The sequence below is a fragment of the Phalacrocorax aristotelis genome, chromosome 7 (assembly GCF_949628215.1).
Source record: "Phalacrocorax aristotelis chromosome 7, bGulAri2.1, whole genome shotgun sequence".
In the NCBI taxonomy this organism is placed as follows: Eukaryota; Metazoa; Chordata; class Aves; order Suliformes; family Phalacrocoracidae; genus Phalacrocorax; species Phalacrocorax aristotelis.
The window spans coordinates 53781142-53910434 of NC_134282.1; the positions used below are offsets into that span (position 1 = coordinate 53781142).

The 129293-nt window shown below is 47.4% G+C and overlaps 5 protein-coding genes across 13 annotated transcripts in view; 3 read left to right on the forward strand and 2 right to left on the reverse strand.

Annotated features, from left to right (window-relative positions):
* The window catches only part of MAP2K5 (mitogen-activated protein kinase kinase 5), a 143143-nt gene extending 140137 nt beyond the window's left edge, over nt 1-3006 (forward strand). For all 6 annotated transcript variants that reach the window (XM_075100775.1, XM_075100778.1, XM_075100776.1 and 3 more), the window contains one exon: nt 1473-3006. In XM_075100775.1, the coding sequence (XP_074956876.1) occupies nt 1473-1577 (105 nt within the window). In that variant the 3' untranslated portion in view covers nt 1578-3006. The remainder of the gene's footprint in view (nt 1-1472) is intronic.
* Nucleotides 3007-11820: 8814 nt separating this feature from the next.
* SKOR1 (SKI family transcriptional corepressor 1) lies at nt 11821-16103 on the forward strand. The gene is made up of 8 exons (XM_075098355.1): nt 11821-13806; nt 13985-14081; nt 14543-14650; nt 14760-14831; nt 15028-15102; nt 15196-15270; nt 15739-15804; nt 15932-16103. The coding sequence occupies exons 1-8, from the start codon at nt 11836-11838 to the stop codon at nt 16027-16029; spliced, it is 2562 nt and encodes an 853-aa protein (XP_074954456.1). The 5' UTR covers nt 11821-11835; the 3' UTR covers nt 16030-16103.
* Nucleotides 16104-41414: 25311 nt separating this feature from the next.
* Nucleotides 41415-106410, forward strand: PIAS1 (protein inhibitor of activated STAT 1). Of its 2 annotated transcripts, none has more exons than XM_075100782.1 (14): nt 41415-41576; nt 69366-69810; nt 84699-84783; nt 85402-85449; nt 86926-87016; nt 87681-87815; nt 90980-91085; nt 92595-92668; nt 98129-98289; nt 100108-100238; nt 100559-100736; nt 101927-102069; nt 102390-102427; nt 103948-106410. In XM_075100782.1, exons 1-14 carry the CDS (start codon nt 41451-41453, stop codon nt 104242-104244), a joined length of 2058 nt encoding a protein of 685 aa, XP_074956883.1. In that variant the 5' UTR covers nt 41415-41450; the 3' UTR covers nt 104245-106410. The 2 variants fall into 2 exon arrangements, with proteins under 2 accessions (XP_074956883.1, XP_074956884.1); XM_075100783.1 differs by having other exon boundaries at nt 41513-41576; nt 104148-106410.
* Nucleotides 106411-110641: 4231 nt separating this feature from the next.
* Nucleotides 110642-117628, reverse strand: CALML4 (calmodulin like 4). Of its 3 annotated transcripts, none has more exons than XM_075100787.1 (5): nt 117261-117628; nt 117118-117148; nt 115466-115606; nt 114617-114805; nt 110642-110961 (listed from the first exon to the last, which is right to left on the reverse strand). In XM_075100787.1, exons 1-5 carry the CDS (start codon nt 117261-117263, stop codon nt 110864-110866), a joined length of 462 nt encoding a protein of 153 aa, XP_074956888.1. In that variant the 5' UTR covers nt 117264-117628; the 3' UTR covers nt 110642-110863. The 3 variants fall into 3 exon arrangements, with proteins under 3 accessions (XP_074956888.1, XP_074956887.1, XP_074956889.1); XM_075100786.1 differs by lacking the exon at nt 117261-117628 and adding an exon at nt 116274-116367; XM_075100788.1 differs by lacking the exon at nt 115466-115606 and having other exon boundaries at nt 117261-117350.
* Nucleotides 117629-119468: 1840 nt separating this feature from the next.
* CLN6 (CLN6 transmembrane ER protein) lies at nt 119469-127381 on the reverse strand. The gene is made up of 7 exons (XM_075100784.1): nt 127140-127381; nt 125953-126067; nt 125085-125183; nt 122899-123087; nt 122733-122788; nt 121096-121218; nt 119469-119844 (listed from the first exon to the last, which is right to left on the reverse strand). The coding sequence occupies exons 1-7, from the start codon at nt 127220-127222 to the stop codon at nt 119556-119558; spliced, it is 954 nt and encodes a 317-aa protein (XP_074956885.1). The 5' UTR covers nt 127223-127381; the 3' UTR covers nt 119469-119555.
* Nucleotides 127382-129293: the final 1912 nt, after the last annotated feature.

Genomic DNA, 129293 nt, shown 5'->3' on the forward strand with positions numbered 1-129293 from the left:
CCACCTCAACTCGTGTTAGTTTGATTGTGGGAATTAGTCCTCTGAGATGAATGGAAATGCGAACGGGCTCCCACCAACTATTGTTGAGTTCACCTTTATGTGTTTATTAGCTCTGTCTTTTCTCTTATTACAGTGTCCCTCCATCTTCATGGGGTAGGAGCCCCATCCATCTTTTCTCTACAAGGTGAACTGGGAATGCCGCTGAGCTGGTCCCAGTAAGATCTGAAGAAGGGCTCTCCACATCTCAGACTTCTCCCTAAAAAGTTTTAGCTGAGATTCTAGCCATCCCAAAGAGTTGAGGCAACAGCATCTCTCATTCCTCCATAATTCTTGTAGATAATGGCATATTTTATTCCTGTGGCTCCTGCATTTGCTGGCCCTGGCCCTGCAGAGTGTTTTATTGCTTCGAGCTGAGGCTGCGAGGATTTATTGTGCTCTATTTATCCGGGTGCTGCTTCATTGTTTTGCTCGGTGCCATCCTAACCCAGCCAACCGCCAGGCTTCCCGGGCCCTGCGTCAGACCCGCGCTCGCTCTGCGTGTGCCGATCGCCGTCGTTCACCGCTGCGGCTGGCGTCGGGCTGCGCACGCCAGTAATTCCCACACGTACGTCACCCTCCCCAAAGGCTCCCCGGCAGATCTACTCTGATTACTTTGAGGTGTTGTTTGCAAGAGCTATGAAATTTAGTGTTGCAAAAACTGAGCTGCTTTTGAGTGATTTGGAGTAGAAGTTTTCATCATCTGTGATGGTTTCTCCTGGCGATTGCTTTCTTTCAGTCATTTATGTAATTGCGGTACTCGGTTTCCTGCGGTTTTTTTATACTTCATTTGAGATTCATCTGAAGATGGCATGTTCCCATCGCTAGGAATGTGGCCAGATTGAGACATGAGCTGCCTAAGCTGGCTGCTGAAATTGCAGGCCATATTTTTGTTCCATCCTGAGATGCTGTTCTGATTTTCCGAGGTGTCTAAGACAGTCTTCCAGCGTCTGCCAGTAGCTGTACAATTCACAGCTGAGAATATTTTATAGCTATCCCTCTTTCCATCGTACTCAATTCCCACAGTAGCTTCTCACAAAGACCTGTTTCGGTTACACTTAGGTGATATTTTCATTTCTATATCAACTGATCACTGCAAATAACATGGACTAGCACGTATGTGCTTGAACAAATGCCTCTCCGTATGGACGCTGTGAGTGCTGCAGAGCCTGGCGCCTGGTCCTGCTGCATCTGCAGGCACAGAGCTCAATGACCAAGTAACAAGAGGAATTTAACACTTGCAGGGGTATTGTATTTTTCCTAGGTGATCTGTAGGACCGTCCGTTTAAGGGATGCACGTACGGAGGGTGAGGCATAGGGTTTCCACTGATAAAAGTCAAGGTCACAAATACAAGTGTAAAAAAATCAAACCTTTTGGGGTTTTCACAGGAAGGGTTGTCTTTACCTTGGCTAACGGTGCCTATGCTGCTTTCCAGGGCCACCCGTTCATCGTGCAGTACAACGATGGGAACGCAGAAGTCGTGTCCATGTGGGTGTGCAGGATGCTCGAGGAACGGCGATCGACCCAAGGACCGCAGTGAGCCGGGCTGGCTCACAGCAAGACGCAAGGCAACAGCTCATCCCGGACTGGCAGCACCAGCCCCGCGCTTTGGACTCTCCGTCTGTCTCGATCCTATTTTACTAAAAATATTTTCTAGAAGCAACAACAAAATCTTTCAGGATATTTGTTGCTGCCTTTCCCTCACCACCACGTTAAGGAATTTTCTTCCCACATTTCTTTTGTTGCTGAGCAATTTAATATCCTCAGATTATTTTCAGTTAAACTGTACACAGCCTTAAAGCAAGTATTTTATACCTATATTTTTTGTTATGGAATGTATTGTATATTTCCTGGCTCCAGAGTATTTTTTAGCTGTTAATCTTTTGCTATTGTACGAATGACACGCCGAGTGTTCGGAGGACTTCATAAGAAGTTGTTGGCTGTCTTGGAGTCCAGACGTCCACAAAATGCTGGTTTTAAATGTAAAACGAAAGCAAACAAACAAACAAGAGGTATCTGGACTTGCCCATCCTGCGAGGGGGCGAGGGATTGCCCTTACAGAGTAAAAGCATGGCAGGTAGATCAGCGTCACACTAGGAAATGACCGGCAGTGCCCCTCTCTGCTCCCAGCACCACCTGCTGTGGCTTAGGTTTGCTGGGAGGGCCAAGCAGGGGAGACGCCACGACGCGCTGGTGTGTGCCAAGAGCATCCACGCTCAGGCACTGGAGGCTGAGCCTTAAATGCAGAAAGGTTTTGCTGAGGTGGAAAGAGGTGAGGTGAGAGAGGACAGCGCTCTCCTAAACAGGGAGCAGGGGTGCTGCTGAGCGAGCACCGGCCAGAGCTGGCGGCCCCAGAGCCGTGCACGGCCGAGACGGGCTGTTGGCCGCTGGCTGCAAAGGGAGAGCAGCCCCGGGCCCGGGGAGGTCGCACACAGCAGCAGCGCAGAGGGTGTGAGGTTCGGCCGGTGCTGCACGAGCAAGCCTCGGGTCCCACAAGCTTGTTGGGGGGAGGAGAGCCTGCGCAGAGGGGCCCAAGCCACGCTGTGCCACTCGCCCTCGTGGCCAGACAGCTGGCTGCAGGGTTTTACGTCTCATCACAGGAGTTCGTGGCTTGCGTGGAGGCACGTTGCCTTTCCCAGCTCTGCCTTATTTTCTGATGTCAGAGACGCTGCGCAATGGGTGCGGCTGGGTCACGCGAAGGCCTCCAGGTTTGCCGTTACCATAAAGGAAAGAACAACGGTGTCTCTGCTGTGTGTTTGTTACTCCTGCAATCTCTGCGTACGTTTCCACAACAGACTGATGCACGTTTAGTCAGTCCTCGTGTTAGGATGTTTATTAAAAAAATCACAGACAAGAGGGGGACTGTGAAAGGCAGAGCTGGTGGTTGTGACTTGGGGAGGGGAGGAGGTTGGGGCTTTTGTTTGCTTGCCTTTGCATTAGAAATAAACTTTTTCTTAGAAAAAAAAAAAGAGCTCAGGTAGTTTATTTTATACCAACGGCTTAAAAAAAAACAAAACAATTCGGTGAAAAATTCTTCCTGAACCGCTGCAGATCCGAAATGTTACTTTGGAAGCAGCCTGGAAAAGACTTTGTTTCCTTCCTTGGAGGGATCGTTTGTCTTCTTTTGAAGTATAGAGGTTGCAGGCATGAACTTATAGACTAAAGTTTGTCTTAATTGCTCTGATGTCACAACCTCCCTGGCAGATAACAGTACAATGAATGAGTCAACAGCCCCCATACCTCCAGGTCCTTTTTCTAAAGTGAGACAAATTTCTTCCCTGTGAGCCAACCAGACTAGAGGCAGCCCTTCCATTTATTTATCCCTAACAGTTTGCATTAGCTTTCTCTGGATAAAAAGTCTCTCCCTCAGATTTAGTTAAAAAGTCAGTAGAACCAAGGCTTTTCCTCTCGCTTTCCCTGGCAGGGAGGTCGGGAGGGGAAGACGTCACCCTGAAAATCTGTGTGGGATGCCAGCTGATGGAAACGTGAAAAATCTCCTGGCGAACGGGCTGACAGTGTTATAATTCACTGGCACATGTATTAACCTTGCTGTCTTCATCAGTATACTTAATCAATCCAGCAATCATGGGGGAGGTTTGGGGCCTCGATCATCTTCCCTTCCCCGGGTCCTTGAATTCGGTGCAGCCAGGGGACGGGAGGAGGGCGAGCGGCTGTGGGTCTGCTTGGTGGCGCCGCTTCTGCCCTGCTCCGCTCCCAGCACTGGGTTAATGCCGGTTTTTGGAGGGGGATTAGGGCTGGGTGGGAGAGCGGAGCGGGCAGATGGGGGGAAACCCAGCTCCTCTTCGGCACAGCCAGCCTTGGGGCCGCCCCAAGCTCGATAGCGGCAGCGAAGTCGGGCCTCCCCAAACTGCCACCTCCTGCCTTGGACGTGGTGGCCCTGGATGGTGGATCCCCACGGGAGCTCTGGACCCTACAGCCCGGTCTCTGTTGCTACATGGGGGACTACTGGGGTCCCCCCGACAGGGCACCTCGCTCTCCCCTCCGACCTGCGTCCTGGCCTTGCTTTGCCCACACGTGTGCGAACCCCGGTACCCACAGAGCCCAGTTCAAGCGATTTTCAAGCAAGTTCAGCCCGATTCTCGCCACCACCCATCAGCACCAAAGGACAAAAGGAAGGGGAAGGGGGGGGAAGGCAATAAAACTGGGCAAGGATCTGGGCACATTTAGCTCCTCTGGGTGCCCCCACCCACGTTAAGCAGCTCCCCAGCAGGTCTGCAGGCTCCTCTCCCTGCAGCAAATGCGTGCTGGCCCCACATCTGCCATGTGGGGCGGCGGGAGCTGGGCTGAGCTTGGTGTGGGGCACCCAGATGCAGTGCAGGGTGCCCCCCAAACCTGGTTGAAGGGGTCCCCTGGGGTGCAGCACAACGAAGCAGGGCCTGCTGTGCTGCGTCTGAGCTTAGGAAGCCCTGCCTCAGTGCGGGGGCTGTGTGCACGCAGAGGTGACTTCGGGCTCGCCAAGGCACGTGAAATGTGCCGCTGCGAGCCCAGCCCCAGACTCTGCCGCCAGCCTTGCGTGTAACGTCATCCTGGCCCCAAAACCTGCTCCAGGGATGGGAAATGAACGGGCAGGGAGGTTTTCCCAGCTGCCGGGCAGGGCGTGAAGCGCTGGGTGCTGCCAAGGGGCTCAGCGGTGCTGCTCTCTGAGCTGCGCTGGAGCCGGGGCTGCCTGGGGACGCTGTCCCCTCTCCTTCCTGCTGCAACTTTTTGGAGTCTGAATCAGGGCATTTCTTGGCTAAAAAGCTTGCAGAAAATGCAGCAATTTTATACCCTGTGTCCGAGTCCTGCTCAGAAGGGGGCGTGGGGAGGGTGCATAACAACCGCATTAATTCAGCAGTGGATGCTATAGCTGGGCTGAGTGACCCACCCCACTGCCCCCAGTCCCACCCCTCAACCCACCAGCTCACTCAGGGACTCCACCAGCAGCCCCACACCAGTATTACCGCTCGCCTCCTCTCCCTGTAACCACAGTCATGGGGATACTGGTAGACCCACTCTCCTATGGGAGTGTGTATGCGGGAGCTCACAGGCTCCAGAAGAAACTGGGTATGTCCCATCTGTGCCAAAACTTCCCATGTTTTCCACTTTTCCCTGCCTGTGATCCTTGCCAGGTGAAGCTCGTCCTGTGAGAGGAGCCCACGGTAGTTCACCCTTAAACACAGCACAGAATTAGGAAATATGTTGTTTGTAGTACCCCATGGCCAAATATACCCTGCTGTCAGCTTTCCAAAGGCAAAGTGTCAGTCTTTGTTTTCCAAAGAACAGGCTGAAAAGCTGCATGTGTGTCTATATGCTCGCATACATCTGGCAAAGAAACCAGAAACAGGGAATTGCAGCGGACTGCAGCTTCGGGGGCTGCGAGCGGTCCCCGACCCGTCCCTCTTCCTGGGCTTAACGTCTGTCGAGCAGGGATGGCAGCGGCCAGCGATGCACTAACTGAGCGATCACTAGAAACAGCTCTTAGGAGCTTCATTTGATCTCCGAGAGCATAAGCAAGCCGGAGGATTCAATCTGGGAGCGGTGCATGTGGTTTCCTGCCTGGCGGAGCTTTGCGGCCCTGCAGGGAAAGTTTACCTGGAGGCATCGAAGGAAAAGGGATGGACTGCAGGGACCCTCCGCCTCTGTGATGCGGGGAGCATGTGGGCAAGGTCTGAAGGAAAACCTGGGAATTTGGGGCTTAGCTGGAAAAAAAATTCCCTAGTCCTGAAGGGTGATGGAGAGAGAAGGCTCTGGCAGCCCACAGCAGAAACCGCTGCCTGGTGATGGAGGGGCTCCAGCTGTGGGTGGGGAGGGGGGCGATGCCGCCGGCGCAGGCACACCGCACGGCTTTCTGGCTCCGACTGCGCTCCCTCTGCCCAGCGCTGCCTCCGGACAGGACAGCCCAAGGGGGCCATCGTCATCCAGCCCCACGGGAGCTGCACCTGGGACCCCCCCCAGGGATCCTGCAGCCTTGGCTGGTGAGGAAGAGGAGGAAGAGGCAGGTCAGGGGGCTGCAAGAGCCGAGATACCCCAAGCCAGTGCCCTGCTCTGGGGTGCTCCCCAGCGCAGAGAGGAGCTGTCAGTGGCTGCTCTGCTGCTCCCCACAGCACGGGGGTCCAGGGCACACAGAAACACCCTCAGCCTTTTGGGCAGCGAACGGGAGCAGCAAATCCTTCACCTCCACAGGGGTTTGAGGCAGGTGGCCCCCACACTGCTCCCCGCAAAGGACTCCGAGGCCGCTCAGCCTCTTGGAGACAAAGCATCTTTGTGCAGAAGCTCTTCCACCCGCTCCCATTAAGACGTGTAACTGGCAGAGATAAACACAAGAGACCCGACGAGACCCCCAGCAGACCAGTCCTTGCCCAGCTGCCAGGAGCTGGCCCACCCAGGCCTTGGTGCACCGACAGAGCTGAGTTGAACGCATCACAGGTGACCCCCAGCTCTTTAAGAGCTGCAGAAGAACCAGCTGTGGCCCCTCAGCTTCTCCAGAGGGTGCTCAGGAGACCCTCTTCAGCCATGTGAGGTTATTTGTGGGTGGCTCCTGCCCTATGCAGCCCAGAACCTGCTCCACCGCTCTCCTGAGCCTGCTCTCTGCCCTGCAGGGAACCGGGCAGGAACCAGCCCCAGATGCTACCACTCGTGGGCACGATGTCCCTGCAGTGGGAGCCAGGCCCTGGGGAGCAGAGGGGCTCCCCGGCAGCGAGGGTGAGCTGGGGCCCATTGCGTGACAGCGGGGTCCCAAGCTGTAGCAGGTATTTTGGGATAATCTGTCGTCAGCCTCCCCTGGGGGATGCCTCAAGCTGGGGGGGCTCACAGGCACCATGGGGCACAAATCTGGAGGGATGTGGGGACTGTCCCCTGAACTTGCTGGCCTCATCCTGCTCCCCAAGCTCACCAGTATTGCACCGCCAGGCTGCCTGGCCTGGTCTGGGAAAGCCTAATGCGGGGGGGGAACAAAAAAATTTCTAACTGTATTCAAGTATTTTGCGCACATAGAATAAAAAGTAGGTTGTGCTTTAAGAAAAGCAAAGCTGAGAGGCCTGTGCCTTTCCCTGCGGGGAGCTGCAGCAGGAGCGCTGCGGTGCGGCTGCCGAGGAGCTGCGCTGACCCAGGGCTGCTTTACCTTCAGCAAAGGGTACGGCCATAAACTACAAGTGTGCACTAAGGAAGGATTTATAGATTGAGCCTTACTGGCTACGGGAGCAGCTGCTGCTTCGCCGGTACCCCACCGCGGCTGCTCTCGCCACCGAGTCCTGCAGTGAAAGTTCAAGGTTTATAAGTAGCCGGTCAGGCCGGGAGGTGTTTAATGGCAAATGGATGTCTGGGGCTTTTACAGGCAGGAGGAGGAAAACTTCTCTGCAGCCAAGCCCGAGCTGCCAGCCGGGCCCAGTGTGCAGGTGAGTGCAGCTCTGTCCTGTGCCCGTCTGTCCCTGGCACGGCACGGCCTGGCCGGGCGAAGGCAGAGTTAATTGCTGCCCTCGGCTCATCCCGCTCCATCTCCAGGAAAGAGCTGGTTTAAACTAATCAATAAAGTCGTGTCTATCGATCGTGTACGTTGCGTTCCTCTGCAGCCCCGCCGCCCCGCAGCCGCTCCGGCCGAGGGAAATTAGGCAGATTTAGAGCGGGCGGGGATGTCACGGGGTGGGCTTGAGCGGCCAGAAAGGTGAGGGGCTGCAGTGCCGTGGGGGGGGCTGGGGGGATCAGGGGACAAGGTGATGGCAGCTGGCGGGGGTGTTGGACAGCAGGGAACCTGAGGCACATCAAGGGGTGCATGTTGGGGAGGGCCAGGGTGTGTGTTGGGGTGACTGAGGGTGCCCGGGGGGCATGCAGTGGTGTTGGTGGAGTGTACGGGGGGGGACAGGGTGGGAGAGCTGGGGTGCATAGATGGTGTGGAGTGCACAGTGGGAGAGCTGGGGTGCATAGATGGGGGTGCACAGACAGGATGGGGTGCACAGATGGTGGGGTGCATGGTGAGGGCATAGCAGGTTGGTGGGGACAGGCGTGCACAGCCAAGGCGCTTGGAGGGGGCCCCGGGGCGCACTGGGGGGGGGGCCAATCCTCCGCCCCCCCCACCCCCCGCCGTGTCCCTGCCCGCCCCCCGCGGGGGCTCAGCACGCCGGGTCAGGCGGAGTGTGCCCGGCCTGCAGAGAGCCGCCGCCTGCTCCCTTTGTCAATGTCCAGTAATTAAAATGTCACCGTTTAATTTTCAGGCCTCTCGGAGCAATCTTTTCCTAATAAAGAGCCTAATCGAAACACTCCTTCCCCCCGCCTCCCCGGGAAGGGCCGCGGAAGAGGCTGTAAAGGCGCAGAGCTGCTGCGGATCGATAGAGAGAAGCCCGGATTGATCGGCCTCTAAAATTAAATTTATTGGGGTCATGGTTTTATATGGTGCTGATACAACTGTTAAATGGGGAACATTCATTTCCAATAGGAGGCGTTTATTAAACTTCCACTGAATTAGACCGCCGTGATTTATGTGGCAATCTCGGCACAGCCCTCCAGGAGAGAGGGGCCTTTCGCCGCCGTCCCCGCGTGATTATTTATTTATACACCCGTGACACGGCTCCCTAAGTTTTAACCTAAATTATCCGCCGGCCTCGCCTGCCAGAGGCACCGGCCCGGCCCTTGGGAGGGGGGGAACCGAGGGAGGGGTGGTCCCGTCGGGGCGCACCACCGCCCTGCCCGCCGCATCCCCGGCAGCCGCGGCCCCTCCGCGCCCCTCCGCGGCCGCGCACCCCGGCGGGGGGTTGGGGGGGGCCGGGGCAGCGGCGGAGCCCGCAAACATCCCGGCTTTCGCGTGCGGCGATCGTTGAGCGTTAATTAGAAATTCATTACAATTAAAAGCCGCGCGCACACGCCTTAATTACATCTGATTTTTAATTCCGAATCCGTGTTTACACAGTAAGCGAGACGTACCTCCTGATTATCCCCAATACTCTTTATACTGTACTAATTATGTAAATTAAACCTAATTAACTGACAAAAACTGCAGTCAATTCGACTGTTAAAAGATACGGCGGCTGCGAGGAGCGGGGCGCCGGCGGGGAGAGCGGCGGGGCCGGGGCGGCGGGGCCGGAGCGGGTCCCCGCACTGCCGCTCCCCGCACCGCCGTCGGGGCGAGCCGGGGGCCGGCTCCGCAGCTCCGGAGGAGCTCTGCGGGCACCGGGGCGGCCGCACGGCCCGGGGGAAGGCACGGCAGAAGGGGCCGGGGCAGAACCGCATCGTCCCGGAGCCCTCCCCACCCCACCGACGTGCCGCCCCGGGAAGCTGGGGGGGACCGGCCCGGTTCTCCCCGGTGCCTCGCAGCCCGTTCCGCAGCCACTGCGGGTATTTAACGGCGTGGGACCACCCGAGGGCTGAGGGGCAGCGGGGCTTGGCCCCAGCGCGGGAGCGGCCACGGCGCCCCGGCCCCCGCCTACCGGGGAGGGGATAAATAATTAAAAGGCGAGGAATAATTACCGGCTCGGGTTGCGATCATTGCGGGAAGGCCGCGCCGCAAGGCCCGGCCGGCAGCGCCCCGGCCCCGTGTATCCGCCCCCCCCCCCCCCCGACGGGACGTCCCGGGTGGGGGTGGGGGGTGCCGCGGCCGCTGTCCCCCGTGGGAGCGTGGACCGGGGCCGGTTCCACGGCGGCGGCGCGGGGAGCGCGGAGGTGATGGGTGGCTCCGCACCTGCGTTTCGCTCCGCGCCGGTTCCACCGCATCCTCCCGGCGCCGCTGGTGATGGCGAGGAAGGAGGAGGAGGAGGGGGACACAGAGAGAGACACAAAAGTGATAGCTGGGGGCGATCCGCGCCGTTATTAACTTCTGTTTGATCAGTGTAATTGCGCCGATCGCGGCCGGACGCGATGATTAATTACAGTTTAATTAACGTGGCCGTGACGAGCGCTGCATGCGGGAACCCAACCGGGGCAGGGACGCGGCTACCGGCACTCGCCACGGCGGCAGGACCGGCGGCCACCGGAGCGGAGGGGTGGCCACCCCTCCGCTCCGGTGGCCGCCGGTCCTGCCGCCGTGGAGTGGACCCCCGTGGGGAACGAAAAAACACGGGCGCGGCCCCCCTCGCCCTCTCCTCCCGGCGATTTCGTTGCCGCCACGATGCTCCCCCCCCCCCCATCCCTCACCCCCGGCGCCGCTCCCGCACCCCGCACCGCCGGCGGAGCCCCGCACCCCGGCGCGGCGCGGGAAGGACGCGCAGTAGCAGCGCATCCCCGATTTCGATAGGGTCCCTCCATCTCCCCGCCCCGAGCCCTTCTTTTCGTTGCCGCCCTCTCCCCACTCAAACTTTCAACGAGCATCGCTCCCCCCGGGGATGCCCACACGGTGGGGAAGGGGTGGGGGGGGTGGGGGTGCGCGGAGGGGCGCGGAACCCCACGCAGGTGCGGCCCCAGGGCTGATCCCCGCTCTTACCTCGGGCAGCCCGGGCGGGTCCCCGCTCGGTGGCGGCCCCCTACGTGTGTCCCCCGTCCCCCCCCCCCCTCCCCTTTTCCCCCTCCCCGTTCCGCCGTGCCTTAAAGCCGCGCCGTGATTGACTGGAGCGCATCGGTGATTGACGGCCGCGGGGTCCCGGAGGCAGTTAATGTAAATATGCTGGTGCTAAGTGGGTGTGTCTTCCCGTTATTTTAGCTGTCACCGGATCAATGTGCAGCGTCTCCAAGTACGGATCCGGATCCTCCCTCGGTGGCGCGGTTGGTCACTCGCTCTTGTTGCATCTCGCCCGGGCGGACGCGGAGGAGGCGGCGGCGGCGGCGGCGGCGGGGCGGGCGGCGGCCCCGAGGCGTCGGTGAAGGGCGCACCGCTGCCCGCCCGCCCCGCGCCCCGGCGGCTGCCCCCGGTGAAGGGCTCGGTGGGGACGGGGGGAACATCCACCTCCCTCCCTCCCCGCCCCCCCCCCCGGTTCCCCCCCCCACCCCGGCGGATGGCGGCCCCGGCACCGGGCTGCGGCCCCTAGCCCCGAGGAGAGCCTGCACGTCCAGCCGGGCTCCGCGGCGCGGTAAGCGGGGATGGCTTGGGGAAAGGGGGGATGGGGGGTTGAATCGGGGCGCGTTTTCGGGAGACGCTCCCCGTTATTTCGTGTAATTACCACGGAAGCGGCTTACCGGCGGCAGCCCTCCCCGCTAAGCCAATTTGCCCGGCTCGCTGCTGCCCTTCTGCTGCTACGTGATGCGGGTCCCGCCCGCCCCGCTCCCTAATCCGCCCGCTCCTAATCGCCTACCGGAGACACGACAAAGGGGGACCCCGGCCAGCCGTCCCCCCCCACCCCCGGCCAGCGGCAAGTTTCGGCCCGCCCGGCCCGGCCCGGCCCGGGGCTCGCCCCCCCCCCCCCCGCCCCGGCACCCCCGGCCCCGCCGCCGCGGGACCCCGCGGTCGCATCGTTTCGTTGGAGCCCGCCCCGGGGCTCGCCGCGACGGGCGGCCCGGCACGGCTCGGCGAGCCGGCACAAAGGGAAGGGTCGCGGGGGACCCCGGCGCCCCCCTCCCCGCCGCCTCCGGGACGCCCTTGCCCCGGGCGGTCGCTGCCGCCGCGCTCCCGGGGCCGCCCGGCCGCGGCTCCCGGTACCGGCGGCGGCGGCGCGGGGGATGAGCCCCGGCTCCGGGAGAGCCGCCCGGCCGGCCCTGCGGAGGGTCCTGCGGCAGCGCCCGGGGCTGGGGGGGAGGGCGGGGGCTCCGGGCCGGGGCCGGCAGCGCCGAGCGGGGACTAACCGGGCCGCGGAGCGGGGCTGCGGGAGCGGCGGCGGGTCCCGGGAGCGCTTCTAACCCGCGCCTTTCCCCGATTTTGTTTTGCAGGGGCGTTTTGGGGGGGAATGGAGGCGATCGCCAGTCAGATGGGAAATGGGAGAGATGCAAGCTCCTCCCCAAATTCAAAGCAAGAGCTGCAGCCGTACCAGGGCTCCAATACCCTCAAGCCCAACCAAGTGGGTGAGACCTCTCTGTACGGCGTGCCCATCGTGTCCCTGGTCATCGACGGGCAGGAGCGGCTCTGCCTGGCGCAGATCTCCAACACGCTGCTCAAGAACTACAGCTACAATGAGATCCACAACCGGCGGGTGGCCCTGGGCATCACCTGCGTGCAGTGCACGCCGGTGCAGCTGGAGATCCTGCGGCGGGCCGGGGCCATGCCCATCTCCTCCCGCCGCTGCGGCATGATCACCAAGCGGGAGGCGGAGCGGCTCTGCAAGTCCTTCCTGGGCGAGCACAAGCCGCCCAAGCTGCCCGAGAACTTCGCCTTCGACGTGGTGCACGAGTGCGCCTGGGGCTCCCGGGGCAGCTTCATCCCGGCCCGCTACAACAGCTCCCGCGCCAAGTGCATCAAGTGCAGCTACTGCAGCATGTACTTCTCCCCCAACAAGTTCATCTTCCACTCCCACCGCACCCCGGACTCCAAGTACACCCAGCCCGACGCCGCCAACTTCAACTCCTGGCGCCGCCACCTCAAGCTCAGCGACAAGACGGCCACGGAGGAGCTGTCGCACGCCTGGGAGGATGTCAAGGCCATGTTCAACGGCGGCACCCGCAAGCGGACCTTCTCCCTGCAAGGGGCGGCCGCCGGCGGGCCCGGCGCCGGTTCCCCCGCCGCCAAGGCCGCCTTGCACCCGCCGCCGCCCGCCGGCCCCGAGCTGGCCCCGGCGCACAAGAGCCTCCGCTGCAGCGGGCAGGAGCCGGCGGGCGAGCGCGGAGCGCTGGGGCTGCCGGCGGCGCACGGCGGGGCGGCGGGCGGGCACGGCGGGGCGGGCGCGGTGCGCAGCTACCCGGTGATCCCGGTGCCCAGCAAAGGGTTCGGGATGCTGCAGAAGCTGCCGCCGCCGCTTTTCCCCCATCCCTACGGCTTCCCCGCCGCCGCTTTCGGACTCTGCCCCAAGAAGCAGGAGGACGCGCTGGGCGGCGCGGGGGGCGGCGAGGCGGCGGGCAAGGGGGGCGCGCTGCCCCCCGGCATGTTTTGGGGACCCCCGCATCCCCACCCGCACCAACCGGCCCAGCCGCCCCACCAGCCCGGCGCTGCCAAGGACACCGGCGTCTACCCCTCCTTCCCCGTTTTCTGGCCGGCCGCCGGCAGCCTCCCGGTGCCGCCCTACCCGGCCCAGAGCCAGGCCAAGGCGGCGGCCACCGCCGTGGTGGTGGCGGCGGCGGCGGCTGCGGCGGCGGCGGCGGCCGAGCCGCCCGGTTTGTCGGGCCGGCACGGCGAGCTGGAGGGCTCCGAGCCGTCGGGGAGCGGGAGGAGCAGCGCTACCCCCCAGGAGGGAGCCGGGGCGGAGGGCGAGCGCTGCCCCAGCGCCTTGTCGCGGGCGGCGGGCGAGGAGGAGCGCTCCGGGGACGAGGCGCTGCTCCCCCCGCTGCCCCTGCCCAGGAAGGGCAGCTACCTCTCCGCCTTCCGCCCGGTGGTGAAGGACGCCGAGAGCATCGCCAAGCTCTACGGCACCCGGGAGGCGTACGGCGGCGGCGCGGCCCCCCGCGGCCCCGGCTACCTCTCCCCGGACTTCCTCAGCGAGGGCAGCTCCAGCTACCGCTCGCTTTCCCCGGGGGGGGACACGGCCGAGGAGCCCGAGGTCGACGTGGAGTCCAACCGCTTCCCGGAGGACGAGGAGGAGGATGCCGCCGCCGCCGCTCCCACCGAGGGCCGGGAGCCCCCGCCGCCCCGGCTGCTGGCCGGTACCGAGGAGCCGCCGCCCGCCGGGGCCGACGGAGCGGAGGAGAAGGAGGGCGAGCCTGCGGCGGAGGAGGGCGGCCAGCCGCCCGACGGCAGCCCCGAGCGGAGCAGCAGCAGGGGCACTTACGAGGTGCGGGCCTGAGGAGGGGGGGGTGTCTGCCCTCGGGGTCCCCGTGGAGCTGGGGAAGGGAGGGTCCGCACGGGGCTGAGAGCGGGGGGGGGGGGGGGGGGGGGGGTTGCTCTCGGGGGTCCCCGCGGGGCCGGTACCGGGCCCCCCCACCCCGCCTCCCTGACTCGCTCTTTTGTAGGTGTACGCGCCGGAGCGGGGGGAGCACCTGCAGCCGCTGAAGACCACCGCCTCCCTGGGAGCCCCGGCCGCCTACCTGTGCCCCCCCGAGGCTAAGGGTAAAGCGGGCCGAGGGGGGGCGGTGGGGGGAGGGGGGGGGGAGGCCGGTGCGCATCGAGGGCACTGCCCCGGACACCGCCCCCGCCGGCTGCTCAGCCCCGGGGGGGCAACCGGACCGCCGCTTTCGTTTGGTTTTTTTTTTGGTTGGTTGGGTTTTTTTTTGTTTGGTTTTTTGTTTTTGTGGTTTTTTTTTTTTTTTTGAGAAAAAACGAGTACAAACTGTTCCTGGATGGGGGAACGGGGCCAGGCCCCCCCCCCGCCGCCCCGGGCTGCCGCCGTCGGACGGGGCCGGTGCGGCGGGGCAAAGCTCCTGCCAGCAAGCTACTTTCCAATGGCAAAGCGATTAGGATGTCCGCTAAGAAGGTTTTAACGAGGGCTTTGTCCGTAATTATGTAATTAAGGATATATCAGGACCATACTTTCATTGCTTATGGTTGAAAATCGGTTTATTAACTTTAAGAGCAAGATAAAGAAGACAATCACTCCGCGGCAGAGGATTTAGAGACCAGAAAATCCTATCAGGACCAAAGGAATGTCTCGCATCCCAGCCCTGTAAATACCGACAGAGGTAAGCGCCGCTCCGCGCTCTGCCGCGGCCCCGATGCGGGGCGATGCGGGGTGTCCCCTCCACCCCCCCGGCGGGGCTGACGGCTCTCTGCCCCCCCCTCCCTGGGCAGGAGAGGACGGCCTCGGCATGGAAGTCGCCGGGACGCAGCTGGTGGAAAAGGACATCGAAAATTTGGCCCGAGGTGAGGCGGGGGGTGCGGGGGGTGCGGGGCTGGCGGGACCCCCCGGCCTCTCCCCGCGGCTCGGGGTATTTGTGTTTTCTGCAGGAGTGATTAACTCCTGTGATTAATGTAACGTAATGCGATTAGCGCCGCGCTGAGCCGCCTCCATATGGAAAAGTGCGGGCTCCCCTCAACCCCGCCGTGTGTTTTTAAATAGACGAATTGCAAAAATTGGTCCTGGAGCAAATGGAGCTGAGAAAAAAACTGGAGAGGGATTTCCAGAGCCTGAAAGGTACCGGCGACCCCCGCCCCGCCCGGGCCGGGCGCGGCCCCGCTCCGGGGAGCGGTGCTGACCCCCCCGTCCCCCCCGACCCCCGTCCCGCAGATAATTTCCAGGACCAGATGAAGCGGGAGCTGGCGTACCGGGAGGAGATGGTGCAGCAGCTCCAGATCGTCCGAGGTACGCCCCGGCCGCCACCCGGCAATTATTTTATTTTTTACCATCTCCTTTTTGTGTCTTTCTTTTCCTTTTTCCTTTTCCTTTTTTTTTTAATTTATTTTTTTCTTCTTTTTTCTTTTTAAATTTTTTTTCTTTCTTTAATCGAAGCCCCTTGGCGCGCTCCGCTTAGCCTGGGGATTTCGAGCTGCCCCGCAAACGGCTGCGAGGCATCATTACACGGGAGCGAATCAACCTTCCCTCTCGCAGCAATTTCCACCAGGCCTAAATTAAAAACAGAGACCTAAAATTACCTGAGAAGCCATGCCCGACTTTGGGTCCCCGTTTCCCCCCTCCTCCCCAGTTTCTTCCCGCCCCCATCCCCCCCGACGTGCCACTCGGCCCAGCGCATCCCCGACGGGACGGCCGCCCCCGGTGTGTGCCCCCCCCCCGGCGCGGTGTGATGCTCCCCCCCAATTCCCCCCATCCCAGATACGCTTTGCAACGAGCTGGACCAGGAGAGGAAAGCGCGCTACGCCATCCAGCAGAAGTTGAAAGGTACCGGGGCCAGGATGGGGGGGGGGGGGGTGTGTGGGAGATGTCTAAGGGGGGGGCTGATACCCCCCCCCCCGCAGCGTGCGGGGGTCCGGGGGAGCCGGGGGGTGACGGCTCCGTTGCTTTGCAGAGGCCCACGACGCGTTGCATCACTTCTCCTGCAAAATGCTGACCCCGCGGCACTGCACGGGGAACTGCTCCTTCAAGCCGCCGCTGCTGCCCCAGTGAAGCCCCCCCCGCCCCGCCCCGGACCCCCCCCTTCCCCCGAAGCCATGCGGGCAGAGCCCACACAAGCCATTTCCACGAGATATTTGTACATAGAGGACTCGGAGCCCGGCTTTCCTCGGACTGGCAATACGGTGGGGAGCGGCCCCGGGCCGGCCGGAGGGGGAGCCGGGCCCCCCCCTGCGCCCCCCCGGGGCCCCCCGCTCCGCCTCGCCCCCTCCCTCCCTGTGTGTCCGCTTCTTCCACCCGTGTCCAGACTGGAAACAAAAGTGGCTATGTGCAATGGATATAAATGTACTGTGATTCTCTTGGTACAGTATTTGTTGGATTTTTATTTCTTTATGATGTATATTTATTTCCCCCATCCCCCCGGGCCCCCTCCTCCCTCACCACTCCCTTGTATATTTATGGATGTAACGGCACTTTAACGGGCGGTCCGCGACTCCGGAGGCAGAACATCGCTCGCCCGCTCTGGGGACAGACCCCCCCCCTCCCCCCTCTGTACGTGATTTTGGTTCTTTAATAAAAACCGACTTTAAGAACCCGCTTGATCCGTGGGACTGTCCCGGGGAGCGGGGGGAAGGGGGTCCTGTTCTGCCCCCCACGAGGGGCTCGTACGGCCCCGACGGAACCCCCCGGGCCAGGCCAACACCGGGGGGGGGGAGAACCCCGCTTCCCTGCAAAGTTCCTCTTTCTCCCTCCTCCTCCTCGCCGCAGCCGGGAGCTCATTAATGCCCATTTATATGCTCGTTTCACACATGAAAGTATTACATTAATGAGCTCTGAGAGCGGGCGTGGAGGTGCTCGCACACCTATTAGCCCTAAATACCTGTTTTCAGCCCAAGATTAACCTAGCACGACATCTCGGCGGGCTGCGGGGGGGGGGGGGGGAGGCGATGCACCTTGCACGGGGGTCCTGGGGCGCACCGGGGCTGGGGGATGAACCTTGCACAGGGTTTCTGGGGCGCACCGGCTGTGGGAAGGGGGGCGGGGGGAGGAGGGGATATGAACCTTGCACGGGGGTCCTGGGGCGCACCGGGGATGGGGGGGGGCGAGTGGGATGAACTTGCACGGGGGCCCTGCGACGCGCTGGGGCAGGGGATGCACCTTGCACGGGGGTCTTGGGGCGCACCGGAGGGGAACGCACCTTGCACGGGGGTCCTGCGGCACACCGGGGATGCGGGTACCGGGAACATCCCCGGGACCGGGACCAGGTCCGAGGGGTGTTTTTGCGGGGGGGAGGAGGATGCACGCGGGGGGCTGCGGGCTGCCTCCGCCGGCGCTGCCCGCGGGGGTCCTGCGGTGTGAGCCGCCCCCGGGAGCGCCGCAGCGCGGATCGGCCGTGATGAGTTTCTGGGACCGTCATTAGGCGGAGCAGCGGCGGTTCCGCGGCCTGGGCCGCCACCGCGTGGGCGCAGCCGGCGGTGCAGCCCCCCCCCCCAAACACCCCCTCCTTCCAAACCCCTTCCCCGGGCCGCCGTGCGCCGGCCCTACATCCCCCGCCGGGCCCGATCCGGCGGCACCCCGCGAGGTTGCTTTGCAAAGGGCAGGGAGCCCCCTTGCCCCCCGCTCCCAGGGTCCTCTTGCAGGGCCTCATCCTGCCGGCAGAGCCGGGCCCAGCACCTCCACCTCGCCTCCAGGCAGCCCTCCCCTGAGCCAGGGGGCCTCCAGAAGTGCCTCCCAGCCTAAATCCCCCCGACAGCACAAAGCCCGGGCTCTCTGTTAGGCTTTATTCCCCTCAGCGGTTCAGCACGGCTTTTCCCCTCGGTAGGGACGGGGCAGCGAGCACCTGACCCTGGGATCAGCTGTGCTGGGGTGGGAGCCGCGTCCCCCATCACCTGTGAGTGAGGAAGATCATGGGAGCCAGGCCTGGGCAGGTGGATGCGGTTGGCCAGGCTGATGGTTACAAAATCCTTGAGGTGGAAGCACAGCTGGCTTTCTTAGGCTCCCCTTGTTTCTGAGAGCATCAGGCAAAGCTCTGGTGGCTTGCTTGGGGACAGACATCCTTGTGGGCTGTGTGAGCTCCAGAAGGTGTCTGCAATACGTGGCCCTGAGCAGGAGCAGCGGAGCTGGGGCTGCTGGTGGCATCTCTCCTGCAGGTAAGCTTACGGGAAGGGGGATCACCTTGCTGGGCCACGGAAAGGATGTGTAGACCAGGGAGGTGATAGCAAAGAGGTGAATAAAAAGGTAGAGCCAAGCTCCACAAGCTGAGAGGTGGGTGGTTTGAGGGAATGAAATAGTTGGGCCCTTGTAGGGGAACAACTGAGCCTCTTTCCTTGCATGTTCCTCCATGCCTCTCTGCTGGGTCATCGCTGGTACCTTGTGGGGCAGAGGTGGCACGGGGTGACCCCGTGGACACCCACAGAGGAGCGTGGCCTGGCTGCCAGCCCAGGGGGGCAGCGCGCCACATCGCTGGTGCTGCTACCCCTCGGAGGGGCTCTCGCTCCTTACCCTGGCCCCAGGTCAGGACACGCAGCCGGGCCCCGCCATGCGTTCCCAGCTCCTGCTTTCCTCGTGCCCGGCTGCCGGAGCCGCGTCTCCCTGGCAGCTGCCTGGCCTCCGCTGCGCCCACCTGCCCGGGCACACCGTGCGCAGCGGCGGTGCTTACCAACGTGGGTGCAAAAATGAACTATTATGTTGTATTAATATTTTCACACTACTTAGCTCTCATTAAAATGTACTTTGCTGAATTTAATATGCGACTTCAAATGACACAACGTATTAAGTGCTTAATATACTAGAAATTATGAAACTATTATAGTCTAAGTAATATGAAATAATTAGAGTGAATTAAACTTCACCAGCAGAATGAGGGAAAGGCTTCAAATTTTTTCTTCTTTTTTTTTTTTCAGTCTTAAAATAGTTGAATGCAGTAATAGCCCCTGAAAATAAATGACCAGTGTTAGGATTTTTAAATAATTAAAGCAGGAAAAAGCCTGGAGTGTCTGTATTTGAGCCTGTGATGAATCCTGAATTGGGGGAAGCAGAAGGTCTGTTTGCTGTAGCTGATGGAGTTGTTCTTTCAGGCCAGTGGCAGAGCAGCTCCAAGGAGCTGATCACCAGACCTCCAGCCTTGCCAAGGCTTCTCCCCATATGCTGTTTTCCTCTTGTTCACAAGGCTGTTTATTTGGAGGCAAGCAGACGTGATGGCTCCCAGTCCTGGAGCGGTGTCTGCTCTGGGTTTCGCTGCCACGAAGCCTCTGAGCTGAAAGCCCCCCTTCGCAGAGCAGCTCCCCTCTTTAAGGGGGGTGCAGATGCCACAGATCCCAGCGTTAAAGTCACAGCGGCTGGGTGGAGCCTGGCCTTTTGCTTTGAGAAGTGCTTCGAGCCATCACACTGACGTTGGGGTTGAACTGCAGGCGTGTTTCTCACGGGAAGGGGATCGCCCTGGAGCGTTGGTGGGCGCAGGGGTGGTAGATGCTCTCTGGCGGGTGTGCAGCAGCGATGCAAAGCTCCTGACCCATCAGCCGCCAGGTTTAGGCAGGGTTTTTGCACTGTGGTGTGGACGCACGGGACCGTGCGGGACTGCGCCACTGCGGCACCCACTGACCACCCGCTCGATCGGTCTCGCAGGCCCCAAACCTCCGCCATTGACCCTGGGCGGAGCAGGGTCAGCTCGGATGCGGGTTGTCTCTCCAGCGGCAGCGTGGCCGGATTCAGAGGACGCCAGGAGATGGCGTTCCCAGCGCTGCACAGCGCTCCTCGCTGGAGTTTGGTTTTGAACTGAGGTTCTGTGCAACTTCCATGGAAGCTACCAAAATTACCTCTTGGGAAAGCAAGTGTGAGCCTGGGGGGGTGGACAGAAGCAGCAGAGCTGGGCCATCGTCTCTGCACCCGATGGACGTGCAGCGGTGAAGCTGTTGAGTCCCTCCTGAAGCAGCAGCTTTGGGGGCAGGAGGAGAAAACAGACACTGTCCCGTGGCCTTCAGGGTGATGGGTGTTGCTCTTGCAGTGTGGGATGGTGGCAGTCAGTGAGTAAATATGTGCTTACATGGTATTCTGCTGGAGGACCTGAAGGGAAGAGAATGAGCAACGGGTGGATGTCAGTCCTGTCCATGCAGGGCCGGGGTGCTCGGGCAGCAAGGTGCCATGGGTGGGGGGCAGTCCCGAGAGGCTCCCGTCTCCCTCGCGGGTTCGCTGACACCCACAACCCAGGGGAGAGGGGAAAGGCAGCTTTCCCAAGAAATTGTGGTGTTAGGAGAAACCCAGGCTGAACGTGCGGTCACAGACCTGATTCTGGGGACTGGACCAGTGGTGCTGTTACAGGTGATCTAAGGTGCTTTGTCCTGAAGTGCAGACAGGCTCTTCCTCAGTAAATGCATAAGGCTCTCACCAGATTTATGGAATGGTATCAGAGAAATAGTGCTGTACTCGGGTGAACACTCAGAAGGCTAACAGTTGAGTTAAAAGAGAGGAAAATGGCCCTTGATTTGCCTCCTTGAGGATTATTTAGGTTCTACCAACTGTATCATCGAAAGAGACATTTGCTTGGAAAGCCTAATCATTAAGTACAACGAACTTGCCAGCAAGCATCTAATTTTTCTTATATGTTGCGGTTTAACCCGGCAAGCAGCTAAACACCATGCAGCCGTTCGCTCGTTCCCTCTGCTTGCAGTGGGGTGGGGGAGAGAATCGGGGAGGGGGGGGGAAGTAAAATTTGTGGGTTGAGATAAAGATAGTTTAATAGGACAGAAAAGGAAGGGAAAATAATAGTAATAATGGTAAAAGAGTATACAAAGTGATGCACAATGCAATTGCTCACCACCCGCTGACCGATGCCCGGTCAGTTCCCGAGCAGCGGTCGCTGCCCCCACCTGACTCCCCCAGTTTGTATACTGGGCATGATGTCATATGGTATAGAATATCTCTCGGGCCAGTTGGGGTCAGCTGTCCTGGCTGTGCCCCCTCCCAGCTTCTCGCTGGCAGGGCATGAGAAGCTGAAAAGTCCTTGACTAGTGTTAGCACTACTTAGCAACGACTAAACCATTGGTGGGTTACCACCACTGTTCTCACACTAAATCTAAACCCCAGCACTGAACCGGCTACTAGGAAGGCAGTTAACTGTCCCAGCTGAATCCAGGACAGCATGTCTCTGATTTCAGGGGACTATTTGCTGTTGGTGGCAGGGAGGAAAAGACATTGCCTGATCCATCTTTTTGAAAATGAGTTGTCTTGTCTGGGGCTAGTGTGGTATGCTTTGTGGAAGATGTGTTTGTGAGATTCACCTGACTTTGAGTGTGCTCTTTCAATGCTGTTTTGTCGCTGTAGTAAGTATTATCTCGGGCTGCAGGATGGTGGGTATGTGGAGGGCTCTAGTCCAACCCCTGCTCAAAGCAGGGCCACCCACATCAGGTTGCTCAGGGCTGCGTTCTGCTGAGATTTGGATATCTGAGGGATATCATCTACTCAGAACGTCCCATGTTGCCCATTGCCTCTCACTGCGCTCCTCTGAGTCAAGTCTGCCTCCATCTTCTCTGCACCATCCCATCTGGGATTTGCAGACAGCAGCAAGATCTCCCCTTTGCTGCCTCCTTTCCAGGTTGGACAAATGCCACTCCCTCCACATCTCCCCGTACATCACGTGCTCCAGCTCCCAAACGTCTCAGCCCATCAGGACCCCCAGGTCCCTTCCCGCAAAGCTCCTCTCCAGCCCATCACCCCCACCGTGTGCTGGCATATTGGCTTTTCCCAGCCCAGGGGCAGGACGTGGCATTTGCCTTCACAAGGTCTGTGTCCTTTCCCCAGCCTGCCCCAGTCTCTCTGAACAGCAGTCCTGTCCTCCCCAGCATCAACTGCTCCTCCCAGTTTGGTGTCATCTGCCAACGCTCTGTCCCATCATCCAGATGGCTAATAAGGACAGTATCGATCCCAAGGGATGGTGCTGCCAGTTGGACTTTGTAACCTGAACAGAGTGTTTGAGCCAGGCAGTCTGGCCAGTTTTCCTGCTAGTCCACTCATCCAGTTTGTATCTCACCGGTTTGGCTATGAGGGTGCTACGGGAAGCCATGCCAAAGGCCTTGCTGAAGTCAAGGTAAACAAACCCCCTTGCTTTCCCCTCACCTAGAGAGCCAGCTTCATCACAGAGGGTACCCAGGAATGATTTGTGCCAGGGGACCAGTGCTGGCTGTTCCCAGTAGCCATCATCTCAGCCTCTTGGAAATGCTTTCCAGCAGGATTTGCTCCATCATCTTCCCGGGGTGACGCTGGTGAGGCCAACTGTTCTGCACTGCCCTGGATCCTCCTCCTCAACCAGAACGAAGCTGGGTGTCATACTGGCTTTTTTCCCAGTCATCAGCATTGCCGTGACCTTTTGGAGATGATCCACAGTGACACTGGCTGCTCCCTTGGGTGCTGCCCGCATGGCACCGCGGATGTCTGTCTGTCCTGGTGCCTGAAGTGGACCTGAAATGCGCCGTAAACTCTTGGCTGCCTCAGCCTCACCTCAGCAAACCCAAAAATCTCTTTCATAAGGGAAAAATCCCTGCTATTTCAGGAGCTGGCTGGCTGCAAGGAGCTGGGGACAGGGTATGTGTCTAGTCCTTGCCTGGCCAGAGGTTCCTCCTGCCTTCACCTTAAGTGTTTTGTGTAAATCAGTTTAATTTGTGCGATGAAGTGTATGGATGGTGTTCTCTGGGTTTGATTTCAGTACGTTAGGGACAAGTGTGGACAGGACTGCAAGGAGCTGTATGTCAGCAGGCTGGAGCGTCCGCATGCAAGGAGGTGTGGGGTTTAATTGAATTGATGGAGGTTTGGGTGGAAACAAGACTTTCTGTGCTGTGTGGATGGGAATGGCGTACGGTGGGGTAGCTCTGCCTTGCTTACAAAATCACTTATTTTCATGTAACAAAGTGAACTCTGTGGTTTTCTTGGAAACTTAAAACATATTCCCCCCCCCCCTTTTCTTTTTTGTTTAAGCTGAAAATTCTTTCCTTTGATCTCCTTTCTGACTCTTAATGAAGTTGTGGGATCTGACTTCCCGCATCGCGCCTGTTGTTTTCGCTTCACTTCACTGCCTGACCGTGGCGGAGCCGGCGAGCGGGGTGAGCTCGCTTCTGCTGAGTATTTCACACCTCCTAACACCAGCCCAGCTTCAAAGCATGCTACAAACAGCAAAGGCCCACGTCTGCCTGCGTGAAGGCCAGGCTTTCATTGAAGTCCGTAAGAGCTGAACATGCACATCCAAAGGTATAATTTGACACTAACAAATTAATTCTCACTATTTTTCTGCGGAGGAATTGAGCTGCTATTGCCACAGTGCAGGTGGATTAACGGGGGGGGGGGGGGGCTGTGGGACCAGTGGCTGTGCTGGAGAAGGGATGTTTTCCAGTCCGTCGTGCGTTGGAGGCAGCAATGGAATGATGGATCCCCAAGATCCTCATCCCAGCAGCCCGACTGCCCAGAGCTGTGTCTCTTGTGTTACAATTAAATTAACCGGTAGCCTAAGACGTGAGCAGTGGGCACGATGCGTTGCGCAGTGCTTGCATGCAGGGCTGCAGGAGTGTTGGTCCTGCTCTGCTCATTGCCAGTCAAAGTGGCTTATGGGGGGGGGGGGTGTGGGGTGTGTCTTGAAGCCCCCGAGGCCCACTTGCCCCCATCCCCGGCGTGTCGTGGTGGTGAGGTTCCTCATCCCAAACCCACCCTGACTTACCAGTGAGCTCTGAGCGGCCGTGCTAGCCGGCGGTCATGGGCAGGCAGTGCCGCAGAAGCTCTCACACCCAAGGCAGAGCCCTTTTGGGAGATGATGGGAGAACCTTTCTGGGAAGCCTCTGCTGCTCCTGCTTGTGCTACCCCAGCTCTGGAAGAAAGAGCAGCCTTCAGCTGCTAGGGCCGTTAATGTCACCTTTCACAAGTACTAAGCTTGCAAAGGAACCTGCCAAGTATAGCACATTTTAATTTGCTCTTTTCCCATGCATTCCTGGATTTATGGCTTAGTTCAGTCTGGTTACTGCTCGCTGTATGGATGTAAAGCTCCCTCCAGAGGGTCACTCCATGCCATAAGCTTTGTGGGTTCCCTCGAGGAAGCTGATGTGCTATTCCCTGAAAAGCATCCACCTAAAGACGGGTTTTATATTTGATTTTTTTGCAGAAATTTGAGCTTTGAAAGCTGGCAAGGAGATTTGTTTATCCGGTGATTACATCTAACAGGCTTCTGTCTGAACACAGATATGTTACTCTTTATTTTCTGTGTGCCTTTAAATGCTTAGTTGTTTCTAGGTAGTATGGATTTGGGAACATATTAGTTGTGTAAAAATGAAGGGGGGGAGGGAGAGAGAGAAGAAAAAAAGAGCAACTTAGGAAAAAAATGTATTTGCAGTGATGCCTGCACCAGGTTGAGATGTACATTTGCAGTTGCTTGCCATCTGTAGCAACTTGTCCAAAGCAAACATTACCAGTCAGTCCAGGTTTGGCTGCATAATTGCCATAAACCATTGCAAGGGCATCCAGAATAGCAGAGCCCTGGAACTACTTCTAGGATTAGGTCCTACTCCCTTGAAAAATAAACCTTGGCAAGAGCTCAGTTCTCCCTAATAAAAATTCCGTTTTCACAGCTCTAATCAAGTTTTCCAGAGCTGTGGTCCAAATTAGAAACTGCATGCAGAATATCTGACCCAGGAGAACAAGATGGAGCTTTTCATTTAAAGCAGTGCCAGGCTGGAAATTTCCAAAGTTCTCAGTGGCTCACCTATGGCAAAACTGTGGAGCATGTCCTAGTAAACCTGCCCCGTCCACGGCAAAGCTCCGTCAGACCCAGCCTCGCGGTTCCCGCTCACAGGTGGAAGAGTCTCCTTGGGGGGATTCTTCCAGAAAAGGCATCTCTAATCAGACTTGCAGATATTTCTGGACTGATTTAATGGCCAACCACTAAATATTATTGTTGTTTTTTTTTTAACTGGGGAAGGTGATTGGGAAAAGGGGCAATGGAGAAGAACCCATACTGCTGAGTGGGCATCCAGAGCGGCAGCGGGCTCCGTGCTGAGCCCTGCCTGCCTGGGTGGCACCCCATGGCCGCAAACCTCTCCGAGATCCTCCGGAACTGTTCCACAAGTGGTCTTGGCAGAAGATGTCGTGGTTCCCCTAGGATCCCTCCTCATTTGTTACTTGCCTGCCCTCCTTGCCGGCAGCGGGAGGCATTAGGGGACATCACTGAGGCGTGATCGGTGGGGAGCGTGCAAGCTTGGTCCCTCTTGCCAGCCCCCCAGTTATACAGTGTATTTCTGCCCTTATAGGAGGGAGACTTCAGAGATATGGGACAGTCCCCAGTGGGGTTACGAGGAGCGACGGCTGGGTTTGTGCAGTCATCTGGAGTCCAGCGCTAAGTGTTATAAGAGAACTGCTCCTCAAGTGAACAGCAAAAGCAGTTTTATATTTAATCACTTAAATTGTTTTCTCCCATTGTTTTTTCCAGTCTTGGATCCAACTGTCCATCAGTGGCTTTAGCGCAAACATGTTTTTCTTTTCATGTGATAAATGCCCATCTCGCAATATTTGGAAAACAACGAACCTATTAATGTCTTGAAGAGAGATGATCCAGTTATGTGTAACCATGGGATAAATCTCTGCTTGTTCTGTCGCACAGTGCACAGGATTCAAGCAATATATGTTTATTTTTTAAATGCAAATGCAGCAGTGATCCATGCAGCACGGATCACAGATGAATTTGGCCATCAGTAAATGACATTGGAGTCTGTCGAAGAAAGGAAGAAACCATAGTCACAGCTCATCTTTGTATCTCAGGCTGGCTGGGCTAAAAGATGTACAGAAACATAAAAAAACCCAGGCAAGATTGTCGTTTAAATGCTCACGTGGGCTCCTAATTGTGGAAACATGTTGAATTATGTGATACGATGTGGTTATATAACACCTTTTATGAAACTCTTGGCACAAAAACAATGCATAAAAATAACAGATGTGGCAAATCACAACCACGTTCTGAAATCTTTCTGTAGTTCAGTTCAGTGAAAACAATGGACTTGATTTAAATTGAGTTTTTTTTCCCTCCCCCAAAAAATGTCCATGGGCAAAGAAATATTTGAAAAACAGTAAAAAGGCTAAAAGTGCAAGCAGGGTTTCTCCTAAAGAAATCTGCGAGCGGCCGTTAGCTCCAGGGCAGAGCAGCAAAGGGTATGGCAGGGGACGGAGGGTCAAGCCCTGCTCGTGTGACTCCTGTTACCTTCAGAAAGACTTTTCTTGTAAGCCAGGCAAGCAAGGTGTGGTCCCGAGACGTGTCCCAACCAACCCCCTGATTAACAACGGGGTACGCAATTGGCTTTTAGGACCCTCACTTCAGCAAACCCTAAAGGGATGCTTGAGATGAGCTGCAAATGCATGAGGACCTCTGCAAGGGAGTAACTCGGCGGGTGCCTGCCCGTTCCCTCCAGCCTTTTGCCACCCCAGAGTTTTCCAGGGTATCGGCACACGAGGGATGGGTTTGCAGTGCTCCGCGGGAGAAGTCTCAGGCGTTGGGAACGTGGCTTTTCCCATGCTTTTGTGAAGCTGCGTTGCCGATAACAGGCTTCACAGCTCACAGCCTGTAATCAGGGCAGAATCTGCTCACAGGCGAACGCTCCGTAACGCCACCGGGCTGATAGAGAGGAACAGGCTCCAATTAAACACCACCAATTTACTCCTCTTTGTTGTGGTACACGGTGTCTTGAACGTGGGCTGGTCGCAGCTCAGAGTGCCTAAAACCAGACCCAGAGCTTTAAACCGTGAGGCGATGCCGTGCTGGTGCTCTGCATGGAAAAAGAAATTGGATATTGCTGGGGGTTGTTTGTTTTCTTTCTTTCCCCCCCCCCCCCCCCGCCTTTTAATCCCCTTTCTGGGTATTAGCCTTTTACAGAGTCGATTTCTACATCGGCTCAAGCCCTGGCCCCGGCTGGCATACAGGACCAGCCTTGGTATGACAGCTCCATAGTAATTGTGCTTCCCAGAACTGAGTTTGGCCTCCAGTCTGCTCCGTAATGTCCCATTAATTCATTATTCATTGTTCGAGAGCGCCCAGATGAGAGTGCAGGACCGACCGCTCGGCCGTTTCTGAGCGAGTTGGCTAAGAGGTGCCAATTATTTCTTGGTATCATTTTAAAGAATTTTTGTTCCCAGATGGAAGAAAACTGCAGGACATCTTCAATGAAAAAGGGAAAAATAGTATTAATAGCCTATTTTTATTAGTAGAGAAAAGAAAGACCTTTCAGTTAAAGGCTTCCAATTTCAAAAAAAAGAAGGAAATTTCAACTGAAAGAGAGAATGTACTGTTTTGAAAGTTTGCTGGGTGGTGACATCCAACTGAAAGGATCTTGTGCAACTCTGCTTTTTAGGTCTAAGACTAAATTCACCCATCTATTCCTTTGCTTTACCACAGGAAAGTAACTGAGGATTGCTAAGGAAAAGACTGATTTCTGGACTAGCCGAAAGCACGTGGCATCTTCCAGGATCAGACCCCAATGTTTCTGCCTCTGATTTTTGTCCAGAGAGCTGATATTTCTGTAGCTCTTCCCATTCTCCGAGTCCTCTGTCACTAGTGAGTATTTTCACATCCAGCAAATGGAACAATAATGGAGGACTTCATTTCCCCATCTGTCAGCTAGGCCTGAACAAATTGTACGTCCTTCTGTTTAGAGAGAAATCTTAGGTAAATTAAAAGCTTTAGTGTTCATTTTCATGCAACAGGTTCTGAAAGAAATTCTGTCATCACATTGCCGGCTGATTTTTTTTTTTTTTTTTTAAACATATGACAAATCACAGAAGACTTGTTTTTATAACTCGGAGATGGTGGCTTTATCTTGGGTAACCTTGGCTCACGCTGCCGCAGGGTAACACGAATCACAACGTCGAAGCCAGAATGCTGGGGGAGCCAACGCTGTATGCTAAGGATGGTTAATGGTGTCGGTAAGGGAAAATGGCAACCCAGGGGCTTTGGAGAGATTGCTCTGCTGGTGCAAAGCTCGAGGGCCACGAGCACGTGGCGATGCTGTGTGCTCTGTCCTGCCCTGCTGAGGAGGCTGAGCACAGGCTGGTCTTTGTTGTTTCTCAGCCTGCCAGGCTGGGAATAATGGTCTGGTATAATGCTGTTTGTCTTGGGCTTGACCCTCCCAGGCCGTACTCCAGCGAAGAATGCTACTGACTTTGGTTGGTTTCAGTGTGTGTGGGTGCTGATAGGTCGTTTAAAAGCATGTTGGTGGGCTCTTGCACATGCAGGACTTGGTGTTGACTCTGGGCAGGCGGTGGCAGCTCTAGGCCACGTAGTGCAGCTTTCTTCCTCCCCTCGATCCTGGGTCTGGAGCGGTTTATAACATAAGAGGTGCTTTTGGATGCAGGTTTCCCCCTTCTTTCATGTACACGTAAGCTTTGTGCTTGCTTCCCCATAGATGTTGTCTGTCTTCCCCCTGGCTGCCACCCCAGCATGACCCAGCAGGCAGGCTCAGATAAGGGCTGAAGGGAGAGTTAAGAAGCTCTCTTCCTTCTCCTCCTCATCTGGAGCATCAGCAAATGATGAGGCTCCGCTTTCAAAGTCCCACAAGCTCTGTTAAATACATGGGAAAGTGGCTCCCAAATGAAATGGGTCCTCCCCTCCCTCCCTGGTCTCTGGAAGACAGATTGATTGAATACAAATCTTTGGTGAAAGAACTGAAATGGGGGGAAAAAAAATTAGAGCCAGGCTTTCCTCCTCAGCACTCCACCATGTCTCTTAAGAAGCCACCCTTGAAGCTCCAGGATAGGTTTACCTTGAGCAAAACTGTATTATGTGATGTGGCAAAGACACACCTGGAAAGAGACAGGTAGGAATTTGGCTCTGGAGCTATTTCCACTGGAAAACAAAAGAGTTTCTGTGATAGTCTGGAACAAGTGCCAGTTAAAGGGTATGAACTCTTTTCATACTGTGTTCAACTGCAGAATATTACCAGCAAAGTTCATAGAAGCCATCGGTAGCTTTTTGTACCCTTCTTAATTAGGCAGGCTATGTGCAACATGGCAATGTAGCCCAGAAAATTGAGAAAACAGAGCAGATAAATTTTTCTTGTCGTCTGTCAGCTTCTCCCTCAGCAATGCATTTTTATAGTGACACCCATGGATGCAGCAATGCATCCATAATGGGACTTTAAATAACAGAGCACGAGGAAACTGTGGAAGGGCTCTGGCAGGAATCCTCTGGGCTTTAGGGCTAGCGTGATTTCTGCCGTGGCATGTGCTGCCTTACACAGGAGGCATGACAGCTTCATCGCACCAGTGGTAATGAAGTAGAAGAGGACATAAAGAGGCAGCTATTGACTGGCTCAGGTCTTCCCTGTTCTGCGTCTGGGCGTCAGAAGCTGCCGCAGCTGCGGTTCCAGCACCGGTATCCATAGCACAAGCTTTAGAGCGGATCAGGTTCAAGTATTTTTGCTGTGTTGTGCTGTCTACTTGCTAGCTCGTGCTGCCAGCAGAGCGGCAGCGGGGATAAATTATGATGTCAAAACAGAGAGATGTTGTCACACAACCATCTCCCCTTCTGGGGTCAAGGTTCTGCTTTATAGCTTGGAAACCCATTAGTCCATTTGAAAGCATATGGCCAAGAATGGACAAAAAAAGTCTTGTGTGTTTGGGTCAGAGGTACAGACAAAAGGCTCTTTGTGCTAAGAGCTGACAATGACAAATAAAGAGGAACCTGTTGATCTAGGAGAGAAATGGAGGATTATGAGAAGATCACATGGTGAGAAAAAGACCTTGGCTGTTTGTCTGGATGTCAGTCTTGCCTGTCATTAAAATGCTTTCTGCAGCTACGGCATGTATGTTAATAGAAATACTGTCTCCTGCTCACGTGGGTTGTTTTTTTTTTTTTTTTTGCAACATACAGAATGTTACCTGCGCCTAAATGTGCCACCCTCGTGAAACCACATGAGAGAGGCGATATGCTCTTAACTGGATCCTCGCCAAGTGTTAGGCATTAGACAGAATAATTAATGTTTGCAAATATCTCTGATAGTACTGGGAGCACTAGAAACAGTAAACGCTAAAAAATAGTGTCTGTCCAACCACGACACATAAATACAGGACACAAAGAAAACCCAGTAACAAACCCTCTATAATTCAACAAAGTTATTGGAAGTTAACCAAAAACTATGTCTAATGCTAATAATAAGTATATTTCCCAAAGGTAACATTTGATTTCTATCCAAAACCAAACATATTTGAAGCTTTGCCTGAATGTCGTCGTACAGCAGATTAACTGGGACAGTTTAATCTGTGAATAACTTCGCAAAGCTTTCAGCCAGCTCCGAAGAAACAGCAACAGTCTTGACAAGACTGGGCTACAAACCACAGATAATGTGCTTTTTTTTTTTTTTTTTTTTCCCCCACAGTAAGTCTGGAGAAAATAGAGAACGGCTTTGGTTTTGTGGCATGCACATCTGGCAAGTGCATATTTCTGATCGGTGCGCAGAGAACATGCTGAACAGAAATATTTATATTGAACATTGATGGGCTGCCTACAATGACCTCCAGAGTCTGTGAAGTGCACCATAGATTTTTAAAAAATCTATTATAGCCCATTATGTTCTGGAATGTATCCGAGTCCATCATCGTAGAGAGTGCCAGCAATCCTCTGCATTTGCTGTGTGAAGGAGACCTATAGAAATGTGTTTAATTCAACATAAATGGGGGGTGGGGAGGAAATAACAACAGAACACTTTTTCTCTGGTTTTATAGAATCCTAGAATGGTTTGGGTTGGAAGGGACCTTAAAGGTCATCTAGTTTCAACCCCCCTGCCATGGGCAGGGACACCTTCCATCAGCCCAGGTTGCTCAAAGCCCCAGCCAACCTGGCCTTGAATACTCCCAGGGATGGGGCATCCACAGCTTCTCTGGGCAACCTGTTCTGGTGTCTCACCACCCTCACAGTGAAGAATTTCTTCCTTATATCTAATCTAAATCTACCCTTTTTCAGTTTAAAGCCATCAGCCCTTGCCCTATCACTACATGCCTTTGTAAAAAGTCCCTCTCCAGCTTTCTTGCAGGCCCCCTGCAGGTACTGGAAGGCTTCTCTAAGGTCTCCACAGAGCCCTCTCTTCTCCAGGCTGAACAACCCCAACTCACTCAGCTTGTCTTCATAGGAGAGCTGCTCCAGCCCTCAGATCATCTTTGTGGCCCTCCTCTGGATGCATTCCAACAGGTACGAGCCCTTCTTGTTTTGGGGGCCCCAGAGCTGAGTGCAGTACTGCAGGTGGGGTCTCATGAGAATGCAGTAGAGAAGGAGAGTCACCTCCTTCGACCTGCTGGTCACACTTCTTTTGATGCAGCCCAGGATATATTTGGCTTTCTGGGCTATGAGTGCACATTTCTGGGTCATGTTGAGCTTCTCATCAACCAGCATCCCCAAGTCGTCGTCCTCAGGGCTGCTCTCAATACATTCTCCACCCAGCCTGTATTTGTGCTTGGGATTGCCTCGACCCATGTGTAGGACCTTGCACTTGGCCTTGAACTTCATGAGGTTCATACCTTTCAAGTCTGTCAGGGTCCCTCTGGATGGCATCCCTTTCCTCCAGCGTGTTGGCTGCACCACACAGCTTGGTGTCATTGGCAAATTTGCTGAGGGTGCACTCGATCCCCCTGTCCATGTTGCCGACAAAGGTGTTTAAACATCACCAGTCCCAGTACCGATGCCTGAGGAACACCACTCATCATTGGTCTCCACTTGGATGTTGAACCATTCACCGTGACTCTCTGAGCGTGACCAATTCCTTACCCACCGACTGGTCCGTCCACCAAATCCGCATCTCTCCAATTTAGAAACAAGGATGTCATGCAGGACAGTGTCAAATGCTTTGCACAAGTCCAGGTAGATGATGTCAGTTGCTCTTCTCTTACTCGCCAAAGCTGTAACCCCTTTGTAGAAGGCCACCGAATCTGTCAGACAGCTTGCCCTTAGAGAAGCCATGTTGGCTGTCACCAATCACCTCCTTATTTTCCATATGCCTCAGCATAGTTTCTAGGAGGCTTTGCTCCATGATCTTGCCAAGCACAGAGGTGAGACTGACTGGCCTGTAGTTCCCCGGGTCTTCCTTTTCCCCCTTTTTAAAAATGGAAGTGATGTTTCCCGTTTTCCAGTCAGTGGCAACTTCACCGGAGTGCCATGACTTCTCAAATGTGACTGATAGCGGCTTAGCAACTTCATCTGCCAGTTCCCTCAAGGCCCATGTGTGCATCTCATCAGGTCCCATGGACTTGTGCACCTTCAGGTTCCTTAGATGGTCTCAGACCTGATCTTCTCCTACAATGGGCAATTCTTCATTCTCCAGTCCCTGCTTTTGCCTTCTGTGACTTGGGCGGTGTGGCTTGAGCACTTGCCGGTGAAGACTGAGGCAAAAAACTCGTTGAGTACCTCAGGCTTCGCCATATCCCAGGTAACCAGGTCTGCTGTTTCTTTCCAGAGAGGGCCCACATTTTCCCTAGTCTTCCTTTTATCACCAACATACCTACAGAAGCTTTTCTTGTTGCCCTTGCCCTGGCCAGATTTAACTCCGTCAGAGCTTTAGCTTTCCTAACCTGATCTCTGGCTGCTCGGACAGTTTCTCTGTATTCCTCCCAGGCCACCTGTCCTTGCTTCTGCCCTCTGCAAGTTTCTTTTTGTGTTTGAGTTTGTCCAGGAGCTCCTTGTGCATCCATGCAGGCCTCCTGGTGTTTTTGCCTGGCTTCCTCTTTGTTGGGATGCATCGCTCCTGAGCTTGGAGAGGTGATCCTTGAATATTAACCAGCTTTCTTGGGCCCCTCTTCCCTCCAGGGCTTTACCCCGTGGTGCTCTATTAAGCAGATCCCTGAAGGGGCCAAAGTCTGCTCTCCTCAAGTCCAGGGTAGGGACTTGTCACTGTCCTAAGGATCTTGAACTCCACCATTTCATGGTCACTGCAGCCAAGGCTGCTCTTGAGCTTCGCATTCCCCACCAGCCCCTCCTTGTTGGTGGAAGAAAAGGTCCAGCATAGCACCTCTCCTTGTTGGCTCCTCTGTCACTTGGAGAAGGAATTTATCATCAATGTGTTCCAGGAACGTCACGGATTGCTTATACCCTGCTGTGTTGTCTGTCCAACAGATATCTGGATGACTGAAGTCCCCCATGAGGTCTTGTGAATGTGAGGCTGCTCCTGTCTGTCTCAGAGGGCTTCATCTGCTTGGTCTTCCTTGTTGGGTGACCTGTAGCAGACCCCCACTATAATGTCACCTGTCCCTGCCCTCCCTTCAATCCCGACCCATAAGCTCTCCGGTGGCTCATCCATCCCCAGGTGGAGCTCCACACACTCCAGCTGGTCATTGACATAGAGGGCGACACCCCCTCCTTGTCTCCCCTAACTGTCCTTCCTAAAGAGCCTGTATCCTTCCATTCCAGCACTCCAGTCACAGAAGCCATCCCACCACGTCCCTGCAATGCCAATAAGATCACAGCCCTGCAGGCGTGCGCGTGTCTCTAAGTCCTCTTGTTCATTCCCCATGCTCTGCGTGTTTGCATAGAGGCATTTACTGGCTGGAGGGGCTGCAATTCCTTTGTGCTGCTCTTCAGCTGCTCTCCTGCTGACCTGCGATCCTTCTCCAGGCTCTGGGCATCTATTGCTGGCGCTGGCATCAAACTGGTAGGAGTGGGATGGATTGAGGTTCCCTTCCCCTGGCAACTTGAGCTTAAAGCCCTCTTCACCAGCCTGGCAACCGTATGACTGAAGATGCTTGTCTTTATGGCTGAAGAGGCTGCAACAGGGATGGTAACTGGAAAATGAAGCACAAAGGGAAAGGTCCCTTGCTGCTGTTTAAGCACTGGTTTGAAATCAATGTAGAGAGTGCACTTGGGAGGACTTGTCTCATTTACTGGTTTTCAGGAAGAGGCTGGGCTGTGCTTCCCAGTGATAATGTGATAGTCGTGTCTGTGCCAGTAAGAATATTATTTAAAAAAAAAAAAAAAAGTAAAAAAACTGTGCAATTCCTCGGAAGCAGCATTTGGAGAGTTTAGTCTGGGATGCCCTGAATCCTGTACAATGTAAAGGGCTGCTGCATATCTCTCCTGGTGGTACAGTGTATTTTGCAGTTCTCTGTATCTTATTCCAAAGACACAACAAACTATCCTCCTGCAGAGAGAAATGTCTCCTGTCTCCAGCTCGCTGCAGCCTGGCACAGCCTCTCTGGCAAAACAGAGGTATTTTCTTACCACTGCTCTTCCTTCTTCCTTTGCTGTCTTGACTTTTCACCCCTGGTAGTCGGTGATACGCTGCCAGTGGCTTTAGAGCTGCTGTGCTAGGCTTAGGGTCCAATTATCCTCATTGAAAGTATAAACTAATAATTCATAGTTTGAAGCAGGTTTGCTATGGACAGCACGGCTAGGGATTTAGTGCATGATACTGGAGTTGGCGCTTAGGTTTTCTTTTAATAATATTTTTAACTGGAGGCAAATCTATTTATATATGCTTTGGGAGAATAATTTTATGGGTAAATATGATCTTTATTAATATTTTCTTTGTTAATTCATTGATGTCAGTGAAGAGCTTTGAAGATGAAAGCACAGTATGCAATAAATATTAAGATTATTCCAACTTATTTTAATGTTGCCAGCATTCCAGCTCCATCATCTTTCATCCAAGAATCTCAAAGTGCTTTCCAAATGTTAATTATTTTCCCCTCAACAGTCCAGGGAGGTGCCTATTATTATCATCCCTGTTTCACAAAGCAGTAATTCTGAGTACATTTTACCCCATGCCTTGGTCAAAATCAGGTAAAATGGCAGAGTCTATTAGGGACTGATCCAAAAATTCCTGACTCCCACTCTCCCGTCCTTGCTGCTAGACAGCATTCCCTTCCTGGGAGTGGGGTGTGACACTCACCTGCGCGGCACTTGCCTGCTTTTGTCAGGTGCTTTTATTGGTTGCTCTTAAGAAAAGAGACAACGATAACCTGCCACACCCAGGACAGGCGAGGAAATAAAACGCTTCAAAGAATTATCACAGTTATTAATGGCACCGAGTGGGCTAGGGTGAATTTTCAGTATCTTTTAAGATTTACTCTTGCACATTAATTGGATGCTGTTTTAGACCCCTATTGTAGGGTCAGAATCTTATAATCTGAACTCAAAAGATGATTAAAATGGAAACGTTTTCTCAAATGCAGCACGGGTGGGGATATATTGTGGTGGAGAGTCCAAGTGAGTGCAAAAGATCTGAGCTAAAGAGCACACGCTGCAGCTGAAACTTCTAAAACCCTCTCCCCAGACCAGAGGCTAAGTTAATGATGAGATGAGAAGACCGTTTAGAGACAGCATGACTCCAGCAATCCATGAGAACAATGCAAAGTTCAAAAATAGCAGTATTGACTGGTGGAAAAACAACATACATATAATTTTCAGGTAATTACTAGAGGATAATTAGCCCTGTTGTTTTCATATGAGGCATCTGAAATGAACTCTGCTTGCTACTGGAACCCAGCTTTATTTACAGTGTTCCCATGACTAAAGTGATTCTTTAGAAATAGCGATTAGGTAAAAAATAAAGATGTGAGTACTTCATACCATCTCCATGCCAGTGGGCATAAAGTAGTTGCTAGCATTATACTCGGCATTTCACTCGCCTCTGCTCTGAACCACTTTAGGCAAGATGAGAGCTAGAGACCTGGAGAAGGTGAACATAAGCTACTCTTATACTGTCTACGTTACTTCCACGTGAATAATCTACTCCTGTACCTCCTACATCACTTCCATGTGTGGTCCTAATAGAAATTGTAGGACTTGGAGGAGGAAAGAGGCTCAAACTGTGACCGGCCTCTCTCTTTTTCTAGATCACTGTGTGTGTCTGATGCCCTGTGCAAAATTGTTATAAATTAGGATTGTATGGAAATGTCAGTACTTTACACATACCGTGTGAGTACAGGAAGAGGGGGAGTAACATGTAACATTATAACAAAGACTTACTCTCTATCAAAGAGCTGGAAAATTTAGCACCTTGAGGTTTTGGGGTTTTTTTTGCCGTGGAACTTTGCTTGTTATGAATTATTTAGTATCTGTGGAAAGTAACTTCTTAAGCACCGGGACCTTGCAGTCTTACAGAAAATAATTTTTAAATGGAATGAGAGTTTGTCGCAGTTAAAACCTGGTTTTGTTGATGCTGTAAGTCTGTATGGCTTAATTAAAAGCCTGTCTCACCTCTCCGAAGATATTTTGGAAACAGATGTCGCTTTCGGTAGTTTTCTGTTCTCATGTTTGAATAGTTCTCAGCCAACTTCCAGCCTCTGAACCACCTGACACTCTAGGTGTCACTTAGCTTTGGTACGGCACCACCGCTTCATGGCTGACTCTGCATCAGCGATGGCCCTGTTGCAGTTGTTTTTTCTCCTTGTACTGCATCTACACATCAGGAAAATGGGTGCTAATGAAAAAAAATCCACTCGTGATTCAGTGAAATGGAATTTTGTTGACAAAAAAATCTGGATTACACTCAGCCAAAGGAAATGCTTTTACAAGTGTAGATTAATATCTCAGGAATGACCATTTATTTTGAGAGAAAAAAACCCTATTCTAGCTTTAATTTAAGAAAAAAGAAAAAAAAAGATAATAAATCACATAAAATCCCAGAGAAAAATGAACAAGGGTACATGCAGAGCTAGATCCACTCAGCAGTGGCGGTTTTCCTGGGGTAAAAGTTACAGAAGTTAAACTAAATGCTGCAAGGCCAGTAGGACGCTGTTACCTTCTTAGCTTGGACTGCCTGTAACACACACGCCTCCTTTCAATACAGAAAGCAGTCCCCTGTGACAGAAATCTTCTCTAGTGCAAAAGGGTTTTGCTGTTGAGACAACCAGCATTACGTATGAAATTAAACAAGGCATTTTGCGTGGTACCTCTGTGTTTAGTTCCGAGGCAATCCAGGCACATTTTTCTCCTGCTCCTGTGCTCTATAAGGTGCAAAACCTGAAAGGTGCTGGGCAGAAAGGACACGATCGCTGCGATCTGTAGGCTGCGTGCGGTGTGGTCGGGCTGATCCCCAGGGCAGACGAGCGGGAAGACCTCATTCTGTTCATCCTCACCTTAAAACGTAGTCTCCATTTGACACGACAGATACTTGATTCGCCTCAGTCCACGTATAGAATAGCCTGATTATGAAGGACAGGCCTTAAGAATGTTAGCGGAGTGCTATGAGCAAGCACATATCATCCATTGATATTGGAGCGGAAAAGGCTAAGCAAATAGTTTTAAAGAATGGGCTAATTGTTGTGCCTATTACTATTGTCTTGCAGCTGCAATGCTTTGTATAGCAGTAAAAGTACATAGAGAGCTGAGCTTGACTTGGCATGCGTAATTCCAGGCAGGGAATACAATATACAGGGCATTCGGATATCAAGGAGTGCAATTAAAATTTTTAAAGATTTGCAAAAATTGCAGTGGGGAAAGAGTTTGTATCATGGCCATGGTAGGCTTTGAGTACTCGCTGCTGCAAACCGTGCTCAGATGTGTGCAGCAAGAAGGCAAGTTGATTTAAGAACTGAAAAAACAGGAAATACGCAAATGAAGCCGGGATGTGTCACACTGCAATGCTGCATATGTAATTAAAGATTATAAAACTCATTTACATATGCTTTCCATATTGCAATACCATTGTTATACCAGGAGATCTAAGGATATAAAAGAGGTGACATTAACAAAATGGTCCAGTATCTTTCCCTAATTTAGGGTTTTAGGTGATTAACTCCCCCTCTGTTAATTTTAATAACACAGGCAGCAAGGGTGTAACGAATCTTCCTTTTCTAAGTAGCCGCCCTTCTTTTGGGCCAAATTTGAGAGATGACGGTAACATAATATGATATAATATTGTACTTGGATGTGAATTTAGGGGGAGATGGGTGCACCAGCTGAGTCTCAGTCACTCAACATTGCTGAACTTACTATACAGTGTATTGAGCAATGCCATGTATATCGCTTACAAAGAAGGAAGCGGGCTTATTTTACCTGGTTCTCCATATATATGCATATATATATCCAGATATACTGGCTACTCCATTTTCTTCACGTACAGCCAAGTAATTTTCACTAAAATGTATCTCTATGACTTCCCCCCCGCCCCCGAAAAGGCTATTTCAGTGACACATCTAAATGTTTTTTATGCCTCCAACGCTCTGAAGAATAAAAGATGTTTTTAATGGCTTGGTCATGGTTTTCTATCATGAAATAGAGTCATTGAGAATCTATCTTTAAATAATTTAAGTTATATTCAGGATCAAAAATGTTCCTCCCCCATTACTTTTGAGCAGAGAGTAAGTTTGGACTACTAGACAAAGAGGGGAAAGTCTTGGAGACTCAGACTAATGAAAACAACATGTTAGTAGAAAAAAAATGCATATCTTAAAAATGTTGTTGTGTCTGAACATGGTTTTAAACAAGTGAGTTATGTGACATAAAACATTTTTGGGGAGGTTACAGAATAGGAAAAACAGAAGAAAGGTAGATTCTGGAAGTTGTTTATTTTACCACAATATGGCAAAAACGGGGAAATGAACATTTGAAAATTGGGAATTGAAATTATCAGAACTTGGAATGGTTGGGGAAAACTCTGATCTTTATTTTCTCTCTCTCCCTCCCCCCACTCCTGGCAAAAGGGTGGAACAAACTTTGTAGTGTTAGCTCAGAAACAGGGGTGACTGACAACTGTTAGACTATTTCGGAGGTGTTCTCACCTGCTGCGGTTGTACCCCAGTTGCACACCTTGATGGGCAGGTCCTTTTGAAAGAAGATGGAATCGTGACAGATCTGAGTGTTGCCATCACTGACAGAGCTGCAGCAAAGCTGGAGCAACCGAGAGCACCTTTGAAAATCACTGTGTGTTGACAAAGTCTTTTCTTGGCAAAGAAACCATCATCTAAGTCTCAGGAGTAGAGAGGAACAAAATTTCATTACATGTAAATAACTGTCTAAAAATAGAAGCACAGATTGCTTTTCACATTAAGTTCCTTCTTCATACTAAAGTGTATTCAGCATTAAAAAAGAAGCGACTATCAGAAGACCAAACTGAAAAATAAAGGGCCTGTATTAACTTTGTCTGTAAAAACACTTATAGTATTTAGGATGCACCAATTTGAACTGAATATTCTGTATCCTCTCTTTAGTTTGTTTCCGTATTTTAATGTATCTGAAGACATTCTCAGCCAGTTTTATTTACAGCAAGTTTTGAAAGAGGACACTGTGGTTTATGGCCATGTGTCAGGTTTGATAGTGTTATGCCATGATTTAGCAAAGCACTAAGGCACATGCCCACATCCCACGGAATTTGCTAGGAATTGAAGTAGGAGAGGAAAAACTGTTTGCTGTGCAGCAAGCCTCTTTCAGGAGGGGGGAAAAAAAAAAGCAATTAAAAAAAAAAAGGATTTCTTTATACGATCATAGATCTTCTTGCCAAATTCTTTAAACTAGGCACGAACTCATAGATCATATTAGATCATGATTATTAAACATATTCAATCACTCAAAATGAAGTATTCTAAACTGGGCTGGTTCAGACCACTGAAATAGATCAGCTAATTATGGTACATGTGGGTGTACTGGGTAGTCATCTGACTTTTATTTTTTTTAGATATCTTGCCTAGCGCCCTGCCCCCTCCCCAAACCAGCATTTTAGACACTATGATAAGTCTTCATTACATGCAGTATTAAGCCAGAGTATCGGAGTATTACTTATCAGCCTTTTCTAATTGCTCCTCATTTTCTGAACGCTTCATTTGATATGCCGATGCTGAACACCGAGAACTGCAAAAGGAATCAATAAGAACAGTGGATCCTTGGCATATCTGCAACAGAAATGGGATGTATGCATGACCTGGAGAAGAAAGAGGGGTACCAGCCAGGAGTCAAAAGTCACACCTGGGTTTTCTGTCAGTCTCGTCTTGAGATCAAGCCAGGGAATGTTTCTGGGTGAAAAGCTTTGAAATGAAATGTTTGGAAAGAGATGTGGGCTGTTTTCCTTTGTTTGGAGAATTGGGACTTCATATATATGCTTACCAATAAACAAGGTGGTATCAAAAAGCTATTTACTAGAAAGATATTGGATACCACTATCGCGTTCTTTCCAAATGGAAACTACCTAATTTTAAATTGTGGCTAACTATTCAGTCATGTGGGAGACATAAATTATAATTCAGGAATAATCATGAGTGGTAATCTCTTTACTGCTGATTCCCTGTGTGGCCCCAAGCATGCTTCCTTTAATCTGCAGAGTGGGGACATCAATGCTTTTTTGGTCTTGCAATGCAGATAATGTGCTTTCTGAATGTGCGGTGATGAATTTTACAGCAGCTATGGAAAAATAGCAAATTTTGCATCTCTCTCTCACTTAAGAGGATGTACAACATTGGCCGTGTTCGATACATTTTTTCCGCACTAAGGTGAAGGCCAAGTGGAGAAAGTGTCGTGGCAATCTGTAATTACGGGGTAACACACAGGTACGAGGAAGCTGATTCAAGCTGAGGTGCGTGACTTAAATGCTCATATTTAAGCTGATCAACTTCACACGGGATGCAGTCATCTTGCCAGGTAGCATTTTTGGTGCATTTTTCCTCTCTGTATTATCAGGTCTGCTGTTGCAAGAACCCACATTTGACTCAAAAGTGATATGACATGGGTAAGTTTGGATCTAAATGTTCTGATCCTGTAGGCCCTCCTAAAAACAATTGTACTGCTTTTCCCAGGTAAGAGGAAAACCTGGTCAAGTGCACGTCGATTCCCTAACCTTCCCCAATAAAACTTACCCTGTCTCGCTTCGTGGTGCGGCTGGTACGAATCGGGAGCCGGAGGGCGGCCGATGGCGGGACGCTGTCCCGACCAGCCCCGCCGCCGCCGCGCCACCCGCCGCGGCCCTCAGCGTGGTGCGCCCGCAGCCGGGCACCCACCCCCGGCCTCGGCGGAGCCGGAGCCCGGCCACCCGCACCGCCCTCGCCCCGCTCCCGCCGGGGGAGCCCCGGCGCCCGCTGAGGGCCCCCCGCCCCTGCTGCTTCGCTCCTAAGGCACTCAGAGATGCGGATTAAGTCGCAAGAAGCGGAGTTGCGAATCCGAGTTTTAATCAATTTATTATTGATAATAAATTGCGTATCCACCTCTTTCCCTCTTGGTGATCCTATTCCAGAGGGCCACCCGGCACCCCGGGGGCTCTGCCCGGCGCGGCTGAGGAGAGCCGGTGCGCGGGCTCCGAGGAACGCCGCCCGCTCTCCCCATAGCTCCCCGTTCCCCTCACGGAGCGAGCTGGCGGGGAAGGCGGGACCGAGGGGGCCGCGCTGTCATGGGTGGTGGTGGTGGGGGAAACTTTCCAGGCAGGGCTGCGGTGACAGGCTGTCCTCAGGAAGGATCCTCCCGCCCGAGGCTGCCCGCAACCCCGGGGCAGGAACCCTGCGGGACGGCTCCCCAGCGGAGACTCCCCGCCCGACGGGGAGCGCAGAGGAGGGACAAAATGGCGCCGCGATTCAAACGCTGCGCGCTGCGTGCCGGCGGGGGGGCGGCGGGGGGGCGGTGTCCCGGCGGGGTTCACTGCGCCTGCGCCCGGAGTTGCAAGATGGCGGACAGTGCGGAACTAAAGGTAAAGCGCAGCTTCAATTCCCTTCGCGATGCCCCTCGCTGTCGCTCTCCGGGCCGCCGGGGCTGTGCTTCCCCCGGTGTCGGGGGCGAGCCGAGCCGCTGCCGGCGCCTCCGCGGCCTTCTGCGGCGCTGCCTCGCCGGGGTGGCTGCGGTCGGCGCCCCGCCGGCAGCGGGGGCTGAGGGACGGAGCGGGGCGGGGAGGGGAGCTGTCCTCCCCTCGCCTCTCGCCCGGCCGCTCTCCGCCGGGGCAGCCCCGCGGGGCGGCAGCGGGGAGGGCTCCCCTCAGCGCCGGCGGAGGGGGTGGTTGGGCTTGGGCCGGGCCGGCGCTGGGGTGAGGGCGGCGGCCGGGGGAGCCCCCGGGAGTTGCCGGCGCTGGGCAGCGCGGTTCGGCCGCCCCTGAGGCGGGGGGACGGTTCCTCGGGCTCCCCGCAAAGTTTCCAGGGGACTCCGCCGGCAGCGCCGGGCGGGGAGGGAGCCCTGAGGAAGGGCTCTGCCCGCCGTTGACAGGCGGCCGGCTCCGAACGAGCGCCCTCGCCGCCCGGCGCCGGGGCGGGGGGGGGAGGACGGCCGGGGGAGCCCCGCTTGCCTCGCCCAGCTCTCACCCCGGTAAATAAAGGCCGTCAGAAGCAGATGTTGAAGAGTTACAAGACATGAAGCTTGCGGCTGTCCCTGTCATCCTGCGAAACGCATCGAAACCTGGTGCTCTAAAGCACCCTCGAGCGAAGTTACAGCTTCCCCGAGTGGGTGAAGCCGGGCCGGGGGGTCCCGCTGGGTTGCGGGGGGGTGAGGCGGGACTCGCCCGGGGTGGAGGAGAGGGAGCAACTCCGCGTAGCTTGTCCCGTCAGCGATTTTGAGGAATAGTAACGGTAGAATAGTGGGTGGCGGGGTATCCGTACTGTGCACCCCACAAACAAACAAAAAAAATCCAGCAAAACAGATCCCCAAAAACTTTCCAATTGCTTTAGCAAGGTGTGTCGGGGTGCGAACTTTGCCTTGCACACCCGGCAAGTGTTTTTAAAAGTTTGAGAATTTCCTTGCAGTTGTCATAGGGTCGTTATTCATCAGGAGGGCTTCTGTCTCCTACTTTAAAGTTAATACAGTGAAAGACACAAATCAGAAGTATATTGAATGTGTAACATAAACTACAGAATACGTAAAGCATGACTAGGGAAATATTTTTGTCTTTCCCTAGAGTTTCAGTATGTCTCAGTTTTCTGTGTATCAAAGGCTCCTTGCGCTTTCATTTTTAGACATTTAAAGAGCTGTCAGGCTGTAAAGTACAAAATCTTGTGCGTGTTCCAACTCTTGGGGGTCTGTGCCTGCCAGGTCAGGACAAATAGATCCTTCTTTAAATCTGTTCTTGCGGGGTTTTTGGGTATCTTGCAGCGTATATTGCTCGAGCTGTGTTGCCCCCAAGCCTTTTTTTTTTTTTTTTTTTTTAAAATAGTGCTTCCCATGTAATGAGATAAAGGGTCAAGATGTGATTCCACTGTTAAACTTTTGTTAATCTTAGTATGGCAAATGGCGTAGTGTGTGTTGTTAACTGATTCTCCGTAGGAGTTTTTGCTGCACAGTAGCTGCTTAGGTTTGTGTGATGCCTTTATAAACAAGACCGACTCAAATGGAGTGAAGAGGCAAGAGCTAAGGAATAAAGTTGCTTTTTTTATTGACGTGCGTTAAGATGGCAGGATGGCAGTCAAGGGACAGTGCTGTAAGGCATGATTTTACTATGAAAGTTGACAATTTATTGATTTTTAGGAGCTCTGAAACCTGAAGCCTCTCTTATCCATCGCAGAGCCCCCGGGCTCTGGGTACATATACATGTGTTGCAGTGCCGTTGGTCTGTGCGCATGTAGCGTGGAGGCCTCTCCTTTTCTCTTTCTCTGCAGCTTTACAGGTGGAGCTTTTGCAGAAGTGTGTGTGTGTCTCGGCTTGTCATCCTGGACCTCTTTATTGATCTGTTTCTGAAACCAGCTTCTTGAGAACCAGTAGGGAGAAATTAGGATTTCATTTTTTAAATAACTGTTGCTACCTCAGGGATCTGAAGGGTGAATGTCAAACTGGCTAGTTTATTTTCAATTTCACTTTGCTGCTTAGGAAATGTAGTGGTACTTGCAAGCTGGGGCTGTAGGAGGGTAGCACTGCATTCTGTGAAAAGTTGTTCGGGTATTTTTTTTTGGTACCTACAGGGGCTTGTCAGCTTACATAAGAAAAAAAAAGTTCATAAATTCATACTTTGAGGACTTCAATACATTTTTCTTTTTCTCTAGACTGCACAAAGAGGTGTGTGGGTTTGTCCTATGTCAGGAAGGAGAGGGAAAGACAAGGGGGCATGAATTTTCTGCTTAGAGTTGTAGCTGTCACATCCCAGTTTTTCCAAAGTAGTACAGCTCGGTTATTAGGTACTGGATGAGGTGAATGTTCCTTGGGAAAACGTGGCTAATGGAAAGCTGTTGGATCGTAGCTGGGTGCAGTGGGTATTTTTAAGCAGGAGTATGTCCCCAGAAGCTGTGCTTTTAGATTATTTCTTTTTTGAAAGTTGAAAGGAGACGTAACTAAGGGAGGGTTTGTGATTAAGGCTCTGCTGGTTGAAGAATGAATGGTGAATTCCTTTCATTATTTTAATTTTCTTAGGTAAAATCTTTTCATGTTTCTCTTTGGATTAATTAGTGAAAGGCATTGATTTCAGATTTAGTGACCTTGAAAACCTAAAATCAAATGTAACAGTTGTACAGTAACTCACTTGCCTTGCCAGTTAAAGTGTGTCAGGAAAACTTAGTGAAGTTTATAAAACTTTCTTGCCTTCTGATGTAAAGAACCATGGGGTTGCATGTGGGTAATGCACACGCCTGTAAATGCGATATGATGGGTAGTTATCGCCAAATGCACAAAGTAAAATTAAAGTTCTTCCTCCAGAAAAACAGTGGTCATTCTTACTTGCCATAATTTTTCACTGAGTTCTAAATCATGAAACAGTGTTTCCTGTAATGTTTTTTTCTTACTGCGATCGAGAGCATTTCAGTCTCTTGCCCCATTTGAGAATGTCGGTCCTACTGGGGAAAAACAAAATCAGGTAAGATCAAACATAGTTTGCAGATCTCAGACTTGTAAGGTGACTGAATTCTTTGGTACTCTGGAAGGTTTGGATAAGTCAAACCAGTATGTTTTTATTTTTATTGATGAAACAAGGTAACTGAAAAGTCTGTCCTCCTGTAGATTACCTCCCTAACTCTATAGGCTGAGGCATATGTGAATTTTCCTGATCTTAATTACTATTCCTGTGTAATTGCATACAGACTCTAATTTATCTCAAGGTAAGCTATTTAAAGCTCTTTCTAATTGGAAGGAGTATACTTGAGTGATTAAATCTTCAATATTTCTTACATCTCTTTAAATTGGTTATTAGATTGTTGTGATCTTTGCCTTCTACTCAAGTCTTTTGGAAATCATTACACAGTTTGCAATAATCAATTCAATTATACATGGATCAAAGAATGAAAAAGAAAAGCTTATGTTCTAGTATTGTCATTCTTGATACTGTCCTAAGAAGCTGGTTTGGAAAGCACATGCTGGGAGGTTTTCTCCTTTGTTCTCTCTCCTTTAAAGAAAGTGCCTTTGGGGATTGAAGAGATCCCTGGTGTGTTTCTTGTTAGACACAATTTATACTTTAAAAAAAAAAAAAGTGAGCCAAGAGTTTGAATGAAAATTCATAATAGCGTTTCCACACAATGGTGATGAAAACAAATTATGTAAAAATATTCAGCTGGGAAATACCCCTCCCCTAAATACAGTGAAGCAGTTTTTTGAGGGGGAGAGGCTAGTAGCATGGCTTTCAGGTGGTGGTGATAATAGAGACAAATGGATTTCTGGTATGGAAACGCAGTTGTGTTAAATTGCATCGTCAGTGCTAATAAGCATAAGCTACCTATTTCAGTGTTCCATTAGAATTTTACTCTTCTGTATTATGAGCTTTTTTGCTTAATCCTTTTATAAGTTGCTGGGGTTGTGTGTTTCTGTGATTAAAGTCAATATAATCCACTTTTCATTGTTATCTGAGTCCATGGATTACGTTATTTTCATGCCTCTAATTTGGTGTATGTCATTATAATTGTATTTTCAACTGTATTTTGGTCCAGGTATCCTCCTTGAGCTTTTGGTCCTCAGCACTGGAATTGCAGATACCAGATGAATAAAATTGGCAGCGGTGCATCGCTGCTTAACTGTCAAAGCCCCAATCCATAACACTTCTTTATTGCCAATAAAAACCAGATTGCATATTGTGTACACATAAATATAGTGTCACACACTTCTAGTATAAACCCATCACAAACATTAGGGGCCATCCTGGAAGTATTTGTAGGCCTGTGGAAGTAAAATTCTTATTCGTTGCCACTTGTGAGAAGGAAGGCAGGTATAAGAACCAGTTGTTCATAGTAGGTGTTTTTCATGGATTTAAAGTTTACTTCTGTTTTGGTTATAAAGGTATTTAGAACTTACAATTAAAAGGCTTAGAAGCTAAGGAGTGGGTAGAAGATGCATCTTATTTAGCTTTATTCTGTGAGAACAAGAGAAAAGTGTTACCCTAGGGAGGGGAAGGGATCAGGACTGCTTGGCCATTGATAAGACTGTTTATGGTTCGGACACACAGACAAATATTTAAAAGCATCCCATGAAGCTGGGTGTTGACAGTTAAGATACCTTCAGAGGCTGAAGTTATTCCTAGGGATGTATATGACTGGTATGGCTTATACTCTGATCCACAAAGATAAGTGCAGACTTGTCACTGATGTGTTTGGCACAGTGGATTTTAGTTCCTGTAATCTGTTGATGCAGAAGTCAACATCTGATCATTTTTCTCTTTAGTGCCGTTATAGTGAAAAACAAAACAGAACTTCCAAACACTTGAGACTTGAGTGCTCCCTGTAATTGTTCTGAGATACCCCCAGCCCTTTCCGATCCTGTGAGTGCCTAGCTGCTGTATTTCTCTGAAGTGACTCTTGTAATCCTTGTTGATTGTAGTAATGCTTATGAGTGAGTTCAGAGCTGAACCCCGGGGTTAGTCGGCTGGTGGGGTTCATTGGTCTCTGCTGGAGCCATTGAATTTGAAGCGACATCACCTTTCTTGCTGTGAATCAGCATCTTGAAAGGGTTACTTTGTGGGGCCTTGGGATCACCCAGTGTCGCAGAGGATTTGTGGCTGGGAAATGGGTTGGATCTCTTGCAGCTCTCCTCTTATGTGGTGATTTTGGTGTTTGGCCCCTTGGCTCCGCGAGGAAAGAGTTGTACCTACAAACCTTAAGTTGTCTCAGAAATGTCTGTTTACTTTTGCTGCTGTGCTTCCACTTCAGAAACTTTTGCTTTGATGAAAGATGGTACGGGTGCCCTTCTAATGGAAGACTCCACTTTATTGCCCTCCATAAGAAGTAGTAAAATCCTTCTGAAAGCCATGATTTCAGTGAAGAATGCAAACATGGTTTTTACATTAAAAACTTGTCAGTATATACCTTGTGTGTCTTTTGCAGTCCAGCTGCCTCAGCTTGTGCTGGGCCCTGAAAGGAGGAACCTCTGGTTAGCACACAAATGTGCCTGCAAGAATCACAGAGAAATGTTCATCCTGTTCTTAAGCAGGGAGAAAAGGGGAAACGTATCCTTTGGGTGACTGCTGTGACACATGCTCAGGCAGCTAGATTTCAGAATCCTCTTGATCAAGCTCAGGTATTGATTGTCTCATTGCTCTGTCGCTATTCCAGCTCTGTGTAAACCAATAAAAGCTAGGAGTGTTGGTTTGGGCTTCTAAAAATTAAGATGATTGGATTTTATGATGCAAAAATTGCATGTAGTACCTTCAATGGGTAGAGTGTTCATGAAAATAAATGCCTGCCTTAAAAGTCGATTCTTTTGCTAGTTAAGGGGGGGGTGAGGAGAAGAAGGAAGTTGCTCCAGTAGCTTACAAAAGGGTGCTTATTTCTGTAATTTTACTCAGTGGTATCAACGCCATTTTGAACAACTAGTCACTGGCGTAAAATGTGGCTGTTTCAAAGTAAATTAGAAGCTTTGGGGCTACAATAAAAAGTAGATGATGTTAAACCTTTGAAAATGAGAGTATGTGGAATTGAGGATGGGGACAGGAGGTGTTAGTTTATCTAACCTTGTCCTGATCTTCCAAATTTTCAATAGCATCCAGGACCAAACTGAACCAGATAACATTGTTATTGTTCTCTGTGTGCTGTGGCACAGACCTTTCTATTGTCATTTCTTTTCTGATTGTTTTGCTGAGACTCCTGCGTCTGTTGCAGCTGTTATTGATCCAGGAGTTTGTCAGCAATTTGCTTAATCTTATTCTCCTGTTGGGATTAGGGATGGCTGTAGATGTATTACCTTGTCTCTGCTGTTATATTCTGTCCCTTAGCATATACTGGGGGGATACCAGAGATCTCTGTAAGCAAGTATTGTGTTCAAAGACTAGGGGAGAGTAGGAATTAGCAGAAGGTGGGTATTATGGGGCTTGTCTAGAATATGTGAAACAAAGAAATGAAAAGCTAGTATACAATTAGGCCGAAGGTCAACCTAAGCTTGACCTTTATGTCTCTGGGAGATGATATACAAGAGATTTATATAAGAAATGGCATGATAATTAATGGAGAAGGAAAAGGAGCCTTATAAAGCCATTGCTTGGTAAGGATAGGGCCCTAGGCTCTGCAGCAGAGCAAAGGCTCTGTGGGTATGCTGAAGTTTATTTAGCATGGAGGACAGAAAGAAAAACATTATTCCCTTTATGTGCATCACTGAAGATAGCTCTGTAGTGAACTTCCCTTGTTTTGTTTAGGAAATGGTAATGAGCTTTCTGGATACGTGATAATAAATATCTGTGAGCTCTGCCTCCTCTCTGCTTCTGCCAGGACTGCATGGGCTGTAGGTAATGCTTCAGTTCCCAGTTTCCATCCTAGAAGTATGTCTAACAGCAGGAGGGAGTAAGAAAGGGAGAGTTTCAGTCTCTGCCCTGCTTTGGGGCTGACACACAGCCAACACCTTTTCCAAAACTGTGAAGCATCCCGTTATCTCTGTAGATATTTTCTTCCTTATGCCTTGCGTGTTTATAGTGTATTCGAATCTCTTATTGCAGCTTGTGCCTATTGTCTCACCACCTTCTGCTGTGTACCTCTGGGAAGATCATAGCTCTGTTTTCTTGATGACCTCCTTTACAGGTTGGAAGGTTGCCACTAGGTACCTCCAAAGCCTTCTCTTCACCAGGCTGAATAAGCCCTGTTCTTCCAGCTTCTTGCCAGATTGCCTTGCTGTACCTCACATCTTTGACATAAGACACCAGCAGCTTGTTTGGGGATGGGATTTGGGCAGATGATTCCATGCCACAGATTTTATTCTTGAGGAGTTTTTACTCCTGTGGATTTCTGTTGGTGCAGATGGATTACTAAATCGTTAACATCCTCAGAAATGTGCAAAAGTCGTTCCTGAGACTGTCCACTGGTACCACTGGAAAGGTGATGTTTGCTTCAAAACAATTAGCTTTCAAAAGCAGTGACCCTTCTGAGGGGAGATGATGACAGATGACAGGCAACAGGTAGGCATCTCTTCACCAGGAGGCTCCATAGGACTCTTGTCCATTTTGAAATTTGGTATGCCAAGCTCTCCCACTCTTTCCTCCCCTCCCATTAAATAGATGGTTATAAAGCAAATGGAAAACTGAGCTCAGGCTCCTTACTGCTTGATTGCAGCACTGCCTTCGCTTCCTGAAGATGCATCTTTTGTGGCCACAGCCATTCGAGTGTGCAAACATACCTGATGAAAGTTCTCAAGAATTTGTGTTGGGCAGGAGTTAAGTCATAATCTTTGAGCAGGGCTGAGATTAGAGGCCTGGTTTTCTAAGATAGATTTATACTGGGGAAAAAAACCCGGTTCTCTTCCGAACAGATGACAGAGTATAAAACTGTAGAGCGCTTTAGGTACGCTAGAATTTTACGTTGAAGCTGTAGGGGTTTGTATTCACAGTGGTTCTTCCACTGGGCACATGTTCAGGCTGCCAGCCAATATTGTGGCTTTACCTTTCCACACTGTACGACTCATTATTGAGCAGCTGTAGGATCTGCAACATTTTCAGGGGGTATGATTTGCAGTAGGGTGTCTTAGGTCCATACAATTTCAGCCTTGGCCCTCTTGACCATGTATTTGCTTGATGCTGCGGCTCGGTTCTTGAGGCTCGCAAAGGGGAGCAGATTGGCAGCTGAGCCAAAAGGCAGATCTTAGCAAAATAATTTATCCCTAGTTGCTTCTGGGATTAAAACTGACTCTGTGTATCCCTGCAGAACAACTGGTAATCTGAGAGTTACTTCAGTGGTCTGGTCTGATCTTGGTCCTTCTGTGTATTTGTGGTCTGATCAGGGTGGCAGACCATGCAAGGTTCCTCCAGCTTTGTTTTGCATGTGACAGTGCCAGAGCTTCCTCCTGAGAAAGTATATCTTCATTCTTAAGAAAGGCATCTCAGCTTGTTTGCTGTGTAAGCACATAGCATACTTTTGCTGTCCAGATGCAGGAAGAAATTTACTGTCCCTTGAAGTAGGACAGTTGGTCGAGAATCATACAGAGCTGAACTTTCTTGCTTACCCTTGTGTACAGTCTTCTCCAAGATGTTCCTTCTGCTCTCTTTGTAGAGCAGGGTCTGGACTTAATAAGGCTGCTCTGTTCAGCTTTTCAACTGAAAACATGATAGTTCACATGCAAAATAGAATATGGGATGGAAATAGCAGTGAATATAGTTTTGCTTGGCAATTTAGCATAGGTGCAGCTCACTATTATTTATTTATTTTTTTGAAAGCAGAGGCCAAATACAATAGGGATAATGTGTTCGGTTCAGGTAGAGTCTGTAACCTGAGCTGCAGGAGTGTGTTGTAAAAAGTTGTGTGGATGAGAATGTTTTCGGCTACATTTGTTCCTCATATTGTTTCTTGAGACTCCCTTGACAAAATGATCTCACTTTTGTGCAGATGTTGTATCTTGTTTCCCTGGTGCAAAATAAGAGCCTTTGAAACAGTCCAAGTATTTGTGTAGATTTTCAGCTTATTGAAAAATCTGTTAGAGACAGCTCTGCTCAGGCGATCCATGGAGTTGTTAGTGCACCTATAAATATATTGCACCAAAATGAAAAATGTAGAAACTTCAGCAGCGGTGCAGAAACAAAGCCCTTCTTTCTCATAGGTTCCGTGTTGACTTAGCAGGATCTCATCAGTGACTCTGCTGAGGCCACTTGATGGCAGGGCTTCAATTTTTTTTAATCAAGTATCAGAACTGTTGTCAGTTTGAATTACAAGTATTTTAAATAATATTTTTCTAAAGGGTGGACACAGAGGTTTTCATTTGGTTAATTTCTACTTTGGTGTTAAAATTTGCCTCTTTCAGTTGAGAAGTAACACTTTTATTAGGGGCCCTTGACAATGTCACTTGGGTTTCTGAGGAAATGTCTAAAAATAAACATGCATTATAATCTTAATCTTAATAATGTATAAGTAGCTGTACCGCTTCAGACCAAGGGTCCATCTGGCCTGGTATTGTCTCCCACAGCTTCCAGAAATGTGTCCATGGGGAAAAGCGAAAACAGGACAAAGTATGAGAAATAACTGTTGCCTCCCTGCCATTATCTCCTGGTCTCCAGCTGTTTTCAGCTCAGTCCTCTGGACCCGATGGGGCTGCTAGCAGGACAAGCCATAGTAAATCTATTTTTCCAAGCGCCTGTCCAGGTTTCTCTTGAACCTATATAAACTACTACTGTTCACAGTGTTTTGGTAGGTATTTCTGTTGTTCTGCTGCTTGCTGTGTGAGGACCCTTCTCGTGTTGTTTTGAGCCTGGTTCCAGCCGGCTTCATCCACTGGTCCCTGTATTGTGTAACGAAAGAGACTGAACAGCTGATCCCTGCCCACTCTCCTTGTGCTCTTTATGGTTTTCTAGATGGCTATCACATCTGTCCCCATGTTCTCTGTTTCTTTGGTTGAAAAGGCTTCGCTTTTGCTATTTAGTTAGGGGAGTCATGCTGGACTTCTGTCATCCTTCTGTGAACATTTCCACTTCTAATGTATCTTTTTTTTATTTAAGATGAGACCACCAAAACCACCCACACTTTGAGATCTGGGTGAAACAGGGATTTATATAGTGCATAATGATTTCTCATTTGCTCTCCCTTCCCTTTCTAATGATTTCTAACAATGATTTTTGTGTTTGACTGCTACTGAGCTGATGTTTTCATGCGTGTGTTTATCTTGGGCCCAGGAGCTTGCTCTATTGTGGTAAAGGTCATTCCAGAGCCCATCACTTTATATGTAAAGCAAGGTCCGTCTGGTCTGCCTTCCCCCATAGGCATCGCTTGAATTACTCTGTCCCTGAGGTCTTTCAGTGATTCTTCTGTTTGCCTTCATCCTCACAACCATGTCATGTTGCCAGCAACTTTGTCAGCCCACTGATCACTTCATTTTCTAGGTCGTTAACGAATAGGTTAAGCTACATGTGCCAGCGTAGGCCCTTGCAGAACTCCACGGTGACCTTCCTCCATTGTTTGGTCTTGGAACAACTTGGACACATTAGTAATAGAAGAACTTTGAATAGCAAGCTAAGGATCTATGGCCTGGTTTGTGATTTTTGTGTGTTCTTTTTTTTTTTTTAAACAACATTATTAATGCTGTAAGAATACCCAGCTTGTGTGCACAGAGTGGTTTTTCATAGTTTTCCTTTGACCTGTACTATTCTGTTGTTCTCAAACATATGTAGAATTCTGAGGTGGTGCCAAGCTGTTTTAAGGGGAAGCAGAGATGTGTTGAAACTTGTTTCCCATGTTCCCTTAACTAGAAAAGTTTTTTAAAAATGTGCCTTTGTTCTTTGAGTACATTCACATAGCTTAGTAAAGGGCTTGAGCTAAATATTGGTTGACTAACTGCATTGACTCCTTCGTTCCTCGGGCCTGTGCGTGACTGACGTCTTGAGGCCTCTATTTTTATTTTTTCCCCAATACTAGACTGTCCTTTGCTTTTGACATAGAGGCTGAGCCAGGTTGTGAAGGAATATGATGCTTACAACACCCTTACCTGGAAGTAGAAGCTGTATGTTATCTAGTGAGTATATTGGGAGGCAAAAGGGTGAAGACACTTCATACTAAAATGCTCGGCCGACGCCCAGAAATGCTTCATTTTGTGATGAGATCCTAAATAACTTCCCCCCGCCTTTGGCCCATATGTGTAAAAAGGGAAAGGCAAAGTATAAATTCATGAACGTGCAAGAGTCATTCAGATGACATTAATGAGCTGCAAAAGGCTTGTATATATGCAAATTCCTATTCAGAGTGGGATTTGGATGAGTGCGGTTAATGAGGTGGGGCAATAGTTTGGTAGTGAAGATGAAAAGGAGCAGTGACTGGAGCAGCATCCTCCCTCTGCCCCGTGAGTGGGGTGGGAGTTTGGGGGGAGGCAGCTCGCCGCAGGGTAGGAAAAGTAAGGGAATGTTTGTATCTACAGTCAGTACTGCAGAAACACTGCACACTTTCTGTTTTTACTTGGTCAGGATTTCCATGGAAGTTTTAACTTTGCTATCAAAGTTTTCTTAGGCAGCTCTTTCAGTTCTGGTTGTTCATGTGGCTGAAGCCAAGTTAAATGCAGTATCGTTTTTGGAGTTTACTTGCAATAGTTTTAATGTATTTTAAATCATAGGTGTGGCTGAAACTTGGCTTATAAAAACCTTCATTCCATCAAGCAGTTTGTTTCCATGCAGGGCAGGGGTTATTGTGTGAATATATTAATTGAAATCAGTCTTACTTTCGTTATAAGAAAAATACAGTGCATGAAGGATGAGGTGGTGGGGAGGGGGACACTGTCAGATTGATGGCACTTCGAAATGAAATACCTCTCTTCCCGCTGACCAAGCGTCCTTAGTATCTCTTCTTAACATGCGCCAGTGTGACTGTGAAAGAACTGTTTCTATAGGCCTTGTCTGTGCTATATGTGGGCCAGGAAAATATTGCATAGAGAATTTATTCTTAGCTTTCTAACGCAATGTTTTGTCCTGGGATTAATCATTGTGAGCTGATGGGTTCTTAAGCACTGCATGCTTGTCTTTGAGCCTATAGGTAACATGATGCTGTTAATACATGTAAAAATACAATTTTCTGGTGTGGGCAGCACTGGAAGATGGGAAGACAGAGCAGCCCAAATTCTGAGGGGTGAGGTAGGATTGTGGGGTTAGGATCAGCTTTGTCAGGAGCCTAGGCCTTGCCCAAGATTCATCTTTTCAGTCTTTGGCTGCATGTTGTCATTTGAAACTCTTTTCTTTATCCTCTTTTGAATGCTGAAGAAAAGCAGGAAGGTCTGCTTCCTTTCCTATTATTCCATCATCTTTTTGCATTTTTACATAGTGGGAAGAAACCGGTCGTTGTGGTTGATATGAAAAACTGAGCTTCCTGCTTTCTCTTTCTTTGTCCCCATGCCTCTTTTAGATGTCTTCCCCAGGATACGCATTCAGTGTTTGGCACTGCTGCCGCCCCGTTGCTCTCTTTCCAAGCTGCGCTGGTACTTGGAATGAAATCAGTGTGATTCTTGACAGTCTTACTGATGCTTTAGTGTCGTGAGTAGCAGCCAAAGAAATCATCCATGTCTCATTAACTTGACTGACCTAGGATCCCGAGTCTGCCTTGGTGGGAACTAGCTTGAGCACTGACTGACATAGTAAGGTTTTTGAAAAGGGAGATGAACTTCTGACTGCTGGTATTTTCACCTGGGTTTGGACAAGCGACATAAGAGAAGTGGGGTTTTTTTAATTATTTTTTTAATTATTTTTTTAAAAATCCAGCTACTGACTTCTTTTCTATAATAAAAATGTATTTTGGCACTTTACATCACATATTAAGACAGATCAATTTTGAATATTAATTCTATGTCATATTATTGCATGCAATAAAGAATTCCAATTTTTAATGCATCTGTACAGTTAGGAATAAATTAGGCTTTAGTGTACATTTACCTGCTCTATAAGTAGTCAGACCTATAATTTCTTTTCCCTGTTGTGGCGTGACAGACAATAGCTCTTCAGAGTTTGAAAAACTGACTTTTCTTGAATTATTGGGTGGCCACATGTGGTTCACATGTAGTTTTCTTGCTAGAAGTTTGCTCGTTATGTGGCTATTCTCTGTTCTAGATACCTTGTTGAGAGAGAAAATGAGGTAGGAAGGATAAGGGTGATTTTACTAGGTGGTGGTCTGATCTGGTTGCATAGCCCTGTGTGTTCCTAGGATAGTCATGGGTAGTCATATTCCCCTGATGAACCATTCCCAGATTGATGCTGCTTTTCCTGTCCACCTCTGCCCTTGTTTCTGAGGTTTGCATTACGTATTTTGAAATTCTTTGCCTTTTTGGAATGACTGTAGGACCAGATATGTCGTACATCTTGTTCGGAGTTCTTGATTCCCTTCTTTGACTTCTCCTTCAGTTCTGAAAAATACTCTTCTCCACAAAATCTGAGGTTGGAAGTGACCATCCAAGGTTGCCTAGCCTGTTAGATCCCTGCAAACCTGCTTATTTGGCTGTAGCTGCATGAAGAGCTGTCTGTAATGATGCCCAAGTTCTCTCCTGAACCATCAGCTACATAATGAGAAAAACACATGAGAAATTTAGGTTTTCTTCCAGTTTTGACGACTTTGTGTTTAGTAACTTTAAATTTCATACGCAGTTATCTCTTAACTTGCTGAAAGTGGTCATGGACTAGAAGAATCAAGTAAACATGTGAATGCCACTTCTTGGTCTTGCTTTTAGGCTGGTGCTAGAGTTGGCTCACAGGTAGACGTTTCTATAAAATATAAAGGAGTAGTAATTCCTCTTAGGCCAACTGATTCGGTTAAAAAACACTTCAGGTGTGCAAGTCCTTTCTCTAAATATAATAAAAAGTATTACTTTCTTTCAAGCCTGTCTCTTACATCGTGTTGTTTATGGCCACTGCGCTACTGATAGATAAAATATGGGAAGCAGGGAAGTAGCTCTGAGATAAATGGTGATGCTTAAACAAGAAAATATTTAATAGGTAAGGAATGGAGAAACAATTGCTAGTCCTGTTTTGGTCTCCAGCAAACATCTAGGACAAGTGTTTTCTGGGAAAGACTTGGGGCTAGGCAAGTGGAGTGAAAAGAACTTACATCATCTCCCCTGCTTTGTAGCGATGGCTTTGTTTCAGAAATACGTAGAGGAAAAGCAAGAAGAACGGGTGTCTCCTTGTGAAAGAGGAGGACGACTTGAGCAGAGAAAATGCTTCTCTTGCCTGCGCTGTATGAAGGCTTAGAAGAACTGCACTAAAGGCAAGATTTTGAAGAGCTTTGGTAGAACATTCTTGAAATCAATGCTTCATCAAAGTAGAGGCCAGCTGAGGATAATCTGCTACGAGAATGTTGCTGTATGAAACTGGGGGCTTCCTTCCGTTTCGTGCTGTGCTAGGCAGGCTCTGCAGAACTGGGGAGAAGATACTTGATTTGCGCGTCTTGCCTGATACTCGGAAAAACAGTAACGTAAAAGCAAGGTTTCTTAGTGGTGTTCAAGCTTTTAATTCATCTTGATGACTTGCTGCTATATGACTGCTTAAAGAGAAGTGTGCAGTTTGGCTTCCTTATGTAATTCCTATACATGAATTTGAAGACCTTGTGAAATAAATTATGTGCAAAACGAGCAGCTTTTTTTTTAAAAAAATTATACGGATGCCAGTATGATTGCTTGTTGGAATATTTGTTTTCAGTTTATTGACACAGTGGGAACTCTTGGCTCCATTGCTTATTTCTGTGATAACAATTAAGACTAATTGTTAGTAGTAATAAAGTATCATTCTCGGTGGACCAGTAATAGAAGGGAGTAGGGTATTTGGCCAGTGGATTTCATAGGTATTTGCTGTCAGCAGATTTATTTCATTTGTGTTCCGTTTCTTCCTTTGGAAAGGGAAATCTTTTAGTGATAAATTACTGAGTATTTCCTATACCTGATATTTTATCTGATCTCTTAATTTTCCTGTTCTTCTCCCTTCCTTCTGCCTTTCCTTCCTCCCCAGCTTTTGTTCTAGATGTTACTAACTATTGTTGCAGTCTTCTGTATATTCCCGTGGTTACAGACGAAAGCGCTACCAAACGTTCTCATGCATCTTGTGCGACGGTGTAAGAACAAGGTGATATTGGTACGTGGCACCCGGTGACAAGGCGGTGGCAGCTGCGGCCCCGTCTGAGTTACGGCTGTCGCTGTCCTTAGCTCTGGGGATGGATCCTGCTTGCGTGATGGAGCTCGGTGTCTCTGAAGCACTCTTACTAGGAGGAATTCACAAAGCCTGGAAATACGTTTCTCGGAATGGAATTTTGCCAGAAGGGTTGCTTCAAAGTCTAAAGGAAAACACTAATTTTATCACGTGCCATTTTGGCTTTAATATTTTTTTTAAAGTGAGAATTGTGAACAGATAACTCCAATTTTCTAGTTTTCCTTCTCTCGGGGCATTAACATAGCAGTTGGTTACTTTTAAGGGAAATGAGATTCAATTATATCCTGGCTTCAGCCTGCTGTTCAGTACTTTGCAAGTCAGTATCCAAATTTAATATGGTTGTTAATTAAAACTTTTTGAGATACCAGAATAATAGTCAGCGATGATGTAATCTGTCTCCTGTGCTGCATCCTAGAAAATGGGACAAATGAGGGGAGGAAAAGTTGATAGTTGATCTAGAAGTGTTTTGGCTATGTTTGACTGTATAATGTCATATCCTGAAGTGTTACCTCATTTGAAGGTAATTAAATAGCAAAAGTTTGTTTGTTTATAGTGGACAGCTAACTTCAGCACTGGGTGGTAACTTACGGCATGTGGAGAATAGATCACTTTCAGTTCTGTGAGGGACAGAAATAACAAGATTTTAATTTTTTTAAAAATCTTGGAGGAAAATATGCATCTATTATGGCAGTAATTGTTTTAATCAAGTGATGCTTAAGTTGGCTAACACATACAAAGAAGTAATGTCTGTTGATGCAGTAGAGATTTAAACAACTTGCAGACAAACGTCAACCATGAATGTAAGAATGTAGGTCTTGAAATTGTTTTATGTCTTGCTGTTAAGAGGTTCTGTAAGCTGCTTGCGGAAGCCGCCTCTTTGTCTGTGTTGCAATGTGAGTACATTCATTGAATTCCAGGTACATTCTTCTCCAGCTTTCCTTCAAAATTGATTCCCAAAAGCTACATGTGCTTTGCACAGGTATTTTAGATATTTAGAAAGTAACTAGAGCTTCATTCTCTAGTGTTCTGCTGAAAAATATTGGCTAAAAGGATTTTAATTTAGTAGACTCCCTATCTGTAAATCCCAGATCAGTCAAACTGTTCATGTAGCCATTGTTTTTGTGTTTTATGTGCATATTTTAAAATGCACCTTTGTTTTTTTCCTTAAAATCCCTGTGGGAGGGAGACGAAACGTGTGTTTGTGGCCTACTGTATGGCTTCCAGAAGCTGAGACTTCATGTCCCAATATTTTTCTTTTTTTTATATGAAGAGACAGTCTTTCAGACTATTATTGAATGCTGCATAAGCTGTTACATTTTGGTTATACCCATGTAGACCTTTGGTGTTATTTGTTAGATTATAATAGGACATACGGTGTTTAGCAAGCTCTTTGGACAGCTGTGTCTGCGGCTGGCTTGGGCTTCACTGAAGCTTATTGCAGAGGAATTAGCTCTTCTGTCAGCCAGTTGAAAGGCTTAGTTAAGGATAAGAACGTTCTTAATAAAAAGTAAATTTGTCTGGCAATGACCCTCTCCCAAATAGCTGAAAATAATTGTCTTCATTATTAGCCTTAGGTGTAAGCTGTTTGTCTTCAGAGAGGCGCATTGTTTTGTATCCAGAGATTGTCTAAACTAGTATTTTTGCAATTACTTGTCAGGAAAATCATGCTAGCCATAGCTCTAAAAATAATTCCCATCTGCAAAGGTAAATACACTAGGGACAATTAAGTTTGAGTGTGGCTGAAAAGAACTTGAGTGTTCAAGACTGAAATGAAGATTACTACTGTGTCAGCAACCTTATTTAATACCAAAAGTAATAATATAGTTCACCTAGTGAATAAAATCTCTGAAGAACGGTAAAACTTTTGTTATGGATTAAGATAAAATGTGACTTGGTTTAAGTCAAATACAATTTAGACATGACTAAGGTCTTGGCAGACTTTCTCCAACAAGTTCAGTTTGCAGTTTGAGCAAGTTGTTGCCCCAGCGTCCCGCCTTGCTTCTCCGCTTCAGCAGTGTTAATGTGCAGCCAGGGAGGCAGGGCAGGACACAATGTGGTTTGCAAGCCATCCTATTAAAAAAAAAAATATATCCCCCAGATTTAAGTGCTCAAGCACTGAAGTGGCGTTTTGGGCATGCGGACATGCAGTCTGTTCTGCTGAATCTCTCTTCTAGAGGAAATAACCTCTAGGAAAAGGGGTGGAGTGTGGAGGTCGGGGAGGGCAATTGCCTGCACTGATTTGCCAGGTTGTATGTGTCAAGGCTTTTAGATGATGTTTAACATATATGATAGCATAGCAAAATACCACAGGCATCTGCAAAAAACATAGGGCAACTTTTAACACGTGGGGTTTATATTAAAAATTCCAAACCCTGCCAGTTGTTACTAGCAGCCAGTTCAGCGGGGCTAGGTCTGTCTTACTGTTTTCTTTTGCAGAACTTGGTAAGCATCACCGGTAGATGTAGACGACCATTAGATGGAGGCCTCTGAACTGTGGGCTGGAAGGAGAGCTTAGACTTACTAGTGTTCATGTATGAAACAGCATTGCTCTGACCTCACTAAAAGTTTAGGGTAGTCAAGTTTTACCAGCGTGACAGATACAAGGAAGTAATGTTTGCCAAGAGCAGGTAAGAATTATGTTCCTTGTACTAGGTGATCTGTGGAATTAAGAGTTAAGTGGTTATATATAGTATACTTGGTAAGTTGTTACATGAACTGTATACAGAAGGATGGTGGTAGGAAATGGCAGGACCTCCTGTCCAGAAGCCCTTTAGGCTGAACTGCTACAGTTTTCAGGTGATCTGTTCACTGCCAGAGATTCCTGGTGTCAGGAGGTGCTTGAACCTTAGCTTCATCATTCGGGTAGCTTGGTTCAAGGGTCATAATGTTTATATTAACAGGTGTACAACCATATCGATTGCAAGGAAATACATTGTTTGTGAGCATAGTAAGGTAAATAACACCTGATGACGTAAGCTTTTAAGTGGACTTTCTCTGCTAGCATGGGAAGAAATGTTACCTGGTGAAAATAAAGAATACCGTGTTTGACCTTAAGGAAGCACGCGTCTATGGAGATACCAATCGTAGGTCAGTCCAGGCTATTTTTGGCATTTACAATATATGGACATCATTTTGTTGATGCGTTTTTAAATCTCTTTCTACTGCCAGCTAGATGAATGCATAGATTTGTCATACAGTTGTGAAACGTTCTTTATAAGCACTGATACACTGTGTAAATATAGGGTTTCTTTGATTAAGAAATACCTCCTTGTGAGTGTAACAAAAGCCAAATAATATTTGTACCTGCCATTGGTTTGTACCTATTCTTTTAGTGCTGCCCTGCTTGCCAAAACATTGTAGGTATCACACTAGGAGACAGCTGAGTTTTTCATTATGAGAACCAATGGCTTCCTTAAAGGTTGTGGTATGTTGCATATTTATGACCGTTCTCCTGTGCTTTTGCCTCCCCTCCATTTTGAATTACAGTGGCTTCAACCTTTTAGTGTTTTGGTTGCATTAGACAAATGCAGGAAGTTACAGCCTGTCATCGAGGCGCTTGAGCTTCCATGAATTGGTCGTTTCACTCCCTCTTGGAGATTTTCGGTAGGCTGATTTCAGTTTTTATAGTTTAGCCTTGATAGCTTCCTTGTGTGAGTCTTGCAGATAGAATTTAGGACTAGGGAATGTGCCTCCATAAAAGATGGGAATGTTTTTACCTTCATGATATCCCACTTTCACAAATCTTTAAATGTCTAAGAACCCAAGAGCTTAGGCTGTGTAACTGTAGAGAGCTCATGTAGCTCAGGTATAGCTTTCTTCTCCAGAAGATTTATATCAGGGGTTAAAGAGGCTGTTCATAGTATGCAAGAACTCTCCTGTATTTTTACAGCTGGGTGTTGGAGGCATACTGAGATTAATTCAAAACCATTTCCATACTAATCTAATGCTTCCTAGTCACATTTATTAGAAAAAAGGAAAAATTTTTATTTCATTTTTTTTAAACATTTAGAAGTGCATTGTGGAATTCATTGAATAGTAGTTTCCTTGTTTTGTAAGGGGGAAATTTCCATTTGCGTTGTCCTTGAAAAGAGCGTTAGAGCTTTGCCAGTGTGAATGTGGCCACACTGTTGATGCAAACCACAGCTGGAGCTGATCCCTCTGGATGCTGGGGCTGAAGGTGCTGTGCAGGGTGTTAGAGTGGGGGCTCCTTCAGTGAAGCTTTTAAAAGAGCACAGGGGTGTAGCTGGAAGGGTTTTTTGTCTTAAACTTCGCCTTTGAATTGACTTGTTGCAGTGCTTGCCCTCTTCCATAATAATGATTCTTAATTTCAGAGACTGTTAGTAAATGACTGCTAATCCCCATGTTTCTAATAACAGAAGAAATTTATGGTCACCATCTTAAATTGTTGATAATAAATGGGTTACCCCCCATTCAGTATCCATTTTTTCGTTTCTTCCTTCTCATTTTACTTACTCTCTTGTTCTAACTTTTGACAGTGTTTGGGGTGATTTTTGTCTTTTTTTTTTCCCCCTTTAGCTTTCATGTTAACAGTTAGAGAATTGTGAAGGACCTGTTGTATAGCTTTAGGCACAAAATGCGGTGTGGTACCTAGCCAAATGCTTCTTGTTGTGCTGGCAAATCTTTTGAATGTGTTTTGGAGCTTATTCACAGCTTCCAGTTATCATAAACATCCGGAAATAACTTGTTAAAGTCTCCAGATAGATCCTGGGGCTGATTACAGGAGATGTAGAAATACCCTTTCTAGAAAGCATTCATCAAATTGTTGGGACTATTAATGCTGCCGCTGATGGATGAGCATGCTGCTTTTAAGACAGTATCTTGTGGTGCTGGTATTTGTGATAAATTTTCAGTATTGCCCATCATGCTCTCCTATGGACACTACTCAATTTATTAAAAAAAAAAAAATAATAGAATTACTCACTGCTGCCTCTTTTGGGCAAATCCCTCCCTTCAAAAAACTGAGGGGGGGGAAAGCTAAAGGCTCACCGTCTGGTGTTGGATCTCAGCAGATAAGCTGTAGCTGATCCTTTCCTGAGCAGTGGGACTTAGAGCTCGTCTTCCTGCATTCCAAACCAGTGTTTTAGCCTCCGTTTTTTTCGAGTCCAGAAACGATGTTCTCTGCCTGAATCCGCTTGTCTTTTTAGTTGCACTTCTCTGAGTCATGTGCCAGTGAGACCAGCCACGCAGGGTTATCGAAGGAATTTCTTATCCAGAGGCACTAACACTTAGATTGTATTTATTTTTAAGCTTAATCCTCAACTTCCATAGATCAGTGAGACAAGGTCCAGTTCTTGAAGGCCATTTTTCTTTGGTCTGACCTGTTAACCTGTGCTAATGATTGGACTTCTGTAGCCAAGAGGCTGCCTGGCCTGGGCATCTTTCCTTGATGGGTGGAGTGGCTGGGCTTGTGTAGAAAACCATTCTTTAAAAATAAAGATTTATCTCTGCTATTTTCTGTGCAGAGAGAAATCACAGTAAATGACTCTTAACGTTGACTGCTCCGTTAGAAGTGAGGGTTCCTGGTAAAGTATTTACTCTGAATGCCTAAACAGCATTCACAAAGCAAAATGGTCCTGTTGTGTGGCACAGACATATTTCTCCAACCGGACATGCTTGTTTATTGAGAGAACTTAGTGAGTCAGGAGCTACAAAACATTCATTGACATTGCAGCCTGATGCTTTTTAATAGTCCTTTTGTGGATGTCTTGGAGAAAACCCTTGTTCCGCCTTACCTCGTAAGTGTCTACATGCAATTTTTGGTTTGGGGGACCTAAACAATTTTCATATCTGTTTAAAAACTACTTTAAAAAAAAAAAAAGTTGGTACACCTTTGTAAAAGAGAGAGCTGTAGGTAGAACATCGCTTCCTAGGGATAGTCACAGGAGAGAGGTAGGCAAATGCCGCCGCCCGGGATTGCTTTTGCATCCGTAAGCTGTTTTCTTCCAAACCTTATTGGTTATCTGAAGTAGGTGTGGAGCAGGAAATATCCTTGTTTCCAGCTGAGTTGCTTGAGAACGTTTCCTCAACACGCAGAAACAGGGAGATGCACCTGCTCATGCGGCTGCAGCATGAGCCACATCAAATGGTTGGGTTCACACGGTCTGGCAGGAGAAAAGTGACGCAGTTTTGGAAACAAACAACTGGGAGGTGGGAAAATAAACCAACCTCTTTACTTCTGTGGACCTCCTGCCTGACAGATGTAATTAGGTGACTTGTCTTAAGCCAGGGAAATGCCCTGAGGGCTTTGGGAAGGATGGACTGTAGTCACAAGGCTTGGGTGAGGGGACGTGGGCTGTAGGGGGACTGCATATCCTGAGCCAGGCAGTCCCCATGACTAATGCAGCTTTTGTGGAGGAGCATGTGTTTGTGTTGTCGAGCAGGAAATGTCAGATGTATGTTTATAGATTAGAGTTACCTTCTAAACTCTGTGAAGGTCTTTACAGTGAGTCAAAGTAGAAATACTCTCTGTTAAACTGAGATAAGTTGAGTTTCTGTAAAACTTGTTCTTACTCTTAAACTTCGAACAGTTTTTCTATTGTCCTCACCCTCTCTTTGAACTGTAGATATTGCCTAGATACGACAGGTACCAAAATGCACATCATCATCGGAACACCTGGTTTGTTTGACACTGGGATTTGTTGTATCTGAACCTGGCTTGCAGTCAGCTCGTTGTGTTTCTCATGCAGAAGTTAGGGAAGTGGTGAGGAGCTCAACCTTTGCGTAGCTAAATACCATGAATTTCTTGTGTGCTAGTGTGATGTTTGTAGGAACATGTATTTACCTGTACGTGAACACATAACTAAACGCCTAGTTATCTGTAACTGCAGTTCGCAAGCTATCTTTCAGTCTGTCTGTGATAGCTGTGTGTGTATATATCCTTTTTGTTTGGTTCGTTGGTGTTTTTTTTTTTTGTTTGGTTTTTTTTTTGTTATTTTCTTTTGTGTTAGGAAAGAAAAACCCAAACATTTTGCCAATTCTGATAAACAGCCAGAGGTAGGGTCAGTTATTTGCATTGCAGATATTTGCTATTGTTGGGAGACAGACTCTTAGGGGTGGGTTTTGTAGCTTGCTGCAGATGCAGCTGTAGGACTGAGAGTGATCTTTTCACTACACTACTTCAGGCAACAGGAAGAAAAAAAAGCAAGATTTCCTGAAGCAAAATGCTTTGTGTCTTTGCCCTTCAGCTTTGCTGGTGTAACTAAGCCAGCAAGGGGTTTGAATTGTGGTGAGGTGAGACGCGACAGGGAAAAAAAAAAATGATAAATTGCAGCTTTTCAGGTATTTACTTTGTGCGTTTGACAGTGCTCAGTTTGTTTCCCTGCTATAATTACCCTGCCTGTTCTAAGATTAGGGTACCAATGTGACATGGGCCAAGGGCTTGTAGCATGGATAGTGGTGCTTGTACAGGCAGCGGCACTTCTGCTGGTAGAGCTGGGTTGTGTCCTCAAATAAAACACAACTGTGTTGGAGGAGGGGAGAGGAATTTTCATGTTCATGTTGCAGCGACGTGAGAGACTTTTGCCAGCACGGCTGTCTGTCGGGCTCTGCTTCCCCGTGCCACTGACTGACACAATCCACTGGCAAAACTCTATAGATATGTGTGTGGTGTTTTAAGGCATTGCCTCTTCTTACTTATATTTATGTAAAAAAAAATGTTCCTGTGATGCGTGAAACTGTAATAAAACCACAAGCCTTTATTGCTGTTTTTTTCATGACTGTGTTTTTAATCGATGTATCCGTTCGTGCCCTTAATGTTGCAAATGAAATTGTTCTTGTCCTCCTTTGTAAGGAATGCGCCAGGGTGGGGAAGATCTGGGGAATTTTATTTGTTTTGGTTCGTGAGTCTGGCTACATGATGGACCCTGCTTTCTGTGTACTTATTTCTAACTTGCCTATACCTTAAAAAATGTAGACCATCCAACATGTAGCAGGAGCTTCTCTTTTGGCTCAATTATTTCCTATTTCTCTGTGTTTTTTGCAAGCTGGGCCTATGAGTTTATTAAAAACAAGAACAGAGTGAAACGGAGAGGTTCTGGCTGTTTGGGTGGTGATTTGTAATGGTGATGGTAGCAGGCATTAAACCTTTCAGCTGTAACTACTCAGTGTGAAGAAATGTTTGTAAAGCATTATAAATAGTGTTCTTCCATGTTTAAAAATTTGTTTCACTTTCTTTTCAGCTGTCAACACTTCAAATTGTAACTGAAATACCTTGTTCTTTTAAGACATTGTATTGGGTTTGCGTGGCAAGGTTTTGGTGGCGGGGGGAGGCTACAGGGGTGGCCTCTGTGAGAAGCTGCGGGAAGCTTCCCGTGTCCAACAGAGCCAGTGCCAGCCAGCCCCACGGCGGACCCGCCGCTGGCCAAGGCCGAGCCCATCAGTGGGAGTAGTAGCGCTTCTGGGATAACCAGATATAAGAAGGTGGAATAAAAAAATCTGTGCAGCTGCAGCTGGAGAGAGGAGTGAGAATGTGAGGGGTACAGCCCTGCAGGCACCAAGATCGGTGAAGGAGGGGAGGAGGTGCGCCAGGCGCAGGAGCAGAGATTGCCCTGCAGCCGTGAGGAAGACCGTGGTGAGGCAGGCTGTCCTCCTGCAGCCCACGGAGGTTAATGGTGGAGCAGATATCCACCAGTAGCCCGTGGGGGACCCCACACTGGAGCAGGTGGGTGCCCGAAGGAGGCTGTGACCCTGTGGGAAGCCTGCACTGGAGCAGGCTCCTGGCAGGAGCTGTGGCCCTGTGGAGAGAGGAGCCCACGCTGGGGCAGGTTTGCTGGCAGGAGTTGAGACCCTGTGGGGGCCCATGCTGGAGCAGGCTGCTCCTGAAGGGTTGCACCCCTGGGGAAGGGACCCACGCTGGAGCAGCCTGCTCCTGAAGGGCTGCACCCCTGGGGAAGGGACCCACGCTGGAGCAGCCTGCTCCTGAAGGGCTGCACCCCTGGGGAAGGGACCCACGCTGGAGCAGCCTGCTCCTGAAGGGTTGCACCCCTGGGGAAGGGACCCACGCTGGAGCAGGCTGCTCCTGAAGGGTTGCACCCCTGGGGAAGGGACCCACGCTGGAGCAGGCTGCTCCTGAAGGGTTGCACCCCTGGGGAAGGGACCCACGCTGGAGCAGGCTGCTCCTGAAGGGTTGCACTCAGGGGAAGGGACCCATGCTGGAGCAGGCTGCTCCTGAAGGGCTGCACCCTGGGGAAGGGACCCACGCTGGGGCAGTCTGCTCCTGAAGGGCTGCACCCTGGGGAAGGGACCCACGCTGGAGCAGGCTGCTCCTGAAGGGCTGCACCCCTGGGGAAGGGACCCACGCTGGAGCAGGCTGCTCCTGAAGGGTTGCACCCTGGGGAAGGGACCCACGCTGGAGCAGGCTGCTCCTGAAGGGCTGCACCCTGGGGAAGGGACCCACGCTGGAGCAGGCTGCTCCTGAAGGGCTGCACCCTGGGGAAGGGACCCACGCTGGGGCAGTCTGCTCCTGAAGGGTTGCACCCCTGGGGAAGGGACCCACGCTGGAGCAGGCTGCTCCTGAAGGGCTGCACCCTGGGGAAGGGACCCACGCTGGAGCAGGCTGCTCCTGAAGGGCTGCACCCTGGGGAAGGGACCCACGCTGGAGCAGGCTGCTCCTGAAGGGCTGCACCCTGGGGAAGGGACCCACGCTGGAGCAGGCTGCTCCTGAAGGGCTGCACCCTGGGGAAGGGACCCACGCTGGGGCAGGCTGCTCCTGAAGGGCTGCACCCCTGGGGAAGGGACCCACGCTGGAGCAGGCTGCTCCTGAAGGGCTGCACCCTGGGGAAGGGACCCACGCTGGGGCAGTCTGCTCCTGAAGGGCTGCACCCTGGGGAAGGGACCCACGCTGGAGCAGGCTGCTCCTGAAGGGCTGCACCCTGGGGAAGGGACCCACGCTGGGGCAGGCTGCTCCTGAAGGGCTGCACCCCTGGGGAAGGGACCCACGCTGGTGCAGTCTGCTCCTGAAGGGCTGCACCCTGGGGAAGGGACCCACGCTGGAGCAGGCTGCTCCTGAAGGGCTGCACCCTGGGGAAGGGACCCACGCTGGGGCAGTCTGCTCCTGAAGGGTTGCACCCCTGGGGAAGGGACCCACGCTGGAGCAGGCTGCTCCTGAAGGGCTGCACCCTGGGGAAGGGACCCACGCTGGAGCAGGCTGCTCCTGAAGGGCTGCACCCTGGGGAAGGGACCCACGCTGGGGCAGTCTGCTCCTGAAGGGCTGCACCCTGGGGAAGGGACCCACGCTGGGGCAGTTTGTGGAGGGCTGTCTCCCATGGGAGGGACCCCTTGCTGGAGCAGGGGAAGAGTGTGAGGAGTCCTCCCCCTGCAGAGGAAGGGGTGGCAGAGACAACATGTAATGGACTGACCGTGACCTGCTTTCCTCTGTGCCACTGGGGAGGAGGAGGTAGAGAAAATCAGGAGTGAAGTTAAGCCCAAGAAGAAGGAGAGGCTAGGGGAAGGTGTTTTAAGGCTTGGTTTTATTTCTTGTTACCCTGCTCTGATTTGATTGTTAATAAATGAAGCTAATTTCCCCAAGTCAAGTCTGTTTTGCCTGTGATGGTAACTGCTGAGTGACCTCTCCCTGTCCTTATCTTTGCCCATGGGCCTCTACTTATATTTTCTCTCCCCTGCCCAGTTGAGGAGGGGGTGTGATACAGTGGCTTTGGTGGGTGCCTGGTGTCCAGCCAGAATTGACCCACCACAGACATTTCCCTTTCTTAGGAAGTTCCTTGTCTGTTCTCATTAGTTGATCCATGACAGCCCCATAGTTAAAAGTGTGAAGTTGGTTCTCAGGGTGTTCAGAGAAAACGATGCCAGCAAAATGCTGCTATATCCAAAGTGATTGTGGCAGTCTGCAGCAAGGTTTATCTAAGATTTGCAGCAAGGTTATTCAGTTCTGTTGGTGTGGTTCAACAGAGCAGAAATTTTGTGGCAAATTTAGTTAAATCTATCTGGGTGCACACCTCATTAAATACATGAATCATCTAATTTAGGGCTTTTAAATAACATGACCTATTTCAGTGAAGGGAAATACCTCCTGTGGACACCTGTGCATTGAAGATCTCTTGCAGGTGCTGGAGGTTTGAGGAATTGATAGGAGTTTCAGGCTGGTTTTGCTAGAGCTAGGGATAGTGTACTTTCTAATATTAGCACTTTAGGTTTAAGAATTAATGTGAAAATAACTTGAGTAATATATGTTTTTGAATACTTCGCACAGTTTGAAGAACTGGAGAGGATGGGAGCATTTGCATTCTCTTTCAAAGATTGTTTGCAAATGTAAGAGCCAGTTTGGTTATTCAGCCTTGAGTGGCTGGGAAATTGCAGAACCCTGATATACTGAATTAGCGGTTTTAGTCCTAAATATATACTTCAAGTATTATTTTGAATTTGATCTTTCAGCATTAACTACAACATACTCTGGGTATTTAATGTTTTCATACAGAAGATCCTGATAGCCAGTTGCGGCAATGGCTTCTAGGCATTTCGCTTTCTTGTGATCTCTTGGCAATCCAAAATTCTGCAGGAATATCCTTTCAGCTGGTGTCACAGGCCTCATGGTGGCAAATGAGCCACTGTCAAGGACTGAAAGAAGTTTTTATATAGAAAGTAGGCTTGTAAGTTGACTTTCTGGCTCCTGCTCGACCAGTGGGGAAGTACTTAGTCTGCACAGGCAATTGCTGCTTTCGCGACTTTGCATAGTGTTTTTCTCAGTTCCCGAAGAAGTGAAACAGTTTACAGGTCTTACCAGTTTGATTCATTAGACCATACTGAGAGACAGTAAAAGACTGTGTAAATTAAGATGTTAATTAATAGAAGGCAAAGCCCTGCTCCCCCATCCAAAACAGAACATGCAGCTCTGATGTGAGAGGTGAGGAAATTGAATCGGAGGAAGTTTGTTTTAACTCAGTAATGATCATATGGGGTTGAACACAACTCAGGTTATAATTTCTCTCTCTGTTTTTAACATTGGTCATATCTCTTCTTTCCTTTGAACCTGTGTGGATTAATTACACTGCATGGCAAAAAGCGAGGGAGGGATTCGAAAGTGAAGTAGGGTTCCAGAGTTAAGGACTGGCGCAGCTTTCAAGTGCGAGTACTGGAGACTTGGATGTTGTCAGTGTTGTGACTTGTTATTCACCTAGCTGGAAGTAAAAAAATTATTAACGTTAGAGAGGCCAGCAGAGCAGTGATTAGAAAATAGTTATGTCTACAAGCTTTATTTTGATTTGGCCACTCGTCCTTCTCTTTTTTTTTTTTTACTACCAGTATTGCTGTCCTAAATTGTGTATGGCAAATGGAAATCCCTTTAAAAATTGCTTATTACAGTCTTTCAAGGTAGATGTATCTGTGAACAAGTACAGGTTTACATTATATTTTAGATAATCAGTGGGTGAAAAACAGTGGTGGTGTGCCTTTAAAAACGGTATGGTTAATGGGATTAAGCCACATTCTGATGTTAGTGTTTAAGATGATGTAAATTGCGTACTAATTTTTCGTTTTGTTTCTTTTAAGCAAATGGTTATGAGCCTTAGAGTTTCTGAACTGCAAGTACTTCTGGGTTACGCTGGGAGGAACAAGCACGGACGAAAACACGAACTTCTCACAAAAGCACTGCATTTGTTAAAGGCTGGCTGCAGTCCTGCTGTACAAATGAAAATCAAAGAACTCTATAGGCGAAGGTTCCCTCAGAAAATCATGACACCTGCAGACTTATCTATCCCCAGCGTACACTCGAGCTCCATGCCAGCAACTTTGTCTCCGTCTACCATTCCACAGCTCAGTTACGATGGCCACCCTGCCACGTCACCATTGCTTCCTGTTTCGCTTCTGGGACCTAAACATGAACTGGAACTCCCCCATCTTACATCTGCGCTCCACCCTGTCCATCCTGACATAAAACTTCAGAAATTACCTTTTTACGACTTGTTGGATGAGCTGATAAAACCTACCAGCCTAGGTAAGGTTGTAAATGTTGTAATAATATTTGAAGTTGTGGTTGGTTGGTTTTTTGTTTTATTTTGTTTTTTGTTTTTCTTAAATAGTAATGGATGAATTCAGCTGCTAATGTAGTAACTGGTTAAATATTGCATCACACCAGTGTTTAGACAATTGCTATTTTTGGTAACTTTTGGAACAGATTGTTCTACATGGAGAGCCATCTTACGTAACACTCATTAGTTGCTTTAGCTGAGCCACTAAATGTGGTTCAAAGATCCCTTAAATATAAGGGGTGAGTTTGACAAAAAACGTACTAAACCTTAGAAAAAGGAGAAAACCTCTCTGCTTTCAGTAGTTCTTATAAATCATAGAGTTTAATTATTAAAAAAAAACCAAAACACAACAAACAACCCAAACAAATACACTCCCAAATCCATCAAGCCCACAAAATCTTCTCATCTGTGCTGGAAAAGAATGCCAGGCTCGATATTTGCTGTGATCCATTACAGCCCGAACGCCTGAGTTTAGGAAGACTTGTGGTTCTTTTGCCATTGTGGCTACTTTTCTTTAAACTGCCTTTTGTATTAAGGTATAAATCACGTGTATAGCTGCTGAGAATAATCTGATGCTTACAGAGCATTATATAACAATGTGTGGGTTTTTTTTTGTTTTCTTTTGTTTTTTCTGGCTGTGACTCCACACAAAACACAGCGTGGTTGACTTTTAATACTCTTAAATACTGCCTAAAAACAATAGTCCTGTTAATTTCTGGAGGGTCTGCTTGCACGTTGGAACCTTCTGCTGTCTTGAAAACCCTGGAAAAGATTCACTGTGAGAGTAGCTGGTAGGAGGAGGAGATTTGTGAGAGTAGATATGGGGATATGGTGGGTGAGTGAAAAAAATGTCCTTTGCAAAAGAGATTTCTTGTAAACAAAAATGAGCAGGTACTTTACATTAACAGTCTGAACAGCTACAGGGTTGTGGGAAGGCTGATACGTCAGTGGAGGTGGTGGTCTGCAGATTTCTGAAGTGTGTTCCACAGTTGTTTGCATATTTTTTGTTTTAACTGTTATAACTGAGACATTGAGGGAAAAACAGATAGCTTTTGATAATGTCATCTTCTGTTTCAGGTATTCTTTTAAGAGGTATACTGTCTCTATTTAGCTTTAATCTAAAACCTAATCGATTAATAAGCATTCCAGGCAATGCTGGTGATACAGGATAATTAGGTACTCAGTATGTGTCTTATCACTTTTACATTATAAGCACTTAAAAATAATGCTATAATTTCAGTAAGACATTCCAATGCAGGGATTATGGTATGCATTTATTCCTCGGTGTGGTAAGAACACTTTGCTGTCAGCTCTGTGTCTGACAGGCCCCAAATGAAGAGATCATAATTCACGCTCTGTCATGTCTTATTGCTTGAGGAGTTTACATACAATAGGATTTTTTTTCCCCCTTTGTGGACTTTTGAATGTCAGAGTAAGGAAATGGAGGTGGGTGAAATTCTAACCAGATACCTTTTTAAGCGATCTCTGTCCTTTCAATTAACTTAAGGATATGTTTGGGGTTTTTGTTTTGCATGTGAGTCCTGCCTGCAGATGTATTTCTGTTTGTCTGAAGCAATACTATTAAAAAGCTTTTATTTTTGTGCTTTGGAGAGGAGAGAGAGCTTCAGTGTCCATGCATATGAGAAATGATTGGTTGTTTCCTTTCATAGTGGAAAGTAATGTTGCTACAGATTGTAAAATTGCTAACTATAAATGTCATGAAGGTATTTTAGAGTAATAAATACATATACGTTAATGAAAGAACCCTATTGGATTAATAACCAGCGATATGCAGCTTTATACACTTTCAAAACAACTTGGAGCGCTTGTGCATACAGCTTAGGAGTTTTAAATGCAAATATGGAGCAGACTTGTATTCATCTTCTCCATTTATACAGTTACTGATACTCTAACTCAAAAGTCGTAAATGATTTCTTGAATATTTGCCCCAAACGGTTTGGGCATCCCTTTCACTGCTGCAAACAATGTGGGTTTTCTCAAACGTCGAATTTCTAGGTTCCCTGGCATTGCTTTCAAATGGCAGATATGTGTTACAAACACTCAGAACTTCTTCTTGGCATTCGGCCAGCGTTTCAGCATCTCCTGCTTGCTTGTTCCCATCAGATTCCTCATGGGGTAGGGATAAGAAACTTTTGAATTTACTCTGTTTCCCTCCACCACGAGAACAAACTGATGACCTGGTGTGGGCTTTTGAATAATTATCTCCCTGCTTAAAATGGAACCTGCTGGAATAAAAAAAAAATGTGTTGGTGAGAGAGGGAGAGCGAGTGCGCTGACTTGAGCGTCTTTAGGTTCTTCTGAAATACAGTTATTATGTAAAAGTTGGGCAAAACACATCTTTGGATGTAGTTCCCTGGTCTTTCCCAAGTCAAGGTGGAATTGCTTGGAAGGTTTGCTATAATGGTCTTCTTTCCCATCAAGATGTGATTATTAATTTGAAAAACAATAATTTGACAAAGCCTCGGGGAAGGGAGTTGCACAACAGGGCACTTGAACATGCGTTCTGTACCCAAATATTTTACGTAGGTGGGTAGTACACAAGCTAATGTGAATAACAGATAAGGAAATTAAATTTGCTAACTATTATTTTTAATGCCAAGAACAAAAGGAGGAAATGGATGTTACCTTCTTATACTTGCTTCCTCAAAATGCAGCTCTGAACTGTGATTAAAATCCACATGCTGACTGTTCGCTGGGCTGCATTTGTGGCAAGGGGGAAATGCAGTGCTTTATCCATCTGTACCCTCCTCAGCAGCAGCTATTGAGGATCTTTACTTGAGCATGGCTGGCTGAACCATCTGTGACAAGCTAAGGTTAAAGGGCTGTTGGCTAACTTTGGGGTTTTGAGGTTTTTAGATTTTTTCTTTACCTTTCCCTGGCTTACAGCAGCCCATACAGCCTTTAGCAGTGAGTAGGATGCTTGCAGAAGAGCAGACTTGCCTAGCTAGTTGAACTCGTAAACTCGGCCTATGCTACCTCAACCTGCTCTTGTTTGAAGAACTGAAAACAGCAGCTAGGCCCTGCTGATGGTGGGACTCTTCTTCTGCTGTTACTCTGCTCAGATAGCAGAGTCTCTTGCTTTCTTCTGAGAGCTTCAAGTACATGACTCCTGCGTAGCTCTTTCGGAGCCGTGTGGCTAATACTGACAATTATGGTTACGCGGGCTGTGCTGTTGGGGGATGACAGCATTTTCTTTACTCTCAAGACTGTCAGTGGGCTTATTTATCTGAGGCGAAGAGAGATCTGTCCGTGCTCAGTGGAGCTGTCGAATTTGATCCATATTTTATTAGTCATCCTCATTGCAGAATAGAGAAAGCATCTATATTGGATGGTTTTGTGTACAAGCCAACGAGGAAGGCTTTATGTTCTCAAAATATATGTTGGTGGATGAATCTGTACAGTGGGCTCCTGCAGTGCTAGTGGGAAGTCTGTGCACTCTGCCCCGTGGTTAACCATGATTTGATGTGATTATATGACCGGGTGTTCTTTGGAGGAAAAGCTATCCAGTTTGGCCTTGATGGAATGTATGAAAGTTGCCTTATTATTGTGACTTCTCTGTTGTTTTTTTTGAATAGGAACTCCTTTAAATAGGAGAATTTTGGTTGTTAGTTTCTCAAGTGAAGCTGCAGCTTTCACTTATTTTTTTTCCTGATTTTCAGCCCCCTGTGCATAGATGCTGCTAATTGGTTGTTTTTTAAGCAGAAGGCCAACTTTCTAGAAGTAACTTCTAACACACAGATAAGATCTCTTTTGTGTGGTGAAACGTGTTTACTATGAGATGAGCAACGAGTACCAAAATTCTGCCAGATTATTATGGAAGGGACAGTAGATAGTTAAAAAATATCTTAAAAGTACTTCTGGTTACAGCATATGCCATTTCTTATTGCTTTATCTGTGTAGTTGTTCCAAAAAACGTTTTCTCAGAATCCCAGACTGGTGGGGGTTGGAAGGGCCCTCTGGAGCTCACCCCGTCCCACCCCTGCTGGAGCAGGCACCCCCAGAGCAGGGGCACAGGGCCGCGTCCAGGTGGGGGGTGAATGTCTCCAGGGAAGGGACCCCACAGCCTCTCTGGGCAGCCTGTGCCCCTGCTCTGGCACCCGCACAGCAAAGGGGTTTGTCCTCATGTTCAGGTGGAACTTCCCATGTTCCAGCTTGTGCCCGTGGCCCCTTGGCCTGGCGTTGGGCACCACTGAAAAGAGCCCAGCCCATCCTCCTGACACCCACCCTTCAGATATTTATAGGCATTGATGAGATCCACCTCAGCCTTCCCTTCTCCAGGCTGAACCAACCCAGGTCTCTCAGCCTTTCCTCACAAGGGAGATGCTCCAGCCCCTGGTCACCTTCGTAGCTCTCCGCTGGCCTCTCTCCAGCAGTTCCCTGTCCTTCTTGAACTGGGGGGCCCAGACCTGGACGCAGCACCCCAGATGTGGCCTCACTGGGGCAGAGCAGAGGGGGAGGAGAACCTCCCTTGCCCTGCTGGCCACACGCCTTTCCATGCCCCCTAGGGCACTGCTGGCCCCCTTGGCCCCAAGGGCCCGGTGCTGGCTCAGGGTCACCCCGCTGCCCCCCAGCACCCCCAGGGCCTTCTCAGCAGAGCCGCTCTCCAGCAGGTCCCCCCCAGCCTGTGCTGGTGCGGGGGGCTGTTCCTCCCCAGGGGCAGGACCCTGCACTGGCTCTGGCTGAATCCCATGAGGTTCCCCTGGGCCCAGCCCTCCAGCCTGCCCAGCTCTCGCTGGATGGCAGCACAGCTTCTGGTGTATCAACTTTTTAACTAGGCTATGGGTCTTTACTTACCTGTAAGGGGAAATCAACCTTTTCTTTCAATTTAAAGGATTAAAGAGGCTGTGCTATTCTCTTAAAAGCTGTCCGAATGGTGTACGGATGATCACCCTACAATTTATTTGCTGTGCTTCAGGTTTAAGCGATGTGGAACACAAGTTGCAGCTCAGATCTGAGTTGTGGAAATCAGGATATTTACCTGCAGGTGTCATCCTCCTGGAACGAGGAGACAAACATTGGGCTTTTTGGGGAGGTAGAGTATCACCTACAGAAGGCATTGCATGCTGCCTGCCAGACTGCAGATACTGGCTCCATTGGGTGAAAGGGACCTTCCGATAGCTCTACTTGAAGCTTGTCTTGATTTGCTTAGGTCTTAGTTTAATTTCTTAATCTCGGGACTCTAATAACAGCGTTTCTCCAATAAGCAGAATTTCACCCCTGGTGCCTGTCCTCAAGAATAATGTGCTTACTAACCAGCTTTCATGCTTGTGACTTGCGTTTACCTTGAAATTTTCTTTTTGACTGTGACTGATCATGGTTACTTGGACGTGCTGTGTTCTTGAAGACACATCTTGCAACTGATCTGACTAAATTCTTTAGCGTGACTGTAGTTCAAGGCACAGCTATTAAACAATTAATTCAGTGCACTTAAAAATCTAGGGTGGAAACTCTAAAAGTTTTGTTTGGCAAGTATTTCTCCCTTTCATATATCAGCAAGCTGATCTGTTGCTCTGTGCAGTCAGTATCATGGTTTATATGAAAGTCACGCTTTTACTGTCTTCTGTGTTTGTTTTTTTTTTTTAAATGTACTTTGTGGGAGGAAGTTCAACAAAACACTATATTCTCAATTCAGGCTTGAGCTTTCTGACTTCCGCTCTACAGCTCTTAATTGTGCAAGAATAAGCTGAAATATTAGCTCTCTCATGTTCGTGTGCTGTAGCTGAAGTAGAGTTACAGTGCACTTCAGTTTCTTTTTTTTGGCTTCAACTTGTATTTGCATGTGGTATGCCTCAAGTTCATGTATAGAGAATCTTTCCATAGTCTAGAGTCTGTTTCTTTTAAGTATGAGAGAGTTTTAACCAACTGGGTAGCTTTTGTACTCCAAGAAAAGGAGTATAATTTATTACTGCGCTCCGTAGCTGATTGCTCAATCTCTTCATACGTAGAACTGAGATCACACAAATTCCAGGACCTTACAGGATATGGATGTTTTCAGACACTGCTGCTCTGATGTGGATGGATCTAGGAAGCCACTTTGCTTCCCAAGATCAAATTAGGATATCTCTTTGATAACTGATAATTTGATAAGGAATTGGGCTTGATGATACCTGTGGGTTGCTTCCAACTCACTATGTTCTGTGATTCTAATTAAAGCTTTTAGTAGAATGAATTACGGCAGACCATGCGGTTGACTCAAAGCCTGTGAGTAATCCATTAATAATCAGTGAACCAATCTAAGCTTGGAGTAGTATCCCTTTTAAGTGTTTGGAGAGCTTGAGGCCCAGCAGCGGTGGTCGCATAGCACAGGAGAGGAAGCTGTGCTATTGCAATATGGTGGTTTTTTTTTTTTAAGGTTTTTCTCTTGCAACCAAGATGCTGAGAACACTTAGTCGTTGTTGGAAATGCTGCTGGGTCTTGAAAATCTTGGAGTCTTTCAGAGATACTTTTACCTCCCTTTATGATGGCTTTTGGAAAAAGGTGATATGGGTTGTGCTAGTCCTGGTAGAGAGCTTACTAGGGACTCTATGATCTAATCATGAGCTTTGAACTTATTTTTTTGCCTTTCCTGTTAACCTTATAAAATGTGCAACTTTCTTGCTGAGGGTAAAAGTGCGCTAGAAGCAGGATAGCCAGTGTAGGGACATGACAGTGCTAGGTTTTTGGTACTTCTCATTTGAAGTGTTTAACTGCTGTCAGTACTCTTAGGAGGAGAGGCTAAAATTTTCAAGCCTGAATGGCAGCAGTTAAGTTCTGGGATGTATATGTAGGTGTCTAAAGAAATCAAGTGATTTAACTTGAGTACGGAGGATCCAGTGATGTTCCTTCCCTCTGGCAAAGGGATGGAACAGATGTGCAATGTCGATCTGTGAGCCCAGGAGGTGCCGCGGCAAGAGGAGAGCTGGACTAGGTGGGTATTTACTCCAGAGAGGTAGGCGGGGAGGGCAGAGTGTTCTGGCATTGAAGGTCAGCATGAAGTTGTCCCTTAATACTTCCTGTAGGTCTTCAGAAATCCCCATTGCTTAGAAATGCTCTAATACATGACTGATTAAAAAATAATCAAATATAAATATCTGTCCAATTGCACAGTTTCCAGTTGTTCTATTCCATTTATACAATGTATCATAGAGTTATAAGATACGTAATATTTATGAATTAATTGTAGCCCTTGGAGTATTTCCAGCCTATTTTCATATATATATATTTAGGCACTATTTCAAATAAGCTCCTTCGTGTTTCTACTCCCTGCCTTTCCCACCCCCAGTGTAGCTCTGCCTATTCCTTCTGAGTATTAACTGTTAAAAGACAGAATCTAAAAATGGTCTTAAGTGATAAATGCAGCAGATTGACCAGAACCTGAGTTCAGTTTTTCATCTGTTTTAAGCTGAAGAACGTGGCATTGTCACTTCACGGTAATGCAGCGTATTTGTGAGTGTAGTGCAGTTGTAACCTATGGAAGTGGGTTAAGAGCTAGTCACCACTGTCAAGGAAAGAGTGATTTGTATGTTTACTAAAATGCTTCCCTTCAAGTAGTTTTGAAGTGTTTTGAAATGTTAAGGTTGTGCAACATCCATTGTGATAAGTGAAATGAAGTGAAACGGCCAAGGTGTCACAGTGAGTGACAGAACAGAAACGGGAATCTGGGATTTCTCCTGGTGCTGGATGTGAGCTCGGTATGGCTGAGCTGCCAAAGCCCGTGGCTTCTGTGGGGCATGCTGCGCTTCTGCATTGCCCTCAGCCCTGCTCGTAGATGTCAGGCATGCAGCTGGCCAAGGCGTTGGGTCTGGCTTTGGCCTGGTCTGACGGGGCTGTAGCAATTAGCAAGAGGCTTTTTCCTGCCTTCCAGGGGAGAGGGTGGCTCTCCGGGGAGGAGTCTAGCTGGGGCAGACCTGATATTGCCCACTATGAATGCATTTAATGGGTAGCAGGAAATAAAGGGTATGGTGGGTTGTCGTTTAAAAGGTACAGCTGCTTGATTCCAGAAGATGGCAGGAGCTTGGTGCTAAGAGGTTGTGGTTAATAGAAAGGAAGTGTTTATGTATAAAGACTTGCGTTACCCAAGAACTTCATAAATTGTGGTGGTTTTAAAAGGGCTAATGATACATCCTGAAATGTTGTAGATCCCCCCATTAAGGTGTATCCTCTTGTTTCTCTCCCACGTAGCTGCTTGGTTTCTGCTTACGTACAGATATTGCAGTGCACTGTCCACGGACATTTGATCTCTCCTCCAAAAGCCGTTGTATAAATGAACCCTGTTCAGGATTGATACAAGAGGTTTTGGACAAACTACGTTACAAGGAGCTATGTGTATGTGGTATTGTGTTACGAATTTCCTGGCTGCTGCTGCGATTGAACATAATTCAAAGCCTGTCTAAATTTTACCTTTTTAAAAGGTAAACGTTTTCTGTGCCTTAATCTAAATGCAGTAATTTGGGTCTAGCTTGGAGGCAGTGTATTAAATTTTCAGCAGTGATATTTGAAAGAGGTTTGAACATAAATTGATACAATGCCTTCTTTTGTTTGAGAAGAAAGCAAAATGCCTGTGCTGCAACAAAATGAGGTACCTGGCCTACCTGGGGAAGATAAGCAAGAATTATTTATGTGTTGGGTTGACAACTTCTACAATGTTTAGGTTTTTTCTGGCTAATATTTTGACAAATATAACTGATCAAAATTATGTACTGTGTTAGGTTAGTGAATAACCAATTAAACATCTCTTGTTTATCTTATAGCATTTAGCAAAAATTTGCTATAGTCCTGATACTCTTCCTTAACTGTTTTTGCCTTCAGGAATAAACATGCTCTTGTTGGAAGTCATTGGTAATAGGCCAATTCAACAATAGCTTTTCTTGTGGCTTGAACCTAGGTAATTACTGCCGTGTAAAGTGTGAGTTTAATTTTAGTCCAAGTATCTTTCTGTATTGGAAGGTAACGTATTGCCTGCACAATTTAATAAGCTGCGCTCGGTGATGATAGATGGAAAAGATGAACCTTAGTATGTTGGCAGCATGATGGTCAGCTGCAGGTGCGTTAGGAAGCATCGCCACCTCAACAATGCGATAACATAAGATTGATTAAAGACTTTAAGGTATCTGTTCTTGAATGGAAATTTAGAGACTGGCTTTTTCTCAAGACAGCAAGAGGTATTTTACTGCAGAAAGATTGTGTGGCTATTTTTAGCCGTGGGTACTGGTGAGGTGGAACAGAATATTTTTAGAGCTGTAGAAAATGCAGCCACTCAAGCTGAGTTCTTTTTTTCACTCTAGTGCTATAGGGTTTTTCCAAAATAAAAATAAAAGTGGTAGGAAATGTTTTTTATGAATCATTATTATTACTTAAGTAATATATTCATTGTCTCTATACACACACGTGTGTGTGTGTATACACACATATACATTCATATAGAATTTTAAGTGTTTTGGTCCTGTGAATGATACTCTTATGTATTAAAATAGCTTTTGCTCAAATTTTGAAAACTTATTACTCATGTGAAATGTGTAACAAGGTATCCAAGCAAGGCATGATTGGGTCGCTTTCAATGTATACCAATCCCATATGCTGTTTGGATCATTACTTGAATGAGGTAAGCATGAAATAATTCAGGAAACTGTGGTGATAGTGAATCGGTAAAAAGAATAGCTTTGCAGAAGAAACTCTGCTCTGTAATGTTTTTGCAATGTTTTAGGCATATTAGTGTGTTGTACTAATGTTGGGGACCTGCAGAGGCAAGGGACCTGAGCTTGTGCTGGTTCTTAATAAATACCTGTGTGTGATTACAAGAAAATGTGGATTTGGTTCAATGCCTTTCCTGGATTTAAGCTGGATGAATGAGGAAGTAGTAAACACTCTGCCCGCCCCCCTTCAGCACCCCCTCAAAAATGGTAAGATTCCAGTAAGATGAGAAGTGGATTTTTATATGGCTTGTCTGAAACTGTTCTTGTTGACACCCATTTAATTACATAAGTCTGCTTGAAAAGCTTTTTATTATACTTTCAAAACCTGCCCTTTCAAATCTCTCAATTATTCAGGAAATTTTTTAGCAGCAAGGTAAAGTGATGCTTGTGATTATTATTTTTTTAAATTACTGTACCTTTGTTCTTTATAAGTAAATTAAAAAAAAAAAAAAGTCCATTAGACATTTGTGCATAGTACCTCCTTTCTGAGATTGCAAAGGAGACATGGCCTATAAACCTCTCCTGACTAATCCTCCAAGCTCTGTACCATTCCGAGTGCTAAAGAAAAGGTTATAATGTTTAATAATTCAGTTATTTAAAAAAAAAACAAACCAAACCCGAAAACCAACCCTCCCCCCGCAAAAAAAACCCGAAACAAAACCAACCCCCAAAATCCCCCACCAAACCAAAACCCAGCCCCTCCAGAAAAAGCATTCCTGGCAGCTTTCTTAAGAATGTTCATTATTAACTCTGTTGTCCTGGCTAGATTCCAGCTTTATTAGATTATAAATTCTATTTTCATCCACTCGGTTTTCAATTGGAGATCTATTTTTGCCTTTCTTTTGTTAAATAATAATAGTTGTTTGCAAGGCATGGCTGCATGTTTCTAACCATCAACATGATTTTCTTGTATAAAACTGTATATTTGCATATTTCTGGTTTAGGTCATACTCCAGAACTTTAAAAGTAAATGATGTGCTTGACTTGCCAGGATCTGTTCGGTGTTCCTAAACACAGCAGATGCACCAGATGGATTAATAGAAACCCGTTAGCTTTTCTACACACTTAAATTCCAGATTTCCGAAGTCTGAAGACCTTAGAACCAGGGGAGTTTGCATAGTCATAGGTGAGCCTGGGAGCCCAGTATTTAATAGTAAAGCTGCAAAGTGAACCGTTTAATGTGTTTTGTTGAAGTTTTCATGCATCGTTTGTAGGGTAAGTGGATCTAGAAACAATAGATACGGATATAAAAAGATTGTGTGAAAAAAATGGGAGAAGATTAGGGAAAACCACAAAGAAAAAAAGTATTTTGTCTCCCTTCTAGAGGATGCTTTTGCTTTTGTTTGCCGTGTATCCCCCTTCCTCCCAGGCAAGCCCCAGGCCTGCAACCAAGGTCTTCCTCCCTAACTTGCCCCTTCTGTGTCCCCCATCCCCTCCAAGACAAACCCCCTCGCAGCTTTGGTTTGCAATGGCACGTCAGGCAGCAAAGCAAACGGGCAGTTGGTTTTCTGGTATGGTAGGCAGAGTCTTTATGAAGCTGTTGACTTTTCCTTGCCGTAGTTAGCTGACCTCTGCTTGAATTAACTTGCCGTGATTTTGCAACTGGAGGGTATATCTTGCCCTACCTTCCCTTCTGCAGCCTGGCTGGCAAACGCTGTTCCTGCGCGGGGGGCCGGGTTCCCTGCAGCATGGGCAGGTGGAGGTTGTCCCGGTGCGTTGGTGTTAGAGTGGCAACTGCGGGATCTTAACTGAAAGCTGGAAAATGGAAGTAATGCTTTTAACCATGACAGCCCTTGTAAACCTTAACCATGTTTTCCTCTGTGATAGCCTAGTATTTTCACTGTTCCTGACCTCTTTTACAAGCTGTTTTGTGTTTGGATTAAACTGACTGTGTTTGTTCATTGCATAGTTTGTTCTTGCCGTTTCTTAATATTGTGCCATACGTAAAGAGTCAAATTCTGTCTTTATAATTTGTTGAAATGTGCCTGTTCGTAGAGGTAAGACTTTCTTATGGTAGCATGCACTGAGTTGGGCAATGGGTGTTTAAATTTGCTCTTTTTCCAGTTGGTAGTTACACGTCCAAGGGGCAGAGCTGTATCCTAATACTAGTTCAAGAGCCTGACTGCAGCTGTCTTCTAGTTTAGAGTAACGTAGCTTCTTGTCTGTCTTCCTCTGTCTCTACTGCTCAATCTGTCAAGGGTTTTGGAATCCTGTGATTGGCTTTTGGATCGTCTTTGCCTAATTAACAAGTTGTTTAGTTGTTCGTTCCTTCTTTGCAATTTGGCCGTGCTCCCGTGGTAATCACAATGATTGCTTGTACACAAAAGCAATGTATTGAAAACACGGCTTGTGTATATTAATGCTGTTTTACAGCTAAGAAAAGATAAAGCGGCATGTGATGAAGTACATCTCCGATCACTGGGGGGGACCATTGATCTATCAGCTCACAGACTTTTGCTCACAGTTATTAAGATGAGTGCATGTGAACTTAATAGCCAGCATAAGAAGAAATGTTGGAGGCCTTTTTGTTCTCAGTCGAAAGTGACAGTGTTAAAACCAACCGACCAGCCAGCCTCCCCTCAACCCCAAAGCCTTCCTCCTTGCCTTTTTTGTTTTAGGTGGACTCTAGTTAAAGAGTAAGTTCATTAACTGTAACGTGCACAGCGCAGTTACTCGTAATGCCAGATTTCTGTGGTGTTTTAACAGTACAAGTTCGAAGCGGCTGTTGTGAAAACTTTAGATTTAAGCAGAGGCTATTTACTGGCTTGTAAATGTGCCCGAACTATAGCTTATGAAGAAAACGGGAATTACGAAAGCTCTTGTGTCACCACTGAAGAACATACTTCTTTATTTTTTGCCATTTTAGTTTATAATGCTTTAATTGGCCAATGAGCATGATGAAACTAAATATAGAAGTTAGAAACGCACTTTTCAAGATCATGTATCACTGTTTAGCAAAAACACATCTTGCATTAATACCAACCAGCAACAAACAGAGGAAAAGGATTGAATTTTTTGGAGTTGTGCTGTTTTGCTAACAATTATTTTGCTCCTCCCTTCTTTCTACAGCTTGCAAAAAGCCATATTACCTGCTTGATTCTTATCTTTATATTTGAGGATGCTGCAAAACAAAAAAAAAAAAGGCAAAAAAGATGAGCAGCTGAAAGGGAAGAAGATTTCTGGGGAGATCTGAGTTTAGACTTTTGAAAATTGCTCTTTAACTTCTTTGGATAATTAAGTTTTAAATGAAGGTAGCCTTAGTTAAATGTTCATCAGCCTTGTTTTTCAAGTAGAGGTGTTGAAATTCACAACAAATGTTTGCAAAGACCTTCCAGAACTACTCTGATAAAGCCAGAACTGACAGTTTCTAGGGTAAATCAAATAATACACGGGAGGAAAATAAAACTGACAGTTGAAGACCACCTTTAACCATGTGGAAATAAGAAATAATAACCTGAATGCATTCAGTTCTCTGGTCTGCAGTGCATTGGCGTTGCTAATTCATCTTTTGTTGATTACAGTATATAATTCTGATCTTTCAATTTATAACTAAAAATAAGTATAAAATTATATTGAAGACCAAATATTATAAGATTTTCATTGTTAATTGTATACATTGTGTTTGTATTTCCTGCAAATTCTTACACTGTGATAACATGAGTGGCTGCCATTTTAAGCCCTGCGTGTTTCTCATTTGAAGACATGTAATTGAAAAATGTATTAAAATAGAAATAGGTGTTGGAGGCATGAGTGTCTAACTAAACATTAACTTGAGGCTGCGTGCCGCACCCTAGCCCAGATGGTGCTTTTGGACATTACGGTAGAATTTATTATTGGGAAAAAAAAAAAAGAGGAAATATATGCATATAAAAATAGAAAAAGGTCTTTGTATAACTTAATGCTTTTAAAAAGATTTACTGTTGCTAGTATTTTCACAGAAGTTGCTCTTTGGTATATATTACCTATTCTTGCCCATCTGTCTTTAGAGCAACTGATAATGAACTGCATGTGGTTGTTGCATATAATGTAATAAAATGTACAGATCTTGTGGCATTGTCATACAAGAAAGATATGAATGTAATTTTGTGAGATTGCTCCTGCTAATATTTATACTGAGTCAATGTCTATTCTATTGTTGGTTCCAACCTACCACATGCTGTTTTAACAAAATATCTCAAGTATCACCCTGAAGTATTCGCTCATCTGTCACTCAGGGATGAGTCAGGAAGTGTATTATAGTAAAACAAAAAACGATAAATTTATCGAGTGTTTAATACACAATATAGTTATTCATAACCTTATAAAATTATTACGAGTAATGAAATTGAATGGCAAGCTTCTTACAACTTTCACTTCAATACATGTGTTGGTGAGCATGTTGAACAGTTCTCTGGGGAGATGCTTTTCTCTCTCTCTTACTTTAAATTTTATTTTATTTATTTTTTTAAAGCCATTTCCATTGCCTTTGTGTGTGGTTCTGTACCGCAGTGGTGCGTGTAGCCCCGTTGAAGGGATGTGTATTAGATATAAGCGCTCTTTTGGAGATGTTTAACACTACTTTGATTTTTTCAGCAGGTGCATTAGTTCTTAAGTAGTGTTTGTTTTGTTCCGGAGCACTGTGGCACAGAGTTGGACGACTTGAAAACCAGATTTCATACTTGCGTATCTCATGAGTTGTTTGCATATTATATATTTGGTGCGTTGAACTCCATAAAATACCTGACTGAAACACGAGAAGTTCCATGTGTTGTACTTCTCGGTCACTCTGTATACGTTTACAGGCTCGTCCATGATCATGGGTGTTAAAGGAAATAAAGTGATTGATGAGAATTCTTAAGGCTTTTTTTATTTAATATCAAAGAACATTTAGTGTTAAGTTACCATGACTGATAGAAAGTCTTAAGCTGATTTATCTCAGCTTTGCGGTTATCTGTATCATATTTTTTAATGTATACTTTATATGCATATAAAGTTTGTTTATTGTATTTTCATTTACAGCAGGGTTTAAATGGCAACTTTCTTGTTGGCTCTAAAATTGCAGAAACAGATGTGTGTCATGCTATTGGGCTTGCTTTAAAAATGTGTGTATATATATGTAGACACTTTAATGAAAGGAGATCGTTCTGCTGTTTTTAAAGTGATGATCTCTTGTTTTCTTCTAGCATCAGATAATAGTCAGCGATTTCGAGAAACCTGCTTTGCATTTGCACTGACGCCACAACAAGTGCAGCAAATCAGCAGTTCAATGTGAGTGAGTTTGATCAGTAATACAGTATTTAAATAAAAATAAATTTTAAAAAAAGAACTAGCTTACAACAGCTTTCATTTTGAAATGTGATCTTAAAGCACACAGGTGTGTGTAGCACCGCAGAGAATACTTTTCTTGGAATTCTTTTCTCCTTTGTATTTAAGCTGATGGAGAGGAAAAGGGTGAGGAGGAGACAAATACCACCACTGTCCAGTGAGTACTGGGCAGGTCTCTCCTGTACAAATACACAACTCTCCTTCCTGAAGCCCTTTCTCGCCATCAGTCAGATCCTTTGTCAAGTTCTATGTTTATTCGCTGTAAAGAGGTACTTCATAGTGACCCATCAGAATTTTCTTTATAGTATACAAAAAAAAGAGGAAGTGGTAGAGGTCAGATGAGAATGTAGTTGATTTATTTACCTTGAAAAATAAAAAGCGTACGTTTTAGTGTGTCTTGAGAGTGGTGGTTTGTCTGACCAGGAGGAGGGAAGTGTGGTAGCCACTATAGATACCGGAAGGTGTGGTTTACATACATTGAACTTACAGCAATCTCTGAGAAAATATGGATGCACCTGTGGTGTAAAAAATATGTTTTAACCTGTGTTCTGTTGTTTTTAGGGATATTTCTGGGACCAAATGTGACTTCACAGTACAGGTCCAGCTAAGGTATGTATTTGTATCTCCTGTTCTTGGTCCTGTTTTTTTTTAAAATATATCAGAGATGCTCCCCAGCAGGTTGGGCTTTCATTTATGGAGAAGGGTCTCATACAGTTGTGTCCTTGAGAAAAGCTTGCTGTTGGATGCTTTGAAAAGGGCAGACTTAACTACTTGTCCTTGTTATATGCAGCTTTCCTGAAGTTGCTGGTGGCCTGATATCTGGCATGTCAGAACACTGCATGTACTTAGCTATAGCCGGCTGATTTTCTTCATTTTGTTATTTTAGATTGTGCATATGCTCCTTTAGCTCCACATCGGTCAGATTCCAGGTGCCTGGGCCTTCAAAATCTGCATGCAGGGAGGATTATTTTTCCTACTAGAGATGTCAAACACAGTATTTGCTGGGCATGGCAACCCAAGGTCTGCTTCTCTTTAGGCAATGGGAGGCAAGACTTTGGGAATGACCAGATGGGGTCTTAACCTGTTGGTTGTTTTAGAGGTTTTGGCAAGTGTATCATTAGTTGATTAAATCCTATGTCTCCCTGTAATTCTGCAGAGGGCTGTGAGCAGAGTTGAGTTCAGAGCTTGCTGTTGTCAGAAACTACTGTCTTGCCTTTCAAACCCCTGGTCGTGGGGGCATAGTGAACTGTCAACTCGCCAGCCGGAAAGCGATTGCTTTTGGGTCTTGCTTGCTGGGATACCATCAGCAGGTCAGGGTGGCTTGGTGTTGGGTCAGATGGATGGAGGGATGAGGCGAGCACGGGGGAAAACAGGGACAGAAGGTAGCTCCCCCTTTTTGAGAGCAGCAGCCTGGGAGGTGCAGCTGTGTTGAATAGCTATACCCTGATGTGATGGTACATTTGTGTGGATGGGGCAGGTCCCCTGGAGGAAAACCAGTGGAGTTGAGGGGCTCTTTTTGGCCCTTTGAACGCCTATTGTCTGTGATCTTGGCCTACACACGTTTTGTAGGACAAGGAAGGGTGTGTCTTATTGTGGTTTCAGCAGCAAACAAGCCTGTCTGAACTTAAGTAAATAAATAAAACTGTCTGAACTTAAGTAAGAGGCTTGACATAGGCATGGGGATAGCATTTGGTGCTGTGGCTAAAGCTGGTTTATTTAACAGTTGAAGAGGTTGTATATTTTGTGAAACCCTAGTCTTGTATCAAGAGGTCACGCTGGAGAAATGGTAGGAAAGAAATTCGGGTGATCTATCTTTTGTAACAGGAACCTGCATAACCGAATGAGTCAGAGTCGGTCTGAGCAATTCAAGAAATCTGAGGAGGAACCTACAGCCATCTTGATCCAAACCTGTAATTTTGGGGGGCTTCCCTGCTTAATGATCTGTACAGCTAATTTGAGGGCTGTTTTTAGCAAGATTTGCCATGCTTTCATAACTCAGTGGAGAGGAAAAAAATATCCTTCTAGGAAGAGGTGATCTTTAAATCACTTGAGAAGTGAAAGATGATGGAAATTCTTTGCTTTTAGGTTTTGTTTATCAGAAACCAGTTGTCCACAAGAAGATCACTTCCCACCCAATCTGTGTGTGAAAGTAAATGGGAAACCATGCAGCCTTCCAGTAAGTAAGGTGTTATTTTGATATACATAATTAGATAGCATTATTAGGGAACTGTCTGTAAGAAATTAGCCTGAGAATTCATCCTAACCTTTGTTTTCGCATTTTGGAGCATTTGAATGAAGATGGATGAATGGAAAATACAGTTAAGTAAACTGTTTCTCAGGAGACCAGCCAGCAGATCCAGAAGATTAATTTTCAAAAAAAGTAACAGTAAATTTTTGTTTGACAAACATCCAGTGAGTCTGGCTGAAGTTGGACTCTTTTAGAGGTCGTCTGTGCAGGGAATAGACCGTCACTGACCAGCAGGACTGAAGAGAAAAACGTCAGCTTACAGTGCTGGGGCAGTGGGCAAGGTTAGCCAGGCAAGTTGGAATAGCAGTACTGAGAGGGGGGAGATGGCAAAGGTGCCTTTTAATATTCTGGTGGGCAGGATTTGGATTTGGAAGGTGCAAGGCTCTGTGTAAGCAGAAAGAGCTTGTAAAACACCTGATACTTTATTGTCTGATTTTTATATATATATATTTATTTTTATATATCTGTCTTTAAATAGAAGAGGGAGGCTGGTTCAGCTTTTATTGGGGCAGGGTTGTGGTGAGAGGGGAAGAAGGCAAAAGCAGTATTTCTTTTCATCTTTGCTGAGGGGAAAAAATACTTTGATTTCTAGGGCTATCTTCCACCAACCAAAAATGGTGTCGAACCAAAGCGACCTAGCCGACCAATCAACATTACCTCACTCGTCAGATTATCTACGACGGTACCAAACACAATCGTTGTTTCATGGACTGCAGAAATTGGAAGAGTAAGTAACTTTGGTACATCATGCTGTCTAAGGCTTATTAGTTTCTGCTTTGGCATCTGTTTGAAAGATGTGAAAGATAAGCAAGTTTAATTGTGCAGAAAATCCTTTATGGTTTAGCAGTAGACTGTTCCTTCTTTTGATTGTACTGCTTTATGTTAGGCAGATATGACATGTTCCCTTAGATCAGTAGCTCTCAAATCTTTTTCGTGTAACCTCTCCCTCTTCACCCCCCACCTGCCTATTTTTGTGACTCATTGAGGGCCCAGGTAATAAGATGAAGACAGTCTATACAACTTTGTCTTAACTTCAGACCTCAAGCTCTTCCGGATTTTGGGGGCTTGACAAACCTTATCTTGGTGTCAACTTGTAACTTGCATGTGACGTTCAGCACAGAGTGGTCTTTTATAACTGTGTAAACGTGGACACAAAGCATAGCAACTCAGCAGGGCCCAGGAGATTCAATTTGCCTTTTTTATATTTCTGTTCTCGTAACTGCTATCCTTATACTTAATATTTAAAAAGTCATGTTTTTATAACTTTTTTGTGTCTGTGGGGAGAATATTACAATTGGTATTATAAAATTGCTGATGTTCCACTGGGCTAATTAAATCTGGAACATGCTGCAAAAAGTTACTTCAATAAATTAGTCTGTGAATTAGTGCGCTGCTTTCACTGATGGCAAAAAAACCCCTGCTAGATACATGTTACAGAGTCAACATGTACTTGAAAAACGGTGGCTTTGCCATTGCAACCATCCTGGTTTTAGAAGTCCCGAGAGTTGCCCTGAGATGAAACCTTGTACAAGAATTTGTCAGTGCGCAAAGCCCAGGATTCCTGAGCCAGAGTGGAAAAATGCTTACAGCCCAATCATGCACAATAGCCAGTTATAAAACATCACAATGGTATTTCATGATGAATTTCTTGTGGAGCGTAAAACAGTCTCCATTCAGATTATAGAATAAATGATGGTTGGATTATTTTTTTTTTTTTTTTTATTTAAAACCTCCTTTTATCTAACGAGAACTGCAGGTATCAGAAATAAGCATTTAAAAATGAACCTGTTTTGATTTGCATTGCAGAAGTGCCTACACGCAAGTTGATGAATCCTGGTTATTGCTCAGAATACAGTGCTGCACTTTTGCTTAAGAACACCAGTGAGGATCTAGGGAAAAGAAATGTCACAAGTCTGCGTGGACCCTAAGCTAGTCTCGTGTGAACTAGCTAGTTTCTGAGGCTTCATAGATATTTCACTTACAAAAACCATATTGGCTAACTTGTGACTTACAGTAGAAAACTGAAGAGAGTGGCAAATTCTTAGTGTGTTTCATGAGAATTAATTGTCAGTCAGAACTTCCCCACTCGTGAGAGGTAACGCTTCCTGAAGTGATCATTTGAGACCTTGATGGTTAAATGTGAGGAGGAGTTTTATATTTGGATGTGCCTGTATAGTACAAAATTTGAATTCTCCTCCTCCCCTTCCCGTAAGAGTCAGTTTCATGTCTCAACGGGTGTACTCTACCTTTCCTGAAGTCATAATTGTGATTTTTACACAATCTGTTTCAAGAGCCTTCTGTACAAGATGCCTTGGGCAAGTTCCTAGCTTTGTAGATTCAAGCTGTCGGTAAATAATTTCACAATGTTAATTACCATTTTTCTAACTTCTATACTAATTGAGGCATTAAACAAACAAGTTAAAGCAGTAGTGGTTTTTAACGATGTGAGAAGCATTCATTGTAAGAATAAAATATTAAAAACACGATGTTTCTGATGCTATTCCAATTTGTGTAATTTCATGGCAAGATATATTACTGAAAGTCCATCTTTGGATTCTGGTGGCATCCTAAATAATGGTAGATGTCACAATTGTATGCGTTTTTTGTTTTGTTTTGTTTGTGGAAACATACGTGGCAGTTGCTGGGCGAACACTTTCATTTTTCAATTTAAAGTATATGGGTGCAGCTACAGGTTTAGTGAATACTGTTTATATTTAAAAGTAATTGATGTACCCTGGTGTGAGAGCACAAATTTTGTTCTTTCCATTTTGGGGTGGGAGGGAGCGATGGGTGTTGCTGATGAATGTATAGTACCATACCATGTTTTTAGAAAGATAGTTATTGCCTGCCGTTGTTAGTAGCTTACAAGAAAAACGAGAGCTTCAGAAACCTCGGGCTGTGGTTTGAAACCCATTAGTGATGCCAGGAGGAGCCGGTCCTCCTGCCGCTCCTGCTCTGTCCCTCTAGGGAAGGCTTACCCTGCTCACAGGGGAGCTGGCAGAGTTGATGTTTGGTCTGCATCTGACCTGCTTGTATGCCAGATTATCTTCTGTAGTGGCAGAAGTGAGCATCCCTGGCTTTTTGCTGACATTGATAAGGAACATTTGCATGGTCAGTTCTGTTGAGACTGAGGCGGGGAAGTGACCTAACCTCTTCAAGAGGGGAAGGACAGACGGGTGGGAGCGGTGACTCCTTGCCTGCTCCGACTAGATTCGCTGGAGTACATTTTGGCCCCACTGAACTCTTGAACTCTTTGACTGACTTCTGTTAAGCTTCCGTAGTGAAGTAGCGTTAGCATTTCATAGGCAGTAAGTACAGGAAGGTAAGAAAAGAGAAAGTTGATTAGTGCTTCCAGACTGAGTAGGAAATACTGCAGATGATGCATCTTTTTATGTATTGCTTTTGGAGAAGCATTACTGCAGATTTTCCTATTTTGAAAATGAAATAAGTTTTTATTTAAAAAAAAAAAAAAAAGAGTTTTGATCATATTTGACCTGACATCTTCCCTTAGATGTATTGACGCAACTGCGGTACCTAACAATATTGATGTAAAGTTACCCTTCTTAAATGGGCTGTAGACTGTGTATCCCGAGTTAGATATAAAACTTCCAGAAGTGTCTTAAATGCTCTTTTAGTAGCTTGGTTTGCAGCTAAATGTAATCTCAGTGAAGCGTGAAGTCACTTTTGTTGCATCTCTAAAACTCCAGCCCCGTGAACTTTCTGAAGCAGGGTGGGTTTTCTCTGGTCTGAAAAATTGCCATATAAACTCTTGTAGCTGCTTTAGAAACGGTGCCCTGTAATCACATAACAAATTGCATAAGCGTTGTATGGAACACGAGCTATCTTTTGATTAAAACGGTTTTTACTTTGATCTTTTGTTCTGTTTTCTAGAACTATTCCATGGCAGTCTATCTCGTAAAGCAGCTGTCCTCTACGGTGTTACTGCAGAGGTTGCGAGCAAAAGGAATACGGAACCCCGATCATTCTAGAGCACTAAGTATGTCTGATGTACTACTTGTTTAAAAAGGAGAAATAGCTTTTGTAAAAGGAGATTTGAAAAAGGACTGTACTAACTGAGGTTTGGACTTCCTACAATTCTCTGGGTTTTGAGAATCTGATAGTGGTGTTCTTTGTATTCAGTTCCAATTCAAAGACTCAGAGGCCTTTGTTTGTACTAGGAGCCAGTCCAGGAACCCTGTTGACACTGTGAAGGGAAAAATGCAAGAGAATCTCTTTCAGTTCAGCCATACTGGCTTTGTTTCTTCAGAATAGAACAACTGTATTTATATAGTTAACTGGTAATTCAGTACCTCAAGCAAGCTGAACTAAATGCCTGGTGCCGAACCTTGATGCTGACATGCTGGAGGGAAGTCTGCATCAACACAGTTTTTGTTCCTTTGGCACGGTATTGTGGGGAGAGCTCCTGGAGAGAGAGGGTCTAGCACAGTACTCCTCCCAGCCCCCTTCCAAATTTAAATGTGAGGTTTGCTGCTTTGTTGTTTCTCTGACAAGTACATGTTGGGGTAAGTTTGTATAATAAAATTGCAAGCAAGAGCTGCTGCATGTTTCTTTTTCAGGAAGAGGGTGAAAATACCAACACCTGACAGCTGTTGGTCATACTCTTTAATGCTCAAATAATGAGCATTGTACACAGCACAGGACCTTCCCCCAAAGGGAAGAAATTGGTCCACCAGTAAATACTACAAAGCCAGTGGTATGTAGTGCTGGGGCATTGGCTTGTGCTAATGCAGGATGAGGATTTAAATGCGCAAAAATGTAGAGTTTCCAGGTGGCTACTGCTCTTTGTATAGAAGGTGAGAATTGAGGGTGTAGGTCTAGTTAGTTCATAGAGCAGGAAGATCGTGGAACTTATTTAACCTATGACCGCTTATAAAACAGTCCTTATACGTATAAAGTAGAGGATGGATAGCGATTGAAGACTTCTGTAGTGCTAATATTTCCCTGCAATATTTAACTGCAGGTTATTTAAATCCCAGAATTTGTTAGGGAACTTCTGATTTCCTATTTCTCAATTTGCTTTTCAATTTTAAGTCACAGGGTTGCTTGATGAGTATTTCAGAGGTTTACAGCGGTGCTTGCCCATGTGAGAGTTGCTAACATCTTTTTTAACGTCCTTGAAGTTACTAGTGAAGTCAGTGTGGCTCATCTTATTGGTAGATTTTAAATAACTTTCAAGTACAAAATTGCATGTATATGAAAAGAGACACCTCTGTATAAATAAATTTTCTAGGGATCTTGGTTTAAGATGAGCTTTTCCTGCTTTTCACCTTCTTGAATCATTGTTTATGATCTTTCTAGAGAGTAAAAACTGCTTATGTTACATGGCTATTGCATGAGTCAGAAACAATAGTCACTGCTGCTTGCTTTCAGTAGATATGGCAAACTGATAATTTAGCACACAGTTACAGACTTGTTTTATTTCTCTATTGTCCAATTTGTGTTGTAAATCAACTGTAAAATAAACCTTTCTTCTTTCAAATAACAGTTAAAGAGAAGCTGACTGCCGATCCAGACAGCGAAATAGCTACAACAAGCTTAAGAGTTTCTCTTCTTTGTCCAGTAAGTTGTTTTTGTTTTTGGTTTGGTTTTTTTTTTTTTTTTTTTTAAATATTCCCTCAAAACTGATCTGATCAAAATGTGGCTGTTCTAGGACATGTATTTGGTAGAGGTTAGCTTGTGTTTACCTGTGTGTTAACTTTGTGGGGATGGGATCCATTGCTGAATTTAGATCTGTTGCTGTGCTTAAGCATTTGATATACTCCTGAGAAAATTAGTATTCCATTAACCTGAAAACGCTATTCAAAATTATATGTAAGCATACATCTACATCTGTCACTAGATCATCTGAGTGTGCAGTTTGGGTCCTTGATTGTGATAAAACGGCTCTCGGTGGTAAGGTGGGTGAATCTGACTATTAAAAATAGCCCTCCAGCCAGCGTCTGCAGTTAAAGGATTGAGCATCTTTTAACTGAAGTTGGTGATATGCATGTGTACACTTTGAGTATTTAATAATCTTAGCTTAAAACCAAAGCAGTGTCATAGAGGTTTTTCAAAGGAAATTTGTTCCAAATTTGAAGTGGGAGAACACAGTTCCAATGAAAGTGGAAGTGGCAGAGGCGTGCTGTATCTTGACCTGCTAATCGCTTTTTAACCAAGTAGATGCAGAGATAAGCAGTAGTTTATACCTGGGTTTACGTTATCCTTGGTAAACTGCACAATATTAATATTATGTGCACTTCATTTAATCTTTGGGATTTAGTGCTCTTGTTTCAAGTACCACGCACCTTCAGAATACTTGCTCTCTGTATTGATTGACACAGTATCTTTATTGCAGTGTAAATTTTTAACCCCTTTTCAAGATAAAGGATACATCTGTTTCCTGGTTTGGCTCAATCTGCTCAACCTTGACCTGAAATTTTCAGTTTTCAAATCCAAGGAAGAAAACTGACTTTATTCTTGCAGAATTGAAGCTTATTTCTCAAGTTACTAAATACATTCTTAAACTCTACCAACATAAAGATAAAATTTTAGATATATAAGCTTTGCTTCATAAAAAGCACGATTGACATTGTGGTTACTTTTTATATGTGTATTTAGGTTATTGTAAATCTTTAAGTGTGGTATTTTCATGACCTTTAATCTTACGACTTCCTCCATATGAACATTGATGCTGACTAAATAATGACGCATCAATAAGGAAGATAAATCTCATCTTGTCAGAAAGATATAGGGCTTGCATTTTCAACATAAAATCCTGATCTGTAAACTTAGAACCTCACAACTTCTCATCTTATAAACCTATGAATTTGTCACATCAAAACTGCTGCAGATTTGGAAGGCTGAAGTATTTTGGGTCATAGAATCATAGAATCGTTAAGGTTGGAAAAGACCTCTAGGCTCATCAAGTCCAACCATCGACCCAACACAGGGTCCACACCTGGCAGCTTATTTTGCTGAGTCGTTACAGTTGTATTTTTGTTGTGCTCTTAGTACTTTGTTACTCTCTAAAATACAGTGATAGTCCTGGTTTTTTTTTTTGCCATTCTTCAGGCACAATATTCTTACCACTTAAAGTTAGTTTCCAATATAGACAAAACCAGTAATCCATTAGTAGGAATTAAATGGCTGTAAGAGTTTAGGAATGCCTATTTCTAAACTAGAAATTCATTATCTTAAATTAATCGTCATGGATCTTCTGGAACTACAGAATTTTTCTTCGGTCATACTTGATCTGTCAAAACTGCCAGTTCAGGCAGTTATGTTGCTTTATAGATCATTCCTTGGGATTTTCCAGACGCACTTCTGTGTGTCCCGATTGCCTCCATTACTGACAAAAGTTCTTCTACAGTGTTTTTAGATGCACTTTTTTCTTGATGACTGCGATTAGGTGACTTAGTATTACAGCAGGAATATCCTCTACAATATTGCTTTTAGGGCAGCAAGTTTGCTGGTACCTCAAGATGTCAAATTCTATTTTGCTTTGGCAGAGTTCTGCCAGGCGTGAAACCAAAACAGCAATCAGATGTTAGGATGTAGCTCTTCAGAAGTCCTACCTTTGTCAGTGTTTCCTCTTTAAAATTTACTGTTTTTCCTGATAGACGTGCAATACAAAGTCTGTAGCAGATTATTTTGAGCATATTTGTCTCTGTGCCATTTTAATAATATCTACAAAACATACACGCTTGATTTTTTTTTTTTCCCATTATGTTCCTCACTCAGTGCTGTCTGATTTCACTTGGAACGGTCCATCATTGCAAAGGCTCTTTGGGACAGAGGCTGCACCTTTCAACCTGTCCTGCGAACAGAAGGGTTATTAGCATGATTCAGGCTGGCCTTGGGTCTGGATGTGATTTTTTTAATTATAGCTTCCATATTTTTATCTGCTGTTTTCTAAGCATTTGGCTCGGGGAGAATTTTTTAGTAAATATTTTGTGCTTACTTTCTAATGCTTGAATAGACAACGTATGCTTTGACAGTACACGTTGAAAATGCCGATTTGGTCTCCAACAGCAGAACCAAAAAAAATTAGACTGATGCATCTTCAGCTCTGTTAATGTGCGGGTGCTGTTCTCCCATCTCATTTGTTATGGGTGTGATTCTCTCGTCTGCTTACTGCAATAACAGAAAAGGAATTGCATATCTGGATCGGGATGGCAGGTTTAGACTTTATAACCTTTATTTTGTCCTCAAAAAAGTGCAGAGCGAGGCAGCTTCCTCTGAATTTGTTTTGGATTGCTGCTGAGCTTTTTTTAGCACAGAGGCCTGCTCTCCCTCCGAGACCGTGGAGTACGGAGAAAAAGCTGTCCTTAACTATTGGCTGAGTCTGTCCAAGATACAGCAGGCGAATGGGCTGGACTGAGCCTGTATTTCAGGAAGACACTTGAATTCATGTTCTTTTTTCGCCTTGAAATAAAAATAAATAAATCCGCAGGCTCTGCAGCTGGACCAAATATTTAACTGAACAAAAATTCCAAATCTAGCATTTCACTGTAGTTTTTGCAGCTTTGTTTACAAATCCTTAACTCCTGTTTTGGGTACATTTTTTAGCATGAAAAGATAACAATGTTTTGTACCCTTGTAAAAGGAATTAATGCGGTGTGGTTTTGGCTGCCGACAGGCAGGAATCAAACCAGTAACAGTGTCGAGAAACACAGTTTTTTCAAAAGTTGGGATGCATCCCTTCTTTTGTGACCTTTTCTTTTGTCAGTTCTGACACAGCTTGGCCACTATGGCAGGGCTGATCCAGGAGGTTCAATGCCAAAAATGGGAAAGGAGACATCAACTTGTTAACGCTGAGTACGCTGATTCTGTCTGCACGCGTATGGCTTCGGGTAAATCCGACCGCTGCTTAGAAATTAGAGCCGCGGGGTTTTTTTACACTAAAAGCTTGTGAAAATGTTTCTGGTTTAAATCTGCTTTTTTACTCAGAGACAGGTATTTATGTTCTTCCTGCAGCACATGTCTTCGACCTTCTTTATTTGTATTTTGCATCACTAGAAGCATCCAGGTTTTATCTCCGGTACCCTAACTCTTGATCCTCGCTAAGCTAGGAGACTCTTATTGTGCCCAAAAGACAAATGAGCCATTGACCTACCATCTGGGAGACAAGAATTCATAACAGACATGGATCAGAGGGCCTTGCTTTGTTGGGGGTTGATTATGTGATAGAAATAATGTGCTTGGTCATGGATTTTGGGGGAGGGGGTGCCAAACACATGGCACATACAGCACCTCCTGCTGTCTGAGCTCTCCACCACCATTACTGCGGGCTCCCCAGGGAGTTCTCTGCTCCCCTCCCATCTGGTGGGGAGTTTTGTGACAGTGACTGAGAGCCAGAGGGAAGAAAAATAAGCAAGATCCTGGAGTCTAGCTGAATTTGCTGGGAATGGGGTAGAGGGATTTCTGCTTAAGGGGGATGCAAAAAAAAAAAAAAAAAAAAAAGCATCATGGAGGAAGTAGTGGCCTGTGAGTAGAGCCTTTGTTCTTGATACTTAGTTTTTCTGATAATCTGAGATTGAGTGCCATCCTGTGGCACCCATCTTGTATTGCTGAGAATCAGTATGCGTGACCACGGTGCTTACTTAAGCCGTACTAAAACCAGTTCCCCCCTATTATCCACTGCTAGAATTGGCTGAAGGTTTTCAAATGAAGTCACCGAGTATATTTTAGCCAAATATATGTAACTTCAAAATACTCAGTATAAGTAGTTCTTAATAAATAATTGGTTTGTTGTTTTTTAATGTGGGAAAAGTCTTGTTTAGACATTCCTACTTTTTACCTTTCGTGTGGTCAGTTAAAGCCCCTCCTAAGCTGCTGCATAAGCACTCTGCCAGAAGACAACAGCTTGTTTTTTTTGAGGAGAAGGAACTTCTTTTATTTCAGGTTAATATGAAATGCCTTTCACTGTCTAATCAATTTTGCATTCAATGTAATTATACGTTAATGTTTTGTGGTCTGAGTTTTCCTTGATTTACTTAATCCCAACTAAGATATTCCTGTTCCACAATTTAGCCTAAACACTGTGTGTGTGTAGCACTCCTGTGTTATCTACTCCGCTTAAGCACTCAGCTGTGCTTTTTGTGTTTAAACTAGTGGAAGCTTTGTGCTGGCCTGTAAAACCTGGCTCTCCTGGCCTTTCTACAGACCTGAAGGGGAGGATGGTCTCTGTCTGAAAGTGTACTTTAGAAGTCACTTTCTCCTGTCTCATCTTCCGTTAACATTTGCAGGCCTTCGTAGTGTTGAAAAGGTATGATGGTATTACAGGGTAGGTAGTCAGCTGTTTGTGTTTTATACAAGAAGGCGGCGGTGAAATTTCAGGTTAGCTCACAAGTGTATACATAGCAGCGGTGGTTATCGCAGCAGGAGGAGTAGAAAATCGTTTCTTAATAGTTAACAGGTGTGACTTATTTTGTGAGTAGTCACTTTCTGACAGTTCTTTGGAGAAAGCAGTGGAAATGATGGAGTTACAGAGACACGTCAGGAAATTATCCAACATCGTGCAAATGCGTTTTCTATCTGCTTGCTTCCGTGACTGTAAAGTTATAAAGTTAAACAAGTAGTTCTGGTAGTGCCCTGACGACTGAGAGAGGGACAGCAGCTTGAATGCACATTTAACTCTTGAGTGAATAGGAGAGGACTGACCCATGTTAATCAGCATTCAAAATATTAATGAGGAAGCAGCATTTTTTGTGATTCGTCTAGGACACACTGTTACAGGTGCTCAGTGGACTCTGTATTTTGTTATGGGAACATGAAAGGACGTAGATCTCAGTTTCCTTGATCAAATGGAGTTAAAAATGTGATTATTTCTTTTAGTAACTTTTTCTTTCATGTGATAAACAAACCTACAGGAAGGAGGCAACGGTGTATGTGGCATGTCTTTTAATCAAAACTTGGATGTGTGAGAGTTCTTTCTGCAGTAAAACTCAAACTCTTTTCAGACAGAAAAGCCCTGTTTGTTAATTTAATACCAAGATGATGTAACCTTGTTGTTTGTTTGTTTGTTTTCCCCTCTTCAAGCTTGGTAAAATGCGGCTAACTATACCGTGTAGGGCCCTGACTTGTTCACACCTGCAGTGTTTTGATGCCACTCTGTATATTCAAATGAACGAAAAGAAACCAACCTGGGTGTGCCCCGTGTGTGACAAGAAGGCTCCCTACGAACATCTCATTATTGATGGGTGAGTAAAACTTGACTCAAAACGAAGGAGGTACCCTACACTCTTTGCTTACTGTTCTTGCGCTGCACAGAATACAGTGCTCTGAAAGTTTGGTTGTCTGGCTGCGACCTGTTTTAAGTTACCATGTTGTTTAATTTCCATGCTGTTGGTGAAGAATTACTAACCAGGTACCTCTTCATTCAGTATTCTGGAAGAATTGTGGTCATCAAACTGTTAAAGTTGGTAGTAATGGAAGGTATTCCTTCCAATCCTAGGTAAATTTTTGAGCTATCCTGCCTAAAACGGTTATGGGGTTTGGTTCCCCCCCCCGCCCCAACATTCCATAGTGCTGGATCCCGAGGGGAAAACAGCACATGTTGTCTTTTCTTTTAATGGAGCAACTGCACAGATCTGGCACAGTTGATAGGAGATATTCATGTTAGACCAAATAAATACTGCCCCCCTCCAAATGCATGTACAATTCCCTGTACAGTTTCACACTTGGGGAGCTGCTGTATTTAGAAAGTGACATAGAGGTTGATTCCCTGGTACTGCCTACCTGCAAAACGTTAAAAAAATAAATAAGTCTAGTATTGGTTTCCATAAGGAAATGCCAAGTGTGTATTCCTGGGTTTGTGTTTTAATTCCTTAGACAGGAATCTTCTTTCCAAAGTGTGATAAAGGAAGGGAACAGGCAGAGTCTTCTGAGAATACTCTCAGGAATGTTTTACTCAAAAAAAAAAAAAAAAAACCCCAAACCCCAACAACCAACCAATCAAAAAAAAAAAGCCAAAGCAAACAACCCCCCCCAAAAGCAAAACTAAAAACCCTGAAACAAACAGAATCCCAGAAAACCACCTCACAAAGGATTGAGTCTCTTTCAGTGAGTATATGCTTAGTTTTGGTGACCTGCCAGTGAACCATAAGATTGTTCGGGATCCCCTTTATGGCCTTGCAAAAAGCTCTTGAAGAGACACTCAGGGCTCGCACAGGCTGCTTCGGATTCACGGACCCTGAGATTTACAGGTCTCTGCTTTGGATCAAAGAACTGTGGGGTCCCTTGCTCTAGGTTTCAGCCTAAAATAGCAAAGACAAAGAGTAATAATTAAAGCAATGCATTTTCCTTATTTCTTCTTGTGTTGCCAGATGTGGATGTTGGAGACTAGGTGCTATAGCACCCCAAAGAGAAGGTTATTTCTAGAAGATGTTTCAATCTGGGAAAGAGTGAACTTTCTCACTAATTAAAGCAAAGCTCTTTCCTACGCAGAACCACATGAATAGTCTTGGTCAAAAGCTGGAATTCCCACTGGGAGTGATGTGGTGCCAGGATCCTAAAAGATTCAGGAGATGCAGCTAGGAGAAGAGGCTGCAAGTTTAGATTCCCATGCTTGGCTTTTGTTAGGAAGTTTTCGCTTAGCAAGAGGTTTCAGGAAATAGTAGTCCTTAAATATTCGGCTATATGGACTCCTTTAAGGTATGGGCTTCCCAATTAAATAGTGTCAAAGATAAATATGGGTAAGGAGGAGATTATTTTTTTAAATGCTAGTTCACATTCTTCCTTTGTTTTGGGAAATGGAGCGTTCTGTGTCATGAGCTCTGCAGGATTCCACTCCTGTAGCTCCTTTATGTGAATGTGCAGATTTTTATTTTAGATAATATCTTAAATTTTTCAATTACTCCTTTTTATCAAAGAAGCAGATGAGAGCAGGGCGGAACAATGAAAGCTTTCTGCTCTTTTTAAACGCTAATTCAAATTTACACTGACTAATAAAGATATTGGAGGAGAAAAAGGAGTTGAGCTCTTTTTGAGGACTGATATTAAATGTTTTTGATTGACAGGTTGTTCATGGAAATCCTGAAGTATTGTACAGATTGTGATGAAATTCAGTTTAAGGAGGATGGATCATGGGCTCCTATGAGATCGAAGAAGGAAGTGCAGGAAGTAACTGCATCTTACAATGGAGTTGATGGTAAAGTCGTGGTTTGGGGTGTATGGACTGAATGTCATGCCACTGAACTGTTAAACATTGATATTCCTTTAACTTTTCAAAATGCCCATTTTTTGCATGTATGTTGGTAGCTTTTAATGATAATTTGTGAGAAGGATTACTTGACTAGTACCTGTTTGGGGCTGATAGTACTTTGAAGTTGTTATCGATGTTATGTAATTTTGTTGTCTTGTATTCTAAGTTACAAGCTTTGTTTATGAAGGATATAATAAGCTGTGATGTTATGATGATTGTAGTGTTGTTGTAACCTATAGCTTATAATGTTGACTTACTTTGTGTAGGATGCATAAGCTCTTCCTTGGAACATCAGGTGTCTTCTCACCAACAGTCAAATAAAAACAAGAAGGTAGAAGTGATTGATTTAACCATTGATAGCTCATCAGATGAAGAGGAGGAAGAACCATCTGCAAAGAGAAGCTGCCCTTCCATATCTCCAGCATCACCGTTAAATAATAAAGGGTGAGAATAAAGTATCCGGGCCAATGCAGAGCAAATAATCTCATGATGGAGAGTAGTAATAAATTTAAAAAGCAATTTTGTCTAGAAAGTTCTGTATTTGCATTATATCCTGATTTAGCAGCTCGGAGCAAATGGATTTGGTTTCAGGTCACAGGCCTGAAAAGATTGGAATAACGACTTTGAGTTAAGGGTGTATCATGATACAGTTTTTTAATTGTATTTACACTCATATTTATGAAAATGAGTATAAAATGGTGCAGAAGGTTGTAGTTGAGAAGTATGCTTTTGCAGAGTTGGAAATGTTTTTCTTCCGTAGGGAAGTAGGAAGGCAGCAACGTACGGAGAGCAAGAGCCATGAGAAGCATGGGTGTGGTATGCGAGTGTGTGGGTTTTGCTGGTGGTTACTGCCAGTAGCGTAGTAATAAAGAATGCCAGAATAACCTGATTACACCTAGGTGGCTAAGCTGTTAATAGCACCCTGTTTACATAAACACGTAGGGATGAAAACTGAGGCTAAACGGAAGGGGTCCTGTTGTTGAACTGATTACTGCTCTAGTGCTGTAAATGACTCCGTGATCGGTTAAAACTCCTCAAGACCTTTTTGGCTGTCTTCTGTTGCGAATTACCTTGTAGAGAGTCTGTTGTGGTGTTGTGCAGGTTTGTAGCTTTTTGGGAAGTTCAGTATACCTTTAGGATTGTCTTGTCCTGGCTTAGGAGTATTTGTAGCAGATTCGTAGCAGAGATCCCAGTACCATTTATAGTGAGCCATCAGTTCCTACTGTTTGAGACTGAGCTTTGCTTTGCTTTTAACTTTGCTGGACTTGGGCTGCCATCTGGCTTGGACTAAATTAACTTTTCTGATAAACTGTCTCCTCACAATGTTATTTTGGCGAACACGTGATGCTCATGTCTTCCTCACACCCCACCCCACTCTCCTGCCCTTTACAGTCCTTAACAAGACTCACTGAGGTGCTGTAGCATCTTGATCCTATCTAGGCAAGCTTTGAAGTTTAGTCAGGAAGTTGTTGTTGCGCACCTGTAACAAAGTTCAGAATGCACATGACTTTGCGTTAAATTTGAAAACGGGCATACCCTGCATGGGACAGCAGTAGAAATCTTCAAATGCCGTTCTTCTAGCATTAAAGCCAAGATTGTATTTTACGCTTGTAACAAGCCTTTGTTTCTTCCAGCATTTTAAATTTACCCCATCAAGCATCTCCTGTGTCGAGAACACCAAGCCTTCCTGCTGTTGACACCAGCTACATCAATACATCACTTATCCAAGACTACAGGCATCCATTCCATATGACACCTATGCCTTATGACTTGCAAGGTGAGCTTTCTAGCTGTTTGTAGCTGTAAGTACAGCCGTCCAAGCAATAATAACTATCGTAAAAGGATTTAAACATGCCATCATTTGACAATCCGTTAGTATAAAATACTATTTTGCATCCATGGAGGATGAGATGGTATTTAAAAAAAAAAATAGTATCTTAAGGTTTTAAAAGGTTGATGTTTTGCACGCTCCAGTAGTGAAGAGAATCTGAAGTGCCGTCAGTATTACGCTGGCTTTATTTCAAAATAAATGGTGGGAAAAAGGGGAGGTGCGTGCTTGTTTTGAGAAGCTTAATTTTTTCCTTTGGCTCTTTACAGGTTTAGATTTCTTCCCTTTCCTGTCAGGAGACAATCAGGTAAGTCAAGGAAAATCAAGTCATATGGCAGATACTCTTTTCTGAGAAGAACTTGCTGGCATGGATGTATAGGCGAGGAAGGAGCAGATGTATGATGTAGGTGTAAATGCAGGCAGGCTGCAGCTTTATTTTATACACATAGAAGCTGTGACCAAACATAAGCACAGCCTCAGTAAGGGTGTAGGATAAGGCATAACAAAAGATCAGCGTTTCAGTTTCCAAGGGTTAAGCTCAGTCAGCCACTGTTGTGTTGTGGAATGACACTGGGCCATGGCTGAAGGTCCACCAGCCCACCTCCTTATGTTTTCAGACCTGAGATCTGACCTTGGGCTGTCTGACAGTCTGGGCCCCACCACTGGGGCTCTTGACAGTCCTTTGAACGATGCAGACTGTCAGGGGCAGCTCTCAGGTTTTTCTGAGGCTGCGTGCCTGTTCATACCGTGTTTGCCACCTTTCTGTAAGTGCTTACTGAAATGGGCTAGATTGGTGCTGGCTTCTCCAGTTTTGGGAACTAAGCAGGTCATTCTCAAAAGGAGTCTTGGTTGGCAAGTCCTTCCACTTGATCACTTTTCCTCCTGTGCCTCCCAGAAAAGAATGGGGCTGGGGTGGCTCCCCTGCTCTTTGTCCCTTTGTGTGTGTTCTGCAATCTCAAGTAGGAGAATTGCACTAAATGTAGAGGGACGCTTCCTGCATATCCTAATTAAGATCAGAGCCTGCACTGTAGAATTTGGATTCAGAAAAGCTATCTTGATATTCAGAAAAAACATAGATACGAGAATTATTCTGAAACAAGTAGTGCGGAAGTCTGACGCTGTGCTGATTCGGCATAGTTATACCAGTGCAGAGATTTCAGGGAACAAGGCTGAATAGCCTGCATGGATCTTTCATCATAGTGGAAAGAAATATCAAGAGCAAAATTACCCTATGGAGAGATTGTATTTAAAACCTGGTTCTTCGTAGCTAAAGTTCTTGCCTTTCAGGGGCTGCCCAGCACAGAGTGTAACTCGGGACAGCCCTTGCTGCCGTCTAATGGGACTAAGCGTGCTATTTCTAAAAGCGTTTTTCACACAAGTATGCTTTCCTCCACCAGCAGTGATTAGCACATAGTTTCACCAGCGGTGGTTGGTCTGTGACTTTTGAGCGGAGGAGAGGGATGGCAAAATGTTTCTTTGAATTTTGGGGAGTTTTTCCACCAAGGAATTTTTTGAAGAGGTAAAAAAGAGTGCTGCTTCTTACCCTTTCTTCCTGTTTTGGGTGTCTTGCGATACTGTTACTTTTCTAGTGTTTGCTCTTACTAATACTAGTATTTCCAGTTTCTTTTGGCTTCAGAAATCAGGGGCCGCAGAGGTAAAAGTTCACTGCATCGGTCCACTTACCTTACAGAAAGGTGGAGTAGACGAGCTGGTGTGAAATCCAGAAGCTGTCAGAGCTTTAGCTTACAAATACCTTCTTTTGTGCTGGTCTGAATCAAAACTATGGTGTCTGAAATGTAACTTGAAAATGTTGTTTTTCCCCCCCAGCATTACAACACATCCCTTCTTGCCGCTGCAGCTGCGGCAGTTTCCGCATCAGATGATCAAGAACTCTTACACTCTCGTTTTTTCCCATACACTTCATCTCAGATGTTTCTCGATCAGCTAAATGCAGGAGGAAGCAGTTCTCTGCCAGCCACAAATGGTAGCAATAGTGGCAGTAACAGCAGTCTTGTTTCCTCCAACAGCCTGCGAGAGAATCATGGTCATCCAGTTGCAAGTAGGAGCAGCACGGACACGGCGTCTATCTTTGGTATCATACCAGACATTATTTCATTGGACTGATTTTTGGAGTAAATGAACTCGTCAGAGGAAATCTTTGTGCTTGGTTTTACTTTATGTTAGAAACATAGACAAGTTTTTTTCCTTTTTTAGGGAAAAAAATTTATGTGTACAGAGAACAAAAGTATATTTTCAGTTTTACTTTTGTATATAAACCTAAGATGGCCTCGCTGGTAAAAATAAGAAAAAAAAACACAAAACAAAAAAAAAATTAACAAAAACAAGGAGCTTCAGTTCATTTTTATGGATGTTGAAGATTACACCTGTGCATTTGTCATGTAAGTTACTTTCCCCCCCCCCATAGTTTGGACCCAAATGGCATTATTTTCTTCACAGTAACATAAACAGGAAAGGAGCTGAACTTTTAAAGTTCAAACTTGTGAGAGGGTTGTTTTTTTCTCTTGGAGACATTTACCGTTGGTGGAATCTAATTTCCCCATCCCATATCTAGTGCAGATTTTATTATGCTTAAAGCAGAATAAACCCTACCCAAACTATTCCACAGCATCCCCTCGGTTTGCAGGACATAGCCTTTCAGGAGTGGGTTTGGTTTTTTTGATGTTTTTATTTTGGTCATTTCTGGTTCTACCTGGGCCTCCATTCAGACAATTTTTTTAATTCCATGCTTTAATCAAGCATGTTGCAAGCTCATTAGTGCACCAGCTATTCTTAAGGGCCAGACCATAAAACCTCAGAATGAGGATTTACTTAGCTGTGCTCGTATGGGACAAGACAGAATTTTTATAGAATCTAGCCTCTAATAAAAGCATTGACGCCTTGGACTGTATTTTTTTTTCTAAGAACTTACTATGAAAGCCTTTTAAAATAACGTAAGATCCTCATCAGCAAAATATTAAGCATGTGTCAGTTTTAAATTTGTGGAACTGCTTGTGCTTTAAAGCTAGCCATGCGTGTATAAATGGCCTGTTGACTTGAGGCCTGTCTTATTCTGTCTGGAGAAACCTACTTTTAGCTGCAGTAGATCAAATTTCTGCTTAAAAGTGACCTTGTCAACAAAAGGGAGAAAATACAAATAACCAACAACCGTTGCATGGTTTGTGCAGCTGATAATGGTCTTGGTACGCTGTCTTCTGAGTTCACATTCATCAAAATTATTATTAAATGTTCAAAGTCAGTCTCTTAAACCAAAAACCAACCCAAATAAAAAACCCCCACCCTGTAGCCCCTGTACTCCAACGTAGTGCTACCTACTGAAGTCTCTTAGGGTAGTGGGTTTCCAAATTCAGTTTTCTCTTTTTGGCCTTGTAATTAATTTGATTTCCCTGATTTTTTCAGTACGCTTATGTTGAACCTTGAGCCATACCTACTTCCCGGCTTCTTTTATCTTTTTGTTTTTGTTGGAGTTGTGCATGGCGTAGGAAAACCTTTTTTTAGAACTGGTGGGTCGTTGTTTGGGATGATCCGTTCTTATCAGAGAGTGAAATGTGTAAATAGCTGGAATGCAGTTTTTCAGGAGATTCTTTAAAGTAAGAGAAGGGGGAGGGAAGGAGGTGATTCTCTCGTGTCCCAAAGTCCATGTCAGAGAGAGTAAATATTTCCTCTGATGTGAAAAATATTTTTATAACTGGTTGAAAGTGCAGGTAACAAGTTTATCAGGAAGAGAGAGTAAGGAATACTAAAATTAGCAGATTCTTGTCTGAATTTTTAATGTTCAAAACTGTTGATTGCAGCTAGTTGCTTTGAGCATTGACAAGGGCCACCTTTTGCCTATGAAGTTGTCTCAAAATCTTGCATTGATTAAAAAAGAAAAAAAAAAGAAAAAAAAAGAAAAAAAAGAAAAAAAACTTTAATCCAAGTAGCATTAGGTATTGCTGTATGATCAGTCGTATGGTTATTTGAAAGGTTCACATTATGTGGCATCAAAATCGTTTTTAGTGTTTTTACAGCATCCCTCTGCCACTAAATAGTTGACTTGAATTTTGAAAACAAATGTTTGTGTTTATATGTATATGTGTGTGTATATATGTATTTATAGATCTGTGTGTGTGAGTTAAAAGTGAGTTAAATAGTTTTTCCCATGCATGTGTATTTCATACATATCTGGCTGATATATATATTTCACCATACACCAATTTTATAATTTATTAAATGTCAGTTAAAAAATAAATAAAAGGATAGAAAATGGGAAATACTTATTTTTTAAACTCAGTCTGATTTTGAAGTGATTAAGCCTACACTAGGAATAGATCTCGTACATTTTAGTCATGAATACTAATCTGGTAACTTCAGAGCATATGCTTTGCTATAATACCGTTTGTAAATGCGGAGCGCGACTGCCGTCAGCGTAACTGGGGGCGTGCGTGTTCCCAGCTTCTGAAACACCTACGAGAGATGCGGGAGAGCTTGCGGCTGTTTTACCGACGATTGTGGCAACGTTTCCATTGACTGTATTGTTAAAGATGACCTGAAGAGCAGCTTATGTCACTTTTGACAATGGTATTAAAATCTTGTTAATTCACCTATAAAACGAAATGTGGCGAGTGTGTGGTGACACGGGATCTGGCATCTTTATGCCTGTCTTAGCTTTTGGAAAGTGAGGTCGGCTGATAACGTCTTCCATTTCCTCACAAGTTACCCTGAAGGGAAGGAAGGCTGTTCAGTTCACCGTTGTCATTTCTTTAACCTCATGGCTCTACAAGGACGGGACAGAAATGTTCTCAAGTCCTCCTTTGTGGTATTAATCCCATATGCTTTGTGAGTATTCCTGTTTCATGCTAGGGTGTTCTTTATAGTTGATAATTCTCTGTGCCTCTGACCACAGTTAACATTGCTTGGTAGAAGTCTCAGTCTGAGTTCTCGACCAGTTCCCTGCAAACGTCGCTCCAAAACTCAGCCTCCGTTGTCGCCTGTTATCAAAGACGCAGTGAAGCAACCCGGGGCGGCCTGGCTTGCGGTACTGCTCCCTTCTGTGATCCTTAGACTAGTGGTCTCTTGTCCTCAGATTCTCCCACCGGAGGAGCGGGGTGCGCGCGCACGTGCACGTGTGCGCGGGTTGGGTGTAGCGCTCTGTGTACGTACACACCGGCACGAGCGCGTAGCTGTTGTTCGAAGAGCAGGGTGGAAGTGGCTTTGAATCGCTCTCGAGGGCATGACCGATGCGTCCTGTACGAGATGGAAAAACCGCGCTGAGCTGTAACCTACGCCATGCGCTCAAAACTTTGTAGCACTTCCATAACGATAGATGCGACAGCAGTTCCAGGCTTGCCCTTTCCTCTCCGTGGCAAGGAGTCAATAAGCCTTTCAAGGACGGGACGACTGATAGATTTTCATTGGACTCTCTTGGACCTGCCTCCCAACACAGAGCTAAGGACTGTGAGAGAACGTTTTGAAAATTAATTCTTTGTCGCAGTTTTTTCAGGGTTGTAAGCACATTTTAAATGGAAAGGATTTTGGTTTGTCAGTGTAACTGGTTTTTTCTTCCTTTTGTTTTTTTTATTTTTTAACAGAGCTTAGATTTCTAACAAGGGAAAATTGCTGGTGGTCCCCGAAAGTGCTGCTGTTAATTGTTTTAATTAACAAAGGGAGAAATGTATATAAGGAGAATATTAAAAATACCATTAATTCCATGAATTTAAATCTGTCATTCATTGCCTTAAAACTTTCTCTTAGTTTCCATACGGCATGCCAAACCAGTAAATGGCTTTTAAAAATGTATAGTAGACCAATGTCAGTTTGTATAAAAGTACCAAGTGAAAATATTTATTATATGCATTGGAAAAAAAAATGGTTTACCTATTGAATGTTACCTGTTTATGTAGAAATCTTTAGATGTAATAAAAAGCATTCAGTTACGTTGTGTTTCCTGGGGGGGAAAAATAATAAAGGGGAGGGTGGCAGGGTGTTTTCTGTGAACTGGGAGTCGCAAAGGTCCCTTTTGAACCAGAACGCTTTGCTTCTGAGCGTTTTGTGGCGTGGAGTGTCTCACACTTGTCTCTCCAGGCTCTAACAATGCTGCTTTTGTTTTGTGAGAGCGTGTGAAGCACCGTTCCTTTTTGCTAGCTTTTATTGGGGTGAGGCTTGTCCCCTCAGAGGGGGTGGTAACCTCCTGTTACGATACAGATGTGTTCTGGAGTAATCCAAAGTGATTTTGAGCTGATCAATCCCCATAACGTACAAGCTTTTATATTGTTTGCAGCTGAAAGGATTTGTTTATCAACTGTTCTGGTCAATAAGGAAGAATTAACATGCGTAGTGGCTCATTTGTAATTTGGTATTTGATGCATATTGGAAACAAATGCTTCTAAATGAACTCCTCGTTTCATAAGCTAATTGTGCTCAGGCTCAAAGCAGCTGAGGTTTTCGCTCCTCTTCATCTCTGGTACTTCTGTAGCGAAGCTCTGGAACAGCTCCGGTGGCAGAAACCGAACTCCATGCCGTGAGCGGACTCCAAAAGGCACTAGCGCTCAAAGGCTCAGCGTCAAGGTAGGTGGGTTTTTTGTCCAAACTGCGAACACTGGGAAGAGAGTTACAAGGGAAATCCTGTCTTTTGCTGTTATTTGGAACCTGTTCTTGGCTTTTCTAGTGAATCCTGTCTCTATTTCACCGTATAATGTTTTTCTGGAGAGTTATCTGGGTGTTGAGCTGCTCGTAGCTCTCATTTTCAGAGAAACAAGGGGTCTTATGTTTTGTTTTCTATCTGGAGAGTAGGAATCGCTAATACAGAATTGAGGGATGCAGCAGACAGGCGTGACAAGGTTTGTCAGTTCTACATCGAGCAGTTTCTTTCCCTTTGAAGCATGATCCTTTGCTGCTCAGAGGGCCTTTGGTTCGTATCTTGGCATGTCAGGATCCAAGTCTGAGCTTACTGGGTTAGTCTGGGACTGCCGTCTTGCGAGACCCGCAGGCTCTGCAGCTTGGCTCCGAATCGGGAGGCTGGGCACGAAACTGCCATTTGTCGGAAAGCTACATCCTGGATCCGCTTCCATTCCTTGCGTAGCTTTCAGCATGTCATTTAATCTTTTGTGCTTTTTTACCCCCATGCAATAATATTCCATGAGAATAATCCCTACCTTACCTTTCGAGAGACAGTTCCTGATGTGGAAGGTGTCAGATTGGCTCATGCTTTGCTTTTTCAAAGGTTCTGACCAAGTTTGTGCTAGTTTCAGTCCCGGTTGATTCCAGGTGTTGCAGCGATGCGTGATGGTTTTCATGGTAGCCTTAGTCTGCGGCAGTCAGGCCGTGCTCGGTGCCTCAGTAGGGGATAAATGCATCGTATCTGCGAGGGCTGTACTGATTTAATTGCTGGTCATTTCACAGATTGAGCAAAGAGTGAGCTCGTTGCTTCAGTGATGAAGATTCAGAATTTAAAGGAGGAAGGAGAGGCATGAGGGGAAGGGGGCTCCCGTGGGTAGAAGCCGCAGCAGACCCGGCAGGAGCGTGTGCTCTTCCAGTGCGCTTTGCACGTCGCCGCTTGTGCTGTGACCGTGCAGAGATGGTCTCTGCACGTTTCCAGGTGACTCCAGAGAGAATCTGCTGTACGTTGTCCTAAATTTCATACCAGCCTGAGGACCTCAGCTAAGGCTGCCAAGATGCAGGTGGAATAAGATCGACAACGACTTCTCTGGGTCGCATTGGTTTTAGTCAGCCTACAAGCAAGAGAGATGAGGTGGTTTTCCTTACTGTAGAGAAGCTGAATTTTCATGGCCTCTGTTTTTCCCTGCCGGGCTGTCTCCAGGAGTATGTTCTGGGCAGCTAGCCCAGAACTTGGTGACAAATACGTTTACCAAGCGCAGCATTTTCAGCGTTTTGCCTCAGAACGCAGGGGCTGCTTAACTGCACAGAGCCTTGACGTTGCAGGATACTGCACCTTAATAAATAATGTGGCAGGAGTACAGCAATACAGGGGTCTTCTCTGTTGGGGGAGCGAAGGATGAGGAGGAACGAGACAGTGATCAGAGACCGTTCCAGTGCTTGGGGACTGGGAGTCGTCCCCTGCAGCCGGTGAGCGTCGCTAACTGGGGGAGTGGGAGAATTGCCGGCTGCCTGTCTCTTGCCGCTCCGGGTAGCCAACAGGGACGTGGCCGCCCCACCAGCGGGGCTGTTAACTTGACAACTTCGTGACGGGGGAACATCTGGTTGGGAGTTATCGGATCAGATCGTGGATCCAAGGAATACCGGGGAACTGCGCCTAATTACACTAAATATACCACCATCGTGACATAATCAAGCTTCCTGGGGATCTGTTTCTGCACAAAGAACTGTCTGGCCCTGGGTGTGTGGAAGCAGCAAATGGTTACGGGTGATGCTGGCTCCTTGCGACACAGTCACCGTGAGAGCGTAACGGCAAGTTATCATTTCTGCCGCAATCTGTAGGCTTAAATGCGTTTTTAAAATAAGAGCTGGGGGTTTTTTTTTTAGGCATAACACATGTTACACAAGGGAGTGTTACGTTCTGTTTATTTAAATAACAGAGAGCTCACGTTTTGTGACAGCATTTCTCCAGAAAAGGGGTGGGAACGTGTGTAAGTGTAAGCACTATTGTCAAGGCAAAATAAGGATTTTTAAAGGCAAATGATGATTCCTGAGTCCAAGCAGTAACTAGGGAAAATCGAAGTCAAAACCGTTTCAGGTCCTGCTCTTACCAGATCTGCTCTTTTGAATTTCAGTTGCTGACTGTAGGAGGACAAATGTTGCGAACGAATTCTTCATATTTTATTGTTCCGTTTGGTCCAACTTTGGCTTCTTTTAGCAGGTCGTCAACTGAAAGATTAAAAGAAAATACAAGTTTCAGTGGCATGTATTGGGGATATTGTGATCTTCAGAAGAAGAGCAATGCAGGATTTGGGTTTTCAAACCATTTTTGTAAAAGCAATCACTTCTGGGATCGGTTGGAGGTGCCATCCAGATTGTAGTGTTAAACTGGTGTCAGTCAGCATTTTGATTTCAGTGTCTGGCTTTCTGGAGCAGAGATGTCCATCTCTGAGTTCCACGTGGAAAAGATGCGCAAATTTAATCCAAAATCAGCTTTTAATTACTCATGGTAGGAGTGGCCCGTTTGGCTTGAACAGCAAACCTGTCCCTGTTCAATTTAGACAGAACTAAGTGCTCATGCAGGTGATGTGCCCAGCTTCAAGTAGATCTGTGTGACTCTTGTTGGCATCGGTGGGCTTTAGTGTTTGAAAGCAAAGAATAACCTGCTCAGCTGGGGCTCTAAGGCCCTCCCTGAAAACACCGCTAAAGAAGCGGTAACCGTGCAGTTGGCACCTGGCTGCTTTTCATTCCAGCTTTGGGAACGCCTGGGCAGTGACAGCAGTTACCTGCCTTAAAATGCTCTCATCTGTACAGGCCAAACCATTAAATGGTATTTTTCCTGTCAAATGATGTCAATAAAATAGAAGTACGTAGATGCATAGAAAAGTAATGTTAAATATTGCTGAATGAAGCCGCTACTGGGAATTAGATGCCGTGTTCCTTCCGATGACGGGGGAGGAGGTGAATTCCCTTGCTTGTTTACTTTACCCCTAACATATAGTGGGTGGGTGCTAAAACAAACGTCGGAGAATCCCAGCAGCTTTTATTTGATAATGTTTTGGGCAGCAGTTTCCTTCGATAAGGTATCTAATACAGTCCAGGAGAGGTTTTTTTTGCTTGCTTGCACGCATGCTGATGTGGAGGGGCGTGCGCTGGTCACACGTGCGTTGCGGGGTTGTTTTGGGGGGCCAGCAGCACGTGATCAGGATCGTGGCTGGAGGCTGTGCAGGCGGTCTGCGGGAGGGGAAAGCTGTTGGGTTGTGGGCCTGCATTTATCGTTTGGTATTCTGTTAGCAGGACACGTTGTGGGTGTTTAGAACCTGTTGATAGACCGTTAGAGCAGATGGATTATACGCGGCCATGCGCTAATTACAAGTCCTCCATAATCTTCGGCCAGGCTGGGGTCACCTGGCTGGGGCAGTGCTGGAGTGCTCCCCCTTTCTGACATGGGTGAGGGCAGGTCGGCGGAGGTTGCTCTGCGTTTACTCGTGAGCTGCTCGCCTGAGCTTACCAGAACCGCCGTTCAGGCTGGAGGAGCTGTGGTTGTTTAAATAAGACTCCGAGTACTCACACCGGAGCACCGGATAAGAGCTTTGCAGTTGCCAGTTGTGAAATCAGCGGGGGGGGGGGGAGGGAAGGTCACTGGAGGAGGGGAGGTTTAGGGGGAGAAAAGCTGTTTTACTGTAAATAGCTGTGGAGGGTCTCTATGAGCAGCGTGACCCGTTTCCTCTCTCCGCTGTTCATGTGGGTGTGGGATGAGGCACAGGTTTCCCCTCCGCCCCTCTCCTTGCAGTCAGGTATCGGTGTTTATAAAGGGGGTAAGCGCAGCCCCCGTGGAAGCTGCTGCCGGCAGGATCTGGTTGCGGCGTGGGATAAATGAGGGGCTGCTGTGAGAAATGCTGTTGGTGCACGGTAAGTAACAGTCCGTCCTTTCCAGGAGATGTAATCCTCCTTACCCTGATGGTAATCAAATGCTTCGGAGGACATAAATAAAAGAAAATATTTAATTCTGCCGAGAACATTTAAAAATAACACAAGAAAAATGTGTTGGTTCTCATTTGGTAAAAGTATGTTAAATTAAAATGAAGGCTTTTCTGGAGCCACTGTAAATGAAGGTACGTGCCAGTAGTTACTGAACAATCGCAGATGCTAATGAAATTGAGTCTGTTCTGGCATCAAATATTTATAGCAGCTTAGCTGGAGTTCAGTGTGTTAAGCCAAAGGGGGAATTTCTTGGTGAGAAGCAGCATCACCTGCTACATTAGCATCTACAGTGCCTGTTACAAGTCGGCATGTAGGCTGCATGTCTACTCCCAAAGTAATGGGAAATCCTCCCGCACTCCCCAAATCTTCTTTATCTAACAGCGGTTCTTGCTAGGATGCCCTTATTCAGGGTTAATGTCTCCATGCCTTCACTGTTCAGCTCTCACAATAGCTCTGAAATTGTTTTCAGATGTAAATAGCTGCATAAACTATTATTGCAGTTAAACAACTGAAGAAAGCACTCGGAAGACATGCCCGCTTGGCCTGTCACTCGTGAAGCTGGTGATGGCGGCTGGACCGACCAACCTTGCTCTGATTAAATCTGAATTCTACTTTAACATTAGAAAGGACAGCTCTTGTACGCCCGAGGAGCCTAGCAGGGTCTGTACGAACCCCAGAACCCTGGTAAAACTCACTCCTTGCCCATATCAAACCACTGGTGGGTTTTTCTACTCGCTCTCTGCCGAAGACGGAGCACTAATGTGCGAGCTCCAGAGCCCGCTCTCTGCAGCAGGGTCGGAGAGGCGAGAGCTCAGCGAGAGCAGGAGAAGCACCCACGGGTGACGTGGGTCGGAGCAAGGAGGGGACGAGACACCCTGTCTGTGGGGCTGGTGGGCAGAGGGTTGCGCAGAGCGCTGCCCTGCCTTCCCGCAGGCCAGGGCCCCTCCTGCAGCCTGTGAGAGCTGGAAAAGTGGGGCATGCGTTTAAAGAGCTCATGTATGTACATAAAATGCCTAGGGCAAAAATCTGTCCAAAAGGTTTTGATCATTTTCAGCTTCCTGGAAATCCCATCCTATTGTGCCCCTTGGAGGCAAACTTCTGACAAACAGGACAGGTTTTTCATGGTGGGTTTTTTTTTTTTTAAATTCATTTTAATTGAAAAGCCCCCCTCTCTTTCCCAAACTGTGCTGGCCACAGAGCTCACCGCAGCAGCGCTCTTGAGAAACTGCCAGTGCCCTGAGTGCTCCTTACAGCATCCCTGCAGCTGCGGGGATGGACGCTCTCCCAGGGCCCTTCGTGGGACTTTATAAATACAGCAAAGTATCTTGGGGGTGAAAAATCATCATTCAGGAAACAACTTAAGAAAGGGAAAAGGTGTCTCGGTTAGTGGGCAGCTGCCTTACCTCTTCTGCAAGGTATAAAATACCTGCTTGGCGATCGTGGTGTGGGTAGAGGGTGGCAACAGTGAGGTGACCTCACTGTCACACGAGTCTTAATCAGGTGCCGTGAGCCGCTGTCGCTAACGCGCTCGGCTCGGGGAGCGCTCCCCGCTCTCTGTGCGTGCCTGGGCTCAGCTCGGGGCTCTGGCTTACGTGGGCAAAGTGTTTTGAACGAAGGCCCGGGCTTATCGTATGGCTGTGGCAGGCAGGAGACTGGTGCCGGTGGGGTGGGCCTGGGGACACGATGGCAAGGGGCAATGCCCTGGTCCACCGTGTGTCTCGGGCGTGATGGGGGGACATCCCTCCTCCCCCCCACCAAGGGGGGCACCAGCTCCTGCTGGCACAGGTCTTTCCTTGCTCCCCGGCTGGAAGTGCCTCGTCCCAGATTTGATTACAGAGGAAAATCAGGAAGGAAATGTGAAGATGGGGCGCATTTGATATATCTTTGAATTGCAAAATACCTTCTTCCTCGGAAAGCTTTTCTCCCAGTCTTGTAAGTTTGGCTCTCAGCTCCGAAACAGAGATAACGCCTCTCTTCTGCCTGTCTATCATGGACAAGGCCGTGAGGATTTCCCTCTCGGGTTCCTCTTGCTTCATTTGCCTGTACATTATATTCAGGAAAGTGGAGAAATCCAGCTCTGCGTTTCTGTCTGGAAAAATCAGAGCAGATTTTTTTAGGAATGGCTCAGTTTTGTAGTCTGGGTCCAGATCTAAGCATCCCCCTCCTCTCACCCCCCGCCTCCCCTTCCTCTTCCCTTTTGCCTGACTCTGGTCTGGACCAGGGTGCACCACTGCTGGGAGCTTTCTTCTGCTGCAAAACCCATGTATAGCTTTGCTAGACTTGTGCTCTGACACCTTGTATCCAGAATTTTTAATCCAGCTCACCTTATTTCATGATTCTTCTTTGGTCTTTGTGCTGTGCTTTGAGTTTATTCATACATACCTGCAGATTAATATCTTTCTATGCTTTTCTAACTCTGCTGGTTGGACTGGACAGCTTCCCAGCCTCAAAATCCATGATCGATATGTATGCCTCCTGCTGCCTTTGAAGCTTTTTCTTCTTTAATGGCACTATTTTGATCTGTGTCCTCAACTTTGCTCACCGCCTAGAGCACATCAGACTAGGTTTTGGTGACTGCTCTTGGTTACGCTGCATTGCTTGGGCTGTTTCACCTGAGAGTGGGTATCATCATCTAGGCTCCAGGCAGCCTCCTGTCTTTGCATGCAGTCTCCTGACCACAGAAAAGTTGAATTTCTCCGACCGTAATCCAGTGTGTTTTATTCATGTGCTGCCACGGCACTTGGCTTACCGATGGTGTGCAAGTGCAGGTGTCTCTGCACCTCTCCCGGCGTCGGGCTGGCTCCCAGGCACCGCATCACTGCCATCAGGTCGGAGGCTTTTATCTTGCCGTTTTGTTTCTTGTCGTACAGGGAAAAACATTCCTTGAACTCTAATTAAAAACCAAAACTCTGTTATGCCATGTAAGATTACATTGATCTACCAGTGACATTTTTTTCTCTCCCGTTGCTCGGTCAGGCGGCGTTGGAAGGGTTCCAGCGGGGATATTGTGTCTGGTTCGGGGTGTCTCGTTTCAAGGGAGATGATGGGCAGTGGGGGAGGACCCTGGGCAAAGTGCCAAGGGCAATTAAAATCCAAACTTGTGAATAACTGAGTAATTGGGGCCCTTCAGCCTAATGAAGCAAGCCTTTAAGTGGAGTCGGGCTTCCAAATATGTAGAATACTGTTGAAAAGTACTTTTCTCCTCCTTCAGCAGGGTAGGGGAGGATGCTAAAGGAATGAGCCTTAAGGAGCGATGGTGGATGCTCGTTTGGTCCCTGCCACGGTCTGTGCAGGGTCTGGCACTTGCCCCTGCCTTGGCCTGCCACCGGCTGGATTTTAATAAAAGACAAAAGAACCGGTGATGTCGCATTTTGAGTGCTACCAGCTGCCAGAGTGTAGCGGAGGAGAGCCTCTGCCTGCCCTGCTGCCATCCCGCTGCAGCATCTCCCCTCCCTTGCTTCTCCCCGCAGCCCTCGCCTGCCTGCTCGCTCTCTCCCCTTCCCCCTCGAACGCTGCCTTCGCAGTTTTCAAATAAATAAATAAGGGTTGCAGCTGACCTAGATAAGGCTGCCATCCTCCCTTCCCACACTGCTCCCAGCGCAGTGGCAGGCTCTGCTCCTCCTCACGCTCAATGCGAACGGGCAAGTTGTGCTGCATAGGGACAATGTAAAAATCAGACTGTTTTGGTGCGATCGCCCTCTATGCCCGTCCTCATCCTCTCTGTCCCTCGACCTTATTGCAGGCGTGAGCGCAGGGTGCCAGGGCCCTGTGGGTGCCGTGGCCTCCCCCTGCCCCAGCCGCCCCCTGCAGCAATCCTGCAGAGTTTACTGAGCCCAAGGGCGCTGCAGATTAACAGATTTGCGATAAGACTCTTATTTCAGCTTTCTTCTGCCATTCTCATAGCAAACCCTTCCTCGTTCCCATCCAAGGCAGACGTCCCCTTTCCCAGGGAGAGCCCCAGTGCCTTGCAGTGAGAATTTGTACTTCCTGCACCCTCTCCTTCCTTCTCTTCCTCCTTCACCTTCGCTCCATTCGTACGTGAAACCTCCAGCACTGCAAACGGTCACCTGAAATTTCTCCTGGTCCCTGCTAGCTTGGCCGGGGCTGATGCATTTGTGGGGTTGGGAGGTCGCTGGTTAACCTCTGCTGGTCTCCACGCAAATGCAGCGGGTGGGTCTGCGGGTGGCTTCAGCTCCCTGCCCGTGCCCAGCACTGACCTAATGAGATCGGGGGGATTTCTCTGGTTTTAGAGCAAGCAGATCCCCTCGGGAGCTGGGAGGAGGGCAAATGGGGGAGCACAAGCCCAGACCAAGATGCTTTTGGGGGAAATGCCATTTATATATTTGTTAAGCTGATATTCCTAATAGAAAAAACTCAAAACCAGAACAAAACTGTACGTACCATTAATTTGATCCTGGGACAGAAATTTTGCCTGTAGCACAAAGCGAGGAAGGAGAAGGAGAGAAGAAAAAAAAACAGCTTTACAATCTGGATGGGGGGAGCAGGGGGTGAGCAGTTTGTATCAGCCGAAACGCTTCACTCACCATTACTTTGGGGACCCTCCTTGTGTTTTAAGCTGCCAGTTGGGATTGGAGGCGTCTGCTGCTACTTTTTCTATTCTATTAAGGGCTAAAGTCCGCCAGCCCGGGGTGGAGCATGGCCGGGCTGTAATAAATACCCTGCTGCTATGGCTACGAGACCTGATCCCTGCCGGGGCCGGATCCTGCTGCCAGCACGGCTCCTGCTCACACGCCGTGGGGAGAAGGGCTCTCTCCAGCCCACCCGAAGCCTCAGGACTCCCAACAGGACCCCAAGCAGCGATGCTGTCGGGAGGAGTGGGCCAAGAGCTTCTCTCGGTCAGGGTTTGAGGGTGTTTGGGGCCGGACTGGATGGAGATGAGCTGGTTGCGCACAAAAGGTTTGATGATCTCAAATAGCTGCACACCTTGCACTAAGCTTAGCTGCCGGGAGGCAAATCCAGCCTTGTTGATACCTGCCGAGGCTGCCGGGGAAGGGTGTGGGGGGATTTACAGCTCTGCAGTTCACTGCTGGAGGGGTTTTGCTGGTGGGCAGCAGCAGCTGGGCTCAGTGCAGGGCGTTGGGCATTGCTGGCAATGTCACTGTGCCCTGCCTGGTGGGTTGGCAGGGGAAGGGGGGTTTAGACATGCCCCCTGCAAACACGGCGGGGCTGGGACATTGCAGACGGGCTGAGAGGAGAAGGGATTTTTTTTGAGGTAGTTTAAAAATCTCCCCATTGTCTGACTTTTTCTTTATTAGCATTTATTTAGCTAATCTGCTTGGGAGCAAAGAGGACTGCCACGTCTTGTTGCAGCCCTCGGCAGGAGCTCAGAAGGAGATGCCGAGGAAATGATGCTGAGGGAGAGGGAGGGCTGCAGCAAGCTGGAGAGCTTCTGGGGTTTAAACCTGGCTGCGAGGGGGAGGCAGAGCCTCCAGCTGTTGTGGACTAGCCCAGGCAAACAGCTGTGTTTGTTCACGTCTTCTGGTCCCTTCCAGCACTGTGCTTCTGCCACGTGGTTGCCATTCAAGCCACTGAAAAGCAAGTGTTACACATGAACCTACTGTTTTGTCCCATCCGTTCCCCACAAAAAGAGCTGAGCCAGCAGCTCGGCTTGGTGCTCCTGGGTGCAGGAGGGGCGATGCTCTGTCTCTCCAGATCCGCCGGTGCTTGAAGCATCCCGAGAAGAAACCCATCGGCTGTGCAGGCAGGGCTGGCAGGTGTGTGTGGGATGAAGAACCAGATGCCAGGCTGCGGCTGAGATGGACCCAACAACAAAATATTTAGTGGCCGTTGTGACCACTGTGGCATGGACCGGCCCCTTCCCAGGGTAGACCCTGCTCTGTTGCAATGATACGTTCAGGGTCGTTAAATCTTGTGGGATAAAGGCTCTCCCTTCAAAGACCAGAGCTGCTTCAGGAAGCAACGCGGGTCACTCAGCTTTTACTAAATGTTTTTATTCAGCATGTTTCACTAGTATTTTTTTCTTCTACCACTTGGATTCAGTCACACAGGGCTCTGATATGGATTTTGTAGACATAAACCATGGCAGGGATGCAGCTGGAGTTGCAGGAGCTCAGCTCCATCACCTGAAGCTGGAGAAGTGGTGAGCGGGAGCAGAAGCTGCCGGTGGCGCAGACCCCAGATGAGCAGGGCCAGCTCTGGAGCTCCCCTCTTGCCCGATGCTTTTTTCGGGCTGTGTTCGTGGGGAATTGGCCCTTCTGCCTCTGCCGCCAGCCAGGCCCTGCCTGCACCGCACCTGCACTCGGCAGTGAGGGCTTAACCCTGGTGCTGACGGCTGGGATGCTGCGAGGGCTCTGCGGGGGAGGCATGGCCGAGCGGAGCTGCCGCGCAGATCCAAGGGAGGGTGGCTCAGCCCCTTCCCGGCATGTTTATGTGGCTGAGAGCAGCGTGGGAGGAGCAGATACATCTCTGCCAAGACACGATCCCGCTACAGGCCGGGATGCTCTCCGGGGCGGCGACGGCGGTATGTGGCTTCGCCAGCGGGGCTGGGATGCTGCACCCGTGCTCCCATATGGGGGGGTGTTTTAATGCTGTCCCATAAGCACCCGAAAAAGTCCAGCGTGGAAGTGCGTTGTGCAGAGCCGGGGAGACACCCCTGCCACGACCCTGGCTTTAAGGCGTTGAGTCCCAAAGACTGTTTCCCCCTTTTGTTAGCACCCCCCCCTCCACCCCTAACTTAGGTTTAGTTAACATAAGATACGTCTTGCAGCTAATGTTGGTCAGGAATTTATTTGAAATACATCTACATTAGAAAAACTAGATTCCCCCCCCCCCTTCAAATCGCTCTAAAATATCAAAACTTATAAACTTTCCTTTGCTGCATGGAGGTTGTTCATGTGCAGGGTGTAAAATGCCCACGGCTCGGGGATATAGATGACGCCAGGGTACTTCTTCCTGAGAATTTTGTCATTCCACAGCCAAACCACCCAAAGAGCAATGAGGACCAGCGTTATGATGAAGGAGTAAAAGAGGAAAAGCCCATTGCTGTCCAGGACGAGTCCTTTGCGTTTCTGGTGCATCACTAAAGCCATCATGGCGAAGAAAGTGAAAATGTAGAGGATGAAAATCTGACCCTCTGTCACGAGATACCTACAAAGCAAAGCCACCCGTTAGTGCCCCCAGGAGAAAGCACCGAGCGACAGCAGCCCCCAGCACGTCCAGCTTTACCCGGGCTGAACGTCTCCCCCTTCTCCCTGCTCGATGTCCAGACAAACGAAGCCGTGCCGCCGCCTACTGCCAGCTTTTGAGCTGTGATTTGTTTTTCACGTTTCTTACCATTAATTTAACAAGAGCTGTGGCTTCAAATAAGAGAACAGGTAAATAAATGCGTGCCCAGTACGGGATTTGAAAGGTGCTGGGCTCAGTTTGTGTATGGGATGCTTAAAGGCAGACCCAAAGCTAGATTCTGGCTCCAACCCATGGATGTTGAGCTCGTTCAGTCCAAAAATCCACTGCTCCTCCTCGGCTGTGTCTAGCAACAGCCGGTCCTGAACGGGTGTTAGCAGGGCGAAGGAGGAATTACACTCCCTGGTTCTTAAATCGCTAGCACAACAACTGCAGAGGTTCATGCTGATATATTTAAAGGAAGTGCAATGGGGTAACTGGGAACTGACCAAATCTTCCTGATGACTTTGACTATCAAAAATTAATTTACTGTATAAAAACAGTCTCAGCGGGGGGCAAAGCCACAGGCAAGAGAGACCATCAGCTCTGAAGATGAATGAAAAGTTGTTTGGCTGCCATCAGGGAAACCGTTTGGGAAGATGAGGCTAATGAAAATGGGAAATAAATAAGACCTCTCTCAAAAGGCTATTTGGACCCGCAGGGTGAGCCGAGGAGGCAGCATCTGAGCATCACGCAGGCGGCCTGGGCTCTGTGTGAAATCCCTGGACAACTGGTGAGAGCATCCCCATTGCCACCAGCAACCGCAGACCAGACGGGTGCGCTGGCGGCACTGGGTGACCACCCCAAAATCATCGAGGACCTGCCTTAACAGCATAGCAAATGGCAGCCTTTGAAGGGGGGGGGGGGGCAGACAGCAAGTACCAGGGAGGCTGGGAGCTGGAGCTCCAGCAAAACAATATGACCAACAGCATGGTTAAAGAAGGACCCCCAGCCGGGTCAGGAGTACTTGATGAGTGGTCCTGAAGTTGTCCCAACTTGCAAAGGCTAAAGCGGCTACAACTTTCGACGAGATTTGATTCGATTTTCCAGACCTGCAGAGCAGAAGCTGCACATTCTGCCCTGGGGAATGGAGAGCCCCTGCCTGCACGCTGCGGGGCTGCCCGTGGTACCCACTCTCCGCCCCTCGCCCACCCAGAGCGGACAGAAGCCGCTTACCAGTAATAAAGGCTGCTGGGCCCCATCAGAAGCAAAGCAGGCACTGGCATCCTGCTGTCCTCTTCAACAGGGGTGAAGCAGCCGGTGAAATATATAAACAGTATCAGGAAAAAAGGGATGTACCTGCAAACAGAAACAACGCACAGATTGTCAGTGTGACCCTGGAAAGCATTTAAACCCTCCCCCCCAAATCCAAACCATGCACAGAGGCAATTCCTATGCTGAGCCTGTGAACTAATTTGGTGAAAGAGCAGAAGCAGAGGCCACCCAGCCTGCTCCGGCCACGCGTGCTCGGGCAGGTGAAGCAGTGGGTAACCGGGGCGCGGGGTTCTGCTCGGTGGGGTCCCGCGGTGCCAGCCGGGGCATCGGCCCTCTGCCAGCGTCACAGCTCTCGCTACGAGGTTACCACTGCGGCCAAACGACAGACAAAGGGCTGCTGGTGCCTGGTGCAGGGCTGTCGTATGTCCTGGCTGCCCCGAGTGCTCCTGCAGATAACGGGGATTCTGGGGCTCTTGCGGGAAAGGCCCAAGTTTGCTGATTAGGTCAAAGGCTGGGCTCAAGTGCTCCGTCGGACAAGCGCATTTGTTACACTCCCAGGCTCAAGGAGGCTCTTAAACAGAGCCTTGTGTTGTGTTAAAAGCTGAACTGCAGGAAAGCAGGACGTGGACCAGGATTTCACCAACCTAACAGAACCCTTTTTTATTTAAAAGAACAGGATTTGCTTGCTTTACAGCACTCAAGGAACAGTAAATAAACCAGGAAAGCCTGCTAGGGAGCAATTTCCCTCTGTGCTCTGAGAGGCCTCGGGATTATCTGACAGCAGGTAAAGGGCCAGATGCTCCTTTCTAGGGTCTTCGGCACAGGCAAGGCAGCAGGACGCAGGACAAGCCTGCGGCACCGGGTGCTGCTCACGCGGGCAGGAGGGTGCCCACGGGACCTGCTGCAGCCGGTGGGCGCTACCAGCATTGCCTGCCCCGGGGTCAGCAAGTGCAGCCGTGCTGGATGAAGCACGCTGTGCAGCTGGAACAAGCATGTCTAGGGTCAGCTTGGGGTGATAGCGCTGGAATCGGACACTAAGTGGGCTCCCCGGACCACCAAGGCCAAACGGTCTCTGCTACTGGGCGGCACTGGTCTGGCTACGCGAGTAACGCTTCCCTCTCACCGGGTGGTCACTAAATGGATGCACGGTAAAGGAGGGGAGGGAGCAAAGGCCTAGGGAGACCAGGCAGAGTTAGGTTGGTTTGGGGTCAACTTCCAGAGGGGCAAAAAAGGTGGGTGGTGACAGCCAAGGAACCTGCGGAGCCCTCAGACCTGCGCTGTGACTTGTCTCTTCACCTGGGTATCCCGTGGAAGGTGGCCGAGGGGCGAGAACAGATGAGCTGCTCCTCTGGCCCTTACAGCTGTCAAACAACTGCCACGTCCTAGAAATATCACTGAGGCAGAGACAAAACTAGAGGGAACGGGTGATTTTTCCAAGGGAGAGGTCCACTGTAATCACACTGGCTATGAGAACATTATCCCCAGCCAGCTGTCATCAGCTGCGTTTTGTTTTTTTACATATTAAGCTACGATGAGATCAGACCTGCCCGCCCTTGTGTTATGTTCTGATGCCGCTAGATAGACCATAAATTGCTCACCACATCGAATGACCTAAATATTCATCGTAGTAGTACAGCAGCTCAAAGGAATCAATCTGCAATGCAATGAAAAGAGATTTAAAAGGGCAGAGGGAACCGGATGCTATTAAATAAGAACAAGCAATTCATATATTTTAAGTGCTTGTGTAAAAAACAGCCTCTTTACCAGTGTCTCTGGCTTCAGGTTCTTGATGATGGGATTCTCCCGTACAGAGAGATGGTGCTGGTAGCCACTGAAAATCAGGCGATGGTTTACAGAGTCTCCGACCAAGTGGATGCTGGCTCCCATGACAAACATGATGATGCTGACGTAGACCATTGATCTTGGTAAGGTCTTGGGGGATCTCTCGATGAGCTAAAACCACAAAAGACATCTTGAACAGCGAGGAGGTGCTGGCAGAGACTCACGACAAGTTCTGCTCTCTCTGACTTTACGGTGCTTTGCAAAAATCATCTAAACCCAAGCGGGAGCTTGCAGAAAGCTGCAGGTTGTGCTGCCAGGGAGAACACAGTTGCCCCCCCGGGAAAGCAGTGCGACCGCACCAGAGCGACCTTCCCGTAATTGCAGCTGGTTTCCCTAAACACATCTCAGGCAAGTTTCCACCAGCCTACATGGCTTTCAGAGCACACATTTTGTCCCTGATTACAACAAACCCACATTTTTTTGCCCTCATTAAACCCTTCTGCATAAGCGGCACCCTTAACCTGAGTCAATGCTTAGACCGGGTCAGCGATCCGGTACTTCTAACACAGTCCTCAGAGCAGTTTCTTCACTGGATGTGATCAAAAGCGATTAAGGAGAACCAAAAAGGCAGTGGCTTTCTCTCGTTCCTCCGCTGCGCGGATCTGCAAGGCTGTCTGTGCCCTCCAGTGGCTGGGAGAGCCTCCAGCAGCACTCCAGGCGAGCGCGTGCACTTCACTCCCCTGGCTACGAGACACTTGCTCCTTTATAATTCTCTGCTGGATGATTTTCAGGGAACTTTTGAATTGTTTGGGGTTTTTTTTCCCCTCCCTAATGGAATCAGACTCACCTCTCTCTGTATTTACTTCTAAAGAGGGAGCTGCATTTAAACCTGTATCTAGACATACCTAATTACCAGCAAAACCCATTGAAGCAACCTTTTAAACACCAGCTTTAGTGATGAGCTCCCCCTGGACCATCTCGTGGTCTGCTTAGGTCTGGGTGGAGGCAGGCACGTGAGGCTGGCGGGGAGCCCGGTGTTACGCAGAGCCTGGGGCGAGCTCCTGCGAGCCCGGCTGGGGACGAGGAGCAGGAGCTTCTCTCTGGAAAGGAGCTCCCTAACTCAGCCTGCAAAGTGGGGAAGACCTTGAAAGATGTAAATCCCAGCTCCAGCAGTTCAGGCTTTGGAGGGGACGCCAAGCCAGCCTTGGGAACCATGGGCCAGGGGGATGCATCAGCCCAGCCCAAGGATCAGCTGGGGCCACCTTTGCCTCCTGTCTCCCTGCTGCCAAATCAGCTTTGCAGACCTCCATAAACAGAGAAAAGCTCCTTATTTGTATTTAATTTTGAGGCTTAACTTTCCCTTTCTCTGTAACTGCTGTACGAACGTCAGAGGAATCAAAGAGGACGAGGAGAGCAAAAGGTCCAAGCATGGTGGGACACGTCCTTCGAGGGGACGCGGGGGAGAAGAAACACACCCCGCCTAACAAATGGATTTTTTCTGTGGACCGACCCCTCGTGCTGTGCTGCCAGGGAGGTCCAAGATAGTAAATTTTAACCTAATGAGCACCCAGCCTGCAGAAATCGGCTGTGTCAGGCTGTGACGGGTCAGACCGAGCTTCGGAGCTTTTGCATCCCCCAAAGGACCAGATCCTGAATAGGCCTTTTTGGCCACAGCAGCATTTAAAATCTCCCAGGCAGACCCAGGAGAGACAGAATCATTTACATCTTAGGACATAATTCAATTTCTAGCTAATGAAGGTTAAAATATAATTGCTTTCTCATATCTTCTGGCTGCTAAGTTTTTAACATAAGGAGATTTCTAATGATATGAGTGTCTTTAACCTCATAAACAGTTTACACGATCCAGCGGCTGGCAGCTGAAGCAAGATAAATTCAAGCTGAAGATACAATTCTAACGTCGAAGAGCAAGTGTAATTAAGCTCTGAACAATTTAGAAAACCTACTATAGCTCCAGCTGTGTCATAAGGTCTTTTAAGTCACCGATGGATGTTGTCTTAAAAACATGCTTGGCTCAGCCAGGGAGAAGGGCCAACATTTGTTCAACAGGATCCTAATAAACCTTTACAAAACTGTCTTGTTTGCCCTGTTTTTACAACCAATAATATTACAATAAAGAAATAATGTAACACCTGCACCTCAAAGTTTACCTTTAGCAGAAGAAATGGTGTGATAACATTGTAAGCCATGTGGAAATAATCTCCAGCACTCGGTTTGTTTAGAGGAAACCACTCCAAAGGTAGGATTATCTGAGGAGGGGGGGGAAAAAAGCATATCAGTATATCCTCACCACCAGCTCGCGATTACGGCCCCGTCACTGGCTGAAGGACAGGGAGAGAGAAAAATCCTTGCTTTGGACTGTCGCTGCTTGCCAATGGTCAGCCTGACTTCACGTAGCTGTCAGTAACGACGCTGGGCAGCTCTTCTTGCAGTAAGCATCCCTAAAAGCCCAGTCTGGAGGTGGGTGCTAAATGCATGGCATATTTACATCCCAGCCATGCACTCCTGCAGCGCTGCCCGAAGCCGAGGCCGTGCAGTTGTGTGGCCGAGCGAGCCAGCGAGGCATTGGGGCGTCCTGCAGCAGGGGATCTCCGTTAGCCCTCTGCCACGTGCAGATGCCAGCAATAAAAAATTACGTTTGAGGTTAACGGCCACGTCTGCCCCGCACTACCTGGAGAGCAGGAGCCCCAAGCTCCCAAGGTACAGGCAAGGTATGGGGAAGAGCATCAGGAACCTCTCCAGGTAACTTTTGTTATGAAAACATAAAGTTGTGGGATAGATGACATGGAACAAGCTTGCTGGATACCTTCCCCGCGACTGGAGCAATGCGCTTTGTACCAGTTACACCAGTACATCGCAGCGGTCTTCACCTCAAGGACAGCTCCTCAAGGGTGTCCCTTCGGTGTAGAAAACAGCCCATGGGTCTACATGGGACCACCATGGCTCTGCCCACCTGGTCCTACACCCGAAATAAGTTGACTGCAAGCACAGCAGCAGGCCTGGCTCTGCCACACTCACCATCGCAATGGGACGCCCGAAATCCAGCACCCAGTTCTGCAGAGTGAAGTAGAACCACAGATCAAAATGAAACGGGGAGGTCTTGAAGGTGTCCTCGTTCTTGACTGCCCCATGCCTGGAGACGACAGAAGCAACAGGGTCAGCCTTACGTCTCACAAGAGGCTTCCGAGGAGGCAGAGGGAGCAGACCCCAGGTCCACACCCTCACCCAAAACCTGTCATTCCCTGGCTGCCGGTACATTTCTGGGCTTTGGGATCTGTGGAATAACAACAAAGTTGAGAGGCCAAAGAGAGGAGGAGGCAGTACAGAAAGGCAAAGCATAGTTAGTAAAAACTGGCGCATCCCCGTAAGAAGGCTCTTCCTGGCTGAGAAGTGAGCACAAAAGCAGGAGGGAAAGCTTAAGTGCTGAATTAAGTGCAACTATTTTTAACTTTTGCATGACAAAGCAAAATTCAATTCCCCGTGGCACTTCTGCTGAACGCTAAAAATGCATCGATGCCTGCTGGTACTTGAGCACAGGGATGCTCTGGACACACTATCACCTTCATCTTCCACTCTGAGGATCTTCCTCCTCTGCCTCTGCACAAGGCCTGATCCAGCCCTGCTGAAGTCTTTCCATCAAACCAACCTCCAGCACTGCCGGACCTTTACCTCCCTATGGGAAATGTGGATGGATCGCTCTCATGTGGTGCCGAGACGTGAACAGCGTCAACCGGATCAGCCACGAGCTTGGGCTACCTGAGCCCACGGTCCAAACCCGATGGGTGGAGGAAGATGATGCTGGTACGCTCGACGAGTTGGGGGTGCCCTGGATGAGCCGGGAGAGCTGCGGCTCCCTGGAAGAGCGTGTCAAACCGTGGACCAGTGGGGGTAACCCAGGTAAGCACGGATGCCCCGGACAAGGCTGCGGTGCCGTGGCCGAGCAGGGGAACCCTACATGAGGCTGGGGGACCCCGACCCTCCGGGATACCCTGGACAAGCACAGCATCCTGGATGGGGTGGTGGTAGCCCGGAATGGGGCTGGGGGGGGGGCACTGGATGGGCCGCCGCGGGGCTGGATGGGGCTGGGGTATCCTGGGGCAAGGGGGGGGGGGGCTGGATGGGGTGGGGACCCCCGGGGAAAGAGCGGGGGGTGGGATGGGGGTGGTTCCCGTTCCCGTTCCGCGCCCCCCGCCCCCGCCGCTCACCTGCCCGGGTAAAGCGGCCCGGCGGGCTGGGGGCAGCCCGGGGCCGCCGCCGGGAAGGGCCGCCGCCGCGCCGCGCCCTGCATGGGCCCGGCTGCTGCCGCTCCCCGTCCCCGTCCCGCTCCCCGTCCCGGTCCCGGCGCGGCTCCGCCCGGGCCCCGCCTCGGCGCTGCGGGACGAGCGGCGGCTGCGCGGCCGGTGGCCCCGGGACCGCCCCGGGCGGGGGGGGAGGCGCGGGGCGGGGGCAGCCCAGCCCGGCTCGGCTCGGCTCGGCTCGGCTCGGACTGGCTCAGTCAGGCCTGGCTCAGCCCAGCCCAGCCCAACCCCGCCCGGCTCGGCCCGGCCCGGCTCAGCCCAGCACGGCCCGGCCCGGCTCGGCCCGGCCCACGCTACCACACCAGCCCAGCCCAGCTCGCCTCGGACTGGCTCAGCCCAGCCCAGCCCAGCCCAGCTCGGTCTGGCTCTGTCCAGCCTGGCTTAACCCAGCCTGGCTTGGCTCGGCCTGGCTCAGCCTGGTCTGGCTGAGCCCAGCCCACCCCAGCCCAGCCTGGCTTGGCTCAGCCTGGCTCTGCCCAGCCCGGCCTTCCCCTCACCGTGCTCTCCCCGTTCAAAATCTAGGCTTATTTGATTTGCCTTCCCTCTCCAAAGCACAAGTGGATAATCTTTGCTCTTTTTAAAACAGAGAGAGGCAGTATTTAACTTCTTAACTGCACTTTAGATGAAAACCTTTTGGCCCTGATGTATAGACACATCTCAATACAAGTCCTCAACTTGGCCAAGAAAATGCGATTCAGAGGTGGGAAAAGGCTGGCAGAGAACAACACGGAAAATACAGGCTGTCCCATGCAATCACTGCATTGTTTTAAGCCCGAGGTTTCATGGAAATAAGGTGGTGGAGCACAACGTGGCTCTGCCACAGAGTTGGCTTAGGGCCATGAGCAAATCACTACGTGTGGCAGGTCTCGTCTCCATTACCCTGGAACAAAATAGCAATAACTTGTGTCCTGCAATCGGACATTATTACTCTGCTAAGTCGGGAGACATGGATGCTGTACTCTGTTCCCTCCCCCCCGTTTTGCCTGGATAAATGCCATCAGGTCGGGAGGAATCACAGGCAGTAAAAGTGGGAGGCAGGGAAGAATTTGCACCCCATGGGACTTAATTTGTACCCTTGGGACTTGTAGTTTAAGGTTTAAATCACGAGATGCAGCTGCATTTGAAAGAAGCAGAGCTCCTCGAGTGGAGGTGCAGCTTAAGATGTGCTGCTGGTTGGGGAAACGGGTGTTTAATGGGCTAACTGGTTTGATGCACTGAAACACTTCGGTTTCTCTCCCTGCTCCTGGGTCGTTTGAGGACTCTGATGTTGAGCACGGAGGAGCTCAGGGGCTTACACACGCTCCGGCACTCTTGGGATCAGCTTTGAGCTGCGAGTTCTGCAGTAACTACGCCGACACGGTCGTGTCCCTGTTTCCAGAGCTGTGCACATCGACGTTGTTGAGATGGTAACCGGGGATGACCACCTGAAGCTGCACCTTAGCTTTCTGCTGAGGAATCGTGGTCCAGGCCACAGGGAGCTGGACACACCGAAGCTGATGAGGCTCCAAGAAGCTGCAGAACAGAGACCTTGGTCTCTCTGCTCAGTGGTGCTGCCAGGAGGGACGGTGGCAGCACTGGTGCTTCCTCACAGACCCTCTCTACGCCGTTCATGCTAACCCGCGAGGGAACATGAGCAGCACCTGTGGTTTTTGTTGGGGAAAAAAAAAATTTCCTTGAAAAGTGGAGATCATTGAGGTAATGGAGACAGGTTCCACTTAAACTTACCATTGACCCCTGCTTGTCGCCGCTGTACCTTACACGCGTACGTGGCTGGTAAAAGCTGACCCTCCTTGACTGAACACCGTAGAGCTGACCGTGGCCTGACTCCCTTCCCTCTCGCCTCGCCAGGGCTCCTTTTGGCAATGCTGGCCGCGCAGCCAGGCCGCTGCTCCCATACATAATGCACGGCCCGGCCTGCACGAAACTTTCCACAAAGAGCAGCGGCTCCAGTTGCATGATTTTAAATGAACTATTAATGTGGCTGATACCGTATCCCCTTGAAAACAATGGCACGCAACAGACAGCGGCACAGGTTGTGTATCACCTTACTTATGGTGGCCT

Excerpts from the sequence above, each read along its gene's own strand:
- CLN6 (XM_075100784.1), bottom strand. The coding sequence starts at position 127,222 with ATGCAGGGCGCGGCGCGGCGGCGGCCCTTCCCGGCGGCGGCCCCGGGC. Across the intron at positions 126,068-127,139 it reads GGGCCGCTTTACCCGGGCAG|GCATGGGGCAGTCAAGAACG; the intron begins GTGAGCGGCGGG and ends TGTCGTCTCCAG. Across the intron at positions 121,219-122,732 it reads TATTTAGGTCATTCGATGTG|GTACATCCCTTTTTTCCTGA; the intron begins GTGAGCAATTTA and ends TTCTGTTTGCAG.
- SKOR1 (XM_075098355.1), top strand. The coding sequence starts at position 11,836 with ATGGAGGCGATCGCCAGTCAGATGGGAAATGGGAGAGATGCAAGCTCC. Across the intron at positions 13,807-13,984 it reads GCAGCAGGGGCACTTACGAG|GTGTACGCGCCGGAGCGGGG; the intron begins GTGCGGGCCTGA and ends GCTCTTTTGTAG. Across the intron at positions 15,103-15,195 it reads GGATTTCCAGAGCCTGAAAG|ATAATTTCCAGGACCAGATG; the intron begins GTACCGGCGACC and ends CCCGTCCCGCAG.
- CALML4 (XM_075100786.1), bottom strand. Across the intron at positions 115,607-116,273 it reads AGGATGGCAGCCTTATCTAG|AGTTCAAGGAATGTTTTTCC; the intron begins GTCAGCTGCAAC and ends GTTTTTAATTAG. Across the intron at positions 110,962-114,616 it reads AAAGCTTTCCGAGGAAGAAG|TTGACGACCTGCTAAAAGAA; the intron begins GTATTTTGCAAT and ends TTAATCTTTCAG.
- PIAS1 (XM_075100782.1), top strand. The coding sequence starts at position 41,451 with ATGGCGCCGCGATTCAAACGCTGCGCGCTGCGTGCCGGCGGGGGGGCG. Across the intron at positions 92,669-98,128 it reads GAGTTTCTCTTCTTTGTCCA|CTTGGTAAAATGCGGCTAAC; the intron begins GTAAGTTGTTTT and ends CCCCTCTTCAAG. Across the intron at positions 100,737-101,926 it reads TCACCGTTAAATAATAAAGG|CATTTTAAATTTACCCCATC; the intron begins GTGAGAATAAAG and ends TGTTTCTTCCAG.